This window comes from Haemaphysalis longicornis, unplaced genomic scaffold, assembly GCF_048455015.1.
Source record: "Haemaphysalis longicornis isolate Haplotype H1 unplaced genomic scaffold, Haemaphysalis longicornis Haplotype H1 scaffold_5, whole genome shotgun sequence".
Taxonomy (NCBI): domain Eukaryota; kingdom Metazoa; phylum Arthropoda; class Arachnida; order Ixodida; family Ixodidae; genus Haemaphysalis; species Haemaphysalis longicornis.
In genome coordinates, this window is record NW_027526385.1 from 64768937 (window position 1) to 64900182 (window position 131246).

The 131246-nt window shown below is 46.7% G+C and overlaps 2 protein-coding genes across 2 annotated transcripts; both read left to right on the forward strand.

The window, feature by feature from the left end:
* The first annotated feature begins 15456 nt into the window (after nt 1-15456).
* LOC144139266 (cytochrome P450 3A43-like) lies at nt 15457-68425 on the forward strand. The gene is made up of 14 exons (XM_077671672.1): nt 15457-15715; nt 22636-22735; nt 23001-23053; nt 25961-26057; nt 31270-31395; nt 35032-35269; nt 38239-38369; nt 44649-44745; nt 48091-48154; nt 52657-52765; nt 57997-58088; nt 59021-59161; nt 61776-61938; nt 68126-68425. The coding sequence occupies exons 1-14, from the start codon at nt 15636-15638 to the stop codon at nt 68213-68215; spliced, it is 1581 nt and encodes a 526-aa protein (XP_077527798.1). The 5' UTR covers nt 15457-15635; the 3' UTR covers nt 68216-68425.
* A 10249-nt stretch (nt 68426-78674) lies between these two features.
* Nucleotides 78675-130939, forward strand: LOC144139718 (cytochrome P450 3A28-like). Its single transcript, XM_077672001.1, has 11 exons — nt 78675-78754; nt 83623-83722; nt 83992-84044; nt 87944-88040; nt 97213-97450; nt 105604-105667; nt 111152-111260; nt 113053-113144; nt 113834-113974; nt 125731-125893; nt 130825-130939. The coding sequence occupies exons 1-11, from the start codon at nt 78675-78677 to the stop codon at nt 130912-130914; spliced, it is 1227 nt and encodes a 408-aa protein (XP_077528127.1). The 3' UTR covers nt 130915-130939.
* The last annotated feature ends 307 nt before the right edge of the window (nt 130940-131246 follow it).

Sequence of the window (131246 nt, forward strand, 5' to 3'; positions counted from 1 at the left end):
GTAATATTTGCCGAGTTGTAAAAATGTACTGCTCTCAGCCTAAAGCAAGAGACAAGGTTCCGGCAGCACTCTCAATGCGTGCCCTCCCTGTTTACCTACGCAAAAAGGGAGGAAATGTTCTGACGTTACTGTTACTGTCTTGTTCGCGAAGTTACGACCAATCGATCGTTACCTGATTCCTCCACATCGAACGTACCCCTCATCGTAAATCACCCTTCGAAGCATCGACCACGTCACACATCGCGCCATGGTTTACCACTGTTTCGCCAAGGCCCAAGAACTACAATATCTTAGAGCCGTTGCCGTAGCTCAATAACGACGAAGAGGCAATGTATTGTGAATAAAGCGGTCAGACCGTCGCGCAGACTGACGCTTGGAAAGACATCCAGTGCGCCCGACGCTGCACCGCGATGAAGCTGATATGTGCCTAGCCCCGCATACAACACGTAAGCACCGAATCGTCGCAGAGCTCCACCCAGTCCCATGCTCCTAGAAAGAGCATACCTTTTGATCACGTGACGGCCTGTGACTTACCGTATGGTGCGACCAGTAAATCAAAGCCGAAATCTTGGCCATCAGCGGATTTCGCGAAGGAGCCGTCAATCTACAAGTACCGATCTAGGTGAAGGCGGCGCAAAAGGTAATTTTGGATAGTATCACGAATCAAAATTTTGCAGGTGCTCTCAGTGATGCAACTTTGACTAAACGTGTTGTTTTAACGTATAGCACCCACTCACGAGTCTGTGGTTTGCTTGTGGTGTCTACTCCGGATTTCCTCTTTGCATGTACATGAGGACACACGTAGCAGGTTTCGATATCGCACTTTCTGTAGAGTTATGGAAAAGATAATTCCACCTGCCGGGAGGTACAGAATTACTGGTGTACATTGTATATAAGCTAAGACGCCTGGTTATTAGCCTTAGCAAAAGAAGATATCGCCCTTCCGCAATTCCAACAACTTGCTTTCATTACTGGCCTTTAGCAATGAAGCTATCATTCAACGGGAATTACGAAAACATGCGTTGTTTAAAAATCGAGGCAAGTCATACCTCCCATAGAACACTTTTTGTGTACCACTATTATTTCCCAAACTTTGAGACTTCGTTCTGCAGATTTGGCAAAAAAAACTTTTACATCAAAATTAGAGGATAACTCTGACCTTCTCTTTTTATTCTTGAATAAAGCGGCGTGGCATGTTTTTGTAGGCTTTTCTTTTACGTACATAAATTAGCGCATGCGCTCCAGCAGGAATTCTGTGTACTACATTGCCGCAAGTCTTGTTCGCCCACCGCGTGCCAACCATTTGTTGGAAGGAAAAAAATAAAAAAAGGCAACGAACATTTCCCATAAAAACACCATTACATTGAATAGAAGAATCGATGAATGAAGAGACATAAATGGGCATTCTTTATCTGTTTCAGTGACCTACCACATCCTCCCCTTTGCTTTCCGAGGTTTTCTTGACTGCCAACTCTTATTTCTGTGTTATTTTCAACGAGCCCCTCATTTCCTATTCTGATTCGTTGTATGTATGTATGTATGTATGTATGTATGTATGTATGGATGGATGGATGGATGGATGGATGGATGGATGGATGGATGGATGGATGGATGGATGGATGGATGGATGGATGGATGGATGGATGGATGTATGTATGTATGTAAAGGGGATATGAGGAGACGTTCCGCCTTCATTTATTGAGGAGTGCCGAGCGAAGAGCAGAAAGCGAACAACGGGCGGAGACGGGCGAACCCTGGCGCCGGTAGGTGTACTGCGTGGCCGAGTGCGAGCGCGGTGCTGTCGTCCCTTTCTCTGGATTAAAACTGCCGGCCACGTGACTCCTGCCTTATGGCTCGCCGCTCGGGACAGGAACTGCAGGCACGCGGTGCACTCCTCCGGCGGCGCGAGCTCCCTCGGCTACCACGGCTGAGCGTCTACACCTACCCCCCTCTACTGCGCTCCCGGTGGTGAGAGGATAGAGAACAAACAAAAAAAATGAACAAAATATTGACAACAAGAAACGTCCTAAGTGCACTGTACACTATGTACAAGTTCTTTGCAGTCACAGTCCAAGAGGTAGCGGAACGGCAAGTTGTATCCAGTCCTGGTCAGACCGTGGAAGCTGTCCGGTGATTCGCCATTATTTCGGGCGGTCGTCCCAGGTTCTGCGACGATTAGGAAAAGAGGAGGCGATGTGGAGCATAAAAGTGATATCGATGTCTCCGACGTCGGCGAAGGAACGTAAAGGATGCACTGGGCTTGTTGTCGGGTACAACTTGTGAGGCGAGTAGCGAACCTTGCATGGTTGTGTCTTCGTGGAGTGAGAGTTTAGATGAAGAAACGTCGCCCGTGGCTGTAGTCGGGGATGTGGCAGGGGCAGATTGCGGAATGCACATCTCACGCTTCGGTTGCGGAGTCGAGACGTAACGGGGTACCAGATAATTTAGGTACGTTTTTAGTGGTAGTCAGGCCTGCTGGACTGCTAGAGTAAGATTAGGCAGCCGGGCACGGTGCCGAGTCATGCTGATGAATGCTGGTGGCCGAGGGGATCGCTTGCTTCAGCAGGGAGTATTGGACTGACGGAGCAGCCAGCATCTTGAAGCGAATGATGGGCATGCGGTAGGTTGGGAGGGCTTGAATCACCAGTTTTCACATAGCAACGTCACCGTTGACGAAAAAAAACGCTTCGGCCTGAGCCAGCAACACCTCGACATCTCTGGCGTAAAATGGCTGTAGTTGAAGGTAGGAATTGTGCTGGAAAATGTCAGTCGTCCTCCACGGCACGAAAAAGCTCACCAAAAATACTGAGCTTCGTGGCGGTATCGACAGTGTCATGGCCGTGGATGGCGCTCACGCACGCATCGTCGTCAGGCAAGGCCACAGGGTGTTCTTGTGACACGGAGGACGGAACTGAACGTGGCGTTTCCGCAGTCACAGCTGATGGGTCTATGTGATGTACGGGAGCAAGCGATTGCAGTTTGACGAGACGGACTCAAGTGGCGGTATAAACGCATTACATTTGGCTGTTGCAGCAGGATAAGCTTGCTGACAATGAAAACAAATGGTTCAGCCGAAATGATCAAGGACTGCCATGTTTAAGTCGTCGTACACACTTGGGATCTGCAGCACCAGTCGAAGTTTTACCACGATGCGCTCTGGGACAGCCGTGCTGGCGATGTTGTAGCACTGCGCCTGGGTGTTGATACCTAGGAGGAAAAATGGCTCTCGAGCAGCGCGAACCACACAGGAACGTCTTTCACGTAGAACGCCTGCAGTCCCGGAAGCGTCTGGTAAGGGGGCTGGACGGATGAGCTTCGGAATCCAGACTGGCTTGGTAAGGCCATGGCTAACGTGACCTAGGGCGCACAATCACAACGCTGACGTAGCGTTAGCAATACCTCTGAGATGGTTGGCGTGGATTTCCTAACATGCTGCTGAAAGTTGTTCATGGGCGCTATTCCAGAAGGCTCTACATAGCTCAGTCCCGAGATTCCAGCTGATCGAGTTAACAAAGTAGTGATAGTACAGCATCCGATAAACCTCAAGCGACACCGGAGCAATCGCGCGGAGCACGTTTAGCATTATCAGCGCGCCCAGTTGAGGCCGCTAACGTTGAAAAAGCACACCTTGCACGAACATCCGCATGCAGTGCCGTCTAAAATCGAGTTTCAACATGCACTACATTATACAAAGTAGTTAACCCAGCTACTCCTTCTAAAACTCCGGCCTCGCCCCAGCCTTCTTTTAAAGCTGCGCCATGTGAGGCGGCGAGGGTCGGCTCCGATTTTTTCGGTGTTCTGCTCTTCCACTGAAATCATTTTGCCACGCGGTTGGAGGGTGGCTCCAGTGCAGCTCAGCGCAATCCCAAAACAAGTAGGCGAGAATGTTCGCTGTAGCGAAAGAAACGCACCTTTGTCTTGACTGTCAGTCAGACTGACCGGCTTTGCTTACGTACGGACGGCGGGCGTAGTATCAGATATCACCCCTTATTAGCGTGTCATGAGCGTGTTTCAACAATTTACGAGTGCGTTTTAGACGTTGAAAGTGTGTCATCTGTCGTCCATTTTTTTTTTGTATGAATACGGCTGCCATAGGAAAATCTTGTCGTCCTGGCAGCTCCTATCATCGGGACTAGAGCGAGCACTTCGTTCAGACCGAACCCGCCTCCCCCCCCCACTCCCCCCTGTGTCTGTGGCAGCATTTGACTGACGGTGGCCTGGGAACGTCAATCGTTCATTGTTTTCTGCTGACCTTTGCTACCGGAGCATCTAATGCAAGTGACTTCGTGGCTGCGACGCTACCCCATCGGCGATGTGGACGCCATGGCCGTCATAGTTGGGTGGGGATTCGGTCGCTACGCCGCGCCCACAAATGGGCTGGGTGTGTGTGATTGTCACGAGATCTCGGAAGAAACTCGGCAGAGATATTGCGCGGCCGAGTTGAACTCGTGACGCTCGTTTTTGCGGCTGCTGCAGCATAGATCATGGTTCACGGTCGCCGTAGCAGGCATATATCTATGCCGACCGAGTTTTTCCTTTAGCAGAGGAGGAATTTCAAGCCTTTATTTGTCCCTAAAAGTATTGTTCATTGGCTGTGCAGCCATCTGACAACCGAACCCCTTTGCGACGACTTTGATTCGGCTTTCGCTTCATAACTGCCGAGGAGCAAGTGCTGCGTGCACGGCGGATTTACGAGACGGACACCTTTCACGGATCGTTGGTAGCGACCACACCAGCCACCAGCCACAGCCACCGCCCACACCAGCCACCGCTATAGGATTGCTGCAGACAAGCCTTGCGCCCTTTAGATGCAGGGCATCTTATAGTGTCCGCACTCACACTGCGCATGCGCAACTCTCCTCCTTCCATCTCTCCAACAGCTGCGCGATACTCCCGCCACTTCTTCTCTCGTACCAGCTGCGTGCACTTCGCTTTCTCTTCTCCCGTGTTCTCGCTTCTGCTTTCGCGGCGCATGCTCGGCGCTTGCGCATCTCTCCTCCTCTCGTCTCCTCTCCTTCAAACTTGAATGTAAATCGGGTAGCGCTCTGCGCGCGTTCAGTTCAGTGCTTGCTGCGGTTGACTCCACTTCCCTCCGTTCTTCCGATGAAGTGTGATGGAAGCAACAGTCCCGTCAGTTAGTGGGTTGGCGCAAGCAAGCGTCAGCACCACCCCACAAACTAACAGCAACGCTACGTCAACTGAAAACAAAGCGGCGCAGCGAAGGGCACGCGACGCTGGGCTCAAACGCTTGAAGCGAGCGGCGGACCCTGAGCTTCGTCGGCGCGAATGCTCGGCGCTTGCGCATCTATCCTCCTCACGTCTCCTCTCCTTCAACCTTGAATGTAAATCGCGTAGCACGCTGCGTGCGTGCGTTCAGTTCGGCGCTTGCTGCGGTTGACTCCACTTCACTCCGTTCTTCCGATGAAGTTCTATAAACACAACGGAAACACAACGAAACCCCGAGATGCTCCGCATCTACTCAGCGTTCCCTTCGGGAAGATGGGGCCAATTATTTTTTAGGTGGTTATCCGGACATGGCTTCTGCAAATTCTACCATGCGTTTATCTGTCTGCAGCCAGAGCGTACGCTTCAGTCGCGACCACGGTCGCGACCGCTCGGTGGAAAGAAGGTTTCCATTGAGTGGCCGTACGTACGTTAGGTATCGTCTGCCAGCAAATTTTTTTGATGTGGCGTTGCATCACCGTGCGCTTCATTTATCGTCAGCGCGACAGACGATTTTCTTGAGGCGTTTCGTGTCACACCATTCTTGCGAAAACTTTACACGCAGGAGAGTGTATAATCAACGGCGTCCGTCTATCATCGGAGGCGATCTTTACGCATTTCAACGGGTTTTGTCAAGCGTCTTTGTTGTCTGGCTGGAAGCGGATCATGAAAACCTTGTGAAGGGAAGATTGAGACCGAAAGAAACAGTGTGATGCCAGAAGAAAAGTGAAGGTATAAAAAACCAACGACTGTGGAGATCTTCGTCGAACAAGAGCTTTGAAGAGCAAAGTGAAATAAAGGAAACAAATTTGAAAAGATGTATTTGCTATTCCTTTTTTTTTTGTAGCCCATGGACAATTAGGTGACTTACCCGCAATTGATAGCTTTGTGGAGCGGATGGGCTCCGCTTTGAAAATTGACAAAACCGTGAATTGGAAAATAAAAGTTGTAGAATAATGTGCGACACGCGAACGTGATGGCAAATGAGAATGACAGGTGCACACACGATTATAGGGAGGCTGTGCTGTGTGCCAGTATTCTTGCTGGCGAGTTCACTACGAAATGAAAGAGAAGAAACTGATTAAAACACGGTATAGCAGAAAAGAATCCCGCCTAATGCCAAAATTCATGCCCAAAGACAGACAAATCAAAGCGAGGAAAAATACGCAAGTGCAGTATGTCAATTAAGGATTACCGCAAGTACAATTATCAGTTGCTAATAAGTATCGCAAGTACAATGTATCAGTTGTTATTATGAATTGCCAAGCTTTTGCCTTGGAATCACGTAGGCAGGCTGAAGTGGTTCTAGAAAATTTCGTATCTGAAAGCAGACGGAGGATTTCGATAGCACCGAGCAGCAAGTACTTTGAATTTGGCGCGTTTCCATCACTTGCTTTCGTTTTTTGCCAGTCGGCCTTTACCACGTGATTGCATTGTCTGCCACCGACGGCAGAAATGGGCATAAACTGCTGCTTAGGACGGCAAATTTCAAACAAAAAGCTCATAAGAACGCCTAAATTAAAAAATCCCTGAACTTTGTAGTGAAATACAGATTATTAAAATAAAAGCGCGATAAAGAAATGAAGTTGGATTTGCTTGCCCCCATTAGCCACCGGTGCAGCTGTGGAACGAGAGACAGCCGTGAAAAACGCACCACGCCCTATTCACGCCTCCTTGGAACGCGCTGCTTTGGACCGATTACGTCACCCCAATAATCAGCAAATAGCATGTATTGCATTTTTAAAGCGCTTGAACTCCGCCTCGAAATATTATCATTACGTCACGTGGGCGTCGCTAGAGCTCGTTGTTTCCCGAGTTTGGCTCAATCTCGGGCCTTCTGGAATAACGCCCCATGACTGGCAGGCCCGGATTGTTTTGTCCGCTTCAACATCTCTACCAAAGTGGACGGCGTTATCATACGCTAGAACTGGCGGCAACCGGTTTCGCTAGCACGGCGTCTGTAGTGGGAGAGGTTTTGTGCTTTGCACTTGAGGCGCGAAGGCATATGAACTGGCGAGGAAAAGAGCATGCGAGATCTCACGCCACGAGCTCTGGGCAAACGTTCTCGAATGTCGACCGGCGCCCGTGCGCCCAATGACGTCACAGCTAGGCCAGGGTTGTCTCGGGCTACGCGCCTACATGAAGGTGGTGCTGGGCGACTCACGCTGGGCGAGTTGCTTTGTTAGTATTTATGGGAACGCCAATGGGCAATGATGAAGCTGAACTAGAACTGCTGTCAGAACTTCGCATAAAGACGTTCTAAAAGTTCCCCGATGCACTCCATGCAGATTGTTAAACAAGAGAAGGAGGAACGTGCGACCGAGGGTTGATGTATTATGTATAAGGGGACTACCAATTTCGGAGTGACATGCGGCCGGCGTTAGCAATTGCCACGTCGACTCTGTTAAGCCAGCTCCGCCTCCACCCCTGGCTGCTGTTGTTGCTTGGCCAGCAGTTCTCTGCACGCCATTCGCGGCAATAAACCCAGCCAATCTCGCTCCGCTTAATTGGTCTCCAACCTGGCTTTTCACGCATGCGCTACCAGAGGACTTTTTTGCTTACACAGGTGCGCCGGGTTTTTATTTTTGTAGAAAAATAAAGTTTCGTTTTAAGATCCCCTTAACATGTGGCCGCCCTGGTTCGGCTTCATATACTGGTCAGCAATAATTCGCGTCTTGGACAGTTCTCTGTTTGTGTGTTGTTTATAAACAATGCCGAAATACTTAGCAACCGAATTTCAATCTCCACTACTCAACGTAAACACATGCAACCTTTTTTGGGTGGGGGCAATTAGAACACTTCCATCAAGTCAGCCGGCACGGGATTGTGTACATATTGCTTAGCGTGGCGCATGCGCACTGTACACACTCTTCTTTCCGTTGCACTGCAGTCTATCTCGATATATGACATTAGACTGGCTGCAAGTTACCTTCTCGTCGCAAGCATTTCTTGAGTGCATATTTTGTAACCATACACGGAAAAGGTCCTACGCACCCACACGTCCTACACACCCGTGTCAGTATCGATGGTGCCAACATTCTTTGTTCCTCATGTCAAACTACCTGTCCATTGAGGGCCGCTTTTGTTGCTTGTGCAGATTCTAACCTCGACACGTACTCTGAATGTGTGCCACGTCACCCTTGTGATTTTGCCAGTGGCCAGTGAGTGAAGGTCTATATCAAAGCTTGTGTTCTAGGCATGTAGGGGAGCCGCATGCCCGCATACTAAACCATGATAGGAAAGAGGGCATGTACCTTTAAATTGTGAACTTTTCAATCAGTAAAACCAGTAAAAACCTAAGAGCAAACAGGAATTGTAAGGTGCTATTACGACAACAAGGGAGGATGAAGAGCCTGTTCTGTGGTCACAAATAATGAAAGTAAAATGTCCGTAGATTTATGTAAACCCGAGAGATGATGAATCGGCAAATATATTTTTTTTCTAACAAACAGACACCCATTGAATTTTGCCACCCCAGCTTGGTGTCCAAGGACAATGACATATATGAGCAAATATTCGTCCTAGGACGAGAGACTGCACGTTGTGGCCAATGCCGCGATGGAAAGGACCACACCGTATTAAAATGACAATATGTCCAGCTTCAATTTTAAAAACTTGAGGATAGCATGTAGTGGAAGCATTACTGATTTTCAGTGAGAATTAAAGACAACCCACAAAAGTCAAGAGGCAATGACAAGACCATCATTTACAAAGTTCATCGTTAAATATACGTGAGTTGACAATGCGGCCCTTGTTTAGCTACACCTTAGAGCGTTGAACAGCTTATAGGGCTTTTCCTTCCGCCGTGATTCAAAGGGGAAGCCTTAAGTGTCAACGTCACCATCATGTCCATATATACCATTCCAGACATTCTGCTGGAACTCCCAAGGTCGGCCTTAATATTTTTTATAGTTACGTCGTCCGGTAACAGTAAAGACAAACTTACCCTCACACAAAAACAGACATACTGTGCCCGGCTATGGTTTCTATTTGTCCTGGTAGTCATTGACCATCGAAGCGGAAGAGCCTCTCAGGATGACTGAAATATATAAACACTTTTCAGTCGTAATAGAGAGTTGCTGTTGGGAGTCTTGATGGCTCTAATAATGTTGGAAAGAATTGTGCTCGTAAACCAATGTACAAAACTTGCATTTTGATCAATTCTAAATTTCCTTGCCAAGTGACTAGAGGAATTCTTGGCCTAAAGTCACTGCAATGCCTTCAGTATCTTGTTCTACAAATTTCATTTGTTCTTTCAATAGTTGGTGGCGTATTTATGGTCGGCGTATTTATGGTATGGTATAATATTTATGGTATGGCGTATTTATGCCTCGTTGAAAGAGTGATTCGCGGGCATCAACCCAATTTAATGAAACGCTGGGTATGCGGAACTCGTTGGGCATTGCTGTGGAGCTGCTGTCAAATAATGCAACAGAAGCTGCGGTTGACAAGCTGCCGTTGATCAATAGTACAACGAATATGCGGCGCGAAATCTCCATATTCTTGGGAAAGGCGGAGGGGCCACAGTTCTGACATACGATCATGGACTACAGACCGCCATCGTAAAGTCGTTGGATGAGTAAATTCGTGGTATTTAATACCTTGGGATGGGGTAGCGCAACGTCAAGCGTTTCCTATTAATTAACGGTTGCCTGCAACCGAGAGCAATAAGCAATAATTTCTGCAAGTGCATCCTTTCTAGCTAATAGACGGCAGGTGTTATGATGGATTTACAGCTTGACGCCATGGTATTGGGACATCACGCAATGTGTAGCAAAATTAGAGAAGTGCGGGCAGCAGCTATGTCACATGATTCAAAGACAGCTCACACGGGCATTGTTATGAATCCACTGGAGCCTCAGAATCTTCCCGAGATTTAGGTGAGACCGAATGGCACAGCAGCCAATCCAGACGGTAGAATAGCGGAAAAGGGACGGGGCATGCCAAGAACTCTATTTACTTCATTTGTTGTTATTGAACTTGCCGTGTCAAAGTATAGAAGCATTGGTCCACGTTCCTCGGTTACCGGTTTTTAAGCGATTCATCGTTCTGCATGCGTCCCCTTCGCAGGCCATCATCTATGAGGATTTGTGCCAAATCTGGCAGATTAACCTAAAAAGAAACTTCAGTTAGTTTTCTATTGTTCCAAAATGTTTCTGGCGCTAAAATGAGCGTTCGGCGAGCGAAACAACTGCCTGATTATGCCCAAGTTTGACAATTAACGTGTGACAATGCCAGCCCAATGTTCGAAATACTAGTTGATGGGAAACATCCGATCAAGGGAAGGTATGCGGTCGATATTTAATCATTAAGCGAATATTTTGTGCGGCCCTAATTCGATGCAAGAAAAAAAAAACCTATGCTGAAAGGGCTTCTTTACGCGAGGTTGGTGCTCTTTAACTCGCCCAAAATTCTTCAGAGGGTGCTGGCTGGGATACTGTACCGAGCCACGACGTTCTTCTTTTTCACTAACGGAGACGGCATTTAAAATGGCAAGCCTGTCTTGAAAGGAGAAAACTTTTTCTTTTCTACCAGTACAACTCATCACCGAGGAACCGACACCATAGGAAGCAGTGTAAATGCGCGACTGAACGCCGTTAGGCAGGCCTACCTCCTACTCTACACCACACTCACACGTGGAAACTCCCGATAGTGAGAGGTGCGTGCGAAATTAGGTAAATTAGTGCATTTCTCCAGCCGATTTTTCAGAAAATGTGCAAAAAAAACAATGACTTATTGGAGCAGCGAATTTGTGACTTAAGGTTAACCGCCGCAACGACTTTTTTACACAGAAGTCGCTAACAAATGAGTTTCAACGTGTTGTTGGCTATGGGGAAAAAAAAAACCTTGTTAAATCTAAACATTCGTCACGTAGAGGTTCGTCAGATCAGGTTGATATGTATAAGGAAGACAAAATGTTGTTGTAAGCTTCTTGCACAGTTTCCCAAATTTTGAATATTTTACTATCCTGGGATTGGGATTTTTCAACTCATTACCACGAAGAAAGTATACTTTACGGCGTTCGCACTCGTTCCACCAATCGCATTTAAGACACTATTTTCCTCTTTTAACTCAGTTTATTTGATATTGCATAAAATTACAAAACCGGCATTGCATTTTAAGGGGAGAAGCAAGAGGGGAGGGCAAGGGCTTCAATGGTGGGATGGGAAGTGAGAAGAGGGTATTACATTGCAGGAGCGAAGAAAACTATCGTGTTTGGAACAGGTTTCCAGCGGAGGGAGCAGACATAGAGCTAAATGTTAGTACTGGTAATTTTACTGCTGCAATATTGAAATACAATACGCAGTGATTGTTTACAGCATTAATGATTTTATTACAAGACATCGTCTCCTAGAGAAAGCAATTGCAATGTCTAGCGCGCCACACGAAAACCTGTATACTAGAATTAGAAAGGGGTTAGTGTGGTCAGTGCGTTTTGCCTTGGAGTATTGCCTAATGGGTCGCATAAAGGGGACGTTGTTCTTGCTCAGCAAGTGAATAAATTTTGTTGCTTGGATTTGCGTTTTTGGACGTTAACATGCGCATTTACCCAGTGGCTTTATTGAAGTGGTGTATTCAACGTTTCGTCACGCTTTCGTCTTTTTTCCGGTGTGGATTCCTGGAAATAACTTGCAAGAGCGGAACCTTGGGCGAGTTGGTAGTACATGCATAGGCGGGAAGCGCGAATTAACACAAGGACAAGAGAAGCACTCAACATAGACGAGACGAAGCGCTCGTCTTCGTCTCGTGTATGTTGTGTTCTTCTCTCCTCGCGTTAATTCGCGCTTCCCGCTAATGCATTGTCCTGGAAATGTGGCGTGCATCACCCGATAAAGGAGAGTACACAATACCACCACCGGGAATTATAACCGGATGGCAAAGGCCGCCCTGAATTCATGGGCTGATATCGAAGACCTTATCTTTCACTTTACAGCCTGGCCTTGAGCTCCAAACATATGCACTTCTGGTCGTACGAAAGGACGACGTCTGTATCAAACCTAATATAATTTGTCCTGTTACAAAAGCATACAGTTGTGGTCGAGAGAAAACAAAGCCGAGTGGTGAACAGAGACGTTGTTTGTGTTTCAGGATTGCGTACATTCTTGGGGCTTTGCTGCTGATTTGCTCGTTTCATAGGTATCATTTGCTGTGCAAAGTTTAAGTGAAACAATTAGTGCTACTCTCAACGACATCGGACATGCACTGGCGGGCATACCTAGCTACATAAATGAATACATGCATACATACATACATACATACGTATCTACGTAAGTACCTACCTACATACATACATACATACATACATACATACATACACACACACACACATACATACATACATACATACATACATACATACATACATACATACATACATACATACACGCACGCACACATACGTAAACACACACCTATACTGTTTCTCAAAATGTTCTAGACCAACACTAAGCCTTTTGGACCACGAAGAATTCAAATAATAAGCATAACCTTCAAATGTAAGAAAAAATTTATTACAGTAACAAATATAGGTGTTTTCATTAGCTTTCCCGCACAAAGCCTTTTTCAGCGTGGCTCGGAACGTCAGCGCGTGCATTGAATTTTTTTGCTGCCCGCACACTTTCGGTATGGCCCCGAAAAGTTTCAAAAAGACTTTACATGCATACTCTTACCTAATGGAACAAAAATGAAGACAAACCCTTAGAAGTGGTTAAACGATGTAACTACACGATGTCGACCTTTTCAGAGCCCGCGACGCCTACTCGTGGCACAGACGTGCCACTACACTTTGAGATCTCATGTATGTTTACTTCACCAGACCTTCACAGCCATGTCACAGATTCCGAAGGAAACACTGCTTGTTATGCGGCTTGGACGTCGCGGTGTGAAGTTGGTCGAAAGCAAGCAGTCATAAGACGGCCTTGAATTCATTTAGGGGACATATAAAACCAATTCGAGTAGAAATTGTGAGCGTGCAGTTGGCATGCTGTTTATGCATTGAAACATTTTGCAGGACAATAAGTCGTTTCTACATCAAATTGGAGGCAACAGAGGAAAGGTAAAAATAGTCAGTGGCCGGGATTGCTGCTGGGTTGCAGTGTACTCCATTTATTGTGGGAAAAATGTCAGATTAGCTGTGCAAATACCTACAGGCAAAACCTTTTTTGGAAGAGCCGACAAACACGATCCAGTGGAGAAAACAAATTAAACTCGAAATGGGCGAACATACGACATAGCCACTAAGGAGTATTGACACTAAACGATGAGTTTTATTCCCCAAAACCAATCGTTTCGACAGGCTCTAAAAGGAGTCATGATTTATTCTCTCCTGCTACCCAGCGCCAACGCATACCGCAAGACCATTGCGCACCGCTACCCCCAATGCAGCGGGAGATACTGCTGTGCAGCTCGAGCCTCTCGGACTAGCTCCTACTCACCGGGAGACGGGATGCTTCTCCGACAGCTCATGGATTCCTGCGAAGGGAAACCACTCCTCCAAGAACACCATCAATGCTCTAATAAAAGTGTTTTCTCTCTGTTTCCGCGATTGGGTGCAACAATATTGACAGTGACTGTAAGGGAAAGTGGCGGGCTTGAAGAGCGAGAGTACCAAACGTAATAAGTCCAGAAAAACCAAGGAAGAAATAAGCTTGCTGGGAACGGCCAGAAGGTACGGGAATGCTATGCTCAGACTCTGCAGTATGTGCTGGGTTTCTTGTAACTTTTATTCGCATTACCCAGTTGGTGCAGTGCGTTCCCTGTGTCAGGTTTATCATCTGGCAATGGTTGTAGAAGGGGTACGCGCCAAGTACTTCGAGTGGTATCAATGGTCAATTCCCGCTGGTCGAGCATAACACCGCAAATGACGACAAGCTGGACCTGCGACAGTGGACGTAGGAGTGGCGGCCAATATACTTGAGCAACTAAGGAGGAGAAACTAGGCAATCGAGTATAACCAATCGCCCCTTAACCTCGAACACTATAGCACTCAGTCATAATGAAAACGGATTTAAATTTTTAACACCTGTGGTGTAGATACTTCGCTGTTAATACAAACAGCTTTAAAGCTATATCTGCTTCGTGTCTCCCTGTGTTAACTAATCGTAAATATATTGTTAGTATACGTATGATTTATTTGTCTTGTATTGTTGGCTGCAGTAATGTAGGTGTTTTTGACTGCAACATGGGTCTTCCTTCCGCGTAAGGCAATAAACCACCCACTTGTGAGTCTGCTCTTTGCTTCTGGTGTCTTCTACGTGTATCTTGTCCGCGAGGATGCAAGCAGCAAGTCTCTATGTAACACTTCTCACTTAATTATGGCAGAGACAATGGCTTCCCTCGGGTCCTGCACATTACTGTGGCGTGATGTATACCGGCCGTATATTGGTAGTGGCCTTTGCAAAAAAGAAAATTTGGCTTCAATCCACGCTGCGAAGGTTGGTGGAAAGCAAAGCCGGAAACCACACCCACAGCAATTGCCCATGCGACGTCACTTGAATTCACACACGTGGCTCTCCGAAGAGTGAAACTTGAGACTCTGCCAGCTGTTACCTGGGATTCGCGCCAAAAAGCACCCTCCCACAATCAGCCGCTGAATCAAAACCACCGTCTGTCTCCACGTCTCCATGTGTGGGCGTAGCTTAATCGCCAAGACGAGGGGTTCTAGCTACGCTTCTCTTCGGGCCCAGGTTTGACCCCAGGCAGTACCAGTCGTTTTATTTTGCCGAGTTGGAAATTGCTTGGGGCGCACACGATGAAACCATTGGCTGGTTGGGGTACAAAGCTTTGCTTTAAAAGCGAGAATTCTTGCGGCATTACTTAAACTTCAGTTCACCAGCGGCCCTTAGCGACGAAGCTATTATTGAACGGCCTTTACATAAACAAGGGTTCTCTACAGGCAGGAACTATCCATACCGCTGAACTATCCAAATCTCCCGATTTAAAGCCATTGTGCCGCACATTTACGCAGGAAGCAACGCTCAAAGCTGAAAACATTCGGTAAAAACTCTCAGCTTCACTGTTTTTCAATTTTCAATCAAGCTAGGAAGTAAGTTTGTGGAGGCTTTTTTCTATATAAACCAGGAAACAGGGCCAAGCTTCCGTTGTATGTGCCTTACCTCGACCGTTTTTGGCACACCAGATGGCACCTGTTTTGTTCGAAAGAACCGAAGTAAAATAGAAAAACAACCCTTTCCTATATCAAACCGTTTCAAGGGAACAGATGCGTCAACACGCTGCTGTTCCTAAGCACAACAAGGCCGTGTACTACTGCTCCACGGTTCGACTTACGGTTGCAGTGACGCAGTAGTAGCAATTGCAGCGAGGAGTTTCCACCCAGCTGAGGCAATAACGCACGGAAGCTGGACGCTATTACCACACCAAGAGTAGCAGTAGCATCTCCTGCAATACCCGCAATGCCCGACGGGTACTACTGTGTGTGGGTAACCTCCTTCGTTGTCTGCTGCCTTTACGGGCTGTACCGTTGGTTACTCAGGTGAGATTTCTCAATTCCCGTTTAACGCCAAGATGTGTGAGGTTGTCTGTCTTGGCCGAGGGTCATGACTGTAGAGTCTAAGAGCTGTAAGGGGAAGTCGACTGTTGGTTAACCATCCTATGGTGTCTGTAGCGATAAGACCGCAATAGCGGAGGTCCTCCTTTTGCGCGCAGCTTCTGCCTGGGAATGAAGGGCTGGTTAAATGAAGGCAGAAAGAAAAGCCCAAAGTAAAAAAGCAGAGGGTATAAGGCAACGTGCTCATGAATTTCTCGCGGGAAAATTGGAATTTTAGAAAGTAAAAGTAAGTGAGAGAATAACATGGGCGCACGGAGACACGCAGTATGTATGTATGTATGTAGAGAGAGAGAGAGAGAGAGAGAGGATTTTTATTGAAAGGAAAAAAAAAACAGAAAGGTCGGCCTGATGTTAGTATGTCTGACCAGCTATTCTGTGTGTGAGAAGGGAAAGGGGAGGAAAGAGCGTGGATAGATGACGAGAGAGGAAAATGGCAGAGGAATGAATAAATGGCTATGTACAAAAGATGCCTATACTTATACTGTGCATGTGTTAAAGTTCAGCCCGACGGGCCTCAACTACAATATCGCTGAGAGGCCGCTGCTGCGCAGAAATATCAGCACAGCTTTAAACACCTTGTAGGAACGCTGCGCGTCTGGCCAAGGCCCCAGCACTACTTCCTCCGACACCATACGACAGCCCAAACGGGTCAATGATCTCGCTAATTGTTCTCGAGGGTGCGCGTAGCATTTACTGTGGCAGAGAACATACTAAATAATCTGTGGTAGACGGCATGTTCCACAATCGGGGTAACTCGCAACGCCGATGAGGTGCTTCTAGCGACGGGTAAAGCCTACGCCAAGCCATAATCGGTGAAACTGGGTGGGGTGGTTTCGCTGAATACCAGGAGGTAACTGAAACCTGCAGTCGGGGTCCAGACGGTGTAGTCTTCTATTACGATTGTCAGGGTGGGACTGGTTACTCGCGGAGGCGAGGCGGAGAATGGTAGAGAGAAGGGTGGTCGCGTCCGTCCTTGCGAAGGGCAGACTTACAACTTCTGCATTTGCAGCAACCTTCTTTGCCTCCTCGTCAGTCCAATCCTTACCAGCTAGCCCGCAATATCTTGGTACACACTGAATGGTGAGGACATGTCCTTGTTGCAGTGCCAAGGAGCATCATATTTCCAGTACTTCCGCAGCAAGGTCATAATAAGGTCCTTGCCTTATAACTCCGCTGAGGACGTGGAGTGCTGTATTTAAGTCACAAAACAGGGTCCAAGCTTGAGGGGATTCACGGGAGACTAAACGAATCACCTCCCGTATGACAATCAACTCAGTACCAGTAGAAGTTTTCTTGTGGTGTAGTGGGAATCCTCCGGTAACGCATAGGCTTGGAATTACCACAGCCGCGGTAGACCCGGATGCAGTCACAGAGCCATTAGTATATTCATGTACAGTTCCGGCGTACTTGCCTGTCAAAAACGCTAGAGTCAACTGTTTGAGGGCTATTGATGGCAAAGAGGACTTCTTCGCAATTCCAGGGACGCAAAGGTAGATTGATGGTTTTGATAGTACCCACAGAAGATTCTGTAAAACCACCATTGAGGCGAAACCTGATGTAATTATATGTTGATGTCGCAAAATGACTGCCGCAAAAAGTACCTCTCGGGCACGCCATAGGAAGAGCCGATAATAGATGGTGTTCATGCCTTGTGAAATATCTAAGGTAGACTCGAAGGGGTTCACACGAAAGTGCGTTCATTGAAACACACGTGCCTCGGCAATTGTGCCCACAGTGGAGGTACATCGTGGTAGTCCCAAGCATATTCTGAGGGCTTCTGCTCGCAAACCCTCCAATGTACGCAAGGAAGAAGTTCGCAGTTATGAAATGGCTGGCAGACTGTAACGAAGATAGCCCAAAAACATGCTCCGGACCGGGGTCTACAGTGAACCCCCCAAAATCTATGGTGCGTAACGTAAGGTATCAGTGTCCCCTCAATGATGATAGGATATCGGAGCATCGACTTTCTGGTGACTGCAAGAACGGCGAATTTTGCTGGCGCTAAACTCAGACCTTGACGGTACAAGTACCGAGACGTCGTTGTGGCGGCTCGCTGTAAACGGGCTCACATCTGCGGTCGAGTTACACCAGAAGTCCAGATGTAGATATCGTCACCGTATATAGTGCCTCTGACGACTTCAGGCATTTCGTCCGCGAAACCGATTAGGGCAATATTAAGGAGGGTGAGGTTCACTAGTCCTCCTTGTGGAACACCGCGATTAACCTGGTGGCGCCCTGTGTCACCGGCAGACATGGACATAAAGATTGTGCGACCAGTAAGATAACTCGAAATCCGTGCATAGAATCGGCCGCCTGCACCGACAATCTCTAGAATGTATGTATGTATGTATGTATGTATGTATGTATGTATGTATGTATGTATGTATGTATGTATGTATGTATGTATGTATGTATGTATGTATGTACGTATGTATGTATGTATGTATGTATGTATGTTTGTATGTATGTATTAAGAGATGGCGTTTCGCGAGACCTTTATTCGTCACCGAGCCCAGACCTTTTTCATAAGTCGGAGCAAGGAGATGGTCACCATTTACAGATGATAATGGCGATGGGTGCACGTATGACTAGAAGCGAAAAACACACCCCTTGATGTTCACAGTGCAAGTGATGATGTTAAAGTTGAGTAATGACATTATTGTCCGGCAAAAAACGTTCGTATGCCCACAGTATGTACGTATGTATGTATGTATGTATGTATGTATGTATGTGTGCATGTATGTATGTATGTATGTATGTATGTATGTATGTATGTATGTATGTATGTATGTATGTATGTATGTATGTATGTATGTATGTATGTATGTATGTATGTATGTATGTATGTATGTATGTATGTGTGCGTGAATGCATGAAGGATGTATGTCCGTATGTATCATTGTGTATGTATGTACGCATGTATGTATGTATGTATGTATGTATGTATGTATGCATAAATGTCTATACCTTAACGATTATTATCAGTACCAGTTAAACCCATGGAGAAAACTTGCAAGACGAGCGGTGCAAGCAATAGCAGCAAACCAGATGCATACAGCACAATCTCGCTACAGATAATCTCAACGACAAAGATATGGGTGTCCCGTCTTCCGCAGGAACCGGTAAAACATCAAAGTGAAATGTGCCTTCACAGGAGCAGTTGAATATTTATTCTGCATCAATATTAACTTGCACGTCGACATTTATATTTCGTCGGTATGACACCGTTAGACGCATCAATGTTAGACACTGGATTGCACGCGTAGGAGCATTGCGTAAATCCGACTTAAAACACAGGCGCTCGCCAACCGTCCGCGCGAACGAAACAAAACGGGTTGTCAGCGTATAGTTTGGTGCACACACGGTCCGCTGCAGCGAAAGGAGCAGTGGAAAGGGTCATGAGCGCGGAATCCGCAAGTCGGCTCCTCCGCAGCTTACGCTGCGCGTGCCCTCTACACGTAGGCGCCGTCATCAAGGCGCCAACATTCGGCACTCATTAGCGTCATGATGCACTACTTGCTTCGCTTCTCCTAGATGGCAGCACTATCTGAAAGGAAGGTGCGTTGGTAGTCCTATCCACGCTTCTGTTCACAGCTCAGTCGGGAGCACGTTTCGCACCTTTCTCCGCGGCCAAAGAGTTCGTGGTTCGAATCCCGGCGCTGCCGCATCAATCCACGTTTTTCTGGCGATGTAATTTCTGTGACGGATATGACGTCAGTGCGATCTTGGTCGACCCCGGCATTTAACACTTCTGTGTTGAAACTTAAGAACCCCTTTGTTAAAAATATTAGAAGAGGAAGAGGTGGCTATTAGCAGCTGCCATCAACTATCACCATCATGGTAGAGTTCCATCCGCCATTAAAGAATCACTCACGCCCCGCGGTCCTCGCCTCGGTTCTTCAACAAAATGGTGCCGTGACCAGGATGAGAAGATCTACACAGTTGGACAACGGAGTGTGCGGACCGCCATCAACGATGACGCGAGTGACACGGCTCGGCTGGGACTGAAGGGTGACCGCTGACCACCGGCCGCAGGCGGACGTGACTACCCACGGATAAATTCGGGGCTCATCAAGCAACTAACGACCAGGCGCCCTCACCAACGCTACCGAACGGACGCCTGCGGGGACCAACGGAATCAACGGCTTCGGTTTTTCGCCTACCATGACTCTTCTCGGCGACCTACAGATAATAACGACGCCAAGCATCGACATGGAGGCCCTGTGTGAACGAAAAAACCTAATCCGGAACGACGCCACCACACTGATTGACGACATAAAATCACGGATGAATGCCAAGGCACCATCAATCGGTAAGCTAATTTTCCTCAAGGAGAGCCTGATGGAAAAATATGAAATGCTAAAGAAACTGGACAGGGTAATTGAAGAGCTTGTCGAACTGGATTATTTAAAAAAGAATATGAAGCCGCCTATGAATTCGAAGATCTTATCCTATTGACGAAATTTAGAATGGAGCAATTGCTCCCGTAATTGGAAAAGTATTCTACCGATGTCATTATTACAATAGTCATGAACAAGCAGAATGGTATCATAATCGCAAACGAAACGGCTTCGGAAAACAGTCAGCTCTTAAAGGAAAACAGCGATTTGACGACGCCTCTAAAAGAACCTCATCATGAGCCAGACGTATGTGAAGTTGTTTCCTTCAAACAAGGGATTAGTTTATGGAATAACGAAGTGGAGTCACCCGTTCCAGTTGCTCGCTCAGACGACTGCGACCCCAAGGAGGAAATTTCTCGATTACCGACAACAAACTGGACGAATAACTCGATCAACGAGAACGCTGTGCAGGTACCTGCAGAGCCGTCTTGCGTGCAAGGTTCTAGCCGCAAGAAAATATCAAGGCGCAAGGAAGGACCTAATGAAACACCACGAAAATAACAGGTTAACGAAGGAGGAGAGCTGAGTTATCGGCACCACAAAAGAAACTCTGGCTCACTTATGGCGATGCCCAATAGATACCATTCCAGCAGCACGGCTTCAGAGGGCATTTCGTTTACCAAGGTAGAACGTAAAAAAGATCTGAAAACCCTACCTCCAAACGAAGGCCGCGTAAACGGCATAACCGAAATGCCCTGCGATGTGCAGGCGAAATTTCCCCAAACGCGGCTTCACCAAAGCACGTGACGAAATGCCGACTGATCGGTAAAACGAAAAAGAAAGGAGAAGCATCACGAAGAAGGATCGTTCTACACATGGAAAGAGTGAGGCAGTGCGTCAATTCCTCGACACAAAAAACGATCCTACGCTCATGCCACACGAAGCATGCACGAACACTGCCAGCTCATCGAGGAAAGACGACAGTCAAGACAAGCCGCGTGCCCTGGCCCAACTCAACAAAATGCGTGTCCCACAGAAGATGGACACAGGTGGAAGCAGAAGAATGAACAATTATTGTGCGGCTAACACGAACATGACATCGTTTCTAATCACAACGGACTGTTTAGTGAACATGAACAATGGTGTTTCTGCGTTGGCTACAGCTGAAAAGTTAACTCCTCATATCAAGTTAACCCCTTCCACTTATCGGCCGGTCGGGAGGATGTTAAAATATTAGAAGAGGAAGAGGTGGCTATTAGCAGCTGCCCTCAACTATCACTATCATGGTAGAGATCCATCCGCCATTAAAGAATCACTCACGCCCCGTGGTCCTCGCCTCGGTTCTTCAACACCCTTCCCTACTGGTAAAAGTGGTCTACGAAAACCTTAACCCCAATTCTAATCCCATGTTCCTTTTCGTCTCAGAATTGGTTCCAACTGCCACGTTATCTCCTGGAAAGCATACTTCTTAGCATTCTCCGGCGTGTGACGCAAAGACCACCTGTGGCGAGACTGCCTCATTTAATTGCTAAATCTGGTTCAACGCAAGAGGGGGCGCCACCGAGTCACCAAGCACACCATTGCTCTTCCCACCGGCGTCTCCCCGGCGCCAAATCAGTGCCCGCCGTGTGGCAAGAGAGTGACTTACAGTATCTGAATACACTTATACACTGCATGCTTCGCCCCTCCCCAGCTTTCACGTTACTGAAGACGGCCCGCGAATGTTTTGCGACGACCGCACCGAAAGAATATATCTCATGAATGCACTTACACACACACACGCACACAAACATATATGAACATATATATATACTTTGCAGAGAAAGTGATGTTTTAAAATGGACACGGGCCATCATGTTTCCGATCTCCGAAGAATGAAGAATACCACTATGCATATATTGGCACATTGCCGTACTTGCGAAAAGATGCCTTACCCTTATTGAACTTCATCCCTTCATATACCTGCCATGCCTGGTGCAATCTTTGTCCTGCCACGCCGTTACAATGCTGTTAGGGTGGTTTCGCGTTCTCAACTACGGGCTTTCCTGAGTGTTATGTCAGAGAGTCACTCATTATAGCTATTGGTTATGGTCCGTATCATTTGCAACCACACACACGCTCCTCGAATCGACGTGGAAATGTGTGCACTATAGTGCGGTTAACTTATGAAGAAGGTCACAACACCTGAAGTTCCCAGCAGCCAGGCCACCCCTGTAGTAAAGCGTCACTTTCTTCATAATATAAAACACTTGGGAAACTTCCCTTAAGTTAAATAAAATGACTCCTATTTGAATGACTTCTATCTGAGAGGTAAAATAAAAAGTGAAACTTTCGGAGTAACTGATTTGCTGAAAACCGTACTTTGGGGATTCTGAAGCACTACACCTGAGCACTTCCTCTCGCTTCCTACAAATTTTATTGTTTATGTTTCAGAGTTCGGGAAGATAGGTTTAAATAAAGCGCCCATAACGCGTACCGGTCTGTTCTCTATTCTTCTCTGGGCAGGGAGCGGCGAAAGTGCTTCGAAGCTTTCAAGGGCACTGGAATACCAGGACCGCCGATTGATAGTCTCATCAACGGGAACGCAGACGCCTTTTGGAAGCCTGTACGTTAACCAAGGTCCTCATGATTCTTGAGCATAGTTGTCCCTAGCGTTGCAAAAAAAATTCCTGAAAAACATGTGTTCATGGCACGTGTCTTACTTTAAGAACGAAATAAAAATATTTATAGCAGACCCCTCATACACCAGTTTGAAAACCAACCGCCGTTTCTAACTACACCTTCCCATGTTAGTTATTGCGTTCGGTGCCGAATAAAGACTTAGTTTACCGGCAGATGCTCCAAATAATTCGAATTCCTTCGCATTTCAGACGCAGATTGAAAGCCTAAGACGATGGCATGAAGAGTACGGTGACGTTTTCGGGTGAGTTGCACTAATATTTTTGCTTAAAACATTTATTACCTCGCCGTTCTCGGCACACGCCATGCGGTGGACAGTGTTTGAAAAGACAGAAGGGTTAGTGCATCAGGTGCAGAATGGGGTGGTGCAGAAATAATGCGGTATAGTCCGTTAGGGACCAAATGCACGCAGTGTCTCCCCTCTTCAGGTTGGCACGTCTTATTCAAACAGTGGGGTTTTTTTTGGCAAGGAGAACCGAGAACGCCGCTGCGAACCAATACTCGAACCAATGCTCTGCTTGAGCGCAAATTATTCATCGATGTGTGGGATTAAACGGCTTCTGCAACAGGTTTTTCAACTTTTCTCCAAAGCCTAAAAGGTCCATGCAGGCGAAACACAAGTTTAATTCATTCGAAAGATTGCCTCGTTAGAATCATACTGACACCACTTTTAACGTAAACTTCGCTCAATGAAGCTATATAATTAGGAAAAAAGGGAATGGCCATGCGACTCACTAGTGACTCACTAGCTGTGTGATTGGCTGAGGACGGCAAAAGAAACTCAAATTAGGCCTGGCCAATAAACTTGCCGAACAAACTATTTGCGCTGAAATAAAAAAGCACATTCTTTTTATAGCAGCAAGAATGGTCGGGTAAACAGTATAAATTACGAAACAACACGGAAACATAGAAGTACCGATGTTGCCTGCTGTTGGTACTGCGCGCACTATGTTTGTTTTAGCTGCACAGCACTGCAACGCTTTGGGGTTGTGTCAGACGACACTGACCGAATGGTGTAAGCGACGGTGTTTTGTGACATGTTTGTCGAGCGAATACCATGTTTCACGAAACGATTATTTTCTAATTCAATTAAAACAAGCCAAGTACAAGTACGGTCAAAAACAAAGCAAAGCCACAAAACGGCCCGCTGCTGTATGGTGGTGTCATCCAGCTTTACTAACGGCAAACAAGGCTCCGCAGCAGCTTAAAGGCCCGTTCTTCAGATGTCAGTGCAGACGTCATGAAAACCCGCGATTTGGAGGCAGAATAAACCTTTTAACTTAAATTGATTATATTGTCAGTGAATAAATCATCGTTTGCTTCCGGAGAAGCCCTGGGGCACTATAAAACACAAGATCGTTCAAATCAAACAAACTTTTATTGTGTCTGCATGGCCCCCTTAAGTGTTTTCAGATCCTACTCAATGCACATTCAGTACTCGGAATAGGGGGTCAAAAACTACCCGAGACAAAAACTTGCTGCTCTAACCCATCAGATAACTTTGAAACCTGCTCAAAAGATTTGTCCTCTTTCCTGGTTTTGCCGTTCTTCGAGCGCCCGAATGACGTCATTATAACGGTGTAGCGCCTGTTGGCCGGCTTGCGTTCGGAAGCAGCAATCAACAAATTGGTTAGCGACTTTACAAAAAAGCCGCAGAAGCAAAGCAGAAAGGGAAGCCGGATCTGCCGTGGCGAAAAAATCACGGAGTGAAGCTCCCTGGTTGCTATAACTACAGATTTCACGATGCTTCCAGAGAAGAATGAAAGAGTGAAAACTTGTATCGGAAGTGCTGCAGAGACCCTTTAAGGATTCTTCATCAAGTCTCGATCAAAACTAATCAAACCATTTGAATTCACAGAACACTGGTCTTACATTTTTGTTTCTGTGCGCCTGTATATTAGATTGTCTCAGATACACCGGAATGTAAAACTGCAGTTCGAGCTAAAAACCTTGGTGACATCATGTTTCCGTCAGTGAGAAGGATTTTAGCGTTGAAAAACAGCTACACGCCTGGTTGTTTTTCCAACTCCAAACCACTGTTACCACAAGGTGGCACTGACACGTGTATATTGAGAAACTGAAGAAAACGCCCGAAACTTTACGTGGGCATCAAGGAGGAAACCCACAAATGCTGCCGCCTCCATAATCAGCTTCGTTACCACGCGGTTGCTAATGGCACGTACCATGCACACACACACTCAAACATACCTCCTTGGCAACCAAAGCACCAAAAGTCCGCCGCACTTCTCAGTATGAAGCGAAGCGCGCTTACGTAGCGTGTCTGTGTTTAAACCGCTCTACCATCGCTTCTATTGCGGAATCGAAGCTGAAGCTGTGCACATATGCGCAAACACTGTACCCAAACAGAAAAGTCTCACTTAAAGAAAAGAAAGGGGAATTGCATGTAAAAAGGCAGATACAGCTAATATAAAGAGAAACAACAAAAAACCAAAAGGACCCTCTCGACAATTACAAAACAAGCACAACGAATGTTTACATAGCTCCACATTTGAGAGTATAAACTAACATGCAAATAATTTACCCAGTATTGTCCCTATAAATCTGGAAATGTTTCGATTCAGTTTCGAAGAACGAAGACAAGCTATGAAATTTTTGGCAACCTAGAACCTGCGAAAACGTAATCAATATACATATTCACCTATGTGCGGGATTAAAAGGACATCGCAACAAGCTTTTTAACGTTTTTATAAACCTTGAATACTAGCAGTATTTATTATTTCGATATTTAAATGAACTATCGATGGTATTTCGATGAACGAAGACAAGCTATAAAATTTTTGGCAACGTAGAACTTGCCAAAAGTTAACCAATGTTTGAACGGCACCTATTTGTTTAATAGGCTTAATAAGGTCGTTGAATGTAATGAGTCGTAGTGGGCGCCCGTGAAAAAGATCTAAGCGGCGACGGAGGCGCTCTATTTTCGTATGATATCTATGTGCATCACACATTGCCACGAGCAATCACACGTATTTTAATATTACAACAAACCGTCCGGTCGCACAGACAATACGCAGACACACTAAACCCAGGAAATTTGGCGGGGCATTTCTTATCCGCCTCTTCGCTACTTTATTTCCACAGAAAATAAAGCTCGTGAAATACTTATATTTTCCCTTTATTTCTCCCGCAGATTTTTCCTCGGGACAGTCCCGGTCGCTGTCATCAAGGACGTGAACATGATAAAGCAAATTTTGAACAAGGACTTCAAGAACTTCAGTGCGCGTGGGGTGAGTGTTCTTTGCAAACGCTGAACTTCTTTCTGACATTCCTCAACATCTCCTTTATCGCATGATTTGTTCAGTAAAAGTTCGGGTTCAACGACTTCAATCACGCATTCACGAAATTTTTCACAAAGCAGCCCCACAAACCCGGAGCCAACCAGAGGCTCTTCAAAATTTCTCCGAAAGCCCAACAAGCCGCTGTACAGCCGATTATGTCACTGCATCAAGAATGCCTCAATCTGTGCACAGAACATAGTCCGCTTTTGAAACTTTCAGGGATGAAATATCCGCTTAGCGACATTTTTCACAAGGCGAAGCACTGGGCAGAGTTATAAGGATAAGATTAGGAGGGGAGCAAAATGCATCGTGAAAGTTTTATTTTGTGCCAGTGTTCTAAAAACACGAGAGATTGTCATTCCTACAAATACACTCTTCAGTGCTCACACCTCACGGGTATACGTCATGATTTTCCGGCCAACAAGAAATCATGCACCCCTCCGTCTGACGACGACGACGGCTGAACGCGAAGTTTTCTTGTGAGGGATCTCTTGGATAGCCAATCCCACAAAGCGAGTATGTGATACTCTGGAGGTTGTGGGAAATCTGGAGGTCCGCCATCTTCCTTATCTTCCTCGGCCAGCCGCGGAGGCGAGAGGGAAAGGTCGCTCGCTCTACCTGCGGCCATGCGCTTCTTCGCCGCGGGATGATGCCCGCGCCAGCGGGTACGCAGCCAACCTCCTCACGTAACCTGGGGGTGGACAACTGACCTGGGTTGGGGCTGGTCGGGGGGTGGTCGACGGAGGAAGCCTCTCTTGGATACCAGCCATCAACGAGAGCGACGTAGGTACGTGTGGTTGCTCTTGGTCTTCGTCTGTCTGCCCTTGTGCCGGTTTGTGTGTATCTCACAACGTCGTTCCAGCGTGGTGAATTTATGACGGATTCCAAAGCGATGCCGACAAATGTCGCCGAAGTACGGTCCCACGTCACTTCGCAAGCTTGTTTACCGCGCGATCTTAATGTACGAACACAACACGGCAGCACAAAAGATGTACGCGGGCTGTATAAGAGCACATATTATGGCTTCTCCTTCAATAAATTCATGTATCGCCTTCTGCACTGCAATAACTCACCTTCTATGCTCGCTAAAAAGCATCGCACAATGCGCACAAATCGCGAACACGAACAAAGCTTTAAATTGCACAGGACTCCAACGACGCCCGCACCACGCCGGTATTCATTCGCAAAACCTGGATTGTTGATGACAAGGGCCTTCGGATTCCTCTCTAGTCGGTTTGCGATGGCTGTGCCACAGTCACGCAATTTTGTGGAAATGGAGCGCTAAAATATTGATAGGAAGCACAAAATCTCAGCGGTGTTTGTGAGGCCTTGCTTAATATTAACGATCGTTTATATACAAGCATTATAAACTCCCCCAGCAGCACTAATACTATAGTGCATGGTGCCAAACATCCGGGCACTTCGCTAGGTTGGCGGTTGGCGACAGTCAGGCGACAGAGTGCGCACTGAAGCGTGGAAGGGGGCCAGATGCAACTCAAAACCTGCTCATCGGCAGGTGGGGGTACATGTTTTTTGCACCCACAAGCGGCCGCGCCCTCTCCGTATCAGCGAACGGCGCAGAAGACATGAAAAAGTTCTGAGAAGTCCAATCCTTTCGAACAGTTTTGACTCTCCGGAGGTGCTTGCGGACGCAGGATATTTGAGCGGCGTTTGGGTTTGATAATCAATGTCGGCAAACACATTTACCTCTTCAAATGAAACACTTTCTGTTGACGAGAGACTGTTTTGGAGTGTGCCAAGCGGCACGCCAGCTCACGAACGTTCTTCGGCTTTGTTTTGTATTTTGTCGGTTTTTCTCTTTTTAGGGACGAAGCACCCTAAAACATCGCTTTGTCCGGGGCTTGGCGTCTGTGTACACGCGCACGCGCACGCGCGAGGAGCATTGGATAGGATTAGATTGAATTGGACTGAAATGAATTGGTTTGGATTTGAATAAATTGAATTGTATTGGTTTGCATTGGATTGCATTAAAATTGTATATAGTGTACACATCCGTTGTCACTTATTTACATGCGCGAGTGTGCAATGCCGTGGGTGATTTACGGTAAGAACAACCTCCAGTGCTTCGCCCACTCGTCATAATTCACTTCGCGGAGGTGCGTGAATTTTTTTGTAGTGACGCGAAGCAGTGTCAGGCTCGTTCCTTGTTTTTCTGTCTTTGTGTAGTAAAGATGAGTTGTGATTGAACGCTGCAGTTTGTTTCACTTCTTTTTCTTTTTTCTTCGTTTTCTCGTTTACGCCATCTGAGCGGCAGCCTCAGAGGCCTTTGCTGAGGGCCTCGTGCGAGTACGAAGCTCTTTCCCCTTGAAATAAACGTTTTCGCCCGTTTTAGTTATAACCTTGATGTGGGTTTGTTCTATGTGGGATTCTCTTTAGTCCACACTGCAGTTGTACACTTGTTATGGCAAACACTTCACGTTATCCTCAACGAATTCCTCAAATTACGTATGCGAGTGAGGGATAACTGAAGTTCTGACTTTTCGAATGAAGTCCACGAGCGAACCATGATGAGGCCAAGCTTGCGTCTACTTGGCTCGCAGTCTTGTTTTCAATTTCGGCTACAGTTAAACCTGGATGTAACGAACCGCTATGTAAAGAATTCTTGGATTAAGCGAAGTTTTTAAATCCCATTGCCAGCCCCATTGAAACCCATGTGTTTGCGACGTCTGTGCAACAGAGGCGTCGCGGCAGTTAACCTTGATGTAACTAATTCTCTACGCTGATGATCGATTGTTTTGTGCACTTTTTCAGGAAAATCAGCTGGAGAAATGCACTAACTTGGCGAGCTTTCCCCGCACCACCAACTACCGTGCGTTTCGAGAGTCGGTGCGGTGTTGGCTAGGTGCTAGGCCAACTTTTCGGCGTGTACTCGTGCGCCCCCACTGCTATTTGTGGTGTTGGTTCGTCGGTGATGACTTCTGCTGCCAGAAAAGAAACAGTATTGTCTTTTCAAGACAAGCTCGCAATTAAAGGCCGTCTCCGCCGGCGAGAAAGAAAAATGTCACCGCCTTGCACAGTATCCCAGCTAGCACCCTCTCAAACATTTGGAGGGGGACCAAGAGCATAAAGTTAGCGTAAAGTCACACTTTCAGCATAAGTTTGGTCTTTAAACGGATTAAGGCACTAAAAAAACGGTAAAAGTGATAATTAAATTACGTTTCTGAACACGGGGACACGTGACATTGCTTCTTTAGAGTGCCGTGTAGTGGCTAAGTTCGCTTGAAAGCAGCACGCGCAAATCACGCAGTTTTTTGCTGTCCTTTAAAGGTGAGTTCATTGTCGCTGAAGTCTACAATTTTGGTTTGGTTTCTGTTTCACTCACGCGAGCCTTAACTGGAAACGTGCATGTAACAAAAAAATGCGTGTAAAAAAAAATTTCAAAATTTTGTCAACTTCGTTATACCCAGGTTTGACTGTATATGCAAAAATATTATTTGTTTTCCTTTATCGACGTGTAGGTGTTTACACCAAAGTTCTGCTCTTTTTTTTGCTGAGTATTTATAGGTGAACTTTCATCGATTGAATATTCCTATATAGTATGGGTTTGTGAGATACGTAGACATTTCTTCAAAGAGCGTTGTTAGTATCATGCCGCCCCACAGGAAAAATCGCCGCACTAAGGTGCGATAGCAGCACACGTGCTTAATGTAAATCTCGCAGATGAAATCGCTTTATTATATACAACCCCCCCCCCCCCCCCCCTGAACACAAGGCATAAGAACATTATATCAGAGTCCCTGAACTCTGATTGCATGTATGAAAAGTGGTAGCGGGAGTGATTTCTTGATGCCCCCAATACAGGAAGCCCAGATATGTGTAGCAACCACATCCCCCAGCTGCACAGTTTTACCGGGCCCAGATCGACACGCTCCCGCTCCAACTTTTCCGAAAGACTGACCTGGAATATCTCCACTGCCGTTAAGTCGCGCCAAAGCTGCTACTGAGTGGTAGTGGAGACTGCTAACCCATGATGTCAACGCGTGGTCAGGTGCTCGAAAAAGTCTCAACAGGCTGCTGTCATTAAAGTTTGTGTTGTGTTTTCGCACTAACATTTCTGTTGGCTTTCTGATTACAAATCTCACGAGACGTTGATTTTGAATTTTTTATTGACACTATAACAACTCAACAGGAACTGAATTGAAACTCGAAATCCATTTTTATACCATTTTTTTTTATAGAAGACCGCTTACATTGCCCTTAAATGATGTTTTTCCAGCAACGCCACTATTTAATTATTGAAGGCGAGTTTGAGGCATCACGCTGCTTATGGTCTACAGCGATATAGAAAATCTTCTGAAAACATTTAATAGAAAATGCTTCGGCCAAATTATTTTATGGTGAACTCTATATATTGCTTAAAAAAAAAATGTCTCGCCACGAATGCATTGGTGTACAGCAGTGAATCCTCTTTTAAAGGCGATTGGTGTATGGCACTTTAGAGGTATACACATGGATTCTGACACAAATAAGGGCCCAAAGGTCTTCTAAGTTTATTTAATTTGCGTATTTAGACGCGCAAAATAAAACTTCACTGCAATCCATCTGCGTGTATTTGAAAAGACAACTTAAAAATTATCGGTGAATAGAACAGCGGCTTACGCATTTATCCGAAAATGCCCCCCCCCATCCCCCCCCCCCCCCCCTGGGGATGGGAGTTTCGGGAATCTTGTGGAACCGCATTCAAAATCTGCGATGTCGAGTATCATTCACGCAATTCAGCCAAGATATACTAGTCAACCATTATGCCATTATGCACCCGCGGTGGCTATCACGACTGGAAATCATGCTTATCCGGCAGTGCCTCTGCTGGCGCTGTTCCAAAGCGAGAGGTACTTTTTTTTAGTCAAAAGGCGCACGTAGCGTTCTCGGGAGTTCCGGCAACTAATCCACATTAGTAGCACCAGACTACACTCATCGAATCGCCACGAGTCCCGCAGGTTTGCGCCCTTCAGGAACTGCATTATTACCCGCCTAGTAATCTGATGATCATTCGCAAATTGTTGTCTTCAAAGAGGCATGCCACGCGATTCTTCTTCGAATCTGTTTAAAAAGCTGGCGCTGTTGTACAAGTGATCGTTTATTGAGGTTAGCACCGACTAATGGGGACTTACACTTCTTTCTTTTCGCAATGCTTTACCAGCACGTGCTGCACCTGTACGAATTGCAGCCCCTGGTGTGTGACACCATCGCCGTGGCCAGTGGGCGAGCATGGAAAGAGGCGAGGACATGCATGCAGCAGTTCTTCAGCCCATCGAAACTTAAAGCGGTATGCGATGCAGCGCTTTACGGCCGTTATGTGGGGCGTGTACCCGGCCGGAGAGGCTGTTGTCAAGAGACAGTATGTAAATCTCACTAATAGCGGATGGTGAGCTTGAACCACAAAATTAAATTCCGATTGTCGTTGCAGAACATAACATACAAGCGACAGAAAAGTGTGACAGAAATTCAACCCTTTGGAGAGAAACACGCAGTGAATTGTAGTATATAAAAGCACCATCCACAGAGGTAATGCTAATTATGTGTCAGCTATAAATGCAACCACGCAAGTGCCCCATATTGTGTGTACAGTGTGAGTGGCACTCAAGACAGAAAAATGAATCGGCTGATAGCGCTGTGTATATTCGGCCTTATTTTATATCAAACGACAAATGGTTCCTTCATTTGACCGCCTTTTTGATTGCGGGAGTGCTTAGGAATTAGTGTTTGCGCCGCGTTTCGAAGTACAGTGGACTCTCGATAAACGTAATTTCAAGGGCCCGAAAAAAGTAGTCCCGTTTAACAGGAGTTCTGTTTACTGAGATAGACGTGTTAAAATGCAAATGTATGCGCGTACACACTCTTAATACCAATTCATGAAACTCTAAACACTAGAAGGCGAATGTCGCTGATGGTTGTTCAGCAAGCAAGAAAACTACGAGAGGTTTAGGCACAGAATCCACAAATTTGATTTTGCAACAATGACTCAGTGTGCACTACAGAAGGCATCAATTATTTTTGTTTGAGTCCTTGCAACTGCATCTTGACGGAGGCTCGAGGCCTCAACTTCGCAAGTGCTTACGAGCCACCTAATTTAAGAGACGGCAACGCCCTAATAAAGCGCGAGTGGCACCACAATGGCATGAACGAGGCGGCAGGAGGTGAGCCCTGTAACCTCGGCGTCTTGAATATAGACCGAACGACTGAAACAAGAACGCCGATGGTTCATTAGTTGCGGCAACACGGCTGACCACGAATGAGACGGGGCTTATGAGGCCAACGAGGCTTAAAAAATATGCAGGAAGAATAAATTTTGAGGAAGAAACAAACACAAAGGAAACAGGCGGAACCGTAAAAAGCTGATTCTCATGGCAACGGGTTTCAAAAGAAGTTACATTTGTCGTTCCGTGTACACGGTGACACGGAAATTTTAGTTCCGATTATCGAGAGTTTTTTAACGTTATCTGAATACGACACCAACCAACTTACAGGCTACTGTTCCTTTAAGCGGCAATTCCGTTTAAGCGATTTCCGTTTATCGAGATTCTACTGTATTGCTTCCTCTGCTTAACCATGCACTCTGTTCTGCTGTTGTCACTATGCTCGGCCACATTCTACCATGCAGTTAAGAAAAAAGTGGCAGCACTGTAATAACGCCATCCGCTCCTTCTCTGGAGAGCCACGGTCAATCCACAAACGGACCCATATATTTTCTTTTACTCATTCTTTACAGGGTAGGCCAGTTTATCTATCAGACAAAATCAACGATCATTTTTGGCGCCCTGGCGATTTTCAGTTTTGTCATGAGAGGTTATGATGGTTTCCAAAACTTCACGGTTTTTGGTCGCTGGTAATTTAGTGCAGTGCGGTAGTTATAGCAAGAAGAGAATTATTCATTTTCTCGAATGTGTAAACAATTATTCGCGGGTGCCACGGAGACAAAGGAAATACTTTATTATGGAGCCCATACAATGTACAGTCGTCAACAGTTTTAGCTCGAGCAACGCTTTACCCACTTATCGTCTCCTCCTCTTTTTACGTAAGGTAATTTATTCGCAGCTTTTGCGTTTCTTCGACGTTAAAGGGGGCATTTGGGCCTTCCAGATTCGTTTGAGCAGTTTTTCGTAATAAATGTTTTAGATATTCCACACTAAAGTCTAATCTGATGTTCCGGCTAAGGCTGTCGACGACTGTGATAACGAACGGCTTGGTTCTAGGCATGGCAGTGTTACGTGGACTTATCTATAGTAATGGTGCGTTTCTGGGGCTGGTTTCTAATGTGGTCCAATTGTGTTCTAGTTCCTTATGGTTTGTTGACCATGCCTGCAAGCTAGTAGGACATTTGGTTCAGTTGTAGCTTGGGTGGAAGTTCTGAGGGTGGCTTTTACATTCGGCAGTGTCCAGAGGGCGTGTTCGTTGATGGGGAATTGGCAGAAGTGTTAAAAGTTTAGAATTTCTGAAGGCCAGTCAATAAGGTGAAGAATATGTTGTGTTGGTAGCGTGCCGATTTGTGCCAGTCGAATGATGACAGCTCCAGGACGGCTGAATTTCATGGACTGCGGGAGGTTGGTTCTCCAACTTCTGTCGTCTCGCAAGTACTGTTGTCTGCTGCATGATGCATTTCTTGGCGGGGATATTGGCTGATAGAAGCGAGCTTAGGGTATTTGGGTGCTCGAATCATGTACAGCAGTTACGGCTAAGACGTGGGCCTTCCCCCTCCCTTTTACACATCCGTGTTCAGGGACCCAGATCAGAGCAGTATGAAGCTAAGGATGGTGGCGTGTCATATTGGCAGGTGTATGGCGCATGTGGAGATGCACTGGGTTCACGGTGATATTGCTTATTGCCTACTTGTTTTCAATCATGATGACTAGCGTCACTCTGTCTTGGTGTGCTTGTACGCCACTGGCAATAGCCTTGAAACACCAGACATATCGACGATGGTGCAGCGGTGTACTTAGCTGCCGAGCGCTTCCAATAAAAAAATTATACAGTGGAAGAGTAGGCTGCTGTAGAATTTTTGTGCGCTCAAAAAGAAACAACCAAAGCTCCACGTGCGTCGGACGCGCAATCGGTTCATTGCGCGGGACATTTCATAGCACGTGCTATAACTCGTCAGTAGCAACAGGCGGCAGCCAGGGCAGTACACCGCATATGACGTAAGCGAAATAAACAACGCAGCCAGGCGAGTGAACAGACAGGCTGGCAAATTTGCCATCGTCGTCAGCTCTTCAGTATATGGCGGCAGATAACAGGAGCGCCCTAACTCGGAGTAGGCGTATGAAATCCACCAGCAACCGTAAGGCTGAAGCTGACCCTGAAGCAAATTGTGCAACTCCGCCAGAGCACGAAGCCTTCACGAGAATGCGGGGCGGAAGAAAAGCATTTTAGTCGCTCAATCCCCCATTCTTGGTTTCGCATTCAGAACCCTTAAAAATCACTTAGGTTGCCTGGGATGGCAGGTTAGTTGCGTCATACGACGATGGAGATTGTATCCGGAGATTTCAGGGCGCGTGTGTGGGAACCGAAAAATAAATGGTTCATGCCTTTCGTTGCATGCGTGGGAACTGAAAAATAAATCATTCAGGCCTTTCGTATTGGGACAATCGGCACGCGGTGCCCAAACAGAAGATCCCAACCAACCACGCCGAATAGGAGATTATAAAAGAATGTATCGGCACTTGCGAGTATGTCTATCAGTGTATACTATAGGGGCAAATCGCTGTGACCGTCGTTACTAAGTGACAATGAGTTTACAGATCCGATTGTCATGCACCTTATGACCTTGGAGTTTTTACGGCATGCCGCAATTGGCCAGGTAGACTGATCCAGTCGAATCTGATAGAGGACACAAGTTTAAACTTCAGTATTATAGTTACTACAAACCCGGAGGGCAATGCACAGTGTGAACCTATGTTTTACGCAGGTCATGCCATCCCTGTGGGACTGCCAGAATGAGTTGATAGATGTTCTAAACACCTGTGCCAACATCGGTGCAGAAGTAAACATCTCTATGCTGTGCGAGCGGTTCACGTTCGACGTCATTTCAAAGGCGGCGTTCGGCATCGACACGGGCGTGCAAAAAAACCCAGACAACCCACTCTTCCAGACGGCCTTAACTGTCCTCCCCAACTTCATGAACGAGTTCGCCTACCGCACTTGTCGTAAGTCGCAACTCTGTCGACCCTGCCAGTCTTGAACGATTCGACTTGAAACTCAGCCGCAGTCTCAGCGGTTAGTGTTGCTGCTCATTACAAGAGGCTGCAAACGACTGCACGCGTAGTCTTTCAATGAGATGGTTGCTGATTGCAAGAGGCTCTCATTGCTGCTCATTGTATTCGTTGTTGTCGGACATTTTTGTTAGACGAAAATCGCGTCGACTATTTGCGCCATTCGTGGCTTTGCGCGTGGTTTTTTGGACAGCAGCTGAAGGTTTCTATGTTACAGCCCATGTATAACAGGAAAGTGAAGAGTTAATTTGTGGAGCCAATACGGTACTGCGTCTTCACCTTGACATTCTAGTAACTGTCGGTGGATATCGCTAATCATCATTAGCTTGAGCGGAAACCTATCCCACACGGTTGTGTTTATACATTTTGCTTCAATGACAACAGCATCAGCCGGACAAATAAATGGAACTACGTCTTTGTGCTTTGTATTACAATGCTTTATCCACTGAGCGACTGCGGCGTGTCACTAAGTACACGCTGAACATATAGTTATTGCCTCTACAAGAAAATATTGCCAAGAAAAAACACAATAGGTTTGTGAATATTCTTTCACTAGCAGTATATAATGGTTGTAGTTCGACACTAAAACACAAAGCACACAAATAAAGTTTTCTTGCCTTTGTGTAGTTCACGGCTTAGACCATTTTTGTGGTCCGCTGAAGCTGAAGAAAACATGGTTTTCTGCGTCCACGCCAGCACAATTTCCGTCACTGCGTCAAGTTTTAGGGGTCTCACGAGACTTGTGCCCCTCTCCCACGATGTTGAATTGTCCAAACTTTATCCAAACTTCGCATCAAACTTTAAAGAGCCTGCGGAAATTAGACTTTTGAAAAACTTTTCTCTGCCTTAAAAAACTAAAACAAGAACAGAATATAGTTGCATACAGCCCTCCGCGTTCCCTCTTTGTAACTAGTGGATACGTCTCGTAGAAGAATTATTCAAATTCTAGCACATAATTCGAGCCTGTTATCCTAAAGCGAACATGTTAGTCAAAAACTCACGAAAAGAACGTTGATAAAGAAATCTACGACTCCTTACGGGAGTTATTGGCGAAAGCATATGTGTGAGTGGGTAGACGTAAACGGCGCAGTCAATAGAAACATGAATCTGCCACAGCATCCGGCGGTGTTTGTCTTCGTCACATGCCAATCCCCCCGAGCTCATATTTCACAATTGCAGGTTGGTATGCTGAGATCACAGCGGCAGGAGAATAAGTAGCTCAGCCATGAGCTTTGGACCGCAGTTGTCATCATTAACCGATCTCCTTCACTTCGTATGCGACAATGTTGTTCGCGCTATATAATAAGCGATAACGGTAGATAAACCTGACAGTCAGTCTAGCCATGTGCCCGCACTCGTAGTATGGGCCGGCGGTACGCCATTGTTGACGTTATCTCCGTGATACATTTGGTGGGTACGGGGCGCACCAGTTACCAAGGCAGTGTCGAGACTGCCCTGTGAGACATTATTTACGGAATGAGGGTATACCAGCTCCCAACGACACTGCGAAGTTAGGCTGGAAACCTTATTGGCTTGCTCCTCTTGGTACTGCAGTCAACAAAAACTACTCATACTTTAAGCAGTTAATGTCTTTGGCCTAATTACGGGTTAATCCCATGAGGCTGTGACGTACATGCCCAGCTTTCTTGCTCAAAATTCTGACCTCTCAGAACCCCCAAAACCACTTCAGGAAAGTGATATTTGGCACACAGCAACAACTCAAGGTGGAGATGAAAACACTACAAGAATTTTCCAGGATTCTGAAAATTGTTTGTGTAACTCACTGTCAAATCTTACTCCCCATGCATTTTTACAGGATAGTTTCTATGGCTCAAGAACTTAGTCGCGCAATGTGCAAACTTGAAACTGTGCACAAAGCAAGTTTTCACCCCACATTATAGCCGCGCCGAAATTCTTTAAATTTCGCTAAATAACTACAGAGTAATCGCTGTTGAAAGGACAGCCATAAGCGAGAAAGCTGCACATGGGGAGATTTGTCTGTGTAATTGCACGCCTTATATAGGTTGCGTATCTGCTGAATTCGCTGAATATATCTTCGACCTTCTGCCGCCCCTGCTACGGAAGTGCCTCTCTTATCTTCCCCTTCTTTCTTATCTTCCATTCTCTTTAAACCCCACACAGTAAACACACAGGAGTTTTGCTAAAGTCAATTCATATTTCTCGTGTTCCACGACTCGCGACATCCACTGCAATCCTTTTTTACTGTTGAGCTTAGAACACCGCCACAACGGCAAGGCTCGAGCGAGCGCTTTTTATTTTCGGCTCAAAATGAGCTTTTTTGTGTTTGTAGCAGCTGGCAGCGCCCCCCTACGTGCACCAGTGTTATAGTTGTTCTGGGAACACTGGGTGGGCCACCGGAAAAAAAACACGACATGGTGACGGTTCTTGAAAACCGGCCATGTCTTGTGCGTGTTATTTATTACGACGTATCGTCAGTCAATCCACACCCACCCTTCAACTGCGACGTTTCCGAGAAAACTGTATAGATTTGCGTTGTAGCCATAGGGCTGCATTACTGGTAGATGTCAAACTTTTCGGAAGAACTTGCATACTGAAGGCCGAATTTTATTTTTTATAGATTTTCCAACCCTGCATACTGACACCGGAAGGCACAAAAGATTTGAACAGTCTGGTGGTGCTACATGATTTCGTGCAGGAATCTTTTTATCTGAATAAAAGATTCACTGGCTGAACAGAAATCTCGACGAAGGCTAAATCATATATTAAAATTGTGCGCGAAATATTCTTGGAAATACGTAGCGGCAGGTTTTTGCTAAGCCGTACGATTGAACTCAGCTGCCAATATTTCTTGTGCGAGAAACCAATGCAACTAAATCGCCGTAGCATAATCTATAACTAAACGCTGTTACTCACCATTCTAGAGAACCTGTACTCCTGGCCGTGGTTGCTTCGATCACTTGTGAAGGTTCTCACCAAGCTCTTCTCCGATCCTGTCACTGAAATGAGGAACAAAGCAAAAGCGGTCATCGAGTTCCGACGCCGAAATCCACAGGTCAGAACAATCACCAATGGAGCTGGGCCAGAAGTCATCGGGGTAGACAGCTAAAATGAACTTCATGTCGCTGCATGTGACGTCGCAGTAAGGTTTACGTTCGGACTAGCTGATTCAGCATAATCCTGTGTACAGGGCTGTGGCTGGTCACTTTTCATGTTCTTGTGTATGTTTTCTGCGCTGTAGTCCAGAACATGTGTCGTCATCTTATTCTGCGCTGTGACAATTTTGGAGCGAACGCCCTAGTACACCTTGTATGGCAAGGTCATTGATTGCCACGCAACGACCTTGTAGCGCAGTGTCGCAGCTCAAGTGGCGCAGGTGTGACGTCACGAAATTGTTTAATGGTCCGCTTGGATGGTGTTTGGTCGCTCAGTCTCGCCATGTATGGCGCCTGCTGTGCCGCTGTGCGCGCTATCCAGCTTTCTTCATGATAACTCGGTGTACAAGTGGTAAATCGGAGTCATATTTTTAATAGTGGACAGTCGAGTGAAACTCAAGCGCCCAAACGTTTTATATTATTGCCAACAGGGCAACAATAATTGTGCATCTCTCAAGTGGCGTTCCCTTTGCACTATTTTATGTTGCCCGTAACACTCAGAAAAAAAGAATAATTATATACTTTAGTTGCGGAAAACTTGGCCATGGGTGGCACGCAAGGCTAGTCAGAAAGGCCGGGGACCACACGCTAGTGCGGCTGCTAGCCTGCCACCCAGGGCGGGTGATGCTCTGGTTGGCAGGCACAACTCACACAGAAAAGCTGGCAACAGCTGCACCAGTACACACTGTCAGCTGCGGTTCTCAGCAGACAAAATAACCTGCCGCCTCCTTCGCAGTATATCCAGAGCAGGGAGTGTCATTTCTGGCAACGGAATCAATGCTATGACAAAAAATGACGCTTTTTTAAGGCAATCTACACTCCTCTCTGCCCACCACTGGTCACTTCTTACTACAAGGCTCGCGCCAACAGTTTAATTGTTTTCATTGCGGTTGCCGCCGTGTGAACTTCGCAAGGTAAGGATTGCGTGATCGGTGAACATGCGTACACAGACAATGCTCAATGTCCCTATATATGTATATTGTGGCTGTGTGTAAACAGCGATTATGACTCCGGGTGTAATCTGAACTCAAAGACGGCTGACTTTTTTTTCTATCTTACGGAACGAAATCTGGGATTTGGAGTCTAAAATTATCACAGAAATTTAAAAATGAATTATCTTAGGTGTGTCTTAGATAAACACGTGTACACAAAAGAAAAACTCCGGCAAAAGCCGTGTGACAAAATTCAGTGCCCTCCCCCTCTGTGAAGAAGGATGACCAGCGAATCTGCAGCGAATAATGTTAGAGTCGTCTCAGCGGCTTATTGTCATAGAATTTGTTGCCGCATAGATCCGCTAAAACTGCAGTTCAAGCCACTTACTGCAACCACGTTTTGCGCTACAGGTATCCGTGCTGTAGGTGTGACGACTACGTTCCGGTAGGTGTAGAGCAAAAGGTGATCGGCGTCCTTTATCTGTAGCTTAAAATGTGTGCTTTGGTATGGTGTTACTGTGATCCATGGTATGTTTCCCCAGGGTATCGCGGGGCGGGGTGGGTGGTAGGTGGTGAGTGGGGTACCCGAGGGTGCGAAAATATTCCCGCCCTTGCATAGAAGTTGTCAGACGGTGGTGCTGAGCTTCATGATGCACTGAAGCCTCCTTCAAGCGCGTAGTGGAGGGCAGCGTCATTGAGTAATGGCGTGGCGGCGTGGAGAGGCACTTCTATTTCGGTACGTATGCATCATCTGATGGCGGCTTCTATTTTATTCGCTTGTGTCTTTGTAAGACGCTGAAATGGGCATGCGCTCATTACGAACCCCAACGCTTCGACTAATCTGCGCGAGTTATATTCTTTTAGCGATTCGTGGTGACGCGTTAGGCGCCGTACCATTTGATGAAATTGATTAATTTGCGAAACGGATGTGGACCATTCTGCGCTTTTAGAATGTTTTTGGAGGATGCAGCCCCGGACTTTGGTATGGCTATGGCGAGGGATGCGTAAACAGTTTACAGTGTGAGGGTGCTGTAGTGATTGGATTTTTCGATGCTGTTGACCAATACTACCACATATTCCGATTTCTCTTTGGAGAACGTGAGTCTGACATGGTGTGCGTGACCATTGATAATAGGAAGGCCTTGTAACGGGTATTCTTGCTTAACAGGGATACCCCTGGTACACCAGACTGTGACGTCGTTGGCCGGTATTACGTGTTGGCAATTTAGGATGTCGTTCAGTCTGGTGGGCGGGTTTTTAACAGATGTAGGAGGGTAGGAGATAATATTGTCACGACGCTAAAGATGACGCTGGTTTGTTCAGGAACAAACGTTTATTGCACCGAGTTTGTGGTTTGCCAAGAAGTCAAATATTACACAAACGGCGTCGAAGCAGTCAACAACGTGACATGCACACGCCAGTGTCGAAATATCGAATGCCGCTGTGTTTGCCCTGCAGCATTTTTCTTTCGACGTTAATATTTCGAGAACCAATGAATCAGATACATAATGCTGGTAATCAAAGAAGAAAATTTTCTTCTAATGACGACAGGTTAAACAATCATCTTATCAAATAACCTAGTCTACGCGGCATACAAAAGAAAGAGACGAGAACACGTGCTTCACCTGTATATCACTTAGATAAGACAGCTGAGCGATGCCAGATGCTGGCAACAAACCACGTAAGTAAACAAAACAGAAGGTACAGCTCACGGCAATACGAATCCTTGTGTTGGGCCCCTATGAAGTAGATAACGTTGAGATCGGTGCACGTCGGGCCTTAGATCAAGATAGAGGGAATCTGCTAAATATCTTAATGTAATTGAAAATACGAATACCTGGCACAGTGTCCTTGAGGTTGAAGAATAGTTGTTTTTGTTGTTGAGAAACTTTATTTTGAGCCTGGTAATGTGGGAGCGTTCCCTTACTCCAGGAGAACGGTCTCACACCTGAACACCAGGACTTACTGGGGATCCAATCTGCCGCGGGACATCAGGTTCTCAGACACCCGAGGGAGGGAAAGGGAAGTGGGTAAAGATGGGAGGGCTGTTTATGTGTGCACCCAACGATCATATGAATGAGTGGACATGGGTTAGGGTAGAATTTACATGTGGCAGTGTATTGGGTGGGTTATGGCCACATCTGAATCAGCCACGTTGGGTGAGGAAAAACGTTTCGAGTCTTTGGAGTATTACTTCAGCTCGTTTATTAAGCTGCGGGTGAGGATGTGGGAAATATTTTGAGGGGGGATAGTATCGGGTTTTACCTCGAAAAATAGGGGAACAAGACTGTGTTTCCTCAATGACCTGAGTGGTAAGTTCGAAGGCTTGTCTCCGGATGAAGTTATTGCCCGTTTGTGAGGAGTGTCGCGGTGTCCACACAATGTCAATCTTCCGGTCGGGGGCGAGCAGAGTGAGGAGCTTCCACGTAGCAGAGACCACGGTAGCCGCTAGATAGCTACCACAGTCTGCTTGGAAATTCCTACTTATAATCCTTCCGGTAATTTGAGTGCAGCCAAGGGCCACGGCAAATTCTTCCACGGCCCAGATAGAGGTGGTCTTGAGTGCGGCACAGGCGAAGATCTTTTTCTAGCTGGTTAAGATTACGATTGGTTCCGTAAAATCGTTGTTGGGCTCAGATACGAGCAGACCGAAGTGCAAACTGGGATGCCTGCTTTTGGGCAAAGGGAGGATACTAATGGATGGACGCCAGTTATGGGGAATAGGTTTTTTGTCCATGATCTCAGGAGTACATGTCCAGGTCCTATAAAAGTGCCAGCCCTGATGATGTTCTGGTCAGCACTTTCAGATGCTGACTGAAAGAGACGACCTTCGACGTGGTCCGAAACCGAGTTTTAAAAGTCTAATTGGAGTAATTCAATTGTGGAGGTCAACACAGGGAGATTAAGAGCTTTTTCTAGCTTTATGGATGAGGCGATCGATGACGTAAGTGTCACCGCTGCGCTGGTCTTCGTGTCTCCGTTTAGTCCTCGTTTTTTGTGTGCGCAAAAGTTACAGCTATGAATTGTCACCAACTAGCCCGCCTTTCAGTGGTAAGTGTCACATTTAGTGAGAGCAAGGTAGGGGTGACGCAGACGGGCCCTGATATGATGAAGACACGGCTAAGGCATAGCATGTCTTCCTCGTTCACAGGTGACGAGTGAAGCGCAAAAAGTACACGAAGAACGAAATAAGGACACTGAGAGAAGCGCTACTTGCAGACTCGTCGCACGCGGCCCCCTGAGGGCGTTAAACCTCCGAACAACCAGACAACTTTAGGGGGAGCATGGTTCACATGTGTGCAGTAGGAGAACAGGCGTGCGCGACACGTGGCAAAAGTATAAGCGTAACAAGAACGCAAGATGGTAAAGTTAGACGTTGAAAAGGGTCGGATGTACTGGAAATGTAACCGATTAATGCGGACTTGTGGGCAAGATGGTATTCCATAGGTGACGAGTGAAGCGCTTGTCTCTGTGGCCTTCTTTTGTTCCTTGTGTACGTTTTGCACTTCACTCGTCACTTATGGCATATCAACTTGCCCAGAAGTACGCATTACTCAGTTATATTTCCCGTTCATGCCACGATGTCGATTCAAGATGCGGCGAAACCTATGAGCGACTAGATTAATACTGCGGTGAGCTTGAACGTGGTCTAACCGTTCAGTGTGTTATCCTGGACAGTACACCTTCATGTAGCAGATTGTATGAGGCTGAAGGGGAGGTGAGGAGACGTCCTGCCTTTTTTATTGAGGCGGGTTGAGCGAGCAGCAGAAGGCGAACTGCGGCGGAAACAGGCGAGCCATGGCGCCGATAGTGGTACCGCATGGCCGACTGCGAGCGTGGTGCTGTCGGCTCGGTGTCTGAATTCCAACTGCGGGTCGCGTGACTCATGCCTCGTGGCTCGCGGCTCGGTACAGCATCTGCAGTCACGCGGTGCACTGCTCCAGCGGCGCGAGCTCCCTTGGCCGCCGCGGTTGATCTGCTACAAGGCTTTTATCTGAGCCGCTAACGGTGGGGAATTGAGCTCCAGTGGGCTCTACGCTTATATCCTCATGGGTGTGTTTCGCAACGTCTTGTGGGCTCACATGGTTTCGAATCTCTCCACTGTGGGCGGCAGGTGACTTGTTTTCTAGGTGACATAGCAGTCTAGCGAGAAACATCTCCATTCCTTTGCCAACACAGGATGTCATGGAGGAAGGGTGGAGGTTGGCTGGTGGTTTGAGTGGTTTCCCTGATTTGGGGATGATGGTGGCGGAAGGTTCTTCCCTATCAGAGGTTAGATGTTGCAGATCTATTAACGGATGTACCGTTCATTTTTTTTGGATGTCATAAAGGATAGCTTATATTCGCCCCTTCCTATAGTGGAATCATAACCTTCACAATCACCATATGTTTGTGCTAACTGCAAGACCGACACTCTTCCCAACAACTTGCACACGTTCGTATCCTAAGGCAGCAGAATCGATTCTTTAAAAATTGTTTTCCTGCATGACATCTTCGTTCATAATTTCACCCCTTCAATTTTCGGGCATCTTCCTACAGCCATACTGTTGCCTCTGTAGCCAGTACCTATGTCATTTTAGCCTCTTCCGTCTTTGCCAGAAAGTTTACGTCCCACTGCACTCTGATCCACCTGGTAGTGTTAATAACAAATGTTGGCAGTAAACACATTTCTTCCACGTTAGGCTTAAATATCTTTTTCACGCCCCAATGTTGCAGCAAGAAAGAACGCTTTGTTAGAAAAAATAAATAAACAGGTTTAAGCTATTCTTATCCGTCTTTATATAAAAGTGATTTATGCCAAAGAGTTCTTCACCTGGTTTTATTTCACATTGAGTGTGAACAAATAACCCATTGAGGTTCATGATGCTGGAATACAACCTATGAAATTTCACGCGGTTTCGTTGCCTGACTGTCATTATTCTGGGTTTTGATCCAATTAGGTTATCTTTTAGCTTCTGCTGCATAACTGTGGATCTCTTTTGAAAATTATCCGTATAATCTCTTTGTAATCAAATACCGACAAAATACCGGGAGCAAATTATGTGTTTCCTATTAAGTACTATTCCAAATATTGTACTGGCCCCACCACACATTTATTTCAAACCTTGATATTACAACGAATAGCTGCTTTTCTGGCTATTTGCATATTTGGGCATACTTAGTCGGTTGTTTTGCGCGCTTAAACTCGTTTTTGCGCCACAACCATCGTGTTGCAATGAAAAACTAACGGCACTCCTTTCTTTTCAGGTGAATCTGCCAGATTTAGCCCAAATTCTTATAGATGATGCCTTGAGCAGAAGATACGCCGGCAGTAAGATGAATCGTTCGAAATCAGAAGAGCGAGGTACGTGGACGTACGTTTATATAACTCGACGGGGTGAGCTTTATAACGCCGACCTAATAGTGGCCTTGATGTGTCCTTGCATTGCTGCATTGCCATTGTCTGGGTTAGGCTGCTGTGAAAACCGGTCGCCTAAAGCATCTTAAAATTCTGAATCTCCAGTGCATTCCTAATAATGGCTTTGTGAGTTGTTCCACCAGCCATACCTGCAATAGCTGTAATCCGTACTTCTCTAAATTTTCTTGCTACACATTATTAGAAGTCCCAATACCATGTTGAGTTTGACAACCCACGTCCAGCTGTAAATCAATCGTAACACGTGCGGACGGACGTCGACCCCTGGACAGCAGCAGGTGGATGCAGCGACTCGTATACCTTCCACGAATCATCCACTTCCCTTATTTACAGTCTACGCAATTTCAAAGTTGGTCACCGACAAAGAAGACCTTCTGTGCTCCGTACGCCCACTTATTCCACTGTGTGGATCAAACCTCTGTGGTCACCTCACCCACCGTGAGGAGGTGGCGCTACAAAGGATTCGCGTCGGGCTGCTCTTACACCAGCTGTCACCCACACTTGGCCCCCGGATCGACGGGCTCCGTTTGGCCGGACATCACCATTTTGCTCCATGTCGGCATTGACCGCAGACGTTAACCATCCTCTGTGGACTTGCCGTGGTCTCCAACGTTCCCGACAGCAAGTGTTAAATAGGGGGGGACTCAAGCGAGGCTGGCCGACCGACTCAAGACGCTGGCTCGTTGGGCCGTATCACCGGAGCCTTTTAGACTTCCTCAGTGAAAACATAACGTTTGCGTACATTTGAACTCAGTCACCCCTACCGTTTTGTGTTGCAGAGCAAACATTCGCAATTAAAAAAACTACCTACCAAAGCTACACATGCCGAAATGCCTGTTTATTGCTCCCGGCTGCGAGCAGGCCTAGGTTTAGGAAAGGGGGTGCGCTTAAAACAACTCGCTTAGCAGCTAGTAGCGTTCTTGCCCTCTTGGTGTGAGTCAGGTATGCACTTGACCCCTGATAGCCCCACCACTTCGCGGATAGAAAACGCTCTGCATTGGGCTTCCCCACCCCAAGCTATTAGATACGATCAACTAACTCCTCGACCGACTTTGCACTGGCCGTCTGCAGTCCACGATCACATGTTGAAAACTGTGCTTACTCCGCCTTTCCGAAGCATAGGCCGATCTCTCACCGCATAATAGTGGGTACTATCCATCTCCGTTTTAAACGCCCGATGCAGCAGAAGCTAGAGATGGAGTATATGACAGCAGCTCAAGAGCGAACACCAACGAATTCGGCATGTCCTGCGCTCAGTATGTCGGGGTAATGTGTATGCAGTGTGGCGCACGTTCCTCTAAAACAGGAACGAAAGCTCATTCCTCGTTCCTTCCCAATTTTGAAACGAGTTCCCGTTACAAGTTCCTTTATTGCGAAAGGAACGCGTTCCAGTTCTACTTCGAACATTGAAACGTGTCGTTACATTAGCGTTATATTTCATTTTTAAAAATAAAATACGTTGTCGAATAATCTTGAGGCGAAACAAAGTGAGAAAATTAAAAGCCACATTGAACTAGGTATATTATACGAATATGAACACTGCCGGAAACAGATTATCCAAAGAAACGCTCCCGGACGACTTTTTTCAGGGAGCACCGGACCAACTCCAGACATGCCTAACTGCGCCCCTGATATGCTAAATTCTTATAAAAACAGAAATGGTAAATCATCTCTGCTAAACATATCTTACTCACGAGGGCCTCCGCGTTCACTCTCATCTCGTCAACTGACTGGACTCACGGTTCCCTCGACTTTCTAGCTCTCGCTCTGACTGTCCAAGAACACCAAACACTTCGGTTTTATTACCCAAAATTATGCCTTGTGGACCTACAAACTAACACACACTGGGCCGCGGATTGGCCAGGTAAAAAAAAACTCAAATATTTGTACACAAACAATCACATGATCCACACTCTCACTCCCACTCCCAGTCATTCATCAAAGCACAAGTAAAACGGAGGTTGAAACTGACGAACTAATGTAACTTTGAGCGCTGGCCGTCGACTTTCGGGCGGCCTCTCTCAGGTATTGCCCACAGGGCGCGCGACAGAATTAAACCGAACAATGACGAAATTACTGTCCTTGGTCAACACGACGCGTGCGGACCTGGCACTCCCGTCTACCCATTTCCGCCAGATCGGTGAGACCACGCCGTGACGAACTGCGCGCGTACTCTGTAACTTCGAGCAGTCCATCATCCCGAGATACTGCGGCGTGCCATTGGCTCTATTGATAGTCGGTGACCCTTCGAATGACCTCCCAGCGAGCGCAACTCCTCCGACAACAACGCATTCGCGCCTCGCGCCCACTAATGCGGTAATTACCCTTGAAAATATACAGATACAGTGGTTTCACGAGCAACGTGCCCCACCGCTCGGACTTTCAACTTTTCCCCGGCAGGAAACAATTCTATCGGCTAGACGCGAATCCTGGCCTCCACAGACAAACGATGAAAGGCGAAAAGCATTCTCGCGGCTGTGCTATTCACCCGTCGAACTCCACCGCGTAAGCTAAACCGGCATAAAAGCAAGCACAAGCTGCGGCCCGCTGCGTGGTTATTCTTCTGCCCTTGAACTTCGAGGAACCACGTTCCCCTGTAGGGCGGACAATTTGGCCACCTTATAGAAAGAGAAACACAGTAGCGACTTGTGGATTTTTGTACTCGAGCCTTGGAACCAAGAACAGCCAAATCCTGGCGATGTAACGTTTGCAGAAGGAACGCCGTTCCTGCCGTTCCTTCATAAACCTAACGAGTTACCGTTACAGTTCCACTGACCCTTAATGGAACGGTGCCGTTCCTCCGTTCCTCCAAAAAGGAACTAGTTCCAGGAACGCCGTGCCTTGGAACGCCAGGAACGCCGTTCAACACTGTATGTATGCGGCACTCTTTAAAGGAGGTACCATATACCGGACGATGAGAAACGCTCAAAGAGATATTGATAAAGCAAATGAGTTTTGTAGATGAACATACTGACAGTGTATTCAGTGAATTCAATCCAATATATCACGTAGTTGAGTTGACAAACACATTTCAAAATAATAAAACAGCTGGTTTTGTACATTCTTTTACGAGCACGTTTCTTTCCAACAACCGACTCACGACCGCAAGGCTCTATAGCGAACGCAAGGTATTTGTTTATGTAATTCAAAATATAACCATCAAGCACAATGCAACCATCATAATTTGTCATCCTGAGAGGTTCTTTGGCATCTTTGGTCAGTGACTCTGCAAGGAATGTAAATGGCTCATTTTTCTTCTTTTTTCTCTTTTAGCGCCTCTATCTCCAGCAGAAATGGAAATCCTGGCCGGGCATAGTATGTCGATTTTTGTGGGAGGGTAAGTTTCTCTTTGATATTACTGCACGATACAAATAACAAAAAGCAATATTGAGGCCAATCCGGAGAGTTCTAACAGAATTTCTGGGATGGTATATATGTACAATCGTCCAAATTTTCTAAGCCATGCGGCAAGTGCACAGGCCGCCAAAAATTCAATGTACCAACGTACGCCCCTGGCGACGCTGAAATCTTTTATGCCGGAAAGCTAGACAAAACACCTTTCTTCCTTACTGTCATAAAATAATTTTCTCACATATAAAGCCAAACTTTAATTTCTGAACTCCTTGTGATCCAGAAGGCTCAAGGTTGGCTTTGAAAATTTTGACAAAATGGCGTGCATGATAGTGACGTTGACACCTAACCCTTCCCCTTCGAATCACTGCGGAGGGGAAAACCCTATTGGCTAGGTAATTTTTTGAGGTGTAGCTAATAAAAGGGCACAATGTACGCTCCTGTACATTCTTCGATAAACATTGTCAGTAGCGTCTTTGTCATTGCCTTTTAACGGCAATAACATGTTTTTAATCGTCACTGAACATCAGTAATGCTTTCTTTACGTGTTAGCCTCAATTCCTAAAAAAAGTGTTAGCCCCAATTCCTCAATTCCGTAAATTTCAGGTTGGCTGAGTACATTGTCATCTTACTTCGGTTTACTCTGTTCCATCGGGGTCTTGGCCACAACGTACGGTCTTTCGTCATAGTGCGAGTATTTTCTGTTATCGGTCATTGCCCTTAGCCACCCAGCTTGGGTCTCCAAAATAAATGGGCGCACATTAAACGCGAGTAACGCTTTGTTTGTTGCAGTAAAAAAAATATTTGTCGATTCCTCATTTATCGGGTTTACACGCCTCTACTGAATTTTTACTTGCATCCTTTGCGATCACAAAACAATCTCTACTACCTCCATTGTAGTCGTGATGGTACCTGAAAATACGTTTGCACGCTTACAATTTCTGTTTGCAGTTATGCATTTCCGCGATTACCATTACTGTTTGCAGTTAGCTTTTTGTTGATTGTACTTATCGAAAGTTCAGGATTTCAGAGTAGAGGACCTCTCTCTGTTCATGTGTCTTTTTCCCAACATGCTCGGAAAACTCGGAAAACTTGTCGCTCGGAAAACTTGTCACGCTCAAGTAAGACTATGGGCTCACGCCGGCGTTCCAACAGGGAAAAAGGCTCTTTCAACCGGGAGGTATTTGCGCCTAGTATTCGAGGTGGAAGTAGAGGCGGCAATGGCGGCGGCGGCTTTCGGTCGTTTTTACTCCCATTCGCGCGTCTGTGTATTCTCCGCAATCATCTGATAGCGGCGCTATCGCCGTTGTCAGCCGATTTCGCAACTTGTGAAAGAGACGCAGGTGTTGGCGAGGTGTTACTAGTATCACTTGCTTGGCAAGTGACACTTGGCATGTGCTCGCTTGCTCGCAAGTAATTCTAGTAACCGGCCGTAGGGCAGCAAAAATTTCTCTATTCGCCGCAAATTTTTGCATTTTTATGATGCGCGATACTTACAATAATTTCGCAATACTCAAACCGGACGCACAAAGACTTTTGGTTGCCTTTGAAGAATTAGCGCGTTGAGCAAGCAACACACAACCAGTTGAATTAGAACTGCATGGCGAGCGTAGGCGCTGATCCTTCATTGCACAAGCTAAACAATCGTGCGGTTAAAATATTGTAAGATGAAGGTGCAACATTATAACATAACCACACATGAATAGGTTACTACTCCGCCATTTCGCAAGCTTTTTAAAGGAGGCAGGCGCGAACCCCAGAATATTGTGCAGAAAAACGTACATATCCTCTTATACGACGTTATCCGCCGGTGTCGCTACGTGGCTGAGGCGTTGTTCAGCTTATCCCAAGAACGTGGGTTCGACTCCGGACGCAGTGGCTGCTTTTCAGGTGAAAGGGAAAAGCGAAAACACCCATGTTCTGAGATTTAGTTGCATGTAAAGATCAACAGGCAGTCCAAGGTAATGCGGAGCCCTCAACTACGGTGTACCTCATAGCCCTGGTGTAGCTTAGGCAAGTTAAACCACACAATCAATCAGCAATACGAATTGTAGTAAAACTCTACGGCGAACGTATGCGCTGATCCTGATTGCACAAGCGAAACAATCATATATTAGAAATAGGAAAACATTAAAAGGTGCAGTACCAATGTAACCGGGAGCGCAAAAATACAGTTCAAAAATATTGCACTTATTCGCCACACAAAACATCTGTAATACACCTCTCCAGGTATGTGCTAATGTCGGTATGCAGCGTTTTGCTAGACAAAGAGCAGCAGCATTGATATGTGCTCCAGAGAGGAGACGAAATATTGCGCTTGGGTGTCGTACGGCCTCAGGCGGTACCCGCCGCCTGACGGGCAACGTGCGAAAAGTGTACTTGTTCCGCGGGTGCCTGTTCATAATTTCAGATTTCAAAGTGTGACTTTACCGTAGCATCCTCTGCTTAGGCTGAAAGTTGAGTGTGTTTTAACGTTCACCAACCAAGATGCCAAGCACCTCGCTCATCGTACGGCGATCTGCGGGTACGGATCAACGACGAAAAACTCAAAGCCTAACGTGAAGCATAATATGGGACCGTCGTATACCCGCCGCCCCTACCGCACTCTTTCTCCGGTTCTGAAACTTGGGAACCCAACTTGAAGAAGAAATCGGTGTACTTCTCTAAGAGACTGAAAAAGAGCTTTTGAGTTCTCACATCCTCGAAGTCACTTCAGTGTGATAATAATGTCTTCAATCTTACGCGTCTATTCAGCTTCCCGTGCAAAACGTCTGATCACCGCCTAGGGGTTTCCTTATGCTCGTATTTTTAACGTGTATGCATTTTCGCCGCGTACAACATGGCACGCGTTCTTTAAGGCATTGCAGAATTATTTGCCGGGAGATTTTATTCTTGGCGTGAAAGAAAACAGCTACAAAAAACAAGGCACAAGAAAGACAAGTAAACGCGACGTGCGCTCCGAACGAACTAGGTTATTTCTAGACAACGTCATGGCATATAAATGCCAGCACACCACAGGTGCATCTGCGCAAGCACCACCAAGGCAAAAAAAAAAAAAACTACCACAACTCATGTGGCTCGTTTTTCGCCTGGATGGTGTATGCGCGGGGGAGCCCGTGATTGGCTGGCATTTATGTACCATGATTTTTGACATAATTACGTCTTAACCAAGTAAAAATAATTTAAATTAGTTTGTAGTGGGCCTCCATTCTATTTACTTGTCTTTGTTTCGTCCCGTCTTTTCGCCCTGTAGTTCATTTTAATGCGTTGGACCTGTAGAAAAACACATAGTTGCCGAACAAACAAAAACTAACAAAAAACAGACAAGCTCCAAAAGGCTTTTTCAATTCCCCGTCCTAGCGGTAGCAAGTGATAAAAAAACCAGGAAAGCGCGAAAAGTGTGGAAACTAATTCGCTTGACTCATGTGCATCACCAAAAAATGTTATCATAGTCCTGCCCACCATAGAATTTCATACAATTACAACTGGACAGGAATCTGGCTCTGCGATCGTCCACCGCAATGGGCATGATGGGTAGTTCTGGATACGGATTGGCGCTCGATGGCTTGCGGAAGTTACTATGGGTTCAATTGTGCCGACAGTTTCGTTTTTGTTTTGGACTTTCATGAACACATTTGCCGACGCGGTGTGTTGAAAGAAGCGTTCAAAAATACGTTTCTCCTTGAACTGAATGCCGTACGCTGACTGACGCTACCCTGAGTAGAAATGTTTTATAACCCAGAGTTGCGATTGAGATGGTTCATCAATTCATTGCCGCAGAGCGAGCACGAAATCAGAAATGACGACGCTCTGTGCGGCGAAGTTGTCTATGAATTAGGAGTTGCGCGCTGCTCATTCGGCATAGCAATATATTGTCGAAGCTGACGATGGTTGCGAATCGCTTGGAACAGTCACATCTTTCGTGCGAACGCCGGCTTCTACGGCGTGGACCAGCAGTACCGGCGCTGATAGGAACGCAGCTTGATGAATGTCAGTAATTCTGGCAAGAATAACTTCTCCAAGCGTAATCGGTTTCTTTTTTATCAGCACAAAACGTTTCTTGGTATTACAAACTGCAAGCACCGAAACTTTTACAAATAGTTTTTAAAAAACTACACGTCCTGCTGTAGTTGGCAGTAACTGGCAAACTTGCTCCACAAACCTCCTTGACTTCGCGTCTGCTTTTTATTTAAACGCGCCATTTTATTTCGTACCAAACCAGTTTTTCGTCACTAAATTTCTTCTTCGCCACGTAATTTGTAAACTGAGAACCGGGAAATAGGTGTTTTTTTTTTGTCAAAAAACACAATTTGCGCAGCCCGTTTCGATGCTATGCAATCCGGTTCCAGAACTACCCATCATTCTCATTAAAGTGTCAGCGTCGCCGCCATCTTCGCGTTGACACAAGCGCCAGTTTCCCCTCTCGTTATTATGGTATGAAACTCTACGCTGCCCACTCTACCCCGCCCTTTCCTTTCAACTATGCAGGTATGACACCACGAGATTGGTGCTGACGTCCTGGTTCTACCTGATGGGCAAACACCCCGATATTCAAGAAAAAATGAGGAAGGAAGCTCTAGATGCTTATGAATCAGAGGTGAGACACAAGAGAATACTTAACATATACACGAGAGAAAAGGTGAGGTCTTTCGGAGTACGTAGCAGTTTATACAAAATTGGCGACAAATGAAGTGGTACATTGCATCACTCAAACACCTTGCACAAAATGTCACGCTGCTCGCCAGTTAAATCTGATTGATTGTAGGGTTTAACCCGCCGACGCAACGCAGGCGATGAGGCGCGCCGTAGTGGAGGGCTCCGGATGAATTTTGAACACCTGGGGATCTTTACATGCGCCGAAATCTCGTAAACACGGGTGTTTTTGCTTTTCGCCTCCGTCATAAATGCGGCCACCGCGGCTGCGAATCGAACCCGACACCTAATGCTCAGCAGCACAACGCCTTAGCCACCTAGCCTCCGCGGCGGGCGCCAGTTAAGTCTGTCGTGGCACTTTTTTTCACTATGGTCACTGAATCTAATTGAAAACGCGCTGAGAAATGTTGACATACACAACGTTGTCTAGTTTTTTCGATCGAACTGAACATTACAAATTTATTTCTCAACGCTATGTTGTTGCGAGTAATGATTTCTTTTGAGAAAACATGCCTGTTTTGGTTTATTTGTTTACATTACAAGAGCCCAAACGAATTTGACTATCGAAATATTGAAAGGCGCGTGGAGGCGAAATGCGATATTTAGTTCAATTTGAGTAAACTAGCCTTTGTAAGTCACTTAGTTCCACTCCAGCCACGAACGACGTTTTTTTTTCGAATATCGCGTTACACTGACGCAATATCAGCAGGAACGACGTACATGGGCCAGCACACGTTAGCATTTAGGTTTTAGGATAAGACGCACTGGAGGTAAAACGCCAAGTCGTGTTCTCCTGTGGGGGCTTGAATCGGCGGCCGCCAACCGCACGATCAAGGTTATGTGATGTCACGGAGAAAATGTCGTAAAGTGGTAGGGGAATAGCCACCGCTTCATCCGTGGACTTTAATTGCTGGATAATTTGTTTGCCGTTCGGGATAAGAAAAAGCAGCCTTCTTAATGAATCCATCATGTATTATGACTCCGTGGCACGTTATACAGTTGCGCCTTTCTGATTTACCTCCTATCAGGGTGGTACACCGTCATTATTGATAATCAGCGCGAAAAAAAAAAACTAGTGTTGGACACTAGCGTGTGGGTTTTTTCCGCACTGATTTTCGATAATGAACGTTCACCAACTCGCCCAAATCGCCGCCCTCTTGGTACACCCTCCATCTTTGACGCCGTCTCTGATCGTGGAGGCCTTGCATATAGACGCACAACGACGCCCATTAAGGCACCCACAAGACTTCTACAACACTACCTCCGTGTACAGAAGCGGTTCCTGTGTCATTAGCGCCCTCCTTCTTCTTAGCTGCACGTTTTAAAAGAGATAGTCTTTCTCCGGCTACTCAAAGCGAAAATGTTTCTGTGTCTGTCTGTCTGTCTGTCTCTCTGTCTGTCTGTCTGTCTGTCTGTCTGTCTGTCTGTCTGTCTGTCTGTCGGTCGGTCTGTCTGTCTGTCTGTCTGTCTGTCTGTCTGTCTGTCGGTCCGTCCGTCTGTCCGCCCGTCTATCTGTCTGGATGTCTGTCTGTCTGTCTGTCTGTCTGGATGTCTGTCTGTGTCTGTCTGCCTGTCTGTCCGTCCGTCCCTCCATCAGCCACCCGGCCAAATAGTATGAATAATCGGAAACGATAAGTTTATATCCGCAAAACTTTCGAAACCACTATACCCGGTAACACAGCTCGTGCTTGGCAACATTATTTAGCGAAACAAAATCACTACCCACATTTGAGGTAACACATAAATACATAACTTCTACGCGCAGTGTTCTTTTAGTTTAAAATCGAATAACGCTTGATATTTGCGATAGGAAATAAAAATACGCTTTAAAAAAAATTTCGTCCTGAAGTACCGAAACAGATCCCGGCAGCATTCCAAGTCTAACAGGAGCGAAAAACTCAAATAAAGTGCGGGCGGGGAGTTTAACGCGGGAAATTCGAATTGAGTTGGGCAAACCTCCACAGTTTTCGTGAAGGGAAGAGCTAGAAGGGAGAGGGAGAGTAAGAAGAAGTAAGTGTGGATAAACGAGGTGTTTACATTTTGTAGACTACCGTCTTTTGACGGCATCTGCAGCGAAGGGACCAGACACGCGACCAGATCTTTTTTTTGTTTGTCTTACTGCATGACGGATGCGCTTCACTATCTTTTGTTCTCCCCCGTTTGATCCCTGTATGCTTAAGAATTCGCTTGCAGGCTTCAGCGGCTTCATAAAGGCGTTCAGCTAGATCCCTTGGTGTCGACAATGCTCTTCGTACTCCGGCACTAATGATGAATTCCCTGCCCTTGAAATCTCCGCATTAGCCCCAAGGCTGCATGCTCAGTCCACTACAGATCGAAGAATAGCCTCATCCGGCTATGTTCACAGCCGTATGTTAGCCTCCCCAGTGCCCCTTTGCTAGGCACGTTGATGGGCCTTCCAAATGCTGGGAGTATGTAAAGGGGTACTTGCCAATGATTACGGTTGTAGTGTCCTCGCCTGCGCTTCCGCCCTGATGAAACCATGCCATCAAACTGCCACATTAGCGAAGAATTGGATGAGCCGCCGTTTTTTAACATAAAAAAGCATGGCCACGATCCCTCTTGAGTTCTTTTCTCACGCTAGTGGGTGACCCAAATAACACGAAGGAAAAATGTCTCAGTTTCAATCCTTCGAAATCTAGTTATCACGAAATAAAAAAAAAACTATGCTATCTGGAAATAAGCGCCAGTAGAAAGGCATGTAGAAAACAACAAAGAGGAAAGACACTACTACAAAGTGGTATTTTATAAGGAAGAAGGAGACATAGTGTGAAAAAAAAACGCCAGGTCATCGGTGTTATCACATGCGTACAAACAGACAAACCACTAAAAAACAAAAATAATATCAGAGCCAGGTACGCAGTATATAGTAAACGTTCGTTTGGATAAATTCCAGTTCAGCATAATGCAGTATCAGTGAAGTGGTGCGCTTCAACTGTTTTTCTTTGGGTTCTCTCCTATGCATGCACATGACTGCCGTCTTTTCGAAGAGAAGCATGCACCCATATTTTTTGTACTAATTACAATGCACTGCCAAGCACGTGTAAATACTTGCCTTGAAAGAGCTGTCGCGCTCACGTAGTGGGATGTTAAGGCACCGAGCAGTTTGCCCGATGTAGGCCTTCCCGCAAGCAAGTGGAACACGATAGACAACTCAGTGTACTCGAGGCACATATTGCATCCGATGTTTCATCTTGCAGCCTGTGTTGTTGTTCTGCTCCGACTCGTTAATCTTCTTGTAAACCACGGAGGAAATCTTGCCAGTCTTTCTTTCGGTGGAAAACACGACATTTACGCCGTATCGGGAACAGACTCATTTTATGCCATGCTACAGCCAATAAACCTAAGGAATTCGTTCTTCTCTCCTCTTTTCTTGTGACTTAAACGAAAGAGTCCTATTACCTATTTTTCGGGCTTATTCCAAGAATGTACCACCAACTCGCCCAACTTTCAATTGTGTTAAAAGCTATGCACCAACTGCTTCGTGGAAGTTTGCTTTTGCTTGAGATATCCCATCCTACCGTGTAGCTATATCTATTCGATGACTGGATTTATACTTTCGCGTGCGTCGAAGGGAATACACACAGCCCAGCAGGAACACGATCGATAGCGGCCGTATTCTCAGTCAGTCCTCCACGCCATGGGCTTCATCGACTTGACTGAGTGGAGGATGGCGTAACGCTTTTATATGCGAAAATCGCCCTCAACGGTTTCGTCAGCTGGAGGCTAGAGTGGAGAAGGATTTCAGAATACGGGAAGCTTTCAGGAGGAGGATTTTACAACACCGCGTGCTGAAATTGTCGCACGCGGTGCATCAAGCAAGAGAGCCTTCAGAACATTACACATTCGGTTACGGTTATTGTTGTTCTTCTTGTTGTGGCGTGAAAACGGCGTCGAAATCTCTTTAATACTACTGGCGAACGCAGCCGGCCAACGTGCGGGCTCCGAAGTTTTAGGTCGTCCGCCTTTCCTCTAAAGTGTTTCTTTCTCCTGCCACCATGCGGCGCCACCATCTACGTCCCTTGCGTATTGTAGCCATAGAGTTTCGTACTAATAAATGCTAGAGGTAAATCTGGCGCCACTGTCTAGGGTAGCCGCGCTTCGGCGAGCGTTCCATCATGTACCAGACAGGCACGTTCTATTTGTCTTTGGCATGGCTCATAAACCGGCTGAAAAGTTGGGTCTGGCTAGAAGGTTCATCAAATTTGTTTTGTTATTATAAAATTGAACCTCCAGAAATAATAATTTGTCAGTGATTATGTAGAAGCTTCATGCACGATAAACAGGAAAAAAAATGCTACCCTTGTTGCTTTTGGCTTCGAGAGAAAAAAGAAGCCTTATGGCTAGCCACGCCAAGTAGGCGAGAAACATCACTAGCGGCAATGGCGCCACCCACGGCGGCCCGCGACTGCAGCGACAGATTTCCCTTTAGTATACATGAGTATGGAAGTATATAGCGACAGCAGTGTTTTCATATAGCAGTCAGTAAACTCTCGCCTTGTCACGTGGTTCGCTTGGCCAAAATCACTCACACATATGGCCGGGACGCCGCTTGGCAATAAGGCACAGGCGAAGCATTCGTTTCACCCGGTCCCTGTCACATGCTACTGCAGAGGCGAAGCTGCGAGCAAGCGAAGCGATTAGAAAGGGGCAGCTTGCGATCCGGCGGCTGAAGATCATTTCCCCGCAATTAGGACATTTAAAGATGTATAGTAGTAAAGCCCGTGCTCAAAAAAAGAGCTATGGATTACCGCACCAACTTGTAACAACCGTGCAGTATGGCCATCGCGGTTGCGCAATATCTCACAGTGCGATGAAAGGTCTTTTTTTGGAGCCACAGGTAGTTAACAAACTTTTCTCTAACCTTACAAATCAATTGCTCTGCCTAGGAATACTGCAGCAAATCTTCCTCTTGCAAGATATCTTGATTTATCTCCTGCTACGAGAAACGAAATAGAGAGGAAATTGTCCGGCAGAACACCTTCCACGCAGTTTTCCACATTGATTCTTTCCGTAGACCTTACTGCACGTTCACGACATAAACTTTCCTAGACCATTATTCTCATATAAAAAGCTTTACTCTTTGTTGTAACGCTGGTTTGCAGTGTGTTTTCCCACTCAACGGTAATCTTTCCGCGAAAATTCTCTTCTTTACAGGGAGACCATCTATCTGTCGAAGCTCTTGGAAAACTTTCGTACACAAACCAAGTTATTTCGGAAACACTCCGAATGTATCCGCCTACAATTACGTAAGTGCTCATTGCAAGTTACTAGCCTTCGCACGCTAATAAATTCCGAGTAAAAGTACCCAAGAAATATATTTATTACAGAAAAAAAAACCGGTCGTTGTTGTGTGGGCATGGTGGCAACAACAAGGGTTAAGTCTGAGGGAACAGCAGATGACTTCGATTATGCTGCAAAATGCAGCATATCGTCTTTAGCATAGAGAAGCTGTGTTAGGGTCAGCGATTCGGACTCGCAAGTCAAGGGGACCCTGCAACACCTTCTTCAGCTTTTTAAAATCTTCAGTACTTTCAGAACGTAGTAACCCGATACATTCAGTACTTAAATTAAGGTGTGGCAAAGTACCCCAGCCACATATTACCGTTGTATGCTCATCAGATAACTTGGTAACGTTCTTAAAAATGTCTCTCTTTCTCGAGTCTTGGCGTTCTTCGAGCGATGGAACTACATCATTACAGTGTTGTAGCGGCTATTGGCCGCTTCCTTTTTGTTACAACAAAAAACGCATTCAATAGCCACATAACAAAAAATCAGAAAGCAAAGCAGGTACGCAAGGCCAGGAGTTTTGTCTGGACGAGCAAATACCGCTATGCCTCTATTTGCTAGTGATAATTATAGCTTTTACAACGCTCCGATACGCGAAGGAAAGGGTGAAAGCCTCAATTGGAAGGGTTGCAGAGTCCCACAGAGATCTCTAAAAATTGCAGAAGTTTTTTTCAGATTATGGTCGTTTTGTCAATCATCCGTATGTACGCTTTATAAATAATGCTTAAAAAATAAGTCAAGGTTGTACGAGACATGAACTGTATGTGATTTACGTCGTCACAAGAATTCCCCCAAGAAAGGGAAGTTCCGTACCCGTTTAAAAATTTTATTTCCGAAAACGGTAAGCTTCTTGTTCTCAAAAAACCTCCTTAAGTTCTTTTTCGCTGTGCAGATTTACCACGCGATGTGCTGAAAAGGACTACCAGTGTGGTCAGTATCTCATTAAGAAAGGGATTTCGGTATTGATTCCCGTGTATCAGCTGCACCACGATCCCCTTTGGTGGGTGGATCCGGAAACGTTTGACCCCGACAGGTAAGTTGTCTTGGTTGTTTATTCCGATACTAGCGGTGGACAGGGCACACGCCAGCTTATGTTAGCTAGCAGGTCGATGGCTCAGTGGTGAATGCATAGTGCTGATGTGCAACAGTTTAATGGTTCGGTTCCTGGTCGCGGCAAAAACGTTTCTCGTTTCGTGTGTTATTGCTATGTGATTTTTTTTCCTGATTACCCCACTCCTCTGTGTAACGCCTGAACGGCATTGAGAGTAAATAAATGAAATGAAATGAAATGAAATTAACGCGATAAATGTGCGGTGTACGAGACTCCATCGTGCTTTAAACAATACAATAGATTCCACTTATCCTCTACCTCAGCTGAGTTCTTTCTATCACAGCCTACCCATAGCCCCTGCCTGTAAAACCTTCATTGAAGCTTTAAAAAAGCCTTGTGTGAGCCTTCTATGCTCTAACCCGGCGCTTCGTTGGGGGTAATCCACGTCGATACCTTCGTGTCGTGGTGTTGATAGGCTCCTAAAAAGAACCTTGTAAGAGGTATTTCTTTGAAAATTAAAAGGAAAATACGCGCCCGTAGAGAGAAGGCAGACAGACGTAAATTATGTTTTAGAAAAGGCACAGGCCACATGAATCAGCGAGAGATAAGGATGCAAGGTAAAGAAGGAAAAACTGCCAAACATCTTTTATTCAGCGTCCCCGAAACCGTCGTCTATTCATCTTTCTGGTCGAGTTTTCACTCGGCTTGGGTTTTTCAGTGCCCTTAAAAAATATCTTAAACTAACCTTAACGCTAGGCACAGCACAAAGTTTTGCACGAACTGAACGTGAACCACAGTAATTCTTTGTGTTTTATATGGGCGTTTTCTAGCCGACATGGATAAAATAGAAGCCTTAACTACTCCAGTGTACTCTTGTCCTATTTTTCTGCTGCTGCACACTTCTGACATCATTGTAGGCTCGATTGTGTATAGATCGTGTCTGTGGAGAGGAGCGCGTAATAAACCGCTCCACGTATCTTCAACAAATGAATATACTTTGGCTCCATTCTATTCTGTTCATGTTCCAGCTAGAGACTTGCCACTTTTTGGTGATTTCAAGCGGATATGAAGAATTACCAGCTGTTCTATAAACTGGTTCTTTTTACATATGCCGCTTTGGGAAAGCCGCTTTAGGCAGATCGGTTTGCTCATTGCTCCTACTACGTTCGCGAATTTTTTTGCGGATATCGTTGCTAAGAGGGATCCAAGTAATACAAGACGTTCGGTCGTAATACAAGTTGAATGTCCAGTTCACGTGTTTTACATAACAATCAGTACTTTGTGAGTACTAAAGGTGTCTAGCACTGACTCTTTTGAATGCTTTCCCTCGCTCCCCCTCTAAGCACTGTAAATTTATATTCCAAACGCTATAGGCAGTAGAGGCAGGCATGAGGGGTCAGTAACCTCTGCTCACTGCTCATACATTTCAATCACACACACTGGGGGAGGGTGCCATCCACCTGCATTAACAAATGCTCATCTGTAGATTTGCCTAGTAACTGGTGTCAGTCAACGCTATCAATGGCATTGAGGGTACAAATTCTGCCTCTCCAATTCTGGTCAACTGAGGGTACAAAATTCTGTCTCTCCACTTCTGGTCAACATTTTGATGAATGTACTGAGCTTGAACAACTGAGCAACAAATTGAGCCATGTATGGGAAAAAGAACGAGGTCTCTGAACTACAGCAACCATACTAAGGGTGATAGTAGGCAGCCAAGAGTAATAAATATAAGCCGAGTACCAGTGATCAATGCTAGTTGAAGGCTTTTGAGGGTGCGTATTAAGTGACATGTCGTCGACACCTAAGTTGGGGTACTCCAATGGTGTAAAATTCCTCATCACAGTACGCCCGCTACTTAATGACAAAAACAAGTAAACGAACAACACTGTATACGAATCATTAGAATTATTTCTTGCTCAGATTAAACTGTAGAGCACTTAATGTCATAGCGGAGTTCTCCGTTGCAGCAAAATTGATATTCGCAGTAAATAAAACACGCGTGGGGTGCTTGAAATCAGGAGACGTCACGGCGGCTAAAACAAAATTAAAATGGTAGCTTAAGCGCAGTTCAAGTAAAACGCTGCCCTAATGTGATATTATGATAAACTCCTGTGGCAAAGTGATTTTATTTGGGTGATATTTGATGAAATAATATTCTGATCGCGTTTACACCTCCATGGCACACTGTGGGCAGCTGGTGGCATGTTGAAAATCATACTGCGTTAATGTAGGAGTGTTTGCAAGAAGATGTCGTCAAAACAAGAGGCGAAACTTAATTTCCAGTTTAGGATGGTCATTACATTCTTCGTGTATATTACCAGAATGAGGTTTGCGGTATGTTATGACGGTCTTCCATAGCAAACCACAGCCCACCATGGTAAGTAAAGTTTGCAAAGAGCTCGTATGACACAGTATCTATTATGTCAACTTCCTTAGCCACAAAATTTAAACCCTTGCGATTGTACTCCAACCAAAACACTGAATCCGTGGAGTTCATTAGCAGTTTTCTCAAAACATGTGCGTCTAAATTTACACTTCAGTTTTCTAGGGCGCTAATAAAACAAGTTAGCTGAAATTTTGGTGGAAACTGCAGGTTCAGCCCCAAGAACAAGCATCTCATCAACTCGGTCGCTTACCAGCCTTTCGGCCTCGGTCCTCGTATGTGCTTAGGCTACCGATTGGCCCTCTTGGAGTTGGCATCAGTCACGACGCAAGTGCTACGACATTTCCGGATCACGCTGGGTCCCAGCCAAAGGGTACTACTTGTATTGCACTAAATATGCGGGAAACTCAATGAAGGAAAGCAGACAGTGACTAGTTGTTTTAATATTTTTTTTATTCTCGGTGATGTTCAACGGCGATAATTCTACGTTTATTATTCGTATTACTTTCGAGTGTGTCGGCCTTTTTACTACCCCTCAAGTTCCAGGTACACTCTTTGAAGTCCTTCATTACCATGAGTCCGCGTGTATACCAATACTCTCAGTAGCTTCAGTGCAGCAACTTTCCTGAGAACAATTATGGCTGAAAAAATATTTATAAACTAAGAGAATTGCCTAATCATGCGTAAAGTTTTAATGCCACGTGTCCACACTAAACGCTCTTTGCGGGCAGATTTTTTCTATTCTTTTGTTTCTTTCTTCGAGGGCTGAATATACATTAACTCCTCTGCAGGAGGGCCAAACGGCGACAGCCTGACGAGGCCCTTTCTGCCAAAGTAACTTGCAATTGAGCGAGTAGCAGCCGACAGCACATACGCATATAAAAAAACAACTCTCAGCTACAAATACTCGCTCGTCCTACGCTGATAAGGAACAACATAACAGGTATAACCTACAAAGCCAAAAACAGGAACAGTAAAACGAATATATAAAAACGAACATACAAATACTTTTCGGTTACATTTTATCGAATTAACAAATTGACAATTTGACAATAGAAATAATAGTTATAACGTGAACATGCCTTGTAAAGCCAAACAATTCATTGAATATGAAAATAATACACAAAAACATGTTTAGTGCAGTAAGTACATCAACTTGAACAACATAAATGCAACATAATCTAGTAAATACCACTAACGAAACCCTTTTCTCCACGACAGTTATGGTGTCTGTTAACGTATTAGAAACGGCAAAATCATTGCAAGAACATTTGAAACATATGTCTTTGGAATATTTTCATGAATTTAAACTCTTCGATAAGCTGTTCAAACTCCTCGTTATTTGTTAAGTGTCTATTTCTGACACTGCTTCAACTGAATGCCATAACTTGCTCTGCTTTCTGCAACGTTTATTTCTGAGAAGGTACACCGTCTGAGGTGAAGATTCTAGATTAGGAAACTTGTCGCGCTTTTGATGAAATATGTGTTGTATAGCCTGCGCTCGTTTTAAATCAACTAAGCGATGAACTGTTAGAGTGACCAAACTGTTTCACCGTCATGTTCTATTTTGCACGATTGGTTTGCTGTAGCCCTGCTACATTTTTAACACGAAAGTGTTTTATGCCGGGATCCACCAAGATCTGACTGACGTCATATCCGTCACGGAAATGACATCCACAGAAAAACGCGGCTGCGCCAGGATTCGAGCCTTGTGCTCCATAGCCGCAACGGGAGGTGCCAGACGCTTTACCGACTCCGCTGCGAGCTGGAGTGCTGACAGCCCTATGAACACGCTATATATCTTTCCTATAACCTGTTTTATATCGATGGTGCTGCCGTCTCCGAGAGGTGCAGCGAAGTAGTGCATCACGATGGTATTGAGCGCCGACAGTTGGCGCCAGCTAAGCTCGTCGCAACGCATCCGTCTGCCGTACACTCCACGGAGCAGGGACGCAGTGATCGAGCATTTGCGCACGCGCAAAACAGCCCGCACATCAGGCTCTGTCGCTGCAGGGGCCCGTGAGTTCACCAAACGATTCGCTGACAACCTGTTCGGTTTCGTTCACATGGTTTGCACGGGCGTCTGGTTTCATTCGGGTTTACGCAGTGGTCCGGCCCGGGCAATCCAGTGTCTAATGTTGATACGTCTGACGGTGCAATACCGACGAAATATAAAAAGTGATGTGCAAGTTCATATCGATGCAGAATAAACATTGAACTGATCCTGTGAAGGCACATCTCAGTTTCGTGTTTTACTGATCCCTGTGAAAGAGAGATGAGGCACATTTTTTTTCGTAAACATCCTTCGAATTTGCCAAAACTTCGGAATTGTAGGAAACGCAGTCACCTATCTTCGCCCCCTCAGTCAATCAAACGCAAAGCTCTTCAAAAAAATATTAAAGCAGAAGACAGAAAAGGGGCTTTTTAAGCATCACGAAGCTTTTTCAAAGATTATAACTTTTTTTACTGCTCGGTAATCCTCATATGTTCAGCTGGTTAGCGCAAAGTATGAGGGAGAAAAAAGCTTTTATTTGCTCACTTTGTGATACAAGAAAAAATATTTGACCTCGTTCAGGCTTGGTAGTTTTGTTAGCCTCTTGTGAATTTTGGGGTCCATTGCTCGTCTTCAGACAAAGCATCCTTCACAACAACTTATTGAAGCACATTCAAATTCATAACAGACTCACGCGACCTTCCGTCATTTATCAGGTGCAAACATAAGTGCGGATACAAATTTTAACGTCTTTGTAACGCTCCTTCTGTTTGTTCACAGCACCAATGTTTCCTCAGCGGTGCCAAATTACGCCCATAACGGCGCAAAAAACTCGATTTTACGCCTGAATGTTTTAAAGATACATTTACTATTTCCACGTATGAAGATGTTCGTGATCCTTGTATTCAAACGAAAAGAAAGCTATCGAAAGGCATCAATCACGCAGCAAAACATTACTACAAGTGCCAATCAGCCGGCAAAAAATTAACCAAGCATCCACATCACTGAACCTGGTTATAAAAAGTACTCATGCTCCGGATCCAAACCCCACAATGGTTAGGTAAAGGATTGGGGCGTAATGTTTAGCGTTCAGCAATATATTTGTGAAACAAAGTTTGTAATGAACCCTTAATTGCGATAAACAGATACGGGACAAAAGCTTCAGCGAATATACGGAAATCAGCCTATCAAAGGCCTCAGAAGATAAGTAAGATTACCTTTGAAATATACCTCGAAAGACATGGCAGGTTGCGTATTTGTCGCGTTTAGAGGAAAGAAACAAGCGACATGCCTCAGAGGTGAAGCCTTTGCTACAGCGACAATGAGGCTTGAGAAGCTATAATAAGAAGTCGTTTGTTTACTGGTGATGGTCGGCTGACAAAATTGCGCGGGCGGCGTACTGAAGCCGCAGAGCTGAATAACAGAGGTTGAGAGAGCTGCCAGAATCCGTCTCTCCATATTTCTTCTAATAAAATGCTTTCGGCCTCCCACTCCCACCCCCCCTATCTCTCTACCTACCTACCTACCTACCTACCTACCTACCTACCTACCCACTTACCTATCTACTTACCTACCTACCTACCTACCTACCCACCCAACCAAACCCACCCACCTACCTACCTACCTACGCAACCACCCACCCACCTGCCTACCTACCTACCCACCCACGCACCCACCTACCTACCTACCTACCTACCTACCTACCTATCTACCTACCTACCTACCTACCTACCCACCCACCTACACAGCTACCTAACCACACCCACCCACCCACCCATCCACTCACCCACTCACCTAACTCCCTACCTACCTACCTACCTACCTACCTACCTACCTACCCACCTACCCACCTACCCGCCTGCCTGCCTGCCCGCCTGTCCGCCCGCTTGCCCGCCCTCACTCAACCACCTACCTATACTATTGGGACTGCGCCATCTCACCGCAGCCACCACTGATGGGACTGGCCATCCGAGCGCAGTCACCTGTTCTGCGACGTTGCCTTGCTCTGTCCGCTATCGACGTGCCGCAGAGCAGAGCGATGAAGTTCTCAAGCCGACGACGAGTTGAAGTAACATTTATATACAGTATGTACAAGCCTAACAAAAGAGTTACATGGCTCGCACAAAGGCGACAACACGTCTCCACTCGGTGCCCCCGAAAAATGCCGTGCTCGCTGTGCTTCCGCGCTGGTTTTATACTCCCGGGAGTCCGTTGCAACCACGAGCGGTTTGAATCGCTCGAATCAGGACTCTCGCTGGCCGAAGTTTGAATTCGATGAATGGAGGCGAAGCGATTCCGTCAGCCAAAGCCGCCGCGACGGGAAAGGGAGGGCAACTCGGCGGTGCCGTTTCCAGGCGTGTTGCTGCTTGTCTGCCGTGGGCCGTTCGTCTGAGGCATGACTCGGCCCAGCCGTTGCGAAGGGGAATGGCGAGGTGTACCTTCGGCGCCTTCAAGTTGGGTCACGTCTGCCGCGGGTGGTTTGACATAGGCTTAAATCAGCCCCGCCATCATGCGTGGCCAGATGGAGCGAATTTGGGCTGGGCGCTCTGGCACAACACTACCCACCTACCGTCCCACCCATACACCCACCAACTTACCTACTTACTTACTCTCTCTCTCACTCTGAGTCTCAGCACGAGTGTCACTGCCCTGTCCTCTGTATCACAAGCCTCTTTCGCTGCATACTTACATGGGTGTGTTGCAGCATTCATTAGGTGACATACCCAAACGGGCACAGGAGGCCCGCACTTGTAACGTACTAATCTGTGGCATGGATCCGCTGCCTATGCTACATTTTTACACTACACTAAGAATGTGGCCTGGTGGATAGAGAGCATTTTTACCACAGGAGTAATGAAATGGGCACCTTTTTAGAGTAGGCGGAGGACATAGCGTGAAACGTTTAACCCAAGCGATTGAAAACCTGGGTAGCTCAAAAAAATCAATTGCGCACTAGGTTTCATCTGTTCGAATCATATAGAATACCATTCATGATATGTCAGCCTGGTTTTACTTCTAAACGCATTAGCTCTATCAGCCTAATCAACGCAAAAATGTGCCTTTATGTCAAACTCCGTGTGTGCGTCGCTCGATTCAATTGCTCTTCCTGTAAAGAGTCGGAAGAACGCTTGAACACAAACTACACATAGCCAACGCCTTACCTAACTACTAAAAAACGCTGCAATGTTTCATGCATATCCACATACGTTTGCGCGCAAAATACCTCAGTAATAGTTAGGGCAAAGTTTAAACACGTAGTAGAGCAGCAGGATTCGTAAATTAGGAATACGTATTGAATTGGGATCCACAAAAGAAAACAAAACTGTATCATCTTCTCCCAGAGAAGTTTAAGGGATGCGCGAAAGCTTTCTTACATCAAAACTGTGTCAATAAGGCGTCAAAATCTTCATAAAAATGCGTCCATCCATTCACCAAAATATTAAGGATCCGAATCGCAAACAAAGAACAAATCCTTGCGGCGATTTTTCGAGGCATAAATAAAGGCATCTACGAATGATTTAAATGTACACCGATACGTGGTTTATGAGATAAAGTTATTATTATTCTACTCCTTCATGATCGATGCCTGTATTGTTTTATCTAGAACCCTTGCTTTTTTGCAATCTTTAAGTAACCGTTTTGATTCAATGGAAGCCTGGTTTTACGCCCACGCCGTGTGTCCCGAGATGTTATCAGAGCTTTTCGGTCCACCAACCTGTCTATGGAGAAATGCATTAGTTTTTTTTTAGAATGCCATCGGTCTTACTGAGAAAGCCTTCGCTTTAAAAAGAAACACCGTATTTAATATGGTGCCCTTGAAAGGCTAGATTAACGCAAACTAGAAAACAAGGCAGCTCGAATTCTACCTATCCCAAGCACAGTGCGAACGCAGCCAAAATGAAAATGAGGGAACCTCCACTTCATACTGAATGCGAAGACCACGAAAAAAGAGAAAGAGGCCGAGAGGCGGCATGACCAAAGAGGAGAAGCTGTAAGTGCGCAGCTTTGGCAGCAGTCAATCGTCTTTGGACGGCATTTGCAGCGACGAAAGCACATACACAGTCATGTTTTACGACGGTTTATTTTGTTGTTACATTTGACAAAATTTAACATGTAAATACAAAATTTCCTTCACAATTTACCCTGTGGACGCCGGGTTGTAAGATAATAAATAACATTTCTAGGGTGCTCTTGGAAACTCGTTGGTGAAACCATAATGGGTGGGTGTGATCAATAAATTCTGCCTTGTGCTGTTCGCCTGAGGAGGTCGAATCAAAGGGAAAATAACGTTTCATTGTTTTATTCTACAAATTCGTGAATTTCATTGCGTGCATTCATTTGTACGCCAGTGGCAGGCTTATAAAGAAAATAGCATGATCATAATAAACGAATGTAATTTGCGCTTCACCCCAGTTTCCGTCTTTCCGCGGTATAAGCATTCTCAAGAAGATGTGTAGCTCCCATTATTACTGTAGAGTAATGAACATTTCGACCGTGAAATATTACCGTATAAACATTGTGCAGCCAAGTAATCAGCTGGTATCCTCCACATTCCGTTTCCTTACAGCCTGACCTGGAGCTTCACACGTACTCCCTGCAGGCGGTGCCAAAATACGACGTTTGGATCAAACTTTGCCCTTTCAAGAAAAAAAAATAATTTTGGAGGATAAACCAACCGGTCGATGGAATTATGGCACGTCCTGCTGTGAAGCGAGGTTCGGGAGAATCATTCTCGCCTGGTGATCCGGGCCAGACAAGCAGCTGAAGGTCACGGCAAATGCGACTGGGAAAGCTACCCACTTTGGATGATCAACGCTAGAGTACTGAAGATAATTTGTCGCTCAATTTGATTTTCGTTGTTGGCCAAATAAATGTTTATTTTCCTCTCTATGTAGAAAACATAATTTGCCGAGTTGTAAAAAGCTAGATTTTAGCACAAAAACAGAGGGCTTGCAGAAAACACTCACCTTGGGTTTCAAGCGTCCTCTTATGAAGATGGGGCATCTACTTAGACACCTCCTCCACACTGATTAGAACAAGACAGAACAGAGAACCGCTTAAAGAAATCATTCACACATACTCAGGCTCTGATGATGAACTCACTTCACAAATCAATGTCGAGTACCCGCCCCCCCCCCCCCCCCCCCCCATAGTACCCAAGATAGCACTATCCTTGCACATGGGTTACACCAACAGTGAGATGTACCGAGACATAATTAATGCCGAGATCCGATTGGCGATTTCCAAACTTGGGCTCAATTCGGTCCCAGGTCCTGACCACATTACGAACCGGGCGCTACGAAACCTCGACGATTTCTCAGTCACCGCAATCACTGGTTTGCTCAACACGTGCTGGAGAACGGGGCGAATTCCGAAATTGGGGAAGCATGCCAAGGTTTTAACACGAAAGTGTTTTATGCCGGGATCCACCAAGATCTGACTGACGTCATATCAATCGGGGAAATGGCATCCCAGAAAAACGCGGCTGCGCCAGGATTCCAGCCGGATGCTCCGTCGCCGCAACGGGACGGGCCAGGCGCTTTACTGACTCCGCTACGAGCTGAAGCGCAGACAGCGGCATGAACGCGCCATACATCTTTCCTATAGCCTACTTTATTTCGTTGGTACCGCCGTCTAAGAGAGGTCAAGAGAAGTAGAGCATCACGATGCTAATGAGCGCCGACAGTTGGCGCCAGCTGAGCTCATCGCAACGCAAACTTCTGCCGTACACTCCACGGAGCAGAAACGCAGTGGTCGAGCATTTGCGCATGCACAAGACAGCCCCGAAAATCAGGCTCTTTCGCTGCAGCGGTACGTGAGTTCACCAAACGATTCCCTGGCAACCCGTTCGGTTTTGTTCGCATGGTTTGCGAACGTGTGTGGTTTCATTCGGGTTTACGCAGTGCTCCGGCTCATGCAATCCAGTGTCTAATGTTGATAAGTCTGACGGTGTCATACTCCTCACAAACCTGCACACTGTGTAGCTGTTGTTGGCCAACACACACCACCAAACGCCCCGGCGGCTACCATCCCAAATAGCAGTACAACCACGGCAGAGGAGGCAGCCATTCCCTCGCGCTCACCCAGCGCTCCACCCCCGAATCCACCCTCTCTGACTGTCAGCAGGCCTCTCGCAATTTTATAAACGGTAACATCTCTCCCATGGCTTTGCAAATTCTCTCCAAAAACCCACCATCCGACATCGGGACTCTGCTGTGGACACCATCCCACACAGGCGTAGGCGCCAATGAAGTGGCGCGCGTACGTACTCGCGAACTAATTTACTGGGTCGCCATTTTCACTACGCCTACACCTGGTGCCCCTGCAGGCAAGCCAACCTCTCTCATGCAATTCAGGGATATTGCCCTGCAATACCGCCTTCTCCGCCGCCGATACCCACCCCCGCACCTACACCTCTCTCCAGAGGCAGGCCACATGCTGCGCATCCTACAAACACACACCTTCCCACACAGAACACAATTGATACATAGTCATCCACACCTTTTTACTGACCCTACCTGTCCAGCCTACGGGGCACTCGACACTCAATACCATTCCGTAAGCGAATGCCCCGCAGACCCACACCCCCCATTCGCTCCCCTCATCTCTGGGAGCAGATGTTGCGCGACCCGGGGGAGTCAGGCCAAGTCCTGACCACCTCCCGGGCCCTCATGCTCGCGGCGGCCGTGTGGACCTCCTCCACCCCCAATACCTGATCCCGATGGACGAAAAAATGTATTCCTTCCTTCCTTACCGACCAAATATAAATAGCGATGTGCAAGTTCATATCAATGGAGAAGAAACATTTAACTGATCCTGTGAAGGCACATCTATCTTTCTTGTTTTACCGATTCCTATGAAAGAGGGATCAACCACATTTTTTTTCTTATCCCCGAACCAAACAAACCACTCACAATCGAACACCTCCGCCCTATTTCCCGTACTCATGTCGTGCTCGTGGAACATTATTCCTAGCCCGGCTCACAACACACATGTACGACACGAAACAATTCCGCTACACAATCATTGGCTTCAGACCTGGCCTCTCAGCTCAAGATATACTCGTACAGCTATCATAACAAATTATGAAACCACCCATCGGCCCGGACACGGTGGTGATACTGGCCGTGGTCCTGACATATGCCTTTGACAACGTCTCGCACGAGGCTATAGTGTCCGGTCTGGGATCGGTCAATCCGCTTGAGAGAAACTCCACTTACAATAAGGACTTCTTGTCCAATCGGACAGGCGTCCTTCATCCAGACAGCCTTGTCTGAGACACATTCCCGTTAGGCAGTCGTGGCACTCCGCAAGGAGCCGTACTGGTACCATTACTCTTTAACCTTTCAATCAACTACTTCCCGAAGAAATTATCATGGATCCCCCACCCCTACCACAGCCTCTACGCAGGTGATATAACCCTCTGGATTAACTGGGGCAGTGATGGGCACCCCGAATAAACACTGCAAAGAGGCATAAAAGTTGTGGCGGTGGCGGAGGCCAGGAGTGCCGGTTTGGCCTGCACTCCTGCCATGTCTGAGCTGCTTGTCATTAGCCCAACCAGAAAAAACAACTCCAATCCAGCATCAAAATCCACATTCAATTAAGACCGATCCCAGAGGTCACGGCAGTCAAAGTCCCAGGGCTGCGCATACAATCCACGAGACTAAATCCCACATTTCTCCAAACAATAGAACAGCACGCAAACCAAGCCACCGGTATGTTCAAGAGGATCACCAATAAGAACCTAGGTATGACCAAGCAACACAGGGTTCGCCGAATTCAAGCGCTCGTCGTGAGAATAATAATTTACTTACCTTAAAATAACAGCTGCTGAAATCAACAGAATGTATGTGTTCATTAGACGCACCTACAAGGCAGCACTGCGACTTTGCCCCGGCACGACCACTGCCACACTGGAAGGGTGAGGCCTTTACAGCAAGGCCAGTGAAAAAGTTGAAGCCCACCTAATGGGACAATACGAACGCCTCGCTCGCTCGCAGACCTACAGCAAGACAGATACTCACAAAAAACTAGGAATAGGATAACATACACTATATCAGGACGGGAAAACAGTTCCTCCGAGAATTTACTCCCGTATTGTAGCCAAATCTCTTCCCCGCAATATATACCCAACGTACCACTCCGAGCACAGCAAACAACCAGCTCGCAGCATTCACAAAAGAATACCTACTAGTTGTGTACGTAGATGCACCAGAGTACTGACACAAGGACGCTTTCACCGCAAACGCCGTCCAAAATTACCCAACGCCACCATGCTTGATTCTATCACAGTACGAACGCCCATCCCATAACCGGCGGAAGAGGTGACGGTAGCGTTCGCCCTTTCAATCACCCCCACACCCGCAACAATCCTTACAATCCTAAAAGTGCTCTTCATATCTTTGCCGCTCAACCCATTACCCAATGGTGCTCAAAAGTTTGCTCAGGAACCCCCCGCAGTTCCCAGTACAAATTATCCGGACCCCCGCACATTCTGGGCTCGAGGGAAACAAGGCGGCTCATGATCTAGCCCGAGGATTTACTATACAGGCTGGGCCGTGCCAGTATCCTTACCAGTGAGCCCGGTTCCCGCAGGGCCGTCTGATCAGTGTTCCACACATCACCACGTATTACCTTCTCTCCCGCCGGATCTATCCTCGGCCGGATAAATCCTTCACATTAGAACAAAGTCAAGTTTGGCGCCAACTCCAAATGGGAGTCTTCCCCAATCGGGCCACCATGATCCATACCCTCTCGAGCCTTTACCAAACCTCGGTGTGCCCTTGATGTGGCGCCCATGCCAGCGTGGCTTACACCATGTGCGCATTCCTCCAGCACCCTTTTCGAGCCATCTTCTCTGAGGAGAGGTGGGAGGCCTCGCTCCGCAGCCCACACCTGGACATACAGGTCCACCTGGTCAAGAGGGCGTAAGAGGTCGCCCGAAGGCCCCACCGTATACGGCCACCACCGGACCACCACCATAAATCAAGCAGAAGACGTTCAGGAACGGTGGGACTTTATCCCGTTGCCTGCCAACACCATTAGGACTACGATTATCCTCGAAACGCTTCCTCACAACAAATTTTATCTCTCGTTTTTTTTCTCGCTCTCTACCTAAGAAAATAGGAAGGCCATTTTTGAGGCTCCTGCTGTCGTCTGCGTCGCAAAGTTACCAGCATTCGATTGTTGTTTCAACTACACCGGACATAACCCTCCCCCCCTCATCGCAAATCACCCGTCGGAGCCTCGCCCACGTAACACATCGCACCAAGGTCGACCACCACCACGGTTACAGCAGCCGTCGCTACAGCTGTTTCGCCAAGGCCGAAAAATTGCCATATCTTAAGCCATCGCCGCATTTCGACAACCAGGAAGGTGCAAAAATTCTGAATAGGGCGGTCAGACCATCGCACAGAATGACCACTGAAAAGAGATCAGCCCCAAACGCTGCACTGCCCCGCACGCTTACACGTGACCAGCACCGCATGCAACCGGTAAGCCACCAATTGTTCCAGAACACCGCTCAGTAGACGACTCCCAGAAAAAGCATACCTTTCGACCACGTAGCGGCCTATGACTTGGCATATGGTGCAAACACATCAGAGAAGACAAGTCAAATCCGTAGCCCTTTGCACTAGCCCCTTGATGGCGATTTCATTCTCCGGGTACACACATTCTCATGGGGGCGTGCGATTGCAGCGGCAGTTTCCACTCCAGGTAATTTTGACAAACTCTATGACTCCGGCTTCCCTCTTCGACGAGCGCCATAAATTTGTCACTGCATACTAGTGATAATGACGCGAACCATACATTGGGTTTGTTTGTTTCTGTATTGTTTTTACTGCCCGGCAGCGCCGGGCTGTGTCATTTGTGCCCCAAGGGAACCGCATACTCCATTCTTTATTTTTATGCCGCACGCATTATCTCATTCTTATAAGGAGAGCGTTTCGCAATAACATTACTAGCCTAAAATAACAACCTTTGATCTAAAATGGTCTGGATGTAAATCGACGGTTCGAGAAACACTTGCGCCGAAAGATAAAATCCTGCAGAGCAGACGTCGCGGGATTCCATTCGCCGAGACTCCCCTGCGCAAGTAACTTTGTTGACTGCTGCTTCGCCGCCTCTGTATTTTTTTAGTTGTTAGGGGAGCACAGGGTCCCTCCAATAAACTTGTTCTTCCTTGAAGCCGAGTGCGTCAACTTTGGCTTCGTGGCAATATGCACATTCCCTGAAACACCTCTCCAGATCGAATGCGCAGCGATCATTTGACCATTTTTACTGGTGCGGCCTCTTTTCAACAATTTGAGCACAGGTTCGGAAGTGTCGTCAACTGGGACCAGCATAGAGACAATGTGAACATTTCTGCAGCAGATTTCTTCGAGGCCATGCTCGCGGGAAAGGCAACAGAAACTACTATGCTCAAGCTACCGGCCCACTTCCAGTCACCGGATCTCAACCTTAGGAACTTGTGTGCTACACGGCGAAGGGCTGAACGTCGGTGCACTCGACACCAAAAGGACATATCTCTTAAGGCCTGCTTTAACAGGTTGAATTCGGCGATTAGGCGTTACACAAACAAATTATAGAAACCGTAATGTGTTGTGTTTTGCCATTCTTTAAGCGTCTTTACCGCAGCAACAAGAATTTGAACCGTTGTCAATGGGCTCTCCGGTGACCAGTGGTTGTACAAGCCATTCATCGCTCTAGCCCTAGATAATAACAGGTCCCTTCATGCCTTGGCTGAAGGTTTAACTGACGGCTTTTCTGGGGATTCCAGGAGCCCACGCTGAACAGTTTGCGTCGACGATGCGGAGCGGGTCCTGGTAGGATAAGCTATGGAATGCTTGTCCATTGTCTTTAGAGCACGAAAAACACTTGCTCCTGTATTTTAAGTTTGTTTGGGACTCTGGAAATTATCTTGGTTTGTGGAAGCTTGAATGGGTAGCAACGCTTCTCAAGCCCGGCCAGGATAAGGCAGACATTGCCTCATACTCCACGGTTTCACACACCACGTCTGTAACTAATTTAAAGGAAAAGCTTGTTATGCTAGTCTGATGTGGTGGCTCGAAAGAAAGACAAAGCTTCTGCAATGCATGAATGGCTCCAGGAAACGTTTGTACGCACAAGACAGCGTCCTGGACCTTTTTTTTTGCTTGGTAACAGCGCAAATAAAACAGGACACAAAAGGAAGAAGGAACGAACACAGCGCTGTGTTCGCTGTGTTCGTTCCTGCTTCCTTTTGTGTCCTGTTTTATTTGCGCTGTTACCAAGCAAGACAATGTACCAACTCGCCCAGTCGTCTGTTTTGGCTTCCTGGACCTTGTTTGCCATGTCGAACACCAGCGACTTTAGACTCTTAACACTGGCTGTATTTTTTGACGCGTCCAATGCCTACGACAATGTCTTACAAGGCAGCATCATAATAAGGCTGCGAGAAATGGGAGTAACAGAAAATCTTATCCGCTTCGTGCACGGTTTCATCAAGAGTACTCTATGCAGGTGCGCTTAGGGGAAGGTTTAAGTACCACTGGAAGTGTATCACGCGGTGCGCCGCAGGGGAGTGTTCTGTTCCCTACACTTTTCAGTGAGGCTACTGCGGGCCTTCCTCGATCCCAAAAAAAGATTTCGAGGCAGTGCCCTTATGAATATTTGCAAGCGACATATGTATCTGGATCTCCGGATATCAATACAAGCAGTTGGCTATGATAGCTCAAGGAGTCATCCTCTTCCGTACAAGCCTGTCTCGCGTCGGTGGGAGTAACGGTCTCAGTGGAACAATCTTGCTTTATTTTGTTTCCTGGAAAGCAACTGAAAGCTACGTCCCTCAAGTTAACCTTAGGTGGCTTCCCGATTCGGCAGGCTAATCGTGTGCAGTTTCGGCAAGCGAATTGTATGAAATCACCATCGACTATAAATTATTCTGGAGGCAGGCTATGGAGTCTCTTGTCACATCCTTTGTACCCAGTTTAAATGTGCTTCGACGAATCGCTTGAACCAACTGGGGGAGTCGCCCGTCTTTTATGCTTTTACTCCTCTCGCTGCTTATTTTGAGTCAGGTTTTTTACGAACTACCTGTTTTCTCAACCTCGGAATCCCAGTATGATCGTCTGGAAGCACTGCACCTGCAGGGCGTTCAGATATCCGTAGGAGTTGCTAAGGTGGCGGCAAACAAATAGGTTCTTGATGAGGCCCATTTTCCACCGCTTCGTCGGATGGCGTCTCACCGGCTGTTCTAGCACCTCGTTCGGATGGAAGAGCCCGATGCCGGAAAGGCACTGCTCAGGCGTCTTGCATAAACATTGCACACAACACTGAGTGTTCTCAATCCTCAATGGCGAAAAATTCAAGATCGCTCTAAACCACCGTGGTCTTTCGATTATTTGAAGTGTCAGCTCTCATTCCCCGGCATTCGCTCGAAGAGATTTACACCAGTGGCTGAAGCGAGAATGTTAGAGCTTGAGCATTGGACCGGTTGTACAGAGATTGTGTTTATTTGTTTACGGACCGATCTATTGGCAGAGTTATATACCAGCGCAACGGCGTTTGTAATTCTCGGTATGAACTTTTCCTGGGTGGCGCGCATTGAACATGTTACGTCATCAAAAATGGTGAAGTGTATAGTGATTGCGGTGTGGCTCAGAAACTAAACCTAAAAACACTAACGGTTACAGTACGGTTCCCGACCAGCTGCTGATAACGCGTGTTCAGCGCCATTCGGGGCTTTTCTGTTTCAGATTTTCACATGCCCTTTACACTTCAGATCAGTCACCACTATTAACTCTCGGCGTAGGTGCTGCAGATTTGCTAAAGTAATTGGTATCATCTGCTTTGAAAAGGTATTGAAAAGTAACTGCTTTGAAAAGATGAAAAGTTTTTCTCCACTTCTTTTCTGTCTTTCCAAATTCTTTATCTCTCTCAATGACCTACCACATTCTTCCCTTTGCTTTCTGAGGTTTCCTTGACTGCCAACACTTATTTCTGTCTTATTTTATGTGGTTCAAAATCATTTGAACCACAAGCTTTCATACGACAGCTACGAAATCAGGCTGCGAATATATGAATCGAAGTCCAAGAGGAATCATAAACTTCAATTCGACATTCTGATCATCTATGAAAATTATTTGAGAGGCAACAGGTACATCATAACTAAATTTGGAGATGACCGAAGAATGGCGAACAATTGTTGGTAGCCGGTATTGTTGCCAGCCTTATGAATTAACTGGGGTTGAACCGTGATATTTGTCCCTCCACTCCACACAAATCCTGCACAAATCTAAGGAAGAAAAATCTTGTTTGTTGGGGCCAACAAACAAGATTCATTGGACAAAACAAACCACACAAGCCAAAACGAATAAAATATTGCATATTAACTCGAAGGAAAGCATTAAACGATGCCATTATCTCCAAAACTGATCATTCCTACACACTCGGGCAGGAGTCAAGCATTCTTCTTTCACATCTGCCTAACAGCTTTTGTACTACACAAAAGCACTATTCGCGACTTCGTACCACAATATCGAGAGCGACTGTGCAGGATGTTGGCGAACTTTGAGAGTGAGAGTTCCAAAAGAAATAAGTTGAGCAAGAACGAAGGAAGAAATAACATTTGGAGGGCCCAGAGGGCTCCGTGTTACGAGACACAGAAGCTGCCATATGTAGCAATGCTGAGCTCGGCATCTGCACAAAAAGCGCAGAGGACGAGTGTATGAGAAGGAGAATAGTCTATATAAAGCTAGACTTCTTGTTACATTTATTTGTCATCCGGAGTTTGTGAAGTGTATCGCTTTTATCACCTTAATCATCTCGCAATGGTTGCAGATAGTTTACAGGCAAAGTTCTTTGAGCAACATTTACGTGAAGCGTCGCGCTTTACGAGCCTAAACGACGCAAAGCTCAACGTGCGTCCTTTCACGCAGAAGTTGTGGCCAAAGTATTTGACAATAAAAGAAAAACATGTGGATCAAAGATAATCAAGCTGTTTTGCTCCTCAAATGCTAGAACTCGCAGAATTTAGAAAAAATGTCTTCAATTCTTGAGGGTGCGCTGTGGAAACGTCGCGGTTAAGATAAACGGTATTTGTTATTTATCTGCGGGGTATTTTGCTTTGCTAGCAAGTCATGAATATAGTTCTGTAATATAAATATACGATTTAATTGACTTGCACGTGTTTTAGGTGTTGTCTGCTGGAACGGTGTTTATCCTCCCACATAACGGAATAAACCCCCTACTCAAGATTCTGCTTTGCTTGTGGTGCCTACGACAGGTAACATCACTGTTCATATGGACACACATAGGAAATCTCTACATCGCACTTCTCGTACACTTATCGAAGAGATCATTGCACCCGCTGGGTTGGGCAGCATCCCTGGCGCGCATTGTATACAAGCGGTCTATGACGCCTGCTTCAACGCCTTAGCAAAAAGAGGTATCGTCTTCTGCAATGACGAAATCTTGCCTTCATTCCCGGAAGAAGCAACGAAGCTATCTTTCAACGGGAAGTAAAACTTGGAGTATTTATAAATCTATGCAATCCATGCCGCCCGTGAACATTTCTGTGTACAATTCAAATGTTCCTACTTCAAGCCTTCGTTCCGCAGATTTACTCAGAATAGAACGCACATACACGGCAAAACTAGGGGAAAACTCCAAGCTTTTATTTTTCACTCTTGAATCAAGCTTCGAGGTACGCTTGTGGAGGCGACTCTTCTACATAAAGCAGCCCATATCGTCTAGCCTGAGGTGCGTCTACATTGGATGAACAGTTTTTTGCACACCTGCTGCCACCATTTTTCGACGGAAAAAGCAAACTAGGGCAACACGCATGACCAATAAAAACGCCTTTGCCGGAGATAGAAGCAGCGATAAAAAACAGACATAAAATTGGCATACATGTATTGGCGAGAACAAAGACCCCATGAACAACGTGCATAAATATCCTGCATTTTCTAAGCACAATAAAGGCTGTGTACTACTGATCCAGTGGCCGAATTACGGCTGCAGTGACGCAGCAGTCGCAATCTGAGCCTGCATCGTCGCTAAGTTTAGTGAAGAACGTAGAAAAGCTGGTCGGTATAGCCACATCAGAAGGAGAGTCTCACACAAAGCCCGCAATGACCGATGCGTACTACTGGGCATCGGTAACCTTCCTCGTCTTCTGTGGCCTCTACGGGCTCTACCGTTGGGCCCTCAGGTAAGACCCGCAGATGCCTTTTTAGGGCGAAATTGTCCGCCTAGTCCTAGAGCCTTGAATTAGCCGTCTAGGGCACGAGCAAGAATATAAAGGAGGCGAAACGGCCCATTGCGGCAGGCACGCGCGAGCGACCAGATAATGTCGCAATGAAAACCAAGACGGACAGCAAAGCTTCGCAGCTGCGACGGCGAAGCAGAGGGTAGCGTCACCTGATCGATGAAATGATCATCATCATCATCACCAGCCTATCTACGCCCACTGCAGGGCAAAGGCCTGTGCTGCGACCAATTTATCCCCGCAAACTTCTTGATCTCATGTGCCCATCTAACTTTCTGCCGCCCCCTGCAACGTTTGCCTTCTCTAGGGATCTACTCCGTTACCCTCAATGACCAACGGTTATCTTGCCTTCGCCTTACATGCCCTTCCCCCGTCCATTTCTTCTTCTTAATTTCTACTAGTACGTCCTTAACACGCGTTTGTTCCCTGGCCGACTCCGCTCTCTTCCTGCCCCTTAATGCTACACCTAGCACCTTCCGTTCCATTGCGCGCTGAGTCGTCCTCAGTTTAAGTTGAACCCTCTTAGTGAGCCTCCAAGGAGTGAACCTCCACGGAGCCTCCACGGACGAAATGATAGCGGCCGCAATTCATTCCATGGCTGCACAATGCAATGCCGAAAGCGGCGGCCGCACAGTCTCTTCAACCACGGCCGATGCCGCTAGCTTAACCTATGACGAGCGCTTGCGACATTAACTGGACGCGCTAGGAAGCTTAGTTTCACCTCCTATCTTATTCTTGCGCTGTGGTCTAGTGCAAGCCATGGCAGGCGGCTATCGGGCAACCCATCTATTCTAGCTGGAGCGTTAAGACAGCCACATCCGGTGTTTACGCTGTGGGAGCAGTTTACAATCTGGAATGGGAGGCTGGTTGAATAGACCCAGAAAGGCAAGCCTGACGTCAAGAACGCAAGGAAGAACACAGGTCAAAAGCGTATAACTTTTACATGGGAAAATGTGAGTTTTGAATGGCGCCAAATGGAGGGGAATACTATGAATCCATATATACCTCTGCATGGAGAATTAAGGGTGGAATTTTACTATGCATGCATGTATGTATGCTTGAATGTATGTATGTATGTATGTATGTATGTATGTATGTATGTATGTATGTATGTATGTATGTATGTATGTATGTACGTACGTACGTACGTATGTATGTATATATGTATGTATGTATGTATGTATGTATGTATGTATGTATGTGTGTATGTATGTATGTATGTACGTACGTACGTACGTATGTATGTATGTATGTATGTATGTATGTATGTATGTATGTATGTATGTATGTATGTATGTATGTATGTATGTATGTATGTATGTATGTATGTATGTATGTCCGTACGTATGTATGTATTAATGCATCTATGTATGTACAGTGATGGACAATTACAATACGAACCGCGGAGCGCACGGCCGGAGATACCGGTGCCGACACCTGGCAGCGGCCGTGGAAAACGCACGGACATGCGCAGTTGAGATGACGGGAGTGAGGCTAAGTGCTTCACTGCGATATGTTGCCCTCTGCTCGCTGGCATGATTGCCTTGTCGCCATGCTACAAGAGCGCTGAAAACAATTGTTAGCGATGCGGCGCGAGATAATGTCTACGGCCACTGTGTGCTCGGCTCACATGAGCTCCTGCTCCCCGTGTGTGCCGACGTCAACTTGCCACTGGAAATTTTATTTACGACACAACATATATATACGAAAAGGTGAAAAAATACAAAAAACAGTGCATGTGCGCATCGTCCTAAACTAGAGTATGTGCGCACTGTATTCGTCTTGTGTCATTCGTCTTTTTTCTAAATTTGTGGCGCTTTAAATTTTCACTATGGAGTACCAACTAGCTCGAACCCTCACGTTGTTAAGTCAACTTGCCGACATAGCTTCGCGGGTGAATGCATAACTTCAGCAAATAACGATGGGCACGTGGGTCACGCCTAAACCGCGCTCAGTGCTCCCCGCTCTGCGGATTTCTACAAGCACTGAGGTGCCTTCCAAAAAAACTAAAAAATCGGGTCGCCAAAATTGTTGCGCAAGGGCAACTGGCCTATAGAATGGTTCGAAATGCATATCTTCTTAATTTTTGTGAATATTAGAATTCTACGAGTAATTTTCCCAGCCCACACACTGCTTGCAGTTAATGTATATGATTGCAGACGAATTCTAGTGGTATATCTATTTTTTGCTACCAGCACCGAATCCGCCAAGTGGCTGCGTCGAACAAAGGCGCATTCTTATTGGCGGCCAGCTCAATGTTCAATCCCCGAGCCACTGCGCTACGAACGAAAAACAATGCAGTGCCGTCAGAAGTTAAGTGGCATGCATTTATTTTTGTCTCCATCGCTGTGCACTGGTTTTCTTCAAGAAAGTATGATGAGCAACAGTGTGCCTTGCGAGACCGTCCACGCGTTTTCGTCCCAAGCACTGGCCGAAGCTGCAAGCAATTACGCGCCGCATTGCTCCCAACGCGACCAACACCTTCAGGTGCAGAGGCGGTAGTACTTAGAGTGCTTGCATCGTTTTTGCGGCATGGCGACAAGGCAAGCATACCAGCGAGGAGAGGGCAACATATCGCAGTGGGACACGCAGCCTCGCTGCCCTCATCTCAACTGCGCATGTCCGTGCGTTATCCACGGCCTCTGCCAGGTGACGGCACCGGTATCTGCGGTCGTGCGCTCCGCGGTTCATATTTGAATTGTCCATGACTGTACTTATGTATCGATCATGAGTGTGTATGCATGTATACGTGTATACGTTGCAACGACCCTCATAAGGGCTAGTTCAACTGCCGGAGTACCGGTAAGAACCGGTACTCCGGTACTCACCTATGGGGCAGAAACTTGGAGGCTCACTAAGAGGGTTCAACATAAATTGTGGATGACTCAGCGCGCAATGGAACGGAATGTTATAGGCGTAAGCGAAACATTAAGGGACGAAAAGAGGGCGGAGTGAGACACGGAACAAACGCGTGTTGAGGACATATTTGTAGATATTAAGAAGAATTGATTGATTGATTGATTGATTTTAGGGTTTAACGCGCCGACGCAACGCAGGCGATGAGGCGCGCCGTAGTGGAGGGCTCCGGATTAATTTTGACCACCTGGGAATCTTTAACGTGCGCCGAAATCTCGTACACACGGGCGTTTTTGCTTTTCGCCTCCATCAGAAAAGCGGCCGCCGCGGCCGGGAATCGAACCCGCGACCTCGTGCTCAGCAGCGCAACGCCTTAGCCACTGAGCCACCGCGGCGGGTAGATATTAAGAAGAAGAAACGGACGTGGGCAGGGCATGTTACAGTTCATCATTAAGGGTAACAGAGTGGATCCCTAGAGAAGGCAAGCGTGGCAGGGGGCGGCAGAAAGTTAGATGGGCAGATGAGATCAAGTAGTTGGCGGGGATAAATTGGTCGCAGTTAGCACTGTACCGGGATATTTGGAGATTTATGGGAGAGGCGTTTGCCCTGCAGTAGGTGTGATAGGCTGATGGGCTGATAGGCTAATGATGATGATGATGGTGTTAATGATGATGATGATAGAACTGCCTGAAAAAGCGTGGAGCACGATTAGTGAGAGCGTTAGCAGCATCGCCGGATGCGTACAGCCCACTGCTTGACCTGGTCTATCTAGTGTAGTGGGCCTATCGGTACGTATATTCTTCACAAGAAATATTCCACCCCGCAAACGCAAACGCACGCGCACACACACAGTTCAATAATTACTAGCATTCGCGAAGTAACACTTTCTATTAGGAAAGAAAGTAAACCATACGGCCCCTAATTGGAGGCAGAACAATTGCCTTCGATAACATGATGAATGTCTTACAAATTCGGCTTTCCGTGCGGCTGTGTTCTCCGCCCCCTTCTGGGACATATACCGTTTGTACAACTGCATCTAACGCTTGAGGGTGGTATACCGCACCGCTCCTACAATTAAGGGGCCCGGGGCGTTCTGTTTAACCGCCTCGATGGGAATCGAGGGTGCACGGCCTCTAAAGAGCGGTCGATTGCAGGGAAACCCTCTTATGCTACCTTTGGCACCACCTCTGCCACAACCAAAGCCCTCACTATGCGGGACCGTTTTTTATTCTTAGAGCAGCCGCAAGTTTTGTTGCCTCCAAATGGTCCTTTTGTGTAGCGTGCGTCGGTATTCTTTGTACCATGGACCAGCAGAGTTTTAATCAACGTTGAAAATATTTTTGGAAAAGATTCTGTACACGCACGAGAAATTGGCGAACAGTCGCCATTTTTCCTTGGCGTTCTCGACTGCTCGTTTTTCTTTCAGTGTTCACTGCGGGAACAACTCATTCCCTTTTTGTGTTAACTATGTGTTCTGCCTGTATGCGCACACATACACGCACAAACACGCGCACTTGCACACACATACACAAAGAAACTCAGACGCACTCCATCGCCCGGATTGACGTGGAGTTGGTAGCATAATGGCGTGGTTCGTTTCGGAGGGAGATAACAGCAATGGGCGCCTCGAACCAACCTACCTCTGTAGTAATGCGTCTCTTCGCTTAGTTTCTTCGTAATATGAGGCACCATTGATTTCCTCCTATTCAAAGCCAAACGATCCAAATTTGAAACCTCATATCTGCGAGGTGCCAAAGACACAAAAAATTGCAGCAAATTTGAGAATATCCGAAGTTCTAAAAATGTAATTTCGAAAATTCTTCTAGCATCAAATCTGATCACTTGCCTTCGGTGCATAGAAATTTTATTCGTTATTTTTTAGGTTTTTGGAGCTTAGGTTTGAATAACTTGCCCGTCATTTGTCCCACTTTTTTTCCCTATTTGTCGTGGTGCAGAGAGCGGCGGAAGTGCTTCGAAGTCTTCAGGGACACTGGAATACCAGGACCACCCCTTGACAGCCTCATCAATGGGAATGCAGACGCCTTTTGGAAGCCTGTGCGTTCATCAAGAATCTCTTCAGATTTCTTGAGCATATTTTACTTGGGCGTTGCGACGAAATTCATGACGCAATTGTATGCCTGCCACAAGTGTTAGTTGAAGAAGGCAATAAAAATATTTGTGGCCGACCACTCATAAACCAGTTAGAAAAACAACGGCTGTTTTGTAATCACCCCTTCTCTTGTTAGTTATGGCGATCGGTGTCATCATAAACACTTCGTTTACGTGTAGCTGCTCTCAGTAATTGGAATTCCTTCGCATTTCAGACGCAGATTGAAAGCTTAGGCCGATGGCTGAAACAGTACGGCGATGTTTTTGGGTGAGTTCTAAAGATTTTTTTTGTCTGAAGCATTCATTATCTTATTGTTCTCAGCACGCGGTGTGCGGTTAATAGTGTTTGAGAAGACAGATTGGATAGCGCATCAGGTGCTGAATGGTGCACGGATGGAACGATGTGGTGAGGCACGTTGGACTAAAGAACGAATGCAACAAATGCACGCATAGCCACTCCTCAGTAGGTTCACGCGTCGTGTGTGACCAGTGGGGTTTGTTTTCGGCGGGAGGATTTGAGAACACTGCTGTGATTCCATATGCATACTAGCACGCTGCAAGGGTACAGTGGCTTTACCTAGGCATGGTATTAAGGTTGCTTTTAAAGCGAAAGCTTTCTTAGTGGGACCTATTGCCTTTATTAAAAAAAAACAAGGTTATTTCCTGATACAATGGTTGGTGGACCGAAAAGAACTAATAAGATACCTGGACACACGGCGCGTGCCTGAAGATGGTACTGGAAAATCACGAAAAAGGAACGGTTCTAGATAAGACACTTCACGCATCGATCATGAATAACGAGTTCAACAGTACGCCGCTATCTAATAAACCACGTATCGGTACACAGTTAGCTGGTTCGTAGATGCGTTTACTTAGTGCACAAAACATCTGCCCATTGGTTCGTTCTTAGTTTGCGATTTGGTGTTTGAAGGTTTGATGACCGACTGGACGCAATTTCAACGAAGCTCGTGTTTACATTTTCCTTTCGCCCTTCTCTTAACTTTGTTAAAGGATGGATGGTAAATCTTATCGATAATAAATTAAAGCTAAACAGCATCTGAATTCCCAGTGACACTGGTCGTAGCTTTTGTATTTCTGTGCTCCTGTAGATTAGAGTATCTCAGCTATAGAATCATGTCAAACTACAGCAGGAGGTAGGAAGTCTGGATGGGTTCATGCTTCGGTCACTGAAAATGATTAGGGTTCAAAAATAGCCATACGCGAGGCGTTTTGCCGACGCCAGGCCACTGTGACCACTAAATGACCGTCACGCGCATTCCTCCGCCAATTTATACCGGCTCGCTCAAACTCAGTCCTACTCATTGCTGAAAGCTCAACCAAACCCAAACTCACACCGAACAAAAAAGTCAGAGCTCATTCGGGCTCGGAACTCACTAGGAATTTTAAATCAATGCGGGCTTAGAACTGAAATAGACTCATAACTCACATGGACTGAGTACACAAAATGCGCTAAGAACTTAGCCATGCTAAGAACTAAAGATGAGCTCGGAATTCACCCGGCCTCAGAACTCAAATGAACTCAAAATTTACTGGGGCTCAGATTTCAAACTGGACTCGGAATTAACTTCGACTCAGGTGGACTGAGAACTCAAATAAAGTTTGTTCTCTCTCTCTCAAATGGATTCACAACTCCCACGAATTCACGCCGACTCAGCATTCATATTCATTCAGAGTTTTCACAATTCACCTGGGTTTATTAAATGTACGGCGCAAACTCATGTGCTCAAATTCTTGCGTTTAGTAAGAAAGACAATCTCGTTACTCCAATGAGGTCAGAAACAATTTTCACTGCAGTTTTAAAACAGCTATACTTGGTAGATCACGATGACTAGCGTCGCTTACAAGCAAATGTAAGTATGAAATGTAATAGGGTAGCGAATTGGGCGAGTTGGAGTGCGTTCACGATGGTCAGCGCAGACGAAAACCGGAAAATAAGAGCAAGGACGAGAGAAGCGCTGTGTCGTCCTTACTCTTCTTGTCCTGTTTTCGTCTGCGCTGACCATCATGAAATGGAAGTATCCATTGGATACCAAACCCGCTACATGGTCTATGTTCATGACAAATGTCCGGCTGGAGGCTGCTCTGGGGCCCGGGAGAGAAACACAGGGCATTGAGCAAGGTTGCGTGCATTCAGTTCAACAATATCGAAGCTGTTTATGGTTAGGGTCCCGTCTATTCCCGTTGTGCATCCCCAGAAAACTCCTTCTGGTAAAGCAAACTATCCCACTAGTCGGTGAAGCACGAGGTGTTCATGGGAGTGCCTTTGTTTTTATTTGCACGCTTGGTGGATTTTAATTGGCAGATGCCGACATAGGCATCCGCCGGGATAGGAACTTGAAAGAGTTCCGGACGAGCACGTGAGAGTAAATAAGAAAGAAGGCGTTCTGCGTTTTGCATTTAACTTCTCCTAGGGGCTGGGGCCGTTGGAGTCTGCTGTCGCCGTCGTAATCGTAGTCTCATGTAGTCACGACACTAAAACACCGGGGAATCTCAGTTACGCCTCGCGTTCGAACGTAACGCGTACTAAAAAAACACCGGGACACTCCTTTACGCCTCGCGCAGGAGCGCTCCGTAACGCGTACTAAAAACCATCGGAACACTCCTTCACGCCTTGCACTTGAGAGCTTCGCGCTACAAAGACAGGAGAACTTCACAGGAAAGCTGCATACCTCAACCCCCCCCCCCCCCACGGTTTCATCTCCGTTTGCAAAAACGCCAAGGCGATAAGAATAAACTTGTAGGAAACCGTGGGGTCGCAGCGCAGCGCAAGAGAGAAACAGCGTGGCAGGCTTTCGGAATCGAACTACCCATGCCGTGCTGACGCACCAAGCACGCGCAGCTGGTTTCTTTATTCTCGTCGTCTTTAATAGCCGGCGCCAAGGCGCCGGCTAATAGCACCGACCAAAGGGCGCTACAAACTTATACACTGCATGCTTCGCCCCTCCCTGGGTTTCACGTTAGTGGAGATGGCCCGGGATTTTTTTGCGTCGTATTGCGTAAGGGACCTATAGTTCGGCCTCCAGGACGCCGACGGAATCCTGAGTATGCGAAACATCCGAGTAAGCGGAATGTCTAAGCAATCTGATTAGGGGTGCCGTTCTGCGACTCTCCACTACGAACGGATGTGTCTGCCCCTTCTACAACTGACAGTTCACTAGATTGAATGACGGCGAGGACCGGCTAGTCGCAACACCACTTCCCCTTTTTAGTATTCTTTGTCACCTCAGCTTTGTTTGTTATGCACCTTTACCGAGTGCAACAGATCGTGACTTTTAATACGTCTTCTTTAATGCATTCGCTTGGTTTTGGTGGTCACATAGGCATGGCGTATAGCGCGCGCGTAGGCGCCGCAACATCGCTGCATGATGGAGTGTGCACCGTTGCAATGTCGCGGGTTGAATACTCCCAACGAAACAATGACATTTGCCTGAGTCTCTAGCCGTGTTTTGTGATTTCCAACGGTATGCGTTTAAATTTTAGCAACGCCCAGTATTGAGACCTGCATGGATAGTTCATTAGATAGATGTTTAGTTCGTTAGGAAGTTCGTTAGTTTGTTCGTTCGTTCGTTCGTTTTTGCTTTCACTCGTTAGTTCGGTCGTACCAAACGTGGCGGCCCGGTACATTTGATGATCATGCGAGGGGTGGCCGGGTATGGAACCGATGGCTCGTCCGTCGCGGCAAAATCAGCGTGTGCCTGTGGAACCAGCTTAGCTTTGGGGCGATTGCTGATGCTGCGCCGGGGCCGCTTAATAAATATACATGTGTCACATAATGCGTATACCGTGTTTGTGTCATTGAATTAACCAGCAGTAAGCATGACAATCAAGCTAATCCTACACAACCAGCAAAGTCAACAATGACCAGCTGAACCTTAGCTCACGCTATGTATATCCTGGCATAGCCGGGTAAGGCCACTGCTAATTTTTATTGTACCATTTGGTATCACCCAGATTACACCGTCCAATCACAAGTGTTTTTTTTTTTCAATTTCGCAACAAACCGTCTGGTCGACACAGGCCATACCCAGACGCCTTACATCCAGCAGATTTACCAGGCCATTTTACGCGTCCGTTTCTTTGCTACTTCATACCATAAAGAAATGAAGCACGCAAGTTATGGTCCTTTTCTTTTTATTCTTCACGCAGATTCTTCCTAGGTACCGTGCCTATCGTTGTCACCAAGGATCTCAACATGATAAAGCAAATTATGCAGAAAGACTTCAGCAACTTCAGTGCGCGAGGGGTGAGTGTGCTTTGTAAACCCTTGAAACCCCCGCTTACATTCCCTCAATGTCTCTCTTTTCGCAAGATGCCTTCACTAAAAGTTCGAGGCCACCTTAGTCTTTCAAGCATTTACTAGATTCAAATTCAGTTAATTGGTTAGAAAGTACGCTAAATCTCACATCATAAACAAACGTGTTTTGTTTCGTTCACACCGTGGACTGCGTACAGGCTCGCAGGTCATGCTTCTTCACAGAGCGGAAGGGCACTAACTTTGTACCCCAAAATTTTGGTCTGTCTGTCGGTCGGAACGTCGATTCAGCCACCCGGCCAAAAGATAAACTAATACTGAAAGGAGACGCTTGTACGGGGTGTCCCAACTATCGGGCCCCAAGCCTTTTCAAAAAAGCAATGGCATTACTGTTTGAGTGCATAATGTTTTGCATTGCAGTGAAAAACGGGCCACAAATTGCTTCCCCAAATAAACTTATTTAGGTAATTGTAATTATTTACCAAACTTGAGAAGCATTGTCCCAATCATTAAAGCGTCAGTGAGGCACTTGTAGGTATCCACAAGACACTTCTAACTGCAATATTTTCAGCGACGTTCTGATTGCGTACTCATTTATTTCTGACTGTTAACGAAACCCCGCGCAATATAAAAAATATCATGCGACAGGGCTCCCGCCTGCCTCAAACAACAGCACCCTCGAACGGGCTCCCTCACAGCTTTATAGAAATTAGATACAGGAAATACAGAAGGATGAAGTCGCGACCGAGTTTGTTCCTTATCTGCCGCATGCGCCCCGCAAAGCTTGCTGGTGCTGCTCCTTCCATGCATGCCACTTTCCAGCTGATGTGCTGCCTCTTGGGGTGTGACAGACACAGCAGCTGCTGCCAGTCAGCATATCTGAGGGCACTGCTTTATGATGCGGGTGGGAGCGGGGTCAGGTGGTGGTTTTATATTTCGCGGATTTTTTATCATTCAGAAAAAAATGAGTACGCAATGAGTACGTCGCCAGAAATACCGCAGTCAGATGGCTTTCGTGGGTGCTCACAAGTGCCTGTTTGACACTTTGTTGATTGGGAGAGTACTTAGCGAATTAGTATATAAATAATTACAATTACCTAAATAAATCTCATGAAAGAAAAATTACTGCCGGCTACCACCCTGTACCGGAGACATTTGGCACTAGGTTTTCTTCCATTAACGCCATTGCCCTTATTTAAAGAAATACTGACACTAAATTGTTTGTTTTCGGTTTTTATGCTGTAAAGAATACCTATTGGTGCACTAAGTACAAAAATTGAACATAAAAGGTCAGCCGCCAGCATAGAATTATAACGCATTTATTCCGATCAGTTTCGAATTCGGTCGTCGCGCGCCGAATGGCCGTTCAAATGCAGGACGGACGGTGTTACGTCACGGTTCTGTGGCCGCAAGAACTGCTGGTACTAACGTCAATCCTTAACCCATGACGTCAGGGACGTTTGCCGCATCGTTTGCTGTGATATGTTACCGGTAAAACGCGCAAATGCTGACGGGTACGTCGTCTGCTCCCGCAACTTCCGGTTCGGCATTTCTCCTGTCCTCCATTACGCCCTCGGAATTCAGGCGCGCGCGTGGGCGTTTATTTTCCACAGGGCACTTACCTTTTAGATAAACCGCTAGTAGGATCAATCGTTGTTAGTTATGAAATTATCGATGCATGACAGTTTTCTCCCGGTAACAATCGATAAAAAACAAGCACACAGCCGCGTGAAAGCCGATGGCGTATGGGAGGCCAGAAGCAGTGGGGTGAAGCGAGCTCTGAGACCGTACGAATCGTGGGCGCTGACATCATAAAGTATGGCTGACATCATGCAATTCGCATGGTTGTCAGAGCAATCGTATTCAGCCCGCTGAAACGTTGTTCAGTAATTATTTACTAGAACAAAGAAATGAAGCAAAATAGTTACAAATAATTGTCCTGGTAATTATTACTAGCTCTTTAAAAACTTTCAGCGTAATTAAGCTCTAATGAAGCTGTAATTAGGGAACAGAGAGTAAATGTGTAGTTCAGTTCTGGTTTCGATTTCCTTTAAGTGCGTAGAAAGTGGCTAGGCCTTTGCTCTTGACTTGCGCAGTGCGTGCGTTCAGTCTCCAGCTCAGATTTCCGTGCGTGCAAAACGTGGGCAACTCCGATGCACGCTCTGCGCGCGCTGAGCAACTGCCTCCCCCACTGCTTTCAAGGCCGTCATTCGTTACATCACGTTTAGCACATTATATTTTGCCCCTGAACTGACGCCAGCACAGCGATCCCGATCTGAACTTGACTACCGCAAGTTCACTACTGGGTATACAGTGGCAGCCAGTGGTCGCTCCCGCCTAAAAGAAATAAAAGCAGCTTTTACAATAGTTCCCTTCAGGTTGTTTCATGCATAAAACTTCGTGCAGCTCTCCGTGCTTCGAACTTTCGCGCAAACGTTCGTGAAGGTACACGAAAAAAATTTGCAACAAAATGAGAGAGAGAGAGACAGAGCGAGAGAGAGAGATGACTTTATTTGATGCCCGAGATGGGTTCTGAAGGGTAGACGACTTGGACGGTCTCCCTCCCTCATCCGTCAGCCAGGATTCCTTGGATACTCGCGGCGGCTTCGGCCATCCGGACGGCTGTCAGTTGTGCCTCCGGTGTGGAGCTGAGCAGAGCAGTCTCCCATTTTTCTGCAGTCTTAATTTTGTAGCTTCTAAGTGTATCTACATCGGGTTTGCTATTATAGCCATTCGTATTTTTTTGGAGCTTATGGCAGGACCATATCATGTGGTGTAGGTCGGCTCTGCTGTTGCATAAAGTGCAGAGGTTTGAGTAAAAGTCTGGGTAGGAGCGGTTGAGGGAAACAGGGCTCGGAAAAGTGTTCGTCTGCAACCGTCGCCACGTGACTGCCTCTTTCCTGGAAAGAGTGTGGTGGGCAGGTGGATATTTACATCTGTATAACCTGTAGTGATTTATTATATCCCTGTATGTGACTAGCCTGTCTTTGTGAGATCTCGTAACGTGTGCTTGTTCATGGCTTTCCTGCGACGTCTTGTGTGGGGATGATGGTGGTTGTGGTGGCATCGTAGGCAACAAAGCTAGGCTGACCAGAGCTCGAGCGGTTGCGTGGGCCAGTTCATTCCCCTGTAGGCCGCAGTGGGCCGGAGTCCATATCAAAAGAATTTTTCTTTGGTTAGGGTACTTCTCTAACAACAAGGCTGCTGCAGGTTTCTTTTTTTAATCGGTGACAATAAGTGAAGGTTCTTTACTCCCTTAATGCGGCAAAATACTGCCCCCATTCAGTCCCGCAAGCATTTCCTTCGATGTGGTTGAAAGCAGCTAGCTAGAACTTGACGAATACAAACAGAAAAGAAAACGCGACATGCCGCTGACTGCCTTTCGCATACTGCCTTTGGCATGCATTCTGCCACTCCTATGGCTGCGATCGACCGCACTCTTTCGTTCCTGTGCTTCAAAGGTACCGCGACTCACCGGCAATATCAGCGTTGGCCCATGCGATAACGTTTTTTTTTGTTTTTTTGGTGTAAATAAAGGTGTCAAATTCAGCTAAAGCCACAGTTCACTTCACGTCGTTTGAAAAGCATTGAGCGTCCGGCAAAATGTCGCAGAATGGCAAATAAAGCGACACGGCGCAAAAGTGCACGGACATCATGACAGAGATTCATTGTGGGCCTCAATACGGAGCAGCTGACTCCATGGCTCCCGCGCGCATGCGATTAGTCGCATCCGAGCTGGCGCGCAAGTGTTGTGCGAGCGTTGCCACGTCTTGATCAAATAGTCTCACTACACACAAGCCACACGCTGAACCGGAAGCAGTTGGTTACCTACCCACAGGAAATAAACTACACAGTTCTGTCGACACCGGCATGGAGGAAAGAATACTCTATAGGCAGGACAAAATCTGCGTGGCCAGCGGGCCGCCATGTTACAATTAATCCCGGCAGGCTTCAGCCGGATGCGGAAATGCCACAGCGCCACGTTTCCAGATTAATACCCATCACTTTCGCTGTTTTTAGTGAGCACAAGCTCTGCTGGCAACCTTCAAATCGTTCTATCATGACAGCCACTGTGTGTCGTACGGCTCCAATGCATTGCCTCAGCGGCGCGTTTTCTCTCTAGGGTTAGTATATTGTTTCTATGGCCAGGAGAGCTCACGATCCGGAAGTGGAGGCACTCCGCGGGAGAAAACAATGTACCCGTGAGCCTTTGCGCTTTTTACCGGTCGCCTATCGCACACGGTCCGCACTCGCCCGCGCAGTCGACATGTCCTCTGAATCATCAGACTCGTATGAGTCGCTGCCACCCTACAGACAGACAGACAGACAGACAGAACAAATTTACTTGACTACAGCTGAGGCAAGTAGGCGGGCGACGTTTTCGCCGTCCATCTTCTACTATCGCTGTCGTTCGAACCGGTTGTCGCCGCTCTTCCGAATCAATCTGATCGCTAAAACGAAGTTCCACATGAGAGAATGTGGGAGTTGCTGAGTTGGAAAATTGTGCTGGGGATTGTTATCAGCGTTGAGTTCGAAAACGGCGATCAAATATCGGCCGCAATGGTAAGCCAACGCTGGCCGGCCGCGCAGGTTGGACGGGCCGCTTCGGGCAACGCGGCGCGGCGTACGGCGAGCGGCCGAAAGATGGCGCTACCTGCGCGGAAGAATCAAAACAGGCCACGGCAGAAGTCTTGGTCACCGATAGCTCAAATGGCAGTTATAGCTAAAATACAATTCCGCATGCGAGAAAGGAGAATGATGGTGTGTTGAAAAGTTCTGTTAGAGAATGACATTCGCAGTTGCACAGATAGCGTAGATCAAAAAGTCGAAAGTTTCCATCACCCGAGCGGAGCCGAGCAAAGCAAGCCAGTTGCGGGCTGTTCGGCGTGCCCCTCTTCAAAAACTAGCTGTGCGCGAGCCCCTTGCTTTGTGCTCCCCAAACTTCTCGGGGGCCCCGAACGGCGTGTTCCCCTATTCTAAAACTGCCCAATCGTTTCCACTCCCCTTTTACTGCAGCTCCTACGTCAACTTCGGACTCTGAAGGTAGCAGTAATCCGAGAAGCGCACTGAGCAAATTCTGCTCGCCGGCTTCGGCGACCAGTTCTTGCAGTCTGTTTCTAGTTGTCTAGGTGTCTAGTTCTAGCTGTCTGTTTCCCTACCGCGTTGAATGCGTAACACACCAACCCAATGCGCTCGACCACTAAGGACACCGGACTGGTGAGATTGGGCCGGTTGACGTCCACGTTTAAATTTAACGCCAGCACAAGTCATGTAATCACAAAGGGCAACGAGCAAATTGGGCAATCACCCCCCCCCCTCCCCCGTATAGCTGCGCGTGCACGCTCCCACCCCTCTCTCTACCCGCAACCCGTGCATGGATAAACCGGCAACCGGCTATGTGCGCCAGCTTAGAAGTGAAAGACACCGTCGAAAATTCGCGGCGAAAGCTCTTTACGCTGAACATGTAACATTGGGTCACGTTGGCGTTACAAGCGGTAAAGTTGCTCTTTTTCCTGGAGAAATTCGCAGTTAGTTGACGAACTGAAACCTCAGACGACAACGACGGCAGCAGCGGCTGTGAGCAGCTCTCGTGCCCATTCACGCTTCTCTTATGGAAGACCCTTTTCCCGTTCCCGCTATTCCTCCTACAAGCCAACGACGTGCGTCCGGCCCAAAGCGAGTAAAAACCTGGAGGACCTTGACCTTTATTCTAGCAGACAAACATGTCGCTCTCCGTTTCCCTCCCTGTTGTAGGCATGTATATGTTTCTGTGAGTGTAACACACCAATCCTGACCCAAACCGCTCCATTATAGACAACAGCGGACAGGGTGCTTCGAGCCTCGAGAGTTCCGCGTTTAAATATCCAACCTGCACAACGGATTTGTCATCGGTAGCGGCATGAAGGCCAGCTGTGTGCGCACACCGCTCTCCTTCTGCCCTCGACCTGTGCCCACATAAGCAGGCAACCGTTGATGAGCACATGGTTAGGCGTGGTATACAACGGTGAAAATGCCACTCGGAAAGCCTTTCAAGCTGAAGAAACATTATTGGCTCCCCCTGGCGTTCCAAGCGGCCAGATTGCTCTTTACAACACGGCGGGATTCTCACGGGATTCGGTGATGTAGAGTTTGAGACCGCCACGGCGCCGGGTGCATGTTCGGTAGCAGCGACTTTCGGTCGTTTATACACCCATTAACGCTTCTGTTGATTCTCCGCAATCACCTCATAACGGCGCTACCACCTTTGTCAACCGATTCTACTTGGGAAAGAGGCATCAAAAGTGGCGAGGGGAATTAAAGTTCTGAAAGAGGGGTCGGAAGGAATGAGAAGAAGCTGTGGAACCGCGGTGAGTAAATCGGCTTCACCGCAATAAAAACTGGGGAGGTTAGAGATATACTGCTTCGCAGTAAAATAGCAGCAGTCAATGAAACACTGCGCACTTAGGAGGCGGATACAAACTAATACGACCAAATAAAATTTGCCCGCAGTCATACAAAACACTTTCTTGGATAGATAAAACGCTATATAAAGCATATCCGTTTTCAGTGAATGTAGAACAATTACTAAAATCAAACAAGAGTGTTCACTGCGGTAAGGTAGAAAAGACAAGAAAACGGGCGTAAGTGGAACTATGAAACAGATTACATTTCGCCATAATGGTGCCTTTGAGACCGTTTGAGTACATTTATAGGCTATCAGTGCTGGTTTTAGGAGTTTTTATGCAACCAATGACGTTTTAAACTTCTAGGGGCGTTGAAGGAAACAGAAAAAAAGTGTTTAATAAAAGACTCTTCGGATTATTCATTGAAATCAGCATATTTATTGGTGACCCTAGACAATGTCTCGCCACCAATGCATGTGTGTAGAGTAGTGAATCGGCTTTTAAAGGGGTTGATTTAAAGCGCTTCAGGTGTATACATGCGGTCTTACTGAGATAGATGCCAAATTGGGCCCGAAGAATTTGAAAGTCTGCTTCTGATTCTTATAAAAAATACATCTTCCTAGCAAGTCGTTTTTGTATGTTAGGAAAACCGACCTAAACGGGCTCACTGTATAGCAAAGCCACTCCATATTTATCCGGAAATCCCTTTTGGAAGTTTTCCGAAGCTTCTGCAACTTGAAAAAATTAAAATTAAGCCAATATAGGCTTATCATCTACTTCTGCAAGCATGCCCCTGAGATAACGATCGAGACTCGCTATCCCGCGTATTCGTGAATGTCTCTGCTGGCAGTCTCAGTTGCAGATGCGATCAATTAATTTGGGTAGGAACTTCTAACAATCTTTCCACTTGTCTCTTTTTTCAATGATTTCACCAGCACATGATACATCTGTACGAAGTACAGCCTATCATGTGTGATAGCATCGCGACGGCCCGTGGACGTGCATGGAAAGAGGCGAGGACATGTATGCAGCAGTTCTTCACCCCATCGAAATTGAAGGCGGTATGTGATGCACAGCTTTACCATTGTTATTTAAGCCACGTGCTCCTCAAAGCTTGGCTCGGTTGGAGAGACTGTGGTCAAAGTAGAGTAGTAGAGTATATAAAACTGATAAACAGCAGCGAATGCCAAGTGCCACAGCCAAAAATGACTGCTCTATGCCTATGAGACAACCTAGAAAATTGCTGAAAAGTAATTTTATTATTCCCCTGTCTTAGCTTTCTTAGACCACAGGAATTACCTCATAACAGCGATGTAGTGCGTGCCATCTTTCTTTCAGTTGCAGGAATGAACGCATTCCATAGCAACTTTAAAGAGAAAGCTACAAAAGCAAAGCAGCAACGGAAGGCGTACCCGCCGTGACGAGCACATCACCCAGTGCCGCTCCGTCGTGGGGATATAACTATAGCCTTTATAGTGCTTCCAGAGGTGATGGAAAGCGTTTATTGGAAGTGTTTCAGAGTGTCTTCAAATGTCAGACAAAAAGGTTACCTCCGAATGATCCCAAATTAAGTGTACATACAGTGGGTAGCCCGTGAATAAAAAAATCAGTCGGATGAGAGGGCTGCTGAAGCTCTGGCTCAGGTTTCTTCAACGCTTGACTAGTACCGTAGTTTAAACGTCTGTGCAATTGCGGGACTTACAATAACTTGGTGTGTGCCCAAATTTTGGAGTAGCACATTGTCTTCTTGATGATATATTGTTCGGCTACTCTCATTACTCTCGTGACTCGTCCGCATTGTGTGCTGGCGCAAAGGAAGAGATGGAAGCGGGGCAATAACAAAATCCGCTCCTCCTCCGTAGAACAGTGGCCCACCCACATGCTGTCTCAAATGCTTTCTTTTTTTACTATTTTCAGGGGTGGCAATTTTCGCCCCACACAAACCCAACTACGATTTTTCTCACTGCGGGAAATTTCAAACATTTATCTTCAAGGCTTATTTGGGTATCGACAACTTGACGTTGTCAGCCTCTGATAGTTATGTGGGCTTGGAACAGCTTGCTGGCAGCCGCAGCACAAAAAGGCGGGAACAGAAGTGGTATGTAGACGAGGACACTCAAGAAAAATATGGACGCCATCTTGCCCTATCAAAGTGGATGTCCAGCGCCGCTGCTGTCAGCCACTACACATGCTGATGGGGGAGGGCATGTAATGTTCCTCATTGTGTAGGCGGGCTTGACGCTTGTATTGGGCTTCTTTGATGGCAAATACCGGTTCCTGACGCATGCATTCGGCGTTTTGGGGCCCTGCCTAGCCCGACGCATGCGCTGGCCTCGAATGACGTCAACCTCCATCCCCTTTTGAGAGCAGCTGCAAATCTAATATTGTCCAGAAAACATGGGGTGGGGGGGGGGGGTCCCATTGTTCACCGGCTTCTTATCATCCATCATGCGGTTTGGATGATTGTTTCGTGGTTTTTTCTTTTCACGAATAATGAGCTGTATGCTGCACTCCTCATTAGCCTGACGCATGCGCAAGGCATCTTAGGCGAGAACAGCTGGGCTCTGCATGGGTTTTTGGTTCGCAACACATAATTTTCCGAGCAACGAGAGGCTAAGAGCTTCGCTGCGAAAAGGCAGGACAAAGACTAGACAGGATAAAGTGCTTTGTGCTACCTTTTCTTTTTTAGGTGTCGTTGTCTACGTGCGCTGTTAACACTTTAAAGATGTCCTACCAACCAGCCCACCAGGCCATTCTCGTCAAACCTGTTTTTTTTTCAGGTTATGCCAACCCTATGGAACTGCCAGAACGAGTTCATAGAGGTCCTTCGTACCAGTGCCGACAGCGGTGCTGAAGTAAACATTTCCATGATGTGCGAGCGGTTCACGTTTGATGTCATTGCAAAAACAGCCTTCGGCATCGACACGGGAGTGCAGAAAAACCCCGAAAACCCACTCTTCCAGACGGCCATTACTGTCTTTCCAACGTTCATGAATGAGTTCCCCTACCACACCTGTCGTAAGTCGCAACTGATCGATCCGGCCAGTATGGAGAGAGCCAACTTGTTATTAGGGCGTAGTTTGAGTAGCTATGGTGTTGCTGCTTCTTGCAAGATACTACTAGTTAAATGCAGAATACAAGCTGCAGGATTTGGAACTAGTCAAGTTCTCGACGAAATTCATCTGGTCACAGGTAATATTTTGGGTTCGAAGCCGTCAAACATCATACTTTTTATTTGTCACTGACTCTGAGTTTACCCTACAAAAAGGATTAAAAACTGAAAGTTTGCTTCTGTTGACTGGGGATTTGTATTGCGAAATCTGCTTTTGCAGCTCGTTGTTGTGGGACATACTTCTAACACGAAAATCCCGTCGACTATTGAGGCATGCGCCGCTCTGCGCGTGGCTTTTTGGACAGACTTTGAACGTTCGTATCGTATTACAAATAGGTAAGAGAAAACTGAGTTTTTTGTGGAAGCAGTACGCCACTGAAGCTCGCCGTCGACCCACTGTTGATTGTCGGTTGATATCGCTGGTCATTACTAGCTTGAGAAGAAAATTATCGAATACGTTTGCATTTGTGCATTCCTTCAGTCATAGCCGCACGCACCGGGGCCGACGAATGTAACCACGCGTTTATGCTTCGCCCAGTGGTGATTTATAGCCACTCAGAAAGTGCGGCTTGTCATTAAGTACATATTGGACGTAACGGTATTGCCACACAAGAAACCATTGCCAAGAAAAAACAAGATAGGTTCATGAATATACCTTTTGGTAGGAACCTACCCTGATCAGAGAGAGGAGGGGGAATCCACGAGCCTAGGGAGCAGGTAGCCTTGGGGAAGGGTGTTTATACAGGACCCCTTGAGACAGTCCTGCTGGCTGGGATACCTTCGCCAGCCAAAGTTTCTCGTCAGGGTTGGAGCTCGGCATTGCCCTCTCGGTGTGCTCACTGGAGGAAAAGAGCAAATATATAGGTAGGGTTTTAATCACAGCCCCAAATATTATCGCACAGGGTACCCGAAGCTCCGCAGAAGCGGCATTGTGAGGGGTATTGCGTGTGGGCTGAAATATTGGAGGTAGTTTGGAAGGGAAATATGTAGGTTTGGATGACTCGAATGTGCGTTCATGTTCTTTCGTAAGGGTCTTTGTGGAGGGGGATATTACGCTCGCTCCAGGAGGTAGTACTGCGTGAATTCTATGAAGGACAAGAGGGGGCAGGCCTGCCACTGCTCGCCGAATACCTGGCTTCTCCAGAATATCAGCTCTCGGGAATGCTGGTGGTCAGCTTCGTTGCGGGGAAGGTAGACTTCGGCTGGTGCAGCTGGTGCAGAAATAATCTTTACTTTGTGTTAGGCAGAATGCAGCTGTAAAATTTGTGTGGCCAGCTGTGAGATGAAGCCACTCAGAAGCGTTCTTCACGCTTGTTGCGAGACAGCGATGATTTCCGCACGGATTTAGGCAATCGTTACCCCGAACTACAAATCACAAAAAGAACAATGACATGACTGACCTCCTCTCCGCCTCAACCATTTCGGAGGTCAGATGAAGCTTAAAAACACATTTTTATTGGACTGCGTGAGCAAAATTTGTGCTACTGCGCCGACTTCTCAGGGGCCTGTCTCTTCGTGTTCCTCTCACCACCGACGTCGAGAAAGTTGTCCAAACTTTCTCTCAACTTCCTACCGACTAAAAAAAGCTTGTACAGAAGCCGAATCTTAAAAAAGTTTTCTGCAACAGAACAAAAGATAGTTGCACGCATGCAGCCACGTTCCTTCTTCGTGTCTTGCGGGCACTTCTCACGATTGGCGTTGGCTTCTCAGCAATAATTAATCGTACTGTGCCAGATCACTCCAGCCAATTATCTCGAAACGAAGATGTTGTTCAGAACCAATTAACATAACATTCAGTGAGACTCTTCAGACTTCCTACATGTGCTATTTGGGAAATAATATGTGTGAGTGGTCATATGTAGACGGCGCAGTCAAAAGGAACTTCTTAATCAGTCGTCAACATTTAGACATGTTTCTCTTTGTTACTTGAAAACTCCCAGGGGTGGTATTTGAGTAGTGTAGGTGGATATGATGACGTTACAGCCGTAGGAGGATGACTGGATCAGACGTGAGATTCGGGCGCCAGTTGTCATCGTTGGAACTTCTGAGTTCGTGTGTGACGATGTTGTTCGTCCTATAATCAGCTTTAGCGTTAGATAACCATACGGTTGAGTACAGCAATGTGCCCGTGAGTGCGCTGTTGGCCGATGCTGCACAATTGAAAGTTAATCACGTTATCTTTGTGACAATACTGGCAATGATGTGAGCCACTAGCTTTCACGAGCAGCCTGTGTATAGTCCGCACTGAGCGACATTGTTTACAGGATAAGGTTCTGTCTGCTCCGAACGCCAATTCACAATTAGGCTTTAAATCCGGTGGCTTTGCTCCACTTGATACTCTGGAAAAGGTAGACTACACAAAATTTAAGCAATTTGGGACTTTTGTCTCGTAATTAAGCCAACACTTTCAGTATATCACCGAGGGACATGTTCTCTACGCAATACAAAACACACACCAATATTGGCTTGTTGATTATGCTGCCTGCTAGCAAATTGCCCGGTCAGAATAAACTCTGCAGGCCTTTCATACTGGCATCAGACTTCATTTTCTCAAATTTATTCAAAACATGTACAACTACGCCGAAATGGGCCGAACCAAGACAACATAGGTTTGGTTGCTCTAGATCATTTCTTGCATATAAATATGTCTACATCTGAAGTGAAGCCCCAAGGTTGAACAGAAATGAAGATAAAGGCTAAATCATCTATTAAATCTCTTGGGAAAATGGTTTAAGAGGAATAACGCCAAGGTTTGGCTGTAGCCATAGGGCTAGCTCTGGGAAACGGTATTTCCTGCGCAAGAAACCGATGCTGGTAAACTATTTGGATTCACTTACATTTGAACTAAACGATGTTCCGTCACTATTTCAGAGAACCTGTACAGCTGGCCGTGGTTGTTACGGTTGTTTCTGAAGGTGCTCACCAAGCTTTTCACGGATCCTGTCACTGAAATGAGGAACAAAGCAAAAGCCGTAATAGAATACCGACGCCAGAACCCACAGGTGAGAACCATCATGAACGGGTGGCCGGGAAGCACGGCGGAAACCTAAAATGAGCAACATGTGGTCTCATGGCCTGTGACGCCGCACAGAGTTTAAAGTTTCAGCTAGTTGGTTTAACATGATCCAGAAGACAGCGTTGCAGGTTGTTACCACTCTTGTTTGTGTGTTTTTCTACCCTGTAGTATAGGTCATGTGAAGTTATCTCATGCTTCGCGGCAGCTGCCATTTTTGAGAGAAGGGGCTTTTCGGCCATGTCTCGCAAGGTCATTGACCTTGAAGTGGGCGCAGCGTGTGTGGCAGGTGTGACGTAAAGCTTCGTGATCCTCGTTGAGGCGCATCGACGCTGCGCTTGCTCGGAGCCTCGCCGCTGCGATACCACGTGACTAAAATAAGGTTTAAGAGCTGCTCACCGGCGCTTGGTGGTTCAGTCTCACTATGGGTGGTGCAACCCGCCGACATTCCATGCGTTCGCTTCTGCTTTCATTGTGGATCAATATATTGGCAAATATCATTCTTGAGTAATTTTTTTTCTTAAAGAAGGTCTTCTTAGGCGTCGTGTTAAACCCAGCGCCGGGCCATTTGGCGACCGGCACCAAGGGTAAGGTGCTCACAAGAGGGTTACGACGAAGGCAGAAGCTCCTTACGTGGTAAAAGTCCACGCGTAAATCACGACGACGCCGGGTGCTCCGGTCTAGGTGCACGCTCACGTGAGCTCGGAATTTTATTGCTAAAGCAGCGCGCGAAGGTCGTGCCGGGCACCTCGCTCCGGGGAGGTTTTTCAATTTTTTTTTTGCTAACACAAACACACCAAAGTCAAGACTAAACAGCTCTGGTTTTAAATTGTGCATGGTATAGATCTACTCGAAAACCAAAGGTTCTACCAAAAAAAGTCCAAAGAAGAATGTGGGTTATACCAATTAAAATTAGCAAAATGGAGCCAACCGTGTGACGTCTTGCATTCCCTCAAAAATGCATAATTCGTGTGAGTAACAGATTTAGTCGTTAATAAACGTTCAAGTGAAAATAACGTTAATTAACGTGTAAGTGGAAATAACTAGTCCAACAGAATTTGCAAAAACTTATAAATTCAGAATTAGAAAAAACCTTTTACATTAGTGAATGGACAAAATCAGAAAAATGCTCCTTATATATCCCCTCAGACAAAAACGAAGGCTAAACTAAAAAAGCTAGGAAAACAACATTGGAAATAATATAAACACCTCGAAAACAGACTAACCCTGCACAGTGCTTTCAATGTGCGGAAAAATATATAATGGGCCAAATAAAGCCACTTAATTCTGTTACAGCAACTTTGAAATATTGGCGGAAGGGAACCAAAGCAAACATGAAAACATTAAAATATCCAAACCTATTTTCCGAAGCCGGCTGTGAAGAACTCACAACATAGTAAAGCGGCGTAGGAATTCTACTCATGAGTACACAATTATCTGAACATGTGGAGATTTTTTTTGTCGCTGTTCTTGGATTAGATCGGATTTCAAGCCGTATAGCGTAATTTTTTTGTTTTCCCTGTATCAACAATGATGGTTCTTTGCAAGTCATTTGCGCATTCTCTTATTTAAAAAATGTAGCTTAGTCTGCTTGGGTGTTTCTCATTACCGGTATTGCGAACATTGGTGAGGATGTGTCTAAGGTTTATTTGTGATACGGCCACACAAATCTAAAAAGCTTTGTTTCTGCTTATTTTGAATAGTGTCTGTATGCAGACTGTTGCTTAGCGTGCTGAACACTCTTGTTTTACCACCTGAAAGATTGTGCTTCCTTCGAGAAATGTCAGAACGTGAATATTTTCAGGTGAATCTACCCGATTTGGCCCAACTTCTCATAGATGACGCACTGAGCAGAAGAGGCGCCGGCGGAAAAACCGAGTGCTCGAAAGCAGAAAAGCGAGGTACTGAGAAATATTTTTATATAGTTTGAAGCGGCAAGCTCCATACGTCAAGTTAGTTTATTGTGGCCTTGATGCTCCCCGCATTTTCATCATTCTGATTATCTGGGTTTTGCTGTAGTGGCAATCGATGCATTCTAAAGCGTGTATACTTTCTGAGAATCCAGGGCATTTATGATAAGGGCGGTCTCAGAACAGAGCGCTTGTCCGAATTCCCTAATTCCACTTGCTACACATTGCCCGAAGTCCCAATATCATTTTGAGTTTGACAACTCACGTCCGCTGCTCTGTTCAAATTGGGCTGACGTCACAAATTGCTCCTTTCAGAATTCACCGTTAATTCCATGGGCAGTATATTCCGCTTAAAAGTAGTCTTTTCACCACCCTCGGAACAGTGCCTATGGAGCATCGGAGTGCCAACAATTAGCAAAAAACAAATGCCGAAGGGGATTTATGCCTGAGTCAGTGGGTGAAAAACGCGGCGTGCCTGGATTTGTTGAAAAAAAAGACACCACCTTCCCGCGAGGGAACCCTGAACTGATGCGAAGCATCTCGGAGGTTCTGAAACGTTCACGAGATTGGGTATCCAAATAACGGAAAATGACAGAATTGTTGGCGTTCATTCAGTTCATCGGACGGCGCAGCGTGACTCTACCGAATCAGCAACTGAGGGAGCGGCGCGCGGACCGGGTTTATTATGTAGAGAAGATGGAGTGGAGAGGAGGAGATGAGAGAGGAGGCGCGCATGCGCGCTTATCGCGCAGCTGCGGTGATGAGTAGCGCGCGCTATCGCACAGCTGGCGTGGAGAGAGGGAGAGCAGGAGAAGTGCGCGCGCTATCGCACAGCTGGTGGTGGAGAGGGGGAGAGGAGCGGACGGATGACGGACGACGCACGATGGATGGACGACGGACGACAGAGCCGAGAGCAAAAGATGCTTTGCATCTAAAACACAGCGCCACCAGAGGATGTCAGGAAAACGTGTAACCAATCATGTGGCAAATTTTCGCCTCGGGGCTATTACAAAAAGTCACGTCTGTTTTACATTTTGATTGAACTTGAACTATATGTTACTTCTGGTAAAGTCCTTTATTAATAAATTTGTGCAAAGTAGTAAAGCTGACCCTAATGTATCCTTTCAACTTAAGCTGTTTTATATTTTGATTGGACGATATGTTGTTGCTGGAAAACGCTTTTGAACAATGCATTTGTGCAAAGTAGCAAAGCTAACCCTAATGTGTTCGTTATTTGAAGCTTGGTATCTCTAAAACTAGTATTCCCTGAGTGTGCGCAGCATTCAATTCTACTTATAAAAAGAAGCTGATTTCTTGCATGTTCCGCGACACCACACATTCCTCAACGCCAACGTGAGCGACGCAACACTTAGCAGGGCGTTGCCATTGCATTCGCACATCATAAATGAAGCTTAAGTGTGCCGACGTTTGCTGCCATAGATAATCACTTCTAATACGACCACATCGTTCAGTGAGTCAGTAAAAATTCAGAAACCGCTGCACACGTACGTCGCACAAAATGGCTGAAGAGTGAACAATTGAAAGCCGGAAACATAGTTGAATAGAAAATATAAAAATCTGGGTCTGGGTGGAAGTCGAGTGTAGAACCAAGGACTCTGAACTAATACAAGATTTCTCAGGCTCCAAACGTCTCCTGCTTCCACGGCCTCTAACACGCCTTCTCATAACCAATTTCTCCATCTCACTCCCCTTCCGTTTCTCCCTTTTACTGCTCTCTACTCCTCACCATACAAGGGAAAGAACGATTTTTTTGTAATGGAGCCTGCCTTCGGCAACCACCCCAGTTTATACTTGTACATTTGCCACATCTTCAAGTACATCTGAACGGCGTGAAGGTGCCCGTCTTTAATATACCCGCTATTCACATTTGCCGACACTTCATTATCACAATATATAATCAGATATCTAACATTGCATCTCCGCGTTTTCACCACGCAGAGCAAATATTGGGCGAGCTTGCTGAACAAAATTGGGCCTACTGATTATCGCTGCCATCCTCAATCTCATTTTCACTCCCAATTACCCACACTTAATAACAGCAGAAGCCATCCCTTCACACTTCTCGAAGCCCCCTGCCACTAAAAACATGTGTTTCCCAATGTTCCGCATTCATGACGAAAGACGTGGTCCGGTCTTCAGTTGATAAGGCAGGTGACAGAGCAGGGTGACGGTGAAGTACTTTCAAACGGGGCTTAATGAGTTCGCGATGTGACTCTCTCCTGCGTACACGGCCCCTATCCTGACGCCCTCTTTAAAGAATGGCCCGACGCCCTCTCTATGCAGCTGTACATAAATTAGAACAGCAATGCCGGTGTACCGCTCTCGGCTGCGAGCACACCCCAGTTTCGTGACGAGGGGAGACCGCCTAATGACAGTTTGCTTAAGCGCGAGAAGTATCCTTGCCGCATTTGTTTCAATTAGCCATATCTGTTACCACCGACGGCCCCTCTATTTCCTGGGAAGAAAAGGCTCTGCCTTGCGCTAACACCTCGAGGGATTGCGCAGCACTGCATTGAGCTACCACCACAACGGGCTCATCGACTAACTTTAGATTGGCCCCCTGTGGACCACGATTCCATTTTTTAAAGTGTGTGTACTCCGCCTTGTCATAAAATCGGGAGATTTCTTACCGTAGATTGGCGGGTAATATATATCACTATTTTAAGCTTCCAGAAGCAAGGGCGTTTGATGTTGCATTGTAGGACTAACTCCAGAGCCATCACGAACAGATTAGGTCAACATTAAATTTTAGCCTATTGTGGTGGCGAGTACGTAGTGATTTTTGAATGCGGCATAAGCTTGGCGAACAAAACCACCCCACGGCACATTGATCAAGGAAATGCATTCTATAGATGACGGCACTGGAAGCATCCTCAGGCAGACCAAATCAACAACATTGCGAGAGAATTGCATTGTTACAACCATGTTGTAATCATCAAGAATCACAACAGCGGCGCCTCATAGCGATAGCAATGTAATTCTTCGTGTATTTCAAAACTCTATCCCTTTTTCAAAGCGCAATTGCGGTAAACTGTCAACATCAGAGGTTCTTCCGCCTCGTTCGTCGATGACTAGACAATCAATATAAATGTCTCACGTTCTCTTTACTTTTTAGCGCGTCTGTCTCCAGAAGAAATGGAGCTCCTGGCCGGACATAGTATGTCGGTTTTTGTGGGAGGGTAAGTTGCTGGACACTCTTACGAATGGTGCAGTTAACAAGAACATGTAGTGGTGACTTTAAGATTTCGAGCATGATTTTTGTAAGGGTACTGATTCCATGATGATGACGATGATCCATTATGCTTGTCTCTGAATAATGGCATTGGGGAAAGCCCATAAGCGGCGTAGCTTTTCCAAGGGTTCTTAAAAATGCCCACATGTTTCGTTCCTGCAATTATCCTAATGAACTTTGTCAATGATGTTATTGCCATTTCGGCTTGACTGCAATGAAATGTTTTAAGTTATCACTCAATGTCATTTAAAGCGGTTCCGAAAGGTGTTTTGAGCACACTAAATGAACTGGCGCCAGAGTTAGGTTTGGTGGCGGGCGTCATCTGTGCCAAGTGTAACATTTTTACTTGCAGAGGAAAGCTCCCACTTTATTTGAAAAATTTGTTGCCGCGATGTCCTCATTTCCTGCATGTTTTTAGACTTCGCCATGTTCCCGCACGTATGTAATCGGTTTTCCCATGTGCGTCTCGAAGCAGCAATTTTGCAATTGGACGGCTTTTTTCCTTACTTCCGGTGAAGAGAAGTGTCGTCTGCTCAGCGTCGAATGGCCATGGCGACGCCTTTGGTTAATTAGCGCTTCATGCAGCGTGCTTAACCCTATCGTGTTCGTCCATATTATCTTTTTTACTCCATTACCACGCTTCCCGCTAAGACACGTTGACTAGGCCGACACGACGACGACACGACGGCGACGCCGACTTCCGAGTTGGAAGACTGGCTTTTCACACAACGCCGATGGCGTCACAAACACGTCGGCCGATCGAAATTCCGCGTGGTGTGACTGTTCGCGGGCCGAATACGCCGACAATGCCGATCGTCCGAACGGTCGTAGAGGGTCGACCGAGAAGCGAAAACAGCGCCCCGACCGGAGTTTCCCGGAGTTGCATATTCGTGTCCAGCCAGACTTTTGTGGAAAATATAGCAGAATAGGAGTTACGCAAGGTTTATTCGGTAATAAGGAATCAACATCAACCAAACTTTGTAGCGCAACGCATAAAACGAAAGCACGGCGAGCACTTTTCCCGTATGGCGAAATCGCAGTCGCAGCCGAAACAGTGCTGTTGATGAGATCAGCTATGGTGGGGGCTTTACGGAACCTTACTCTGCGACTGTTATTCAAGAATTGTTCAGTTAAGCAGCCAGGAATCCTTAAAATCATGCAGAAAACATTTTTGTGACACAAAGGGTCGGTCTCAATCTAGTATGCATAATACAGGTTATTTCCGCGCAAATGTGGATGACTCATAGATTTTGTAGGCTGTAATAAGTGCAGTTTTCCATGCAGTAAAGAAAAAAATCTTGGTGGGTCAGTGGGCTAAAGCATCGCACCCGCTCAGTCTTAGTCCAGGCTTCATACCCCGCCGGGTGTTGCTTTTCTTTTTTTTCTGCGTCCGAAATGGCATCGTTGTGAATCGTATTGGCGAATCTAGAACGAAACTTTTTGGTTGAACTGCGGAACCACCATATCAAACGTCAATCCATAGTTTTAGGTGATAAGTACAATTTCCTGAGATTTAAACTCGTGCTATGCATATAACAAGGCACTTGCACTCTCAGCGGATGAAATACTGATATGTGCATTTTTAAAAATTGGTATGCGTAACATATAGGGTAAACATGGTTTCCTTCTATCGATTTATACAAGACAGAAGTTATGCTTGGGGGGGGGGGGGGGGTAGGGGGATATAGGGCTACGGCCGGCAACCAAACCCTCCACATATCACACCTGGCAGCACTGAGTATATAAAACTGGAACTAACAGCCTTTATAGACAGAAAATGGGCTTTTGGCTATCAGGAGAACAAGCGAGGGTGGAATAATCGTTTTGGCTTTGACATGTGCAGCCGAACAAAGAGGCAAGTGCGCACGGCACCAAAGCTCACTCTGCTCTTCCGAGACCACTCGTAATATATATTACGGTGTACTTGTCTCGTAGTTGATGAACACAGGTCGCGTAGGAGATTCCCGTAAAGTAAAGGTTGAGGGAGGGGAAATGGGGAAATGGAATGAATGACGCATAATAGCCTCTAAGAAAGCCCTTGTGTCATACAGTGCAATTCCTCGGCTGCTTTTTGTTACGGTCATAATTTTTTATAACCGACCGGAGAAAAGTAATGGAATACTACAACTGGCTGTGTAACCTGCATGGCGTCCCCACAGCAAGGCCAAGTTCGACAACTGGACGAAAGAGCGGACAATTAAGGAATATATCAACCGAAGTCCGTTGAGAACGCATGTACAGCCTCCCAAATTTTTAATAATATAGCGGGAGCGATGACCGATCGGCATGTCAGCGCCTTATCACGGTTTTCATCGGCAAAAAGGTGACGGTGCGCACACGCGCATTGAACTATTTGTTTTGGCCGCGTCGTCTGCTCCGCTGTTCTTCTCAGGGCAAAACACCCCCTGTTTTTTTAAATGCAGAGCATTTCAGTAACTCACGATGTCACCCGCGTTGATGTCCGTCGTAGTCCGCACCGTCGTTGTCCGCACCCCTCCCTACACTATAAAAAAAATACTATCCGGCGCCTGGTTTCGATCCCTCGACCCTGCGGGCGGAACGCAATGTACATGGTGCTCTACCCACTGCGCCACAAAGCCGACACAGAATGGGAGGCTACGAACGCGCCTTATATCCTTGACTCATTCAAACTACGCCAAGAAGCAGCTGATACATCGCATTCACTACCACCAACTCCCCAAACACTAAACATTAACGCAATACACCCACCCCCTATGCGACGCATTTACTCGAGTCCCCCTCGCGGGGAGATGGGACCGCCAAAAACAACGCGTTGTGGACTGCGTAGTAAGGTGCCGGCACGTGCGAGAACCGCTCGCGCTGTTCGTTCCAGGCAGGGGGCGCGCGAGCACTGCGAAGGCCGGAAATTCGAACAGCTTTGGACAAACCTCCGTTCAATTCATCAAGAGAGAAGTGAGACAGGGAGGCGAAGAGCGTGATGGGTAGTAGCAGTAAGCGGATAACAGTGCCACAGGCCGTTATGGCGAATCACTGCTCTGCATTTACGACAGCTTTCTCGTTGAGTGGAACGGCTTTAATTTTTTTTATCTTGCACGGCCGTTTCGCTACCCTCAAAGGTAGCTCAGCAGGGTGGGGCACAAAGTCATTCAGATGCAGTGGCAAGGGGTGTGCCACTCTCAAGGAAACAGCGAAGCAGACAGACAACGCTCATACATCAGATGGCCCTATGCGCGTGCGCGTACTTCACCTATTTCGCTGCTGAACACGATAATAACGCACTGACATGCCAGTCGGTCGTCGCTCCCGCTATATTGATAAAAATTTGGGAGGCTGTTCGTGCTTACTATAACAAATTTTGAGGCGATACTTTAGTCACTCGGCCGCATATTTTAAACCCCCATATGTGCAAAGACAAGTCGTTGTCGCGAACACGTGATGACGGGGTCGTTTCTCTTTTCGAGTGATCTTTCAGAGTAGAGCGGAAGCGTAGAATTCGCGCCCCATTCTTTCCATCAGTGTTTCCAGCGGTGGGCGGAGATGCAGAATTCATAATCAAAACAATAAAAAAAGCGGCCAAAAAGCAATGCAGAAAGTCAGAAGTCAGCCAGTTTGGTGAGCGCTCTGACCCGTCTATATTCTTTTCCCTGGTCTCCGTGTTTTGACTTTATTTTCTTTTAACGCGGTCGATCTGCACAGAATAAACAAAAAAGGTGAGTTTAGCGCGTTTATTTGTCATGAATGAGTAAGAATAGGTGATTTCTCGAAGAAAATAAGAAAAAACCGTCAAATGAAATAAACAAAGGAAATCACAAAGGTTTTTTAAATCTACCCCGCTCAAGTGATTATTGCAAAATAAGAGACCCCCAAACCACGAAAATAGCACAAAACCATTCGCTTACCTCATAAGCTGAGGCAAACAACGGCCTCGCCTCTGGTCGCTTCGCTGGAAATGTCCGCGAAGGACGATAGTTTTTTGCCGCCACTGCCAGGTAAAGGTATTTATTCTCTCCCCCCTCCTCTCACCCTCTTTCCCTCCCGACACGCTCCTTCCACGATAAACACGTTAGAGTTGTTTGAAGTCAATTGTATTTCCCGCGTTCCACAACTCACGCGTCATCTGTTGGAACCTTTCGTTGCTCTTCGAATCGGAATGCTGCCACCAGGGGCTGTATTCTCGTGCCTGTCCGTTTTGAAAACGTCTGTTTTGCGTCCGTTTTATTGTGAGGTACTTCCAGTTGTAGGTGGGCTTTGGATTGACTTTTGCGCAGCTGTTTTTGTAAGCACATTTTAAACGACTAAAGCTATTTTAAACTCTCTTTTATGTGTTTATTGTTCCGCTAGCGAACGAACAACAAGGCGACGAAAAATCGTCTGCTCCGAGAAGCGGCACCTCAACGCTGGAGTAGCTCCTCCGTGCTTGCATGGCGTCACATCCGGGTGTTCGCTTTTAGCCAAACAGGGTTGCTCAAAACGAAAACATTTCAAACGGACACAAAACGGAAAAAAACACGAGAATACCGCCCCAGGTCTGCATAGGCTCGTTCGCGAGCTCTTTTGGTATCTCGGAACAATGCTGGCGCTAGGCTTGGCATATTCGAAGAAATACACACACAAGAGAAGCGCACACTACCAACTGGTTTTCTTAATGCCAACAAACACAACTTATATGGAAAAATTAGGATGACGTGATAGGAAGGGTTAATCATTCTCGATGAAAATATATACAATATTTTTCATTGCGCATGCGTTAACCTACGAACTGTCGAGGAGTGCCAGCTCTATTGTCGTCAATGGAATCGATGGCCAACCGACACGTTATTTCTCTTTTAAATTTGCGAAGGCTTCCCAAATTTCGCGGTTGAGCGTGTCAGTAGATCTAAAGAGGATTCTAGCGCGTTCAAATTTCGCAGAGTACCCATGTCTGGCTCAGTAGGCAGCCAACTGCCCCGGTGCTGAAACTTGCTTATCGTAATTTTTTTGTTTTTGTCCCGCCTAGCGCCACTAGTGTTCCGAGTCAAAAACCAACTAGCTCCATTCCAAGCTTTTTCGGTATTTTTGGACGAAAATATTGTTTTCAGGGCGTATTTTTACTTGCCCTCACAAATTCCAAACACACGGCTTGTTTCAATGAAAAGAACACTGCCTTCCACCTGTAATGTTTTGCCTCAAATATACTTGCTCTTATATTTTTGCTCAACAAAGGTAATAAGCATGACGTATCATGCTTATCATGGTACCAGATTTAGTGGTTTGACGTGAGGTTGCCTATATAAACTTCTTGTTTCTGAACTTTGTGTATATTTCGGGCGGGTCGATGAACTTAGAGAGAGACACACAGTGAGACAGACCAATATTTTCTCGTCTAAGCCGCCTCTAAGCGGACTATTCTTGGGAAAAAGCTCTTAGAGTGCCTGTCCCCCCCTTCCTCGACTTGTTTTCCTCACTGCAGGTATGACACCACAAGGTACGTCCTGACGTATTGGTTCTACCTGATGGGCAGACACCCCGACATCCAGGAGAGGATGAGAAAGGAAGCATTGGAAGCCTATAGGTTAGAGGTGAGCTAGCAAATAAGTTCTTTGCTACTCCAAAAGAAAACGAGACGTTGTTCTTCTGCTCATATCCTTTCCGATTATTTGTTGCCGACAATATTCAGGAATACGGCATCGCACCAAAACTTCGCGCGTCGTCACGCTGCCTACTAGTGAATGTTGCGGCATTCAGTCTCACCGTTTTTATAAATATTCTCGCAAAGAAACTGAATAAAGTTGACAGTCTGTAAACCTCGAACTGTCTCAAGCTGGCTTTTATAAATTTATTGCAAACGCTGTGACCGTACGGCAGGTAATGTTATCCAGGAAAACAAAGCTTATATAATGGTTTCTGTGGTTTTGCGCAAGCGCGCCCCAGTTGGTCTATGTCCTTCCCTTAAAATGGCCGAAATGGATGTTTATTTCCTGCTAAGGGGTCTGAATAAAACTGTTTGTAAGTGCCTCCTAGTGGGGCGGCGCCCCTCCATAGCGCCATATGTAATTGGAGAGGACCTTCATAGACGAACACGCAAGGCCGCAAACGGAGGTACCGACAAGACTTCCGCAACACAACCTCCCTGCGCATGAGCAGTTTTGCGTCATCACGCAGCCTCTTCCTTTTCCGCTGTTTTGTTTTGTGTTAGCTCTCGACGGACGCCCTTCACTGTCGTTCACTCTCCACCGCTCGGTTCCTTTTGCTTAATAATACGCGGCCAGGCTTCAAGACATGAAACACGCGAACAAATTAGCTGTCAAAGAAAATGCCTAAACTTCGAACAGAGGAAGGGTACACCAACTACCCACTATTGACGGCCTGTTTTCGCGCAGGTTGCTTGTACTTGATTGTAGGGTTTAACACGCCGACGCAACGCGAGCGATGAGGCGTGCCGTAGTGGAGGGCTCCGGATTAATTTTGACCACCTGGGGATCTTTAATGTGCGCCTAAATCTCGTACACACGTGCGTTTTTACTTTTCGCCTCCATCAGAAAAGCGGGCAGATTACTTGTAGTCGACCCCTAGTGACTAACGAGGAAGTTGGTGCTCTCAGAATTTCAATACTAGCGTGAAGCCTGTCAGCTCAGTTTACTTGATTGCTCAAAGATTCCCCTCTTCCACTGAAGTTTACAGCCTATTTCAGCCTCTCCAGTACCCCTTGGTAATGGGCGTTAATGTGCGTTTTGAACGCGGCGGGCACATCATAGGGGGTTTGCCAATTATTACAATTTCACTGTCCGCGCATACGCTTCCGTCTTGGAGACGTTGAGTCATTACACTTCCCAGATAAGTGATGAACTGGATAATGCGGCACTTCCCAAAGTAATCAGGGGGGGGGGGGGTCATCATCTTCCCCCGTGTTTTCACGCTATAGTACGACCACATTAAAATGGGTGAAAAAATGAGCTCTACATCCCATCACAACACCAATTGCTAACAGCCATGCAATGGTGACCGGACTGCGGCGCGCGCAGATTTCATGGGGTGATAGCAATGTTTCTTTTTTTTAAAGCCACATGTGGTTGAGCAAATTTTGTCTCATCTTCCATACCAATTGTTCTACCTAGATATACGGCAGCAAGTCTTTAGTTGGCAAGATATCCTAATTTGCTGGTTCTCCTTTTGGAAACCAAATATATAAGAAATCGTCCACGAAACGACTTCTAGTTTAAGCAGTTTACAATTATTGCACGTTTATCAACTTGGAATTTTTTTTGAAGATAGGTTTCATCTAAACCGCCTTTTACCCAGTTGTAACGCTATTTTGTAGTCTCTTTTTTAACTCCACTGTACTGTTCATCTATACATTTCCTCCTGTTTCAGGGAGGCCATTTATCTGTGGAGGGCCTCTCAAAACTTTCGTACACAAACCAAGTTCTTTCAGAAACGCTCAGAATGTACCCACCTGCGATCACGTAAGTATTTATGCTATCTTCTTGCCTTCGCACGCTAGTATATTATGAGTAGTAAGTATCGTAGAAATATTGTCACGAGAAGACGAATCAGAGGTCAGTAGGACATACTGTCTTGGCCTTAACCATCGAGGACCAAGAATCTGTGGTTGGCACGCAGCCTCCGTGCGCACGGTCATGATCGCCATTTAACTCGATTAAATACATAGAGGTACATTGCATCTCTCACGATTTATGTCCTGTACCCTTCCGAGCCGTAAGAATGTATTCAGCTTAAGAGAAAAAAAACTGGGCGTTCAAGTATGAGCAGGGTACCAACAACTAATTTTAAAACTCAAAGAACGACAGTTGACTTTTACTCGGCTGTACGGTGCAGCTTACCGTTCTTTGCATGGTGACAGCAGTAGAAGATCCGTAACTGTCACCGATGCTGACTCTCTTGTAGGAAGATTTGAAACTTACAGAAGCTGTCTGATATCTTTCTCGTAGCTCTCAGTAAACGGTTTCAAATGTATAAAAATACCTGAATAAGTACCTTAATCTTGCATGAACTATGAAATGTGTGTGATTTAGTTTGGCTCAGAAACTACTCGATACAAGTTAATGGGCATATCCGTTGCAAAATTTGATTGCAGGAAACGGTTAGCTTCTGTTACGATGCTAACCCCCTTAAGTTATTTTTCCTTGCGCAGGTTTACGACGCGATGTGCTGAAGAGGACTACCAGTGCGGTAGCTACCTTATCAGGAAAGGCACCTCAGTAATGGTCCCCCTGTACCAGCTACACCACGATCCGCTTTTGTGGGTGGACCCGGAAAAGTTTGACCCCGACAGGCAAGTAGTCTTCGTGCTTCATTTCGAGACTATCGGTGGTCAGTGCGCAGTGTAGACAGCGTTCGCTGGCGTTGCGATGGCGTTGCGATGGCTTAGTAATGAAGGGAATGTGACACTGAGCAACATCTTTGTGTATACGGCAAAAGCTCTTCTCCCAAAATAGCAGCAACGTCCCGTTGAGAAAGCACTGACGTCAGCATTTTCTCATGAAGAGCGCTGGTGCTGTCATGATGTGCATACGCTAAGGTTCTTGTGCTTCCCAGTCCTTCGTATCTTCTAGCCACCCTTTACCACCTCATACGGCTAGCGCAGGTTCGCGACGTGTGTGATTGCAGCGTACGTCCACTGTGTTACAATTTTCTTAGCAAGTATGTACATGTAGCCAGACCCGAATGGGGCTGGAACGAATCCCTTTCTCGCTGGAAACCTAATAAATAAAGGGGTGTCTCCTGAGCACGATGCCAATGGGGAACTGTCAGGGGTAACGGCAAGAAGTTTCTACGCACTCCTGAGCAGCTAGAAGTTGCAACAAATTCTCTGCTTCATTGACCATTTTTTTCGCTCAACAATTTGTCACCACTGCTTTGGAAAACACAGACAGAAACAAAGTATTCGACTTTGCTGTTGCTACAAAGCTGTCAGATATAAGTTGTGCAAATACGGCATCACGCCTGTACTTCCACGAGCGTAAAACCACAGGTGTGGATTTTGGGGAACGTGTAAAAATGAAGTAGGTATCAAGAGGTGCCCCATGGCGCCTGTGCCTCTAGAACAGTGTACATGGACGTTTACTTTTTGTTTGTGTGTGTGCTTTATTCTATTATGCTGTTTCACACATGTTTATTGTTTATGTGTCTTATGTGCTGTGTTTTTTGTTTCGTTTTGCTATATATTTTTTACCTTTGTGTTAGTAATGTGTCTTGTTTACGTGTTAATATCGTCTTTTCCAGAATATTTCTTGCACATAGGTACCCATCCACCCTGTTTTGCTTTGTTGTTGTGTTTTCAGTAGGTTTGGTATAACCGTTTTCTTATGCCCATTGACTCGTTCGTTACGCGTCTCAAAAACCGGTACAGTACCGGTTCGACTAAATTACATACCGAACCGGTTCGCCAACCGATCAGATCATTTCCTCAGCAGGGGGAGAAAATGAAAATAATGTCGAATACTTTAAAACTACCTTAAAAACAAAGTATAATAAATACAAAATACTCCGTTTTTTTTTCAATAGTGACGGTGCAATTCGTAAGAGAAAGTCAATCCATAGCGCCAGATTTGGGGAAGACACAAGAAGTAGTGAATACTTCCCAGCCATTTCCTCACCCACTTCTTCTGTTGCCCTAGGGACTACTTAGAAGTGTTCTCACGAGAGACTTGACAGGTCTGTCCAGTTGACATTTTTATTTTGGCGAAAAATTTCTTATACCTCCTTCTGCACAGTATATAAGACGTCTGCAGTTAGTCTGCTAAAAAAATTCCTATTTCTAAAAAATCCCCGAAAACGCTTGGGTCACAGCCGCGTTGTACAGACCGTGCAAAATACGGAACTTTTACCTTTGTTGAAACACGAATAATTGGAGCTTCGCTGCAGTATTTTTAGACTTACTACATATATATAAATGAGTTAACGTACCTATTTTTGGTCAGACGAACATCTTGCCAATGAGAAATTGCGAGCCTAACAAATTTTCAGATATTGCTACCATTTCCAGTACTGTTTTTCAGCGCATCAACACGCTAGTCAGTTATATTTTAAAATATTATTATTCGGTTACTTCCAGTTCTTCGCGCTAATTTTTGTTGATGCGGAAAAAAGGTTCATCTTAAAGAATGCACTACATTGTACATAAGTCGTGAGTTTTGTAATACTTGAAAACTAAAAGAAGAAAGGCAATCTTGGATTTGTTTTAAAATCTCACTACTCGAAGTGAAGGCGTTCTTTATCACCTGCCTCAAAAACAAGTTGCTTTACCTGTGTAGTTTTGTATCTATACAGCACGAAATATGACGATGTTAGGTGCGTTGCGGAGACATGCTAGAGTGGTTTGTAACAAAATTCTGACGTCAACGTGATACAGAAATGGCCGGCACAAACTTGCACGCTCTACGTATCCTGAGAAACAAACGATTATATCACGCCCTGCGCCCTTCGCTGCCTTCGCAGTGACTACAAGTTTGATAATAAGAAAGGCCGGACTCAGGCATGCACGTCTAGAGGTACATCAGCCATTTTTGTGTGATTAATCGGTGAAGGCAGCTAAAAAGTTGAGAAAGTAATCGTGTATGAGCTCTGCGCGGAATAATCTAAAACCAAGGAGCGTCATTTTGCTTTTCGTTTTCACGTAAAAACACATACGCCATAAAACACAGGCGTGCTTGATGCTCCGAAGCTATGCTTGTGCTATTCTTCATCATCAGCATCATCATCACGAGCCCATGTACGGCCACTGCAGGCCAAAGGCCTCTCCCATTCCCATTATTCTAGAAATATCTCGGTCCTGTGCAAACTGCGGCGAATTTATCCCCGCAAACTTCTGGATCTCCTCTGTCCACCTAATTTTCTGCCGCCCCCTGCCACGTTTGCCTTCTCTAGGGATCCACTCTGTTAGCCTCAATGACCAACGGTTAGTTAGCCCTAATGACCTTGGCTTCGCACTACATGCCCTAACCACGTCCATTGTTTGTGCTATTGGGCGTACCGTATAATGCAGGCTGGCAGAAAAGTTTTACCCGACGATGACTTGAACAAGCGTCGAAGCATCTGCACATAGACGTTTACATTTTTCGTCTACACCAGAAAAGCGTCCGTGTGGGGCTATGGTGTAACACGCATGCCTGCCATCGGCTCAGCGACTGAACCACTCCTGCGGATAACACTTGTCAAGTGTGTACACTTTTCAGAAGTGCGACAGTCCTAAAGAAATTACGAAACACAACAAGGAAACCGTTTAAGGTGTGGGCCTTCCCCGTTATGTAGGGCACCAATATGCGGCATGATTGCTCCTGTACAGTCGACGCGAACGAAGGGCAGATTCTATCTATTCATATCGCCTGCGGGACGCCGAAAATGTGTAATTTGTTTCTCTTGCCTTGCAATCTGCACATGCAAGCAGCATGAACATACCATTGCAATGTAGATACGCATTTCTTTCCCATGTTGCGATAACGTACAGTTGTCCCAAAAGTAAACGGAGCACGGGTTGGTTATTTTGAGGAAATTTCTCTGCCATATGCCATGTGCCACTGCTGAAGAAATTCACTCTAGAATAAAATCGCGCCGTACTTATTCTATTGATGCTGGCAGCCGCATGAAATAGAACTCATTGTAAATTCACGGAGCCGTGCTCCGTTTACTTTTTGGTGCGCCTGTACAAAACTTTGATAGTGTTATGATTGTCCTGAAAAGGACAAGTGCGTGAAAGGTTGTGAAAGAGATGTCGAGTGATGAAAGCCCACATGGGAATGAACTGCGGGATATCAAGAATGGGTGGTAGAACCGTTTCGTCATGTACCGGTAATCGTTACTCCGAAGCATTCATCCTCCATTCCTTTCTATTCGGTGAAGCTCATTAACTCGGCGCCGCTCCAGGGCTCCTCCTCGGAATTGCGGACGCTTCTTTCACCGTGGTTATCACAATGGTTACTCCCCTTGCCACTACTAATGTCTCTTGCACAAGTTGCGCAGTCGTCTGCAAGCGGCCGTAGCGCCGTTATCAAATGATTGTGGAGAATCAACAGCAGCGCGAATGGCGAATGGATGTAAAAATGCACGAAAGCCGAAACCAACACCACGCCGAGAATGTCGCCGCGGCCGTTGCCGCCTCAAATACCAGAGTCTACTCGGAGCCTCTGAACTGAGCGGACGTGCTTTTCACGTGCTCCTCCGTTTCGGAGCGATCAGCTTTCACCCCGGCAGCAGCGAGCATCTCTCCGGGAGCGTCTGCGCCGCCGGCCCCGCAGGCGATCTCGTCTGGCACTACTATGCTGCCTCCCGGACAGCCCCCGCTTCAAGTCTGCGCACTGAATCCTGCTACCACCTCTACTTACGAACAGGATGCCCCTATCGAGCTGGATGACCAAGGTGGGGAGTGGATCATCATCACCAGCCTCTCTACGCCCACTGCAGGGCAAAGGCCTCTCCCATTATTCTCCGATTATCTCGGTCCTGTGCCAACTGTGACCAATTTATCCCCGGAAACTTCTTGATCTCTTCTACCCATCCAACTTTCTGCCGCCCCCTGCAACGCTTGCCTTCCGTAGGGGTCCACTTTGTTACCCTTAATGACCAGCGGTTATCTTTCCTTCGCATTACATGCCCTGCCCACGTCCATTTCTTCTTCTTAATTTCTACTAATATGTCTTTAACACCAGTTTGCTCCCTGACCCACTCCGCTCTCTTCTTGTCCCTTAAGGTTACACCTATCATTTTCCGCTCCATTTCCCGCTGAGTCGTTCTCAATTTAAGTTGAAACCTCTTGGTGAGCCTCCAAGTTTCTGCCCCGTAGGTGAGTACCGGTAAGATGCAGCTGTCATACACTTTCTTCTTCAGCGACAATGGTAGGCTGCTATTCATTATCTGAGAATGTCTGCGGTATGCACCCCACCCCATTCTGATCCTTCTAATTATCTCTGCCTCATGGTTGGGATCTGGGGTCACAACAAGTCCTAAGTAAGTGGGGAGTGGATAACCCCCGGGAAAGCCGCAAGCATAAACTCACCGCCCGCCCAAGCCTCGACCTATATGCAGTCGGATTTCACCTGCCAGCCATGCAATCCGACGCGCCAACGGAGCGGCTCGAAATTCTCCCCGCCGCCATCCGAGCGGCGAAGCTACCGGCGCATACATGCGCCGATATTTCACTCCAGTTACGCCGTCGCGACCGCCTTGCCGTTTTCAAAACAGAGCACATCGAAGTCGTGAACAATGTCCTCCGAGTACAATGCATCACCCTAGCCGGACGCACACATCAAGTAGCTCCTTACCTCATGGCCCCCACCAACTCGTGCCGCGGAGTAATCCACGGACTTGCCCCCGATGCCACGCCTGACAACCTCATCCGGGACTTGGAATGCTACCAATCCGACATCCTGTCCGCCCGCCGCATGGGTAATACAAGCTCTGCCATACTTACATTCTCGGGCACGCATGTTCCGTTTTTCGTCTACTAACCACGCATCGAATTTCGGTGCCGTCCCTACAAGCCTCGTGCCTACCACTGCACAGTCTGCCTGCAATACGGACACCGCACGCTGGCATGTCCCGGAAACCAGCAGCGGTGCCCCATTTGCTCCACCGTCACCACCCGTCCCGACGAGCCACATTCCTACACACCTTGGTGTCTTCATTGTGAAGGCCACCACGCCCCCTTCGCTGAAGTCTGCACCATCCGCAAGACCCGGGATGAGGCATGTGCCAACGCGGCCCAGAAGCAGCTCCTACGGCACAGACAGCTCGAAAAAGTACATCAAAGCGCCTCACTACCAACGAAGGCATCACCCCCTGCACCGTCAAAGCCGCCCTCTTCTTCCGTGCCACTTCCTCCGTCTGCCACGTGGGGGGGTCAGCGATCAAATATACCTCCTGCAAATATACCTCCTGCCCCTGTACCTAAACCCGCACTGACTGCACAAGTGAAGTCTGCGCCAGTGAATCGAGACCTGCCCACGCCACCACCTGTCGCACTGCAGGTAGGGCCGCCGATTACACCCGAACTCGCCTCCCAAAGTTCCCCCACTCCTTGTCACGTCGACAAGCTGGAGCAGCGGCTTTCCGAGCTTACCTCGCGCGTAGTTGCCCTTACATCGCTAGTCGAGAACCAACAAACACGTCTCGAGGCGCAAGACACACGCACTTCTAGCCTCGAAACGCTCATTACAACGCTCACTGAGTCGCTTAACAACCTAACTGCCACCATAAGCAAAAAATTTGATGACGCCCCAACACCCATGGAAGACACGAGCCAATCAATTAAACGCGAGCACCCGGTTTCCACTTCGGTTGCTGGGTTGGCCCCCAAAATTAGGCCCGCCACCCTTCTCGTCCCACTCAACATTTCCGACTAAGCTCCCCTGTGGCACTTAAATTGGTACAGTGGAACTGCCGTAGCCTTTCTACGAATCGCACGCCTGTGCATCAATGGCTCCTTAGGCTAGCCACACTCCCTCACTCTCTTCTTTTACAAGAGACAAGGCATGCAAAAGTCATACCTGGCTATCGAGCTCTGCATGCCGACCCTTTTACGCCGCTATCGTTCATTTACATTCGTAGGGATATCGCATATGAACAGGAAGACGTTCCCTCCTCATTACTTCCATACGTTACGGGCCTCTCCTATTACCCAGAGCCCCAGCAGCCACCCCTTACTCTGTGAATGTCTACAATCCCCCCAATTCCACAGTCCTCCTCTTTCCTCTCTTTCGTTTTCTTCAATCCTTTCCCAAACGGCGTGACATAATCCTTGGTGGAGACTTTAACGCCCCAAACGCCATCTGGGGATACTCGAACACCCTTCGTTCGGGCCGCCTTCTCCACGCACACACCATGCAGGGCTCATATACACTCCTTAATACTCCAGACACGCCCACACGAGACGGATACGCGACACAACGCCCCACAACACCTGACCTTACCTTTCACAACGGACCGAATCCACCGGCAAGCTGGCAAGTCCTTCCGGATACCCTTCTCTCCGACCACCACATCATTGAAATTACACTCACGCTCACACACAAACCTAAGAGACGAGTCGTCACCCATACTAACTGGGACCGCTTTCGCCGCATGCGAGCACAAGAACCAACAACTAACTATGGCTTGTGGATACGATCGCTGAAGAGGGCGCAGTCTGAAACCAACACCACCATCGTGGCCGACCCGCCGTCGGACAACCCTGATCCACACCTTATGCGTATGTGGAGACGCCGCAAACGCCTTCTTAGTCTTATACGTAACCAACCCCACAACACACAGCTATGGCGTAGCCTAGACACCCTGAACACCGACATATTAATTCACTGCTCCACACTTGATTCAGCAAATTGGAATCGCATATGCGATTCCATCAACTGTTATCTCCACACTAAATCCCCTTGGTTTCCTCTCCGCTCCCTTCTTGGTCCTCAGCCGGCTCCCCTCCCCACTCTCCAAAAGCACCTTTCGCTACACGCCGCTGACTCTCTTATACGAGAGGTGACCGATTTATACATTCCGCCACCACTCCCTTCTCTCTACCCTGAGTACACAGGGCCTCCAAACAGTGATCTCGATCGCCCTTTCACATTACCCGAGCTGGAACGTGGTCTGGCCCAAAATAAAGCTGGTACCACTCCTGGGCGCGGACCAGATCTCCTATTCCATCCTAAAAAACCTCCCTGACTCGGACAAAGAATTCCTTCTCCCCCAAATCAATGAATACTGGAGCACAGGTACGCTGCCTGAGGAATGAATTTCTTCCACCATCTCCCTCATTCCCAAACCTGGTAAGCCCGCCACACTCCCAAACCTTCGCCCAATTTCTCTCACCTCTTGTGTCGGGAAGACGATGGAACACATGGTTCTCGCGCGTCTCACAGACCTCCTCGACAGTACCAACTTCCTACCCAACAATCAGATCGGTTTTCGCCCCCATATGTCTACCCAAGACCTCTTTCTCCTTCTTCAGCAAACTTTCTTTCAGCCCTCAGGGCCTCAAGTTCATGCTCTCATGACTGGACGTACGCAAGGCCTTTGATACCCTCCTTCACGACGCCATCCTTTCCCCGCTCCAAGACACTCATTGCGGCTCCCGCCTCTGCTCTTATGTTCGTTCATTTCTTCGCTCCTGACAGGGTCGATTTCGACTTGGGACCACTCCATCCCCATCCATCAGCCTTACCCGCGGTACCCCTCAAGGTGCCGTACTATCACCTACCCTCTTCAACCTCGGCCTTGCCCCCCTTGCCAGAGCCTTGTCCGAGATCCCCAACCTTCACTCGCTTCTATACGCCGATGACATTACCCTCTGGTGCACCCATGGGTCTCCGGGGGAGGTGGAACAAACTTTGCAATCTGGCCTTGACCTTATTTCTCAGTACTTTGCCTGCTCAGGCCTGTAAGCAGCTCCAGAGAAATCAGAGCTGCTTTTACTTTCCACCACTAAATATCAATGATCTGTCAACCCACTCTTGTCGCTTACCCTCGATGGCACTCCCGTCCACCGAGCTTCATCCTGCCGGGTTCTGGAATTTCCCCTCCAAGACCACTCCTTCTCCCGTGTCATAAAGTCCACGATCACCACATGCCACCAAGTGACTCACTTGGTCCGACGGGTGGTTAAGCGGCGTGGGGGCATCGATGAACGCAGAGCCAGTCAGCTGGTAACAGCCTTCGCCCTGAACAAAATCTTGTACTGTCTCCCATACTGCACATTAACACAGGCACATATGCGAAGTGTTCAATCTGCGCTTAACACACTTTACAAAGCTGCCCTGCGTCTCCCAATACACGCCTCTACAAAGACATTATACGCCGCAGGTCTCTTCCTTTCTCTTCCTGATCTTCTGCGCCTCCACAGGGATCGACAGCTGGGCCGTCTGTCTGGCTCCACGCAGGGCCATTAGCTGCTTCAGCGGGCGGGCATCAGGCCCATCGACTTTCCCCTGCACACCTCCCAACGGCCCCTTCCAAGTAATTTCCGCTGTGCCCCCATTCCCTCCGACATGACACCACACCTTCACGAGGGCAGACGGCAATCTCGTGCGTTTTACCACGACCCCTTCCCTCCGGACACTGTCACATGCTATGTTGACGCGGCATATTACCCAGCTTGTGGCTCCACTGGTTGCGTAATTATGTCCCGCCCCACTGACACCCTAATAACCCCCAGAGTAGGCCCTTACTCCCATCCTACTTCTCCCTTAGCTCTCGAACTCGCGGCGATCGTTCACGCAAGTAGATAACTTCCCTACCCCCTTCCCCCCGCTATCGCATATGCTCCGACTCCATGGCGGCGATTCGAGCTCTTCGCGACAACCGAATTTCTGAAGATCTTCATGACGACCTCTCTGAAACTCTCTTGCTCCTCTCGCCTGCCTCGGTCGCTGTGGTGTGGGTGCCGGGCCACTCAGGGATTATTGGCAATCAGCTGGCTCACCAGCTGGCCCGCGAGACTACTAACCGGGCGCCGGTGATCCCTTGGCCTTTCCCTCCCATGGCGGACGAGGCATATTTCTACAAGAAAACCCTCAAAGAGCACTACCAACACCTCCGGCACTCGTTACAGACTCTTCTGCCACCGCACATTACCCTATCCATTGCACAAGTGCACACCCTTCGAACAATCCAGCTGAACACCCTCACCACTCCGGCACGTCTTTACCACTACGGCTATCGCTCCGACCCATACTGTCCCAACTGCCCCGCTACGTACGCAAATGTTGAGCACATCCTTTTCTCCTGCCCCGCTGCCCACCAGTCTCCTCATTACCCTAACCCCCCTCCTCCCAATTGCCGAGTGTGGTTGGCGTCGGCGGCCCTCGTTGACCAGTGGGCCATGATTCTTCTTGCGGAAGAGTACGATGCATAGGTCTTAATCTGACAAGAAATAAAGTTTTTCTCTCTCTCTCTCAAATACCATCTCGCCCACTAGCTGCGGTTCCCTGCCGGTTGAAAGCAACTTGCCCCGTTGGAACGCTGGCGTGAGCACATCATTCTTCTTTAGATTGAAAGTCATCCCGAGCGACATTTCACGTCGACGACCCTCGTTGACGAGATGGCCACAGCTTTCTGGCGGAAGAATAATAACAGATCTCAGTCCAACCTCATATCAAGTCTTTCTCTCTCCCATCGCCGGTGCATTTCAAGACTAATTATGCGCCCATCCCCGGTTGCCGGTTTGGGAATGCACGGGTTGGGGGTCGAGGGAGGGTGAATGCTGGCGCAACCGTGCTTAATGCCGTTACCGATGTCATACCCGCTGTGGTAGTGGGAGATTCAAGCGTGGAGTCTCATGGCTGAAGGCGCCCTGTCAGCTGTCCTCCGCAATCGAGCGGTTGGTGTCTAGGCTGGTGTTTTACACAACAATAGGATGCCTACGACTGGGAACCGAAAGGGTCACCCACGTGTGTGTCCGCTAATGTAAAGGTTTACGTTTTCGAGGTGTTAAGTTGCTATGGGATGGACGCATGTCGTCCGCTTGGAGGAACACGAGCGGCAACTGTAGAAGCGTCCGCACGAACAGGTGCGCGAATGGGCGCGAAAAAAAAAAGCGGAAAGCCGCTGCCGCTACCGTTTTCGCGTAAAGTTCCACCAGGCCGAGTAGCTGCGAATTACTCCCGGAGGAACCGCATCTGGCCCACTTGGAACGCCGACGTGGGCCAATATCACTTGTTCATTTTAATTAAGGGGCTCTCAATGTGACTTCATACACTTTCTTCTTCAGGGATAATGGTAGGCTGCCATTCATTATCTCAGAATGCCTGCCGAATGCACTCCATACCATTCTTATCCTTCTAATTACCTCTGCCTCATGGTTGGAATCCGGGTTACAACTAGGCCTAAGTAGATATAGTCGCTTACCACATCCACTGCCTCGCCAACTATATCAAATCGCTGTGGTGTCCCGAGGTTATTGATCATTCCTTTAGCTTCCTGCATATTAGGAAGAAGAAAGTGTATGGCAGCTGCATCTTACCGGTACTCACCAACGGGGCAAAAACTTGGAGGCTCACTAAGAGTGTTCAACTTAAATTGAGGACGACTCAGCAAGCAATGGAACAGAAGATGATAGGTGTAACATTAATGGACAAGAAGAGAACGGAGTGGATCAGGAAAGAAACGCGTGCTATGGAAAAATTAGTAGAAATTAACAAGAATAAACGGACGTGGGCCGGGAATGTAATGCAAAGGCGAGATAACCGTTGGTCATTAAGGGTAAGAGAGTGAATCCTCAAAGAAGGCAAGCGTGGCAGAGGGCGGAAGAAAGATAGATAGGCAGATGAGATCAAGAAGTTTGCGGGGATAATATGGTCGCAGTTAGCACAGGACCGGGATAATTGGAGAATAATGGGAGAGGCGTTTGCCCTCCAGTGGGCGTAGAGAGGCTGGTGATGTTGATTGCGGCGTGTTCGACAGGCAGGGTCTCACTTCTAAGAGAGAGAAAGAGAAAGAGAGTTGCTATTCGAAGAGAAACGAAGCTCACTTCTAATCTCCCCTCATGACCGGTTGCCGGTTAATTTGTATACTGGTTGAGAGTAGAGGGGGCGGGGGCACTCGCAGCTAAAGGGTTCGTGCCCCTGCTGATTACATGCCCGTAGTGTTGGCGTGAGGTTTAAACGTGGCCGTCAAACAGCCCAATGCGACAGGTCCGGTGTTCTCAGTTGTAGACTGGATTGGGTTGGCGTTTTACACAAACTATAATATGCCTACGACGCAGGAAGGAAAGAGACAGCTAGCTCCACGTATGTCAACTTGGATAAAGCTCGGGTCTTTTTCAAATTTCATTCATGCTATGAAGTGCGCTCAGTCGTAAAATACAAACGAAGGTGTTTTGTTTTGTGCACTCCGTGGAGGGCATGCAGCTTTGCAGCTCATCCTTCTTCACTAGAGTGGAAGCACAGCACATTTTTATTTTCAGTTCCGGTTCGGATTTTGCGGGCTCAAAAATGATGGTTAGGGTTCGGTTCCCGGCAAAAATACCTTTTCTGTTGCGGTTTTTGGTTCGGCTGGGTTCCGGTTCGGCGCCCTGCAATGTACGCAACTTTTTCGTGCAAACTGCAGGTTCAGTCCTGAGAACAAGCACCTCGTCAACCCAATCGCCTACCAGCCTTTCGGCCTTGGTCCTCGTATGTGCGTTGGCTACCGCTTAGGCCTTCGCACACTCGCTTCAGTGACGACGCAAGTTTTACAGCATTTTCAGATCACGTTGGGTCATACCCAGAAGGTAAGGCATACAGTGTACCCATATTCGTAACAATCACTGCTATGAAAGGATCACAGTGTCGACTTTTTTTGTTTTTTTCTACGAAGCCCAGGTGCTATTTTATGGCATGACAATTGTACTTGGTTACTCTCAGTACTGGCGATGTGTTAGGCGCCTCGTTATCTCTCAGGTGGCATACATATTTCTGGATATCATTCATGACTAATAGACCAAAGAAATTACAATTGCGCCAGTACTTTTGGGCAGGAACAGCCATCGAAAGTAATTTTACGAGCAAAAATTCGCATGTGACATCTACGTTTAGGTCTTAAGATTTATGGCACGATAACGTTACTTCGTCTTGGAGGGAGCATTTTGGATGGTTGTCGTGCATTTATCATTTATGCTTTCTGAGAATTGCAGTTCAGTGACGATGGTACACTAGCCGCAACGATCACTGCGACACAAAGGGGGGGGGGGGGGGGGGGTTGTGGTTCGCGACGGGAAAATGAAAGGAAATTCACTGGGGATATTTTGAGCTCGGCAGGGAGCTCACCTGCATACAACCCAGTGCAGGGGAAGGGAAGTAGAGGGGGAGTGATAGGATAAAGTAGAAAGAGAGAGAGAGAGAGAGAAAGATATAAAGAGAGCTGTCAGTCCTAGAACACTGTCAGTCCGGGCACACCAGTCAATCACTGCACTCCGGGCTACAGCCGCTGCGTGAGGCCGGTCCAAGAATGCGATGGTGTCAGTGCCTCACCATATTTTGTCTCTAGCATTCTGGTTTAACGGAAGGTTTGGTTCATTTATACTACACACGCCGAGTGAGAGAGAGAGAGAGCAAGAAAGAGAGGGAGTCAGAGCTTTATTGAGTAATATTTAATGGAAGCTGTTCACCACTGAGCATATCCTTGAATATGACCACATCGCGTCATCAGAGTGGATGTTTGCGGCGTATTTAGCACAGCTTAAGGTTAATGTCGCCCGTTTCAACGTCTTCGCCCATCTAGACTTGTGTATATATGTATTGGATGGTATCGCGCGCCTAGTTTACAGTTATTCCGCGCTTGGATCGTTGTGTGGCACGGGGAAAGATGGCATTCCTAGGCGTAGGATAAGGGGAAGTTCCCAGTATATTTTGGAGCCGAAGGTATGATAGACTTTCTCAGCCTGGAGCACGGTACGCGAGTTTGCGTGAATCTTCGTCGGGTGCATCACCCTCTTCCAGTCCGCCGTGCCCTGGTTTTAATGTGACGTGAATTTTCTTCTTTGGGGATTTAAGATCTTCCTCAATATTTGGTACTATGCCTGCAACCAAGACACTAATCGCGTTTTAAGCATGTGTAACACATAGTTCCGTTAGGCAGATTGTGAAGGCTATTTCCCCTCTTCCTTTCCTGTGTGTGGAGGGTAATGTAGCCAGCGCATTAGACACTGTAGTACCCTGCGACAATTGTTGCCTTCGTTATTTCAAATGTCCCGGCGTCGGCTTACACAGTTTTTGTATTTTTGGAGCTTTGCTCGAACCTATTTGATCCTAGCTTTTTGCCTGTTCATTTGCAGGCCTGGGACTATTTTTTTCGGTAGTGGGAGGGCTTTAATGGAGGGTCGCTGGATTGCTGACACATCTATCATGGCTTCCATCCCTTCTCTCTCTGGCGGTAAGGCATATATTCTATAGGATGACCGGTCCCATTTTTTTTCCAGGTCTCCTTTTGTGATAGTATAGCGGCCTGTGAGATATATTCCAAGTTATTACAACAGAATTTAGGACCTGAGCAGTATCTTGAAAATTGATGCAGGCGCGCCGGGCTACCCCATATGCTGTTGTGAGAATGTTCCTTATTTGGCTTTTTTAAGGGGGGGGGGGGGGGGTAAGTTTCTGGTCCGGCAGGCTGACCGGTATTGGACTCGTGATCACTGCGTATCAGTTTTTTGTGTTTCTTCGCTTATTCTTGTTGTCCCGTGTATCGGCGTTTCACAATGTAAGCATAATGTTCAAATGTTACCCTGTATTTTCGCAACTGCCTGATCGGCTCTGCCGCTTTTCTCCATTTCCATTCCAATGATTATTACGTGAGTGTTTTCTGAGATGCCATGCTGACCTATTTTTAGGTTTTGTAAATTGTCCGCGCTGCGCCATTTATTATTTACAGAGAAAGCTTGTGGCGTTGTCGGCCCAGGAAAATTCTTAACATGATCTAAAAATTCTCGAAATGAGAAGCCATATACTTAGTTTTATGTTGGTCTGCTGAACACAAATACGCTGCCTGGATTTCAAGGCGCGGCTGCCGCTTTTCTGATGAAGGCGAAAAGCGAAAACGCCCGTGTGTTCGAGAGTTCGGCGCAAGTGAAAAAAATTCCCCGCATTTCCCCGAGGGGAAGAAAGTGCGAATGCACGAGTTGAATTTGCGCGATTCGGTAATGTTCGCGAAAGAGAGATCACACACACACACACACAACTACAAAGAAAGAAAGATGCATTTATTCACAGACACCTATTTGTGTTGTCGTTGTACTTGATTGCTAGAGCGGATCTCAGCTTTGAAATTTCGTGTCAGTACTCCTTTAAGCGGGTGCATTAGCCCTTCTCACGCCCGATTCCTGGCCAATCCCCCACGTGGGTATGTGCCATGTCAGCGGCCAGGCAGCGTGCGCCCATCTTTGAAATTTCGTGTCATTACTCCTTTAAGCGGGTGCATTAGCCCTACTCACGCCCGATTCCTGGCCAATCCCCCACGTGGGTATGTGCCATGTCAGCGGCCAGGCAGCGCGTGCCCATCTCCCCCCGTTGCTAAGGAAGACGAGGAGCGCGCGCACCCGCGGCTGTTGCTATGCGGACTACAGCGGCGGACGATTCAGGCTCGCTTAAGAAGTGCATTCGCACTTAAAATCTCCATGTGGTCAAAATTAACCTGGAGCCCTCTACTACTTCGCGCCTCATCGTCTGTGCAGCGTCGGCGCGTTAAACACTACAATCAATCAATCAATCAATCAATCAATCAATCAATCAATACGCAGTTTTATTTTTTTTTATTGCGACATACTTTATTTTCATGGTTTCTGGTGCTAATCTAAATTTTCCAGGTATTAAGAAGGTCACGTTAATCTTTTGCACGTCTTTTTATTTAGGTGACACAATGTTAGCGCAGGTACTAGTATAGGCTCGAGAGGCCCATCGGTAGTGGCATAAGTTGCTGACGAATCTAGCGACCGTATGTGCCGAGCACGCGACTACCTAGGGTGCGTAGAAAAACACTTCACTGCGCAGGCGTACCGCCTGCTTAATCCAGGGATTCCAGGTTCTCACAGGGCAACCCGCCAAATGTTTTGTCCACATAGTCCAAGAGTATCCCAATGTCGACCCACAGAAATAGCCAAAATAGCCAAAAAAGAAAAGTGTGCACATTTTACTTCAAACGTTTGTTCAGATGTCTGCTGTTTGTCAGAGGTAAGATTTGTGATGTTCACAGAATGAGTGCAAGACAAATGATCGCTCTTTTGGAGCACAAATAGCTGCACCTGAGTACGTAGTTCTACTGTTGAACCGCTTCAAAACGATCTCGGATGTTGTGGAATCCTTGTACCACTCGCCGTTTCTCGTAACTTTATTCTTTACTTGAAGAGACTTCTCCAACGTATCTAGGGGCATTCTTTTCCGCAAGTCAGTTTTCTTTAGAGTTACGTGAATAAAATCCCGTTAAACCACTGAATTTGAGACTCAACCACTGCGTTTGATAGCCAAATGGCCAGCCAATCATTTCCCCCGCCAAATATAAAAACAAATAGCACAATTTGGCTATTTATAGCCCCACCTGGCATCCCTGCTTGAATCACGTATCTTTTCTATCGTCTCGGCCGTAGTGTCATCCCTCTTTCCACAATCTAGCTCTCGCTGCTGTGTACTGCCGCTTCTGGTGACCTCTCGCATCTGGCTGAATCAGTTTTAGTTTCAGGTTTGCAGGGGTGACGTACTTCCGCGGACACTTCATGAGCACGGCTGATAGCGGACGGCTAGCAGGCGCGGCAAAGCCAAAAAATGAGCCTAATAACGCTATCACGTTAATAATTAAGGCAAAATACAGCCAGGTAGCAGAGAGTAACAGCGTTCTTTCAGTTAGGAATACACCTTAAATTGGTTTTTCTAATGCCAAACAAAAACCGACTAACGCATTTTAATGGTTTCCTGAGAGGCCATAAAAACGCAAACTCTAGCTAACACTAGAGCTGCAGCATGCCTGAAAGAAACAACAGGTTCTAGAACACTCGGCTCAAGCAGGACGCATACAGCAACAATTAATGTGAGCAATCCTCCATTGCATTCGTAATGGTAGGAGCGAGACACGAGGGAAATAGGGTAAGGGGTGAGGGGGGACGAGATGATTGAGTGGTACGTGGCAGGAGCGGCAGAAAAATGTCTGTCCAGTACGTTTGTCCTAAATCAATCAAATACACGGCCAATTTTTGCAACTATTTATTTTACTGCCACTGTTGACAAAATATACCAGGCAAATGAAATTGTTTTCATAATTTGCGTTGAAGATACCGCCTCGTTAGAAAAAGAAATAAAATTTCTATGGTGCTTTTGGAACCTCGTTGATGAAACGAGAGGTTGCTGTGGTCATTGCATTATGCCTTGTACTCTTGTCCTCAGACGGTCGAATGAAAGTAAAGACGACGTTCCTTTGTTTTTATCAAGTGCACGACATTCGTTGTGTGAATTTGTGTTTATAGTATTAGCAAGATTATAACTAAAAAAAATTTATACTAAACCGCTGTAACTTAGGCTTCGCCACAGTTTCAGTATTCCTCTGGTGTGCCCTGTGACGAAGGCGTTCATCTCCCATATTTGCTGTAGAGTAACGCGTATTTCGACCGTGAAATATTCCTGTATAGTACAAGTATAGCTACCTTATAAGCTGATATTTGGTGCGTTCTACGTTTCGTTGCAGCCTGACCTCGAGCTTTACACGTATGCCTTGATGGCGGCACCAAAAGATGACGTTTGGGTCAAACTTCGCCCTCTCAACAGAGAAGAGTAATTTTTTTTGTGTAGCCGTCGACGGGGCAGTGAGCTGTGCTACAGTGATGCGGGGTCCTGGAGAACCAGCGCGGCTTGGTTGCCAGGGCCAGACGAGCAGCTCAAGGTCGTCGTATGCTGGTCTAAGAAAGCCACTATGAATGATCAACGCTAGAGGACTGCCGATCATCCGTGGCAACTTTTCCCCCTTGTTGGGTGCAATAAACATTTACTTCTCTCTCCGTTGTCAGAGTATGCTTGCTGGTTTGTAAAAGGGCACTGTTCTTGGATTTCAAAAATAGAAAACGAGCGGGGAACACTCACAGTGCGTGGCCACTCACTTTATTTGTTATT

What these genes read in the sequence shown, in the direction of transcription:
- LOC144139718 (XM_077672001.1), top strand. Translation starts at nt 78,675, where the DNA reads ATGACCGATGCGTACTACTGGGCATCGGTAACCTTCCTCGTCTTCTGT. An exon ending in GAAAAGTTTGACCCCGACAG is followed by an intron (nt 113,975 to 125,730) that starts GCAAGTAGTCTT and finishes TGCAAACTGCAG; the next exon opens with GTTCAGTCCTGAGAACAAGC. An exon ending in CGTTGGGTCATACCCAGAAG is followed by an intron (nt 125,894 to 130,824) that starts GTAAGGCATACA and finishes GTTTCGTTGCAG; the next exon opens with CCTGACCTCGAGCTTTACAC.
- LOC144139266 (XM_077671672.1), top strand. Translation starts at nt 15,636, where the DNA reads ATGCCCGACGGGTACTACTGTGTGTGGGTAACCTCCTTCGTTGTCTGC. An exon ending in GTTCGCCTACCGCACTTGTC is followed by an intron (nt 35,270 to 38,238) that starts GTAAGTCGCAAC and finishes TCACCATTCTAG; the next exon opens with AGAACCTGTACTCCTGGCCG. An exon ending in TAGATGCTTATGAATCAGAG is followed by an intron (nt 52,766 to 57,996) that starts GTGAGACACAAG and finishes TCTTCTTTACAG; the next exon opens with GGAGACCATCTATCTGTCGA.